This window comes from Arvicola amphibius, chromosome 4, assembly GCF_903992535.2.
Source record: "Arvicola amphibius chromosome 4, mArvAmp1.2, whole genome shotgun sequence".
NCBI lineage: Eukaryota > Metazoa > Chordata > Mammalia > Rodentia > Cricetidae > Arvicola > Arvicola amphibius.
In genome coordinates, this window is record NC_052050.1 from 37,304,976 (window position 1) to 37,448,553 (window position 143,578).

The 143,578-nt window shown below is 46.4% G+C and overlaps 2 protein-coding genes and 1 long non-coding RNA gene across 6 annotated transcripts in view; 1 reads left to right on the forward strand and 2 right to left on the reverse strand.

Annotated features, from left to right (window-relative positions):
* Ddx52 (DExD-box helicase 52) overlaps nt 1–21,458 on the reverse strand; it is a 24,208-nt gene extending 2,750 nt beyond the window's left edge. The window contains exons 1-13 of the mRNA XM_038327269.1: nt 21,328–21,458; nt 20,252–20,447; nt 15,826–15,962; nt 14,086–14,271; nt 11,812–11,955; nt 10,879–10,990; nt 9,241–9,313; nt 8,232–8,435; nt 5,618–5,708; nt 3,255–3,377; nt 3,010–3,160; nt 2,388–2,463; nt 706–777 (exon numbers count right to left, since the gene is read on the reverse strand). Of these exons, the coding sequence (XP_038183197.1) occupies nt 706–777; nt 2,388–2,463; nt 3,010–3,160; nt 3,255–3,377; nt 5,618–5,708; nt 8,232–8,435; nt 9,241–9,313; nt 10,879–10,990; nt 11,812–11,955; nt 14,086–14,271; nt 15,826–15,962; nt 20,252–20,447; nt 21,328–21,414 (1,652 nt within the window). The 5' untranslated portion in view covers nt 21,415–21,458. The remainder of the gene's footprint in view (nt 1–705; nt 778–2,387; nt 2,464–3,009; nt 3,161–3,254; nt 3,378–5,617; nt 5,709–8,231; nt 8,436–9,240; nt 9,314–10,878; nt 10,991–11,811; nt 11,956–14,085; nt 14,272–15,825; nt 15,963–20,251; nt 20,448–21,327) is intronic.
* A 30,733-nt stretch (nt 21,459–52,191) lies between these two features.
* Nucleotides 52,192–106,452, reverse strand: Hnf1b (HNF1 homeobox B). 4 transcript variants are annotated; one of them, XM_038325895.1, is made up of 9 exons: nt 105,117–106,452; nt 100,317–100,516; nt 93,537–93,723; nt 91,469–91,704; nt 73,606–73,766; nt 67,610–67,742; nt 63,474–63,668; nt 60,958–61,076; nt 52,192–53,121 (listed from the first exon to the last, which is right to left on the reverse strand). In XM_038325895.1, the coding sequence occupies exons 1-9, from the start codon at nt 105,458–105,460 to the stop codon at nt 53,101–53,103; spliced, it is 1,596 nt and encodes a 531-aa protein (XP_038181823.1). In that variant the 5' UTR covers nt 105,461–106,452; the 3' UTR covers nt 52,192–53,100. The 4 variants fall into 4 exon arrangements, with proteins under 4 accessions (XP_038181823.1, XP_038181820.1, XP_038181822.1 ...); XM_038325892.1 differs by having other exon boundaries at nt 93,537–93,801; XM_038325894.1 differs by having other exon boundaries at nt 67,610–67,745; nt 105,117–106,451.
* LOC119811816 lies at nt 104,968–107,688 on the forward strand. Its single transcript, XR_005285014.2, has 2 exons — nt 104,968–106,005; nt 106,725–107,688. It is a non-coding gene; the product is annotated as an uncharacterized LOC119811816 (long non-coding RNA).
* The last annotated feature ends 35,890 nt before the right edge of the window (nt 107,689–143,578 follow it).

Sequence of the window (143,578 nt, forward strand, 5' to 3'; positions counted from 1 at the left end):
ACCTTCCCAGCAAGCAGCAGGTGGCACGAAATGCTTTACTAATGCTGGATGGCAGCAGAGATCCAAAGCTCCAAGTGAGTCAGTCACTCAACAATGAAGGTGACAGATACTTTAGCAAGGTGTGGTAATTTGTGCCTGTAATCCCCTTAGTTATGACAGTCAAGGCAGGAGGATTGCTGTGAGTTTCATACCAGCCTCAGTACAGAGTGAGACCCTGTCTCAAAAAAAAAAATTACATAAATCCTGAAATCCTACTATACTAGGATATTTGGTAGATAAGATGCATTTAAATCTATTTTCTACTTATAATACTTTCAATTTACAATGGGCTTAGTGGACCTTAACCCTGTTTTAAGTCAAGGACCATCTGTATGTAAGATGAAAAACATGTAAAGTCAGGTATAGTGGCATGCGCCTTTAATTCCAGTATTAGGGAGCAGAGGCAGACAGATTCCTATGAGTTCAAGTTCAGCCTGTTCTACAGAGTGAATTCCAGGACAACCAGAGTGACACAGTGAAACCCTGTCTCGAAAAAAAAACCCAAACAAACAAAAAAACATATAAAATTCAGCAACACACCATTCTGGGATATATATTTAAACTACAAACTAAATAAAGGCAAGAGGGAAGAATCCAAATAAGCAAGAAGCAAGAATGCACGTGTAAAACCCAAAGAGAAGGCTCTGAGTAAATTCAAATGCATACCTTAATAGTTTCTGGAAACCTTTTATGTATTCAGGTACAGGACAACCAGCCTGCTGGATAACATTGGCAACACTGAAAAAGGAACCCATGAACAGGAATGGGTGTTGTTAAACTAATGCACAAAATCAGTCATGCGCAAACCCTCTCTGTACAGCATAAGAGGAACTGAAACTACGCGAAAGTATTCAGCATAGTCTTCTCCAAGCGCACCAATTACTGTCAAATGAAGCACACTTGATTTCTGAGATATACCGACGAGTAGCTTTAGGTAGCAGCTATTTCAAATCCCAATGAAACTAGAGGTAAGCTTGAATTCATGAGGTGACAGTGCTCACTAAAGGGCTGGCACTGCATTCTACACAGAATAACCTATTCAGTCGTCACAATGAGTTTATGGAAAACTGTATGATCCCCATCTCACGGATAGAATCTAATGGTCAGTTACACTGATGCTGGGGTCATCAGTCACATCCTTGTGGTTAAGACCTTAGATCCATCAAAGCCCTTGTAACATATCCTACCCACAGACATGTGAAAGAGCAGAGGCTTTGAAGGTACGCATCTAATTCAGGAGAACTGACAAACAGAACAGGGTACAACCCCTTTGCCCTAACTGCATTTTATCTGTTAGAAATGTGAGGTGCTATCAGTTATTCTTTAACCAAAAATTACTGTAGGCAGCCAAAATGCAGAGAACCCTGGACCTTTATAGCTGCGAGTAGCGGCACAAGCCTTTAAGACTAGCACTTAGGAGGCTGAGGCAGGTAGACTATTGAGTTTCACCAGCCTAGGCTACATAGTGAAACTCCATCTCCAAAAACAAATCTGCATAAAAATCTATAATGGCAGGCTAAGTTAAGACCCGAAAGTCTAAAAGTAAATGGTACCCAGACTTCAAAGGGCTACAAGTAACTAAAAATAAAATACTCTTTCCTCTGTGGCAAGCGATTCTGGGACTAAATATAAAACTCCATCTGGCCGCAAAGTAAGGAAAAGGATGCACCATGGGAAAGAGAGGTGATTGGACAGAGAAGCCACGCACAGCATTCGATAACTCAAAGCCTTCGTAACGAAGTCAAGTGTGCTGAGACACTCCTATAATTCCAGGCCTGGACTGCGGAAGGGGAGGCTCAGGCTCTAAAGTCTGAGGACAGCCCATGCTACTCAGGAACACAGTAAGACCCTGCTGTCATTCACATTCTCTCTCTCTCTCCTCTCTCTCTCTCCCTCCCTCCCTCCCTCCCTCCTTCCCTCCCTTCCTTCCCTCTCTCTCTCTCATCTTATACCATGCATTAAGTAGCACTGTTCAACTGCAGGCTCTCAGATGAGTTCTGTGACTCTGAAATCTGAAACTGAGTATTCCACTGTCAACGCTTCCAAATTCTAACAGAGAAAGGGCAAAACACAGACTCCACGCTCCCTCCTCTGTTTCTTGGGACCAGGTTTTACTATAGAGCCTCTAACAGAATTTGGGACATAGCCACTTTGTATTATCTAGTAATAAAATACACATAAAAATAATGAAGCAATTTTGTCAGCTGCAACTAAAATATTAAGTTATGCTCCATAATTTACATGCTTCTTAAATGTGGGGGGAGGGGAGGTGGAAAGGAGTGGTGCTGGAATCAAAACATGCCAGGCAAGAGCTCTACCAGCTGAGCTACATCCCAGCCCCAATTTACCTTCTTAATAACGGTTTATCATCTTCAGTGAAAAATGTAACAGCCTTTCCCCTATTCCCTGCTCTTCCAGTTCGACCTAAGAGAAACCAGACCACAAAAAGTTTTTTGTTTTTGTTTTTTACCAGATGGAAACTCTCAAGGTTCACATAATGGTCACGGAGGGTTGGAGAGATGGCTCACTGGATATATCATTTGCTGCACAAACATGAAGATATGAGTTCAAATCCCCAGAATCCATGCAGAAGCCAGAAGTAGTAAGATGTCTATAATCTGTATGTCCCTATGTTAAGATGGGAGGTAGAGACCAGGAAACCCATGGAACTCACAGACTAATTACCCTTATGTATACAATGAAGGACAAGAAAGTCCCTGCCTCACATATAATGGAAATTATGTTGAGGATCAATACCAGTTGTTTTCCTCCAACCCCCTCCCCCTACACACACCATGGGCATGCTCACACACATTAAGAAAATGTACACACACACACACACACACACACCCCTAAGAAAGTCACTGGATTTTCACAGAACCAAAAACCAAGTAATGAGTATGTTTAATGGGGACAGCAGAGGAACTGAGAAAGACAAGTGGGCAACAGGGCATGAAAACAAAGACTCACCTATCCTATGGATATATTCCACTGAGCTGGTTGGAAAATCATAATTGATGACCAGGTTTACGCCTTTAAAATCAATCCCTCTTGCGAGCAGGGCTGTACAAATAAGAACCCAGATTTTACCTGCTCTGAAGCTGTGGACTGTGTTATCTCGCTGGTGAAAGAAGACACATTAAATGTTTTAGTACATTCTATAATGGAAAAAACAGACAGTGCATGGTGTTTGTAGTACACAGTTGACTTTTTACCTGCTGCTGTGTTCTTTCTGCATGAATGACATCCACATTAATACCTTCATATATGAGCTCATGAAAAAGTTCTTTAGCCCTTTCAATAGACTGAACAAAAACAAGAACAGGTGGATTGAAACCCTAGGAGAAAGAAGCAAAAATTAATACATATAACTTGTAAGAAAGAACACAATCAGTATCTATCTCATAGTATGTCTTCAGTTCAGTTCAGAAATAACCCAATCAGTTTAGTACACTGTCCTGACAAGTTTTATGTCAACCTGAGATAAAAACCAGAGTCATCTGGGAAAAGGGACTATCAACTGAAAAAATTACCACCATAAGATTTGCCTGTAGGCAAGTCTGAAGTGCATTTCTTAATTAATGATTGATGGACCAATCCACTGTGGGTGGTACAATCGCCAGGCAGGTGGTCCCAGAGTGCCATAAGAAAGTAGGCTGAACAAGCTAGTGGGTAGCAAGACATTACTTTCCTCAGTGATGGACTCTGATGTGAAACTGTAAGCTGAAATAAACCCTTCCTTGAGTTGCTTTTATTTTTGGTCCAGTGTTTTATCACAGCAATAGAAATTCTAAGAAATGCACTTCCATTGCCAGTGTCTAAATCTGCCTCCATCTTCCTCATCATCTACCCTCTACAATGGGTTCTTTTCATTGTCCTTGGACTGTATTCTTAAACTTACTAATTTCAACAAATTTGCCCTCCTACAATAACGTATGCCCATGCTAAAACCACCACCTCTTAGCCCGAGAACTTTGATTCTGCTCATAATGTAAAAATCACATCTTTAATTCATTGCTTACCTTAATTTCAGATTTTCCCTGTATCTTAATCTTTAGTTCTAATTGTCTCAATGTAAACCAACAAAATTCCCAATCCCCAACAGAATCACGAAACACCTGAGCCTTAGCTAACACAGCTCTCAGCACACTTCACATTTGCTGCCAAACACTCCCCTCCCCCACCTCATGTTTCCAAATGTCCCTGTCAGGGATTCTTTTTGTTTTGTTTTATACTTTTTTGGAATCTTATGAAAGAACCTTTTTAATTGCAAATACATGGCTAAAAATCTCTGATCTAATTTCACCATATGAATACCTGCAAAAACCTTAAATTTCCTAGGGGCAAAATGACACCTTTAAGAATATCAATAAAGGGCTAGAAAGATGGCTCAGAGGTTAAAAGCACTGGCTGTTCTTTCAGAGGTCCTAAGCAAGGAAACGGTGACTCACAACCATCTATAATGAGATTTGGTGCCATTTTCTGGCAAGCAGACATACATGCAGGAAGAACACTGTGTAAATAATATCTTGGAAAAGAAGGGGGGTATATCAATAGAATGAGGGTGTGCATGGTAGCACACATCTATAATCCAGTACTCGGGAGGCTGAGGCAGGAAGATTCTGTTATCAAGGCCAGCCTGAGCTTTGAGTGAGATCCTAACTCAATAAAATAAAAACAATCCCAAACAGGAGCAAATATACACAGGAAAACATTATTTGAAGTACTACGTGTAACACATTAAATATTAGAATAGCTCTTTGAAAGAGATATTACATCATTTTACCAAAGTGAAAACTGTAGAGTTGGGGTGTATGGGAGGTGAGCTGGTAGAATTCCACGCTGTGCAGTTCAGAAGCCCATGTCCTAGCTCCTAAGGCAATGCCTCTTGCACAGCTCCCAGATATGCAGACGCCTTTCTTTTCCATCTTTCAACCACCCTAACTGCTCCCACTAAGGCATCTGCCGTATTTGTGTTCACCTATAGGAACAGATTTCAAAAAGTGGCCTTATATTTTGTATTTCTTTTTTGCTCCTTACCCAGAAACCAACAGCAGTTAATTTATTTCTAAATTTTGAAGATTTATCTTAAGTGAATGAGTGTTTTGCTTACATATACATCTGTGACTATGTTTGTGTGTGTGTGTGCCTGGTGCCCACAGAAGCCTTGGAACTCAAGTTTGGGATGGTTTTGAGACACCATGTGGGTGCTAGCAACTGAACCCAGGTTCTCCACAAAAGCAGTAAGGGCTCTTAATCACTAGGCAACTCAGCCTTTAAACTTTCTACCCAAGGCTTCTACTCAGCACTTACTTTGGGATAAAAAAGAAACCAGACTCAAGGCGTCATTTATTACTAAGTGCCCCAGGTCATCTCTAGCAAACCAGCGAAGATGAGGGACAGGAGGATGCAGACAGGCAGATGGAGAGTTGAGTCCTCACCAGGCAGGTCTTCTACTCAAGCAAGGAACAGAAGACTCAATACCACTGGATTGCTAAGAGTCAACACTAAGCACAATGCAGGAGGATGATAGAGCATGAACACCCTCTACCAAAGTCAAGAATGCAGTTCAATGTACCTTCTTAACAAGTTCCCTCATGGCCAGAAGTTTTCCAGTCTCGGAGCCAACAAAGAGAAGCTCTTGTTCAACAGTCTCAACTGCAGAATTCCTGAGAAGAAAACACACCTTATTAAGAATTAAATTTTAGGGCTGGAGAGATGGCTCAGACATTAAAAGTACTGACTGCTCTTCTGGAGGTCCTGAGTTCAGTTCCCAGCAACCATGGTGGCTCATAACCATCTATAATGAGATCTGGTGCCCTCTTCTGCCCTATAGGCAGACATACAGGCAGAACATTATATACATAATAAATCTTAAAAAAAAATCAAATTTTAGCTAGGCATGCTACTGAGGACCTGCAATACAGCACCTGGGAGGCTGGCCCAGGTTTCTGTGTATTTAGGCTAATCTGTTAGAACATATAGTAAAGCTTTGTCTCAAACAACAACAACAACAAAACCCAAACACGCCACAGAGATAGCACAGAGGATAAGGTGCTTGCTATGTAAACTGGTTAGCCTGAGATTGATTCAATTCCTGACAGTGTCCTCTGACCACCATGTATGCACCGTGTGACACATCACCGACTTCCCCAAGGCTTTCCTTCCTTCCACACACAGGTTCTGGGATCTAACTCAGGTTGGCAGGCTTGGTGGAAAGCATCTATCTTACTGTTGAGCCATCTTGCTAACCTATGTTTTCCTTGGAGATTTTTTAAAACCTGTGATTGCTGATGCAAGCCCCCAAGACTATAGAGCAAAAGCACAGCTGACAGACCAATAGACAGATTCATGAGCGTATCCACTCGATATGGAGAATCCGACTGCAGAGCTTCGGGAACACTTGTCTTCTGGATAGTCACTGTCAATTCTGCAGAAGTCTTGTGAGGTCATGACATCTCTCCCTTCCATAATATCCTAGCCGTGTATAAATGATTCACTGAGATAACTTCTTCTTGTATGGGCAACTGTGTACCTTTCTCCACACCATGGAGCCCTGGTGTCAAAGTGTTCACCCAGCCAAACCTTTGTTCTAATAGTCAAATCTGCATAAACCTAGTCCCCACAACTATCTTTATTGACAGGACTCATCGACAAGAAAGGAGCCCCAAGCAGGAGGCACTGAGCACAGAGACACTATGTCTGCTCTTATTGATAAACAGGTCTGGGTGGCCCTGAATTCTCTAACGTCAGACTCAGGAAGGTGGAATCTACTGGCCTTTTGCTCTAACCTAACAAGCTACTAATATTCTGTATTTACCCTTTGTCTTGGTTTCAATTAACACAATAGCATAGCCAAGGACATGAACTGTTTATGCCTTTACTCCTGAAGATACAGGAAAAAGGCTTGAGTCACTAAACCAGTCTCAGAGAAAGAAATTCCTTCTCACCTGGGTGCTGGCAGGCACCCGCTAGAGCTGGAAGTAAAGTCTCCAAAGAGATCCTTTTAATTCAGCTAGCTAGATGCTGATGCTAATCAAACACTTTGCCTTCCTCCCAGGCCTGTGGGTCACTATGCTGCCAGGGAAGGGAATGGAAGTGCTCAGAAAGTGCAACAACACTGCTGAGTTTTTCTACAATTATTAACCACAAACTTCCAGTTTAACTAGTTACACTTAAGAAACGTAGTCAGTTCATGAAAACCGCTTCTTATAATTTTGTATTGATTCTTAATTAATCCTCCTGGTATCTGTCAGGGAGCTTCCCAGCCATGCCCCCTCTGAGACCCAAGGTCCACCTGGTTTCTGTGAAATGTATGCTTGTTAACTGTATAAACTGGAAACCATGTAAGATTGGTAAAACAGCGAGAGAACAGCGAGAAACATCAAGAGAGCATTGGAAAGGGCATAGGAAGAATAAATGAGACGTGATAAAAAGGCTTATGAGAGGGAGGCAGAGGCAGGTGGATCTCTGTGAGTTCGAGACCAGCCTGGTCTACAAGAGCTAGTTCCAGGACAGGCTCCAAAGCTACAGAGAAACCCTGTCTCGAAAAACAAAAAAAAAAAAAACAAAAAAAAAACCAAAAAAAACAAACAAACAAAAAAAAGGCTTATGAGAGCTAACTTATTTTATTAACCCCAGACATCTTAGTTTTTGCCTGTTCTAGCGATCCTTCTGAACACTGAGAGGTTTATTGAGCTTAACCACAACATTAATCTCGATAGACTATGTATTTATTTAGCATAAAACACCTATCTACCTCAAACCCTTTTTTAGTGCTGAAGAATGGAACAGAGATCTCACACTAAGGAACTCACTGAACTATATCCCTGGTACTGAACAAAGTCATGTTTTGTACCAGAATTACTTATCAAGTGGTTAAGCAACACCAGTTTTTCCATACGGTCCTATGTGAGCAAACAATCACGGAAACCAAGTACGGGAGGCAGAGGCAGGCGGATCTCTGTGAGTCTGAGGCCAGCCTGGTCTACAGGAGCTAGCTCCAGGACAGGCTCCAAAGCTACAGAGAAACCCTGTCTTGAAAAACAAAAACAAAAAATACATTTCTATCAGTAAAACTTTTCTTGCTCTTTGGTGTCATGCCAAACAACCTATTTTATTGAGTCAAAGCAAACAAACAACTCTTACTTTAAGACAAGTGCGTGGGACAACGTGAAATAACAGTTATTTACCTTGCTCCAATGGATACGATAACGACGTTGTCCAGGTTGAGCTTGCACCACTGCTCAACATCGTACGCAAAAGTTGCACTGAACATTGCTCTTTTGACCTTGGGGGATGTGCAGGCCAGGAAAATGGAAGCCAGCTGGTCTCTAAACCCAGTTTTGCCATCTTCAAACAGTTTGTCTGACTCGTCTACTATCAGCCATTCAACACTGAGAAATAGCAAAATAACCTGTGGTTACTGAACTGGAATATCTGGGACACTTCACTGAACTGTCAGGAGACATGACAGAAGTCCCGCAATGACGCGGCTTTTGATTCACTTTATCAAGTGAGAAAAAAATGTACAAGAAAAATTAGCAGAGAAACATTATAAATGTAGCTCAGTCACCAGTTATAAATCCTCAAAGACAAGCTGTATTAGCAGTGACAGAGGATTCCACTGCACTTGCTGAAAGATGTGAAAAGGTCTGGGGAGTTATGTTCTGTTTATCAAGCGTATAATTTTCTTCCTGACCAGTTCTTTCTTCTACTAGTTAATTCAAGCTATTGTATTCTTAGTGTCACACGGACACAAGCTGGCGGACAGTGTGCATTGAAGGACAATAATCAAAGCCACTGAGAACAAAATGTAACTGTGACGGATGACACTGACTGTCAACCTGACAGGATCCAGAGTCACCTGAGACAAGCCTCTGGGCTCGTTTGTAAGGATTATCTAGACAGGTTAACTGAGGTTGGAAGACCACTGTACAAAACACACCACAGGCTGAGGTCTAGCACCAAATAAAAAGGAGAAAGCAAGTTAGGGGCCAACAGCCATCATTCTCTGCTGCCGAACTGTGGCTGCAAGGAGACCTGATGCCCCACCTTCCGGCCCCAGTGAATGAACTATATTCATTCAAACATAAGCCTGTCCTTTCTTCCTCCTTAAATTACAGTTTCTCAAATATTTAGTCATAGCGACAAGAAAATTAATAAAATAAGCAGGTGAACGAAAGTCAGAGAATGCTGTACCTTGTCAGGTCTATCCCCGGTGGATCCTGCTTTAACAAGTAGATCAGTCGATTTGGTGTAGTCACAAGAATATCTACAGGGAAATAAGGGGTGGAAACTGCAAACAAGATGCCTTCTTCTAACTACAGAATTAAGCCTTCAGAATTTCGTTATTAATCTTATTAAGTAGGAAGGGAAGAGTAGTTAAATAAAAAAACTCTTGCGCCTGTTAGGAAGTAATACATATTTCTCCCTCCACCACAGCACAAGACTCTCTAATTCTACTGCTCTATTTGAGCAGCTTCCCCACCCTTTTGGCTGCCTGAGACAGAGTCTTGCTGTGTAGTTCAGAATTCCTCAAACTCATGATCATCTTACCCCTGCCTAATTCCAGATTAGTTGCTGTGTTCTTTCTTCCCCGCCCCGGGAGCAAAAGCCAAGGCCTTCTATTACACACACCAGGCGAGGGCTGCACCACTCAACCACAGCCGCCATTCCAACTCTCAGAGCCAGCACTGGATCATCCGAAGGCCAGACTGGCCTAAAAACTCCTCTGATCCTCCTGCCTCAGTGTTAAGACTGCAGGTGTGTGCCACCATACTTGGCTTGAAAAATAATCTTAAATGAAACTTTCTCAGAGAGCAAGTTAAAAGGGGAGACATGTAATTAATTGTTACCTGCCAAGGCATTTCCATGCAGATTAGAAATCAAGGTAAGAGGCAGGACTTCCCAGGCCTAGCACTGCTGACATGTTGAGTCCCACAACTTTCTGTAACGGCTGTCTAGGGCACTGTAGGGTCTTAATGGTATTTCTAGCCTCCATCCACAATGGGCTGTGGGTTCCCCAGCTCTAACAGCTACAAATACCCCTTACAAACGTCACTGTGGTAACTGGTGGGGAGAATCAGCTGGGATGCAGACACAGATCTTTTGGGTGAAGCAGGGAGGAAAAGCTATATTTAGCTTCTTCAAATAAACTAATTAGCCAGGCAGTGGTGGTGCACACCTTTAATCCCAGTACTTGGGAGGCAGAAGCAGGTGGATCTCTGTGAGTTCAAGGCCAGCCTGGTCTACAAGAGCTACTTCCAGGACAGCTAGGACTGTTACACAGAGAAACCCTGTTTAGAAAAACAACAAGCACCCCCCCCCCCAAAAAAAAAAACAAAACCGAATTAAAGTCAGGCAGTGGTGGCATGTGCCTTTAATCTCAGCACTCAGGAGGTAGAGACAGGTAGATCTATGAGTTTGAGTCCACCCTGATTTACAAAACAAGCTCCTGGACAGCAAAGAATACACAGATTAAACCTTGTCTCAAGAAAATAAAATAACTAATTAGGAGCTTAGAGACGTGCCTGAGTTGGTACGGTATCTGCCTACCATGCACAAAAATCTAGATTCCATTTCCATCACCATATAAACTAGGTGCAGCGGTATACACCTGTGATCCCAGCACTTAGGACTCGGAAGCAGGAGGGTGAGAGGTTCTAGTTCATTCTCAACCTTGAATTTGAAGCCAGCATGAATTATGCGAAACTCTGACTTTAAAAAAAAATTACAACCCAACCCCCCCCCCGACTTGTAATCGCAACAACTCTTATACAGTAATTAAGACCTTTACTATTTCCAATCCCTTAGATACTCTAAGCAGGAAGTTCTTACCAAACTTCTTAGATGATTTAGGTCCAAATTTCTTAGCTGCTATTGCAGCTTTGTGGATCATATGTATTCTGAATCCTGTACCCTCAGATATTTTAATTAATTCTCTATGAATCTAAAACAAAAAAGTGAGAAAACCAAAATCATTAAGATACTAGGCCAGGATGCACAGCTTCATTTATGCCTTTAATACATCTATTATGAACCCACAGACGAAACCTGCAGTGCTCTGTTGGCTGACCTGTAACACTGAAAAGACTCAATAGTTGCCTCAAGATCCTGAGCTAGTTCCATGACACAAAACCAAATCCTTCCATCTGCTGCAGCTTTCAGAGTGCAGTGCTGAACGCCCTACTGCAGAGCATGTGGTTACTCCACACACGGGATCTAGAGCTCATCAATGGGGAGTTTCTCCTACGAGGTAGTTTCTTTAGATAAGGTCTCACTATGTAGCCCTGGCTGGCCTAAAGTTCACAGAGATCTATCTGCCTGACTCCAGAGTGCTAGGACTAAAGACAGACGCCACCACACTGGGCTCTTCTCTGAGACAGAGTCTCAGAAATGATGATGACTCTGAAATATTGATCCTCTTTCTTCCACCTCCCAGTGCTGGAATCACAGGCATGGGCCACCACCCCCAGCAATATTTCACTTTTCTAAATGAGGAAAACAAATTTTAGCGATGATATATCATTGGACGCTTTCAACCTCAAAGATCGTGGAGTCTTTAGAAAAGAAGGATAATTGTCAAAATCACATTTCAGAAAATTTTAGACATTTCAAAGACCAAACTACAAAGAATTCTGTATATTTCAGAATACTTTCTACAGGACATGGGGCCACAACAGAAGACATTCTTTTGAGAGCTTTACCATGTTAAACAAGAAATGTATCAAAGCAAACGTGAATGCATCCTCTCAAAACTCTAAGTCATACCTGGCTGGCAAGTTCTCGAGTTGGGGATATAACCAGGGCTCGAAAGCCTTTATTTGCAGGTTGTTTCAGCTGCATTAAAATGGGAATGCTAAAAGCCAGAGTCTTCCCAGATCCAGTAGGAGCAGAAGCCAGAAGTTCCCGACCCTAACAGAAGAGCACAGTAAGTACAGGACAAGTTCAACAAGTTTTTAGAGCCTGGTTAAACAACGTGAGCAGCCATGGAAGGAACAAATAAAACTGAATGAAATAAATCCAACTCACACCCAACCCACTTAAAACTGAATGGAATAAACCCACTTGTTCACACCCTTCCCACCTCTCCACACACCCCATCTATTGTTTTCAAACACCTCAGGCTTGCCACTGCTGCCCCAAGTGTTTCTGAGCACTGCTACTAATGTACGTTAGAATGGTAAGCAGCAGGGACAACTAAAACCCAAAGAGAAGCATAACTACTATTTCAAGTTTTCTTTCCATTAAACTCTGCTACCAAAGCACATAACACAAGTGGCCTTTTATCCCAGTATCTGTACTGTTAACTCCCTTGGGAAGATTGTGATAAATAGCACAATGAGTGAAGATTAGAATTGAAAAGTTGTTTATGACAAGAGTATTCACAGGTGACCATTTTCAAAGGGGTCACTGTAATTCTTAAGCCTTTAAGCTGAAATAATGGCAGAAATAATCTAAGAGGAAACTAAGTGCAAATTCAATAAACGTGAGTCAATAACATCATTCAAATATGAGTATATTCTCAATTCAACACACAAAGCAACGTAAAGAATGTAATGGGGTGAAAAGATAACACATATCTTTCATCTACCTTAAGTGAAGGCCAAGTTCATTATTTTGTAAATGGGGAAGAGGGAAGAAGGGAGAGAATAAGGAGGAGAAGAAGGGAGAAAAGGAGGAGAAGAGATTAAAAAGAGGGAAGGAGAGAGAGAGAAGTAGGAAACTTTCACCATTGTTTATTTGGTTGATTGGTTGATTTTTCAAGACAGGGTCCTGGAACTCACTCTGTACAGCAGGCTGACCTTGAACTCAGAGATCCACCTGCTTTTACCTTCCAAGTGCTGGGATTAAAGGTATATACCACCACAACCCAGCTGTATAATTATCTTTTTTTGGGGGGGAGAGGGAGTGGTTCAACACAGAGTTTATGTTGCTCTGGCTGTCCTGGACCTCATTCTGTAGACTAGGCTGGCCTTGAACTCACAGAGATCCATCTGCCTCCTGAGCACTGTGATTAAAGGTGTTTGCCATCACTGCCCAGCTTCATTGTTTTTTAAAGTCATCAGAAAAATTTGGTTTCCAAAAAACTCAGTTAATTTACATATCTATTAACAAGCAATTTGATAAACATATTGTTAATATATTCATACAACAGAATGCTATTTAGTAACAGATGCCTTACAAGTTTCAAAAACATTAAGTAGCTGGGCGGTGGTGGCGCACGCCTTTAATCCCAGCACTCGGGAGGCAGAGGCAGGTGGATTTCTGAGTTCGAGGCCAGCCTGGTCTACAAAAGCTAATTCCAGGGCAAGCTCCAAAGCTACAGAGAAACCTTGTCTTGAAAAAACAAAACAACAACAAAAAACAACAACAACAAAACCCCAAACAAACAAACAAAAGCCCATTAAGTAAAAGAATTCAAGATTAGGACAATCCTACCTGAAATCTAGAAGCAAAACATAATATGGTAATCAAAATACTGTTTGGTTTTGCTTTTTTTCTGGGTAGAGTAAGGAATGAACAGGCAGGGTACAACCGAATTTTCTGAGGTACATAGAAATGTATATCTCCACTGGAGAACAATTACATTACGTAGGTTTCACACTGTTTAGACTCATTAAACTATCTTAAAGTCTATGTGCTTTATTATATGTAAGGGATATTTCAAGAGTATTGGGGGAAAAACTAAGTTGGATTATGTATTAAAAAAAAAAGCTAAGAATAAAAAGACAAAACACAATCTCCATGCTCTGAGAGTTTAAATACTTCTTGACAAAGAATACTTGAGTGTCAGCCACAGTGGCAAATACCCAAAGTCCCAGTACTCAAGAGGTTAAGGTAGTAGGACCATGGATTCAAGGCTATGTCTACACACACACATAAAGGAAATGATCACATCTTGTGAGCAGATTTTAAGAGGCACTTGAGGCACTTTCAAAGCGAATGAAGGATTTAAGGGGACTAAAGGTGGAAAGGATGTCAAGAGAACAGGAAGAGAATGAGAACACGGGAATGTTAGACATCCTAGATCTTTGCACTCACATGCAGCATAACTGGAATGGCTTGCATCTGAATTGGTGTGGGCAATTGGAAGCCTGCATCTAGAATGTTCTGGAGCAATCGAGAACTGATTTTATACTCTTGGTCAAGCTGCTGAAATGTAGCAATTGGGTCAGGAAGATCAGTTCCTTGTACATGTATCTTGTGTTTGTTCCGAAAGCAGTTGATCTGTAAATTGAGACAAAGAAGCCACCATGGATATGGCCCAACAACAACAGTCTTAGATGTTTTAAAACAGAGCAGCAGTAGTAGTTCTGGGATAAGCTACGGTGAGACATGAAGCATCCTGCTTAGATTCAAACCTCCAGTGAGCACAGATACTAAGTACATTTCGTGGTAGTAACAGCTGGAAGACTCTCACCAATGATGGAACCCACCTGTCTGTGCTCTCAAACTGAAGTTAAGAGATGTGTCACGTACTGTAAAACATCTGTCACACTTACAATTTATATGACTTTATAGAAACTTCTAGAAGGCAAGCACTAAAATTATATTTTCTATCTTAGCACACAAATACCAATGCTTTTTAATATTTCAAACAAAAACAGCTAATCAGTTCCTGTATTTCTTAAACCTGAGTGCCAAGGGTAGAGTTTAGTAATACTGATTGGACCACTTCAGCCTCCAGTCCACAGACAGCCCCGTTTTGGCTTCTGGGTTACTGAAGCACAGCACAATAACCCTGAGGGAAGCACTACAGTCTCCACTAGCAAAGGAGACGGGCAATGAGGCTATAATCATTGGTTTTCATGTCCTATACCCTCACCACAAAGTACCCTCCTTAGGAATTTTAACCCTCCACAGGTATAACGGCACACACCTGTAATCCTGACAGGTGGGAGGTAGAGGCAGGAAAATCTGGAGATCCATGTAGGCCACATGAGATCCTATCTTAAACAAACAACAAAAAGAATTCTAACCCTGTAATCCCCGAAGAAGAAAATACTTTTACACTAGTAAAAGAGAAAGGGAGTCAGATTTCATGTTTATCAAAAGAAGTTTAAATATTTGAATTAAAACATTTATTGCCAGGCGATGATGGTGCACGCCTTTAATTCCAGCACTTGGGAGGCAGAGGCAGGTGAATCTCTGTGAGTTCAAAGCCATGCTGGTCTACAAAGCAAGTTCCAGGACAGCCAGGGCTACACAGAGAAACCCTGTCTTGAAAAGCCAAAAAAAAAAAAAAAAAAAAAAAAAAAAAAAAAAAACCAAAGAAATAAATAAAATTTATTTTATGTATATGAATGTTTTTGCTTGTATGTACGTATGAGCACCATCTGTGTGCTTGACACCTTCAGAGATGCCTGCAGAGGTCAGAACGGGGCATCAGATCCTCTGGAACTGGAGTTACAGATGATTGTAAGCTGCTATGTGGGTGCTGGGAACTGAACCTGGTTCCTCTGAAAGAGAAGCCAGTGTTCTTAACAAGTGAGCCACCTCTCCAGACCAAGAAATTTAAAAATTTTAATTCTAACAACACTATTACTCCTGAAACTTGAAGAGGTCAAAAACTGTTATATATATGCACCATACACTTAAAAACGACTGGAACTAAACTCTTTCTACCTGACCTATCTATAATCGTAACCAAACACTTCCTGCATGGCACAGATGGGTACGGAAACACATCATTAAAGTAGAACCTAACCAAATGTAATGAATACGCAAATGAAGTCCAGTGAAAACTCTGTGTACTTCGGGAGGTCAAAATATTTTTCAAACCTTTTCCTTTCTGAGATGTTCCAACTTTCCTGAAATTAGTTTCTTTTCTTCTTTGGCTTTTTTCTCCTCCTGAATCTTTGCTTCCACAGAGGACGTCCATTGTATAGTAGTATCAAAGTCTTCCTGTGCAGTAATCTCTATAATGTATTTTAAAATCAAAAGTTATCAAGTACAACAGTATTAGGTTTGCCAAACTGGCTACACTTCACGCTAAACCAGAAAATGTGAAGTGTTAGCTGATCCAGCTGGAAAGAAGATACAGTGCACAGAGATCTGGAAACAGGAGTTGGTGCAGGCAGAGCTCTGACGCTCACCTTCTTCCCTTGGTTGGTTGTTTCAGTTCTGACCATCAAGACAACTGAATGCTTCAAACGAGAGATAAACTGAAAATTGCACAAATAATATGGCAGACAGCTCTGTTTACCAAAAAAAAAAAAAAAATCCAAGATAGAAAGTATTATGATGAAAGAAAGATTTCATGAGCAATAGCAATAAAACCATAATATTATAAAGACAATGATTGTCAGCCGGGCAGTGGTGGCGCACGCCTTTAATCCCAGCACTTGGGAGGCAGAGGCAGGCGGATCTCTGTGAGTTCGAGACCAGCCTGGTCTACAAGAGCTAGTTCCAGGACAGGCTCTAAAAAAGCTGCAGAGAAACCCTGTCTCGAAAAACAAAAACAAAAACAAAAACAAAACAAAACAAAAAAAAAGACAATGATTCTCTCTATATCTATAAAGAACAGGGGCTCAATTAAAAGCAGACACGATTGTCTTAGAGACCAGATTAGGTGACTTTAACATTTGTATGGTAGAACAAATTGTCAAGTTGGGAGCATAGGCCCCTGCCCCTCGCACCTATCCCAGCCCCCAGGCCTGGTCTGGACTCCAAATCCCAGCAGGTCAGGTCAGGACCACTCCCCAGGGTATTTAAGTGATCCCCCCCAAAAGAGGAACACGTGGTCTCCCTTTCTTCCTCCCTGGGGTCGCGTTCCCCCTCGGGGACCACCCAAGAGTGCAGAACTCCCATTAAACCTGGATATTTCTTAATTTGGCTTGTTTTGATTTGGCTTGATTGGGAATTTTTGGGTTGGCAGGGAGCTCACGTTAAGAAATATTCCTAACACAAATATGTGAGAATAATCTAAAAAAATTTTATTAGCAGTGAGCAAAGATCTTTACTGAATATCTTATATTTTAAGAGTCTCATTTAACCCAACCTGGCCTTGAACTTGCTATGTAAGACTCACCTTGAACTTCTGATCTTCCTACCTCCCCCTTCTAAATGATGAGATTATAGGTGAGTACCACTATGCCTGGGTATCTAACTTTTTTTTTAAATGTGTATGGGTGTTTTGTCTGTGTACCTTGTATATGCCAAGTATTCAGGGAAGCCAAAAGAGGACATCAGATCCCCTGGAACTAGAGTTATAGGCAGTGAAAGGTGCCATGTGGGTGCCAGGAATTGAACCTGGATCCTCTAAAAGAGCAGTCAGTGCTTTTAACTGCTAACCATCTCTCCAGCTCCTCTATGGAATTACAAAAGCACAATTTTTAACTTCACTGAGACATAACTGGCATTCAATAAAACTGCATATATTTTAAAGCATATATTGGGGCTCAGATGTAGCTCAGAAGCAGAGTGCTTATCTAGCTTGTATGCAGTCCTAGGCAGTCATTAGTACACTAAACGTGTGCGTGTGTGTGTGTGTGTGTGTGTGTGTGTGTGTGTGTGTGTGAGAGAGAGAGAGAGAGAGGGAGGGAGGGAGGGAGGGAGAGAGAGAGAGGGAAAGAGAGAGAGAGAGACTATGCCTTGCCAGTCTGTTGTTCTGTTTTTTGTTTTGATAAGATGTCACAACTAAAAACAAATGATACTGGTATGAGAACACAGGAATATATATCAATTGAATAGAACAGAGTCCACAGACTGTCTTGAATAAAAACTGGGAAATAAGTTTCCAATAAAAATTATATTTGAGCTGTGTCTGACAGTGAGTGCCTATAAACCCAGCAAAAGGCAAGGAGACAGGATTTCAACTTTCAGGCCTGCTAGCCCAAAAACAAACACATAGCTTTCTATGGAAAAAGAATTTGGTTCCCTGTTCACTCTTTTTTTCTTTCTTTCCTGTTTTTAAAAACAGGGTCTCACTATGTAGCCCTGGCTGACCCGGAACTTGCTATACAGATCATGCTGGCCACAAACTTGGAGATTTGCCCACCTCCGCCTCTCAAGCACTGGGATTGAAGGCCTGCACTACCACACTCATCTCATTTACTTTTTATAACAAACCAGCAGGACTGACGACGATATTAGTGTTCAAAATGAAGCAACTGGTAGGAAAACATAAGAGGATCTTTTACTGAATTAATTTCCATAATATATGAAGTTTATTACACTAAGAAGAAATGGTTGAGTAATCTACCAACAAAGGAATGTGAACTATGAAGAGACAAATTTACAGAAAGAGGAAACTCCCGGTATTTGTAGTAAGCACCACAGGGAAGAACTGAGAGAGAGAGAGAAATGGGGGAAGAGAGAGAGAAGACTCTTGCATCCAACTTGTGGAGGACAACCACTTGTGCCTCGCAGTCTAAGGTAAGCCTGGTTAACAGCAGTACTAATAACCCCAATCACCACGAATCCAGTCTTAACATTTCTAATTGAAAATAAATATACGTATCTAGATTTACAGCCTACATACATTTATTACTGAATGGCTACAGTATACATCTATGTATTTCTGATTGCCCAACACTTCAATCAGCATTTCTTTTTTAACAGCAGGCAAAGGTTTCACCATCTTCCTTGAAGCTAGGGAAAAAGAAACTTTTACAATGTAATAGCAGAAATATGGAAAGATAGTAAATGTCCCTGACAAAGGCACTAGTCAAACCAGGTATGGCATACTAGCTACATAGTGTTAAAAAGAAGACACTCTGCTTCTGAGTTATACAATGTTTCAGGTCGATCATTCTACAACATCTAAATTTAAATCGACTTGTCAATTTTGTAATTCTAGTATCTGTTGGACAGAAAGACAAACACACAAAGATAAGTACAACAACATTTTTTTTTAACATTGCAACAGCAAAAGAAAGAAATAAACTAGGCCCAGAGGTGGTTGGCGCACACCTTTAATCCCAGCACTCAGGAGGCAGGGACAGGGGCATCTCTGTGAGCTCAAGGCCAGCCTAGTCTACAGAGCAAGTTCCAGGACAGGTTATAAAGCTACAGAGAAACCCTGCCTCAAAAAGCCAAATAAACACATAAACGAATGAATGAGCAAATAACTAAATGCCAATCATAGATGACCTTGTAAAATCAATCTTAATGGCTGGAGATGGCTTAGCAAGTAAAGGTACTAACCCTCAAGTCTGACATAAGACTGATTCCCAGAATGTACATGATAGGAAACAAGGCTCCCACAGGATGTCCTCTGTCCTCCACATATGTAGCATTGTATGAACACACACATACACACAAATAGATAGGGAGTTCCAAGACATCCAGAACTAAATAGAAACCCTGCCTCCAAATAAATAAATAAACAAACAAATCGATGCTCAACCTCAATTATCAAGAAAACACAAAATTAAAAAGGGGGGGCTAAGCTCAGTGAGCAGAAGCAGAGTACTTGTCCAGTGTGTATAAAGCCCTAAATTCAAATCTCAGCACAGCTTAAAACCAGGTGATGGATCATATTTAGAAAGACGACAGAACTTGGGAGATGGAGGTAAAATGAGCAAGTGTTCAGGGTAACTCTTAACTATATGAGAAAGTTAAAAGGCAACCTAGGTACAGACTTGTCTCAAAATAATAATAAAATCCAAATTAAAAGTTGGATTAAGTAGATGGGCAAAAAACATTAAGACAAATAATAACTCTAGGTCAGATGTGGTACTCATGCCTGTAATCCCAGCACTTGTTTAATGAAATGTATTATTATTGGTGGTGGTGGAGGACTGTGCCACAGCATGTGTGGAGAGGTCAGAGGAAAACATCGTGGAGTCAGTTCTATCCTTCCACCTTTATGTGGGTTCTGGGGATCAAACTCGGGTCACCAGGCTTCTGTAGCAATATCTGCTGTCCCACCTTGCTGGCCTCCAACCCCAGCACTTGGGAATCCTCATCCCAAATCAAAAACTCAGTACTGACAAAGGTGTGGAAGTCATTTTGTGGTATCTATTCAAAGCAAGGGTGCACACCCCCTCACAGAGTGCCTCCACTTGGGAATTACTACTCTACAGAGACAGAAACACCTGTACAAAAGGCTATGCTATGCTTGAGTATCATGGTAGCAATTAACAGCTGGTATCTAGATATAATCCAAATGTCATCAACAGAGGAATGGGTATGTGTTGTCTAATTTACAAGCTTGCACTATTCCACAACTGAAAAAAAATAACAACAGAAAGTCAACACTAACCTGAAATCATCTTTCTCTTTTTCTTCCTGGGCTCCTTACTTCTCTCCAACAGATCCCCCTCTGTCTTCTCCTCATTTTGGAGCTCTTGGTGTGTTTGTAATGTTCCACACTCATCTGAGACAGACTTCTTGTTTCCGAAGAAGTCCAGTCCTTGGAGTACCTCCGAAGAATCAGGATCGCATTTCCTTTTTCCTACCTAAAACCCCCCAAATTTTAAATGAGATCTACGGACAGAATAGTGCTGTTTTCATCCAACCACGACTATCAGTACGGAGGACATGGGTTCAGTAATTCATCATTTTAACCCTTTCGACCAAGAATCTGTTGTGTAGGGTGTTTAGGCAAATGGAATATAAATAAACAAGAAAAACACTACACCCTTCTCTACCCTCCTTATAGTAACAACAATGACAGCAAGAATACTTACGTACATCTACTGCATGTCAAACGTTTATTAGATATTCAACTACTTCACCCTCACACCAACAATTTAACCATAGCACTGCAGTCAGGACGAAGAAACGCAGACATCGCCCTTCACAAAGGCTCTGCTCTTTTACAATAAGGTTTACGTTCAAAATGTTTCACAAATGAGCCCCAACTCGCTGCCCTTCGGGCTCACTACTTCTCTAAGACACTCCCCTCCCCGCATCTCAACACCATTCTTCTGGTTGGTTACGTAAAACGCCGCTGTCAGGAACGCTGAAAAGAACCGTGTCCAACACATTACAGCTACCTGCACGCTAAGTCAGACCTGCCTAGGTTACTGTTTTCGAAATTCCTTTCCTCTAGTTTCCGAGAAGGGGCCTTTGAAAGGATTCTAACTTTGTAAGTAAAGAAGCCGGGCAACAAGTGTCCGGGCCAGGCTCAATTGAGTCGACCAGGGCTCAGAAAACAATCATTCGGAAGTCTAGGGTAGGTCTGAGGTCAAGCTGAACCCCAAAAAGGAGAAAGGTCCGGGGGTGGTCGGAGCCAGGCCTCCGGGATCCAGCGCGCCCGCTGCCCCGCTGGCAGCGGTCTCCTTCTACGGACCCCGTCCCTTCCCGGGTACTTGGCTCCCCGTATACTGTAAGCACCTGGAATCGAGCAGCGTCTGCCGAGAACCGCTTCACGTCGAACTTGGCGCCGGCTCCGAGCCGGCGAAACAGATCATAGGCATCCATTTTTACCCAGAGTGCCCCGCAGCCCCACAGCGCCTGTACATACGACTTCCTGTCCGCGACTGCTTCCGGAGAGGCCGTAGACGGAAGTAGCTCCAGGAGGTGGAGCCTGGCTGCGGCAGGCGTGGTGAAAGTTTTGAGTTCAAAATTCTTTCACAGTATAGACCATTCTTGTGCGGGGGAGTCTTCTAGACTTTTAGGGATAGTTTGGCGAGCGACACGCCAAGATTCTGCACTTAAGGTCACAGTCTAGCGGGAAAAAAGATACTATTAACCAACGTTACCATAACTTAGTAAAATGAAAAGTGCTGAGAAGGAAATTAAAATGTTTGATGGATAGAGACGGGGTGGAGGGTCAAGTTCAATCAAATGTTTGCACTGAGAAGGGGCCGCTTTTCTTGGACTTGGGAACAGCATTCCAGATAAGAGGAAACCATTCTGAAGAAGGGAAAGGGTCTGAGACATTGTTAGAACAGAAGCAAGGTTCTGAGTTGCTCTCCAGTACCACAGAAAGAAGGAACGAGAAAAAAAGGGGGGGGGAGGGGTAGGTGTGAGGCAAAAGAAAAAAAGAAAATCGCTGGAGCTAAGCTTGGATAAGCTTGGGGGGGGGGGGGGGCAAAAAAACCAGACCTCGAAACATTGTAACGAGATGAAGTATTTGGATTTTAGTGTAAACATGCTACAAAACTAAAGTAGCGAAGAAGTTTGTAACCTTTGGCTTAGCCAAGGCCAAAGTTTATCCAGGTAAATACAATGGAGGTTGTCTCTCCCCCTCCTGTTATAGCCACCTGGTATTGATGATTCACTAGAGAGAACCTCTCAGGAGCTGAGAAGGCAGAGGAAAGCCTTGCTTTTAGGAAGTATTCAACGTTATACCAATGACCCAGCTCGTGTCCCTCCTTTCAGAGAATAGAGTTGTATTGCTCATTGAATTTGTGCTCTATATCTATTGCTTTAAAAGAATGGACTTGGAATTCAGTCAGAATCTTATAGAGATCCATGTGCCTCTGCCTCCTAAGTGCTGGGGTCAAAGGCATGCGCCATCATGCCTGGGCCATGTTCCTGTTTTAGGTATTTTCTTACTGCACTGCACTTATAGCTCCACATTTGTTCACAGTCTTTGCAGTTTCCGAGGCTGAAGCCATGTGCCATGTCTCTTCTTAATGTTTGCTAAGTGTGTAGTCTGATTCATATTAAATGATCAATAGCATTTTTTGTTGTTGTGGGGGGGAGGGTGGGTGGGTATGCATGCATGCATGTGTGTGCACATAAATGTACGTGGTCAAAGACAGACATCCGGTGTGTCTCCTAAATTACACTTCACCTTTATTTATTTTTAATAGATTAATTTTGTGTGCATATATGCATGTGCTACAACACGTGTGGAGGTCACAAGACAACTTGCAGGCGCTGGTTCTTTTTTTCACCTTGTAGATACCAGGAATCGAACTCAGGACTTTAGGTTTGGCAGCAAGTACCTTTATTTGCTGAGCCATCCCTCTGACCCATACACATTCTTTTTTGATTTATTTATTTTATTTTATTATTTGAGTGTCTTGCTAGCATGTATGTATGGGCACCTATAGTGTGAATTCTAATTGGTCTTAATAATAAAAACCTGGATTCAGATATAGGGGTAAATACTGAAAGATCAGAGAGACAAAGGAGCAAGCCACAGCCACTTCTTACCCCGCCAACTCCTTAGTCTGAAGGGGGGGGGCAACTCCCGTCTCCACCCGCCTTATATTCTTCTCTCTGCCCAGCCATATCCCTTCCTATTTCTTCCTCCCTAGTGTTGGGATTAAAGGTGTGTGCCACCACTGCCTAGCTTCTATGGTTAACTAGTGGCTAGCTCTGCACTCTGATTTCCACGCAAACTTGACTTGTTAGAGCACAAACAAGATATCACCACAGGCACCACATGTATGCTTGGTTGCCCCAGGTCAGAGGAAGGCATCTAATCACCCTAGAATTGGAGTTAAAAGTGGTTGTGTGCCACTATGTGGATGCTGGGAACTGAACCTGGGATCGCTGTAAGAGCGTAAGTGCTCTTAACCACTGAGCCATCTTTCCAGCCCTCACATTTATCTTTTTAAACAAAATCACTTATTAAACCTGAAACTCATCCAATTGACCAGGCTTACCACCAGCGAGATTCCGGAATCCATCTGTCTCCAAAGCCATCTTCCACCCCTACTCCCTCAACCCCACAGTGCTAGGACTATGGGCACATGCCACTGTGTCTGGCTCTGTGTGCGGTGTCTCTGGTTCTGAACTCATGCTTGCGTGGCTAGCCACTTGCCAACTGAGCCACCTTCCCAGTCCAGTAAATCTGAGCTAAGGAAAGGGGATGAAACACACAAAGATCTCTCTGAACTTAGCAGTGGACCTGTTTCTTTAGGCTGGTGCTTTGGATTAATAGGCTCTGGCAGACAGAAGAATGAAGTCAAACGAAGCAGACTTAGACTGTTGCCTGCCTCGACAACATCCAGCTGACTCATTGAGAGAGCACTTACCCTTGGGAAAACAAAACAAAAAACTATTTGAAAGTGTCGCCAATAAAAGTGGAGAGGAAATTGAATCATGGCTCTGTAGAACTGGAATTTCTCCAAAAACTAGTATGGTGTGATTGTTGGACACACATGGTTTCTCAGCTGTAGCCAGTGAACACAAAGTCTGTACAACACCAAGGTGGCAGGTGCTTGGGGCAGCTCGTTGTTATGAACAGGGTGACCACTCCACGGCCTGAAGGTGTGTTCTGGGATTTTTTTTCCGCTCATACTCCCTCCTTATCGTTCGACCAATTTCACTGTGAGTGTTGTTTTTACAGTATCCACCCTAGACCACAGCCTGGGCATGCAGAGATGAATTAGACCGTCTTTGTTCTCAAGGAGTAGAGTCTTCTAGGGATGTAGAGCTCAAACAGAGTAAGAAAATATTCTAGGACCAGCAGTAGAAGATAGACGGAGTGACGGAGTTGTCACTGGCAGTCGGTGGGGGGTGATGGCAGGGTGGGGGCACTGTTGAATACTAGGGTAGGTTTTGTAGAGAAGATGAGATTGGCATAGCAGGCTGAGGACACAGCTCAGTTGGTAGATTGGTTGCCTAGGATTCATAAAGTCCTAGGTTCAGTCCTCATTAACCAGTAAACTAGGCATAGTGGCACATGCCTACAATCCCAGAACACGGAAAGTAGAGGCAGAAGGGTCAGAAGTCCAAGGCATTCGAGCTGGTGAGATGGTTCAGCGTGTAAAGGCACTTGCTGCCACACCTGATTATCTCAGTTCCTGATTCCTGAGAACCCACATGGTGGAAGCAGAGAGTAGATTCCCACAAGTTGTCCTCTGACTGCCACAATAAATACATTTCTAAAAGGTAAATTCAGGGTCATCATTGGCTAGCTAGCCAGTTGAAGGCTAGCCTGGACACTATGTGAGATGCTGTCTTAAACAAATGTTCTCCAACAGATGTGGTGGTTAAAGGTATTTAAGTAAACAGCTGTAATGAATGCACATTCACAAAAACAGCCCGGTGTGTTTGAGGGTCTAATAATGGTTCCAGAAAGCTGGAGTCAAGGATGCAGTAAGACTTGGAGCTGGACGGGGATGTGGGTTCTTCCTAGTGAGGAGCCTCATACAAGCTTGGAAGTACTGACAGTCATTCAAGGATGTTAGGCCAATGATAGAAACACTTCGCAATTTTAAGATCACAGAGGTGCCAACGGGGTGGGGGGAGGGGCAAGCCCAGAATCAAGGAAACCAAGCATGGTCCTCATGGAAAGGAGTGGATTCAAAGCACTAAATACCAAGCGTGGCAGCTCATGCCTGTAATCCCAGCACTCAGAATGCCACAGCAGGAGGGTTGCTGTGAGTTCAAGTCATCTTAAGCTACAGCGTGAGACCAGAGCACTCATTTGGAAGTCAGAGGACAACTCTAGTGTCACTCTTTTCCCTCCACCCTGTTTGCGACAGGGTCTCCTTGCTGGCCTGGGAGCTTCCAGGTATTCTCCTGCCTCCACCTTCTATTTCTCCAGAGATCCACTGGTTACAGATCCGCACCGCCACCCCTGGGTTCTGGGGCTTTCAATGAAGGTCCTCCTGCTTGCATGGCAAGCACTTTACTTACTAGGCCGGCTCCCCATCCTGAGTGGCGTTTCTAATGGTCATTTGGAGAAAGGAATTGTTACAGATCTCCAAGGACAATAGAGACACCTGAACCATAGCTCTGGAACCTCAATTAAAATCTTGTTTATGCAGAGGATGGTAGGTTATAGATAGATAACAAACCCAGCAGCCATTAGCACAGTGAGACCTCTCCTCACTTTCTTTGAAGCTAAGGTGTTAATTCCAAATTCTCAAGACACATAAAGACTTCGCAATTCAGATAAAGTATTTTCTTTTTCCTATTTTTTTTTCTTTTCTTTACCATAAGAGTTGAGAGAAACCACTCTGCAGGTTTTACTGTAAACAGGATACAATGGAAAGTTGACTGCTCTGGTATTCCTGTCCATTAGGAAAGAATTCAAAGAAATAGCACCTGCACCAAAGCTGGCCTCACGGTGGCGCTCCAGTCTTGTTGGAGACAGGCTCTAGCGGCTTCCTTAAGTGGACCGTTCACAGGGAATCGCTGGAATGAACTCTGGGCCCACAGCTCTCACAGCCTGAGTTCCTGGGGTGAAGTTACACATGAGGCTTGTGCTGCTTTCAGACCAGTTTCGACCTACAACTGGACCAGCGACACGGTGTGTAGCATGGCAGAACGTGTCCATCTGGAAGAGAAATTACACCAGAGTTCAAAACTAATTAAAGCAAACCTCTTCATAATTAATGGCTATCATTTATTGAGCATCTTCCATTTGGTGCAGTCCTGGGTACTTTTCAGATTATCTGAGGTCTCCAAATTGTTATAACTATTCATACCCTGCCCCTACCCCACCTCTCCCCCGCAAAGAAACCAGGGCTCAGAACCATCAAGTAGCTTGTCTCTCATGCACATACATAATAAGTAGTCACATGGGATATTGAACCCCCTTTGTGTGATTTCAGGGCTTCAGCTTCTGGGACACAGATGGTTAATAATGTCACAAGGGCAACAGTCATGAATAAAGCATGGTTTCTTGGGTGCAGGACTTGGCATGAGTTCATTTGCACAGAATGGTGTTTAAGGGGTCTTGTGAGGTTCCTGTTGCTATCTCTGCATGAGACTTGGTCACAATGAGAAGGGAAATATTTACACGGTCACAGTGAACGTCCCCAGGAGTATCTGTTACCTATAAAGAGAAAAATAAGGGAATTTACAGTGGAGGAGCCTGGTAGCCAACCACGTGAAGGAAATTATCCAAGTGTAAGGTGGCTGAGCAGATATGATAAAGCTGTACCATAAGGAAATTTTTTTCTTTTACAGTGGGAAAGACAGAAGAAGATTTTTTTCTTTTTTGCCATTGTTGACCAGAAACAGAAAACATGAGTGATTCTTGTCTTAGCTCTCCAGCTAGAAAAACCCCAAATTCCAGAGGTTCCCAAATGGAATCTGTCTCCCTCAGGATAGATGGTCAGCAGAGCATCTTCACCCTGCATAAGGGAACCCAAAAGGAAGACACAAATAATAAAACTGAGAATAATGTCACTATACTGAGCACAGTCAGGCTGAGATGTAGCTACTCTTGATCCTCAGATGCCCAATTAAGACTGTTCAAGCATAATTATAAAGCATTTTTAAATTATAAGTAAAAAATAAAATTTAAAGCAGCAGTAATAGCAGCCTAAGATAATTACTAATCTGTGTGTGTATACATACATACATACATGCATGCATGCATGCATGCATGCGTGTATATATATATAAATATATATATAAATATATATATATAAATATATATATAAATATATATATATATATATATATATATATATGCTCTTGTAGTGAGAGAGGAGGTGTATGGAGAAGCTTTTGGCTCAGCATGTCTGTGTTTTGCACGATTTACAGTACAACTCACCGGCTCTGTGGTACCCTCCCATCAGCTCCTTCACTGTTCATCATGAGACTCCAGCTCTGTGCAGATGAAATACCATCTCCTTGGAGATGCAGCGATATCCTGACTCAGCTCATTCCCACAGGCAGATGCCACCTGTCCTTACCTACCACTTTTTCTCTGATTTAAGGGAATCCCCACCCCAGTATTTTTTTTGTTTGTTTTTTTGTTTTTTTTTCGAGACAGGGTTTCTCTGCAGCTTTTTTAGAGCCTGTCCTGGAACTAGCTCTTGTAGACCAGGCTGGCCTCGAACTCACAGAGATCCGCCTGCCTCTGCCTCCCGAGTGCTGGGATTAAAGGCATGCGCCACCACCGCCCGGCCCCACCCCAGTATTTTTATGCAGTATTATTCTTGGAGTTAAACTAAAGGAATACATATGAGTCTAAATCTGCTTAGGAAGGGTTTGTCAGTCAGTCATCATCAGAACATCTTTGTTAAGATGTATCTGTGCCGTGTGAAAGACAGACAGTGGCTGCGTGTGGTGGTGAACCTTCTTCGCCCAGTGCTCGGGAGGCTAGGGCCAGTGCATCACAATTTCTTGAGTAGCCTGAACTATGTAATGAGTTCCAGGCTAACCTGGGTGATATAGTTAAGACCTTTTAGAACAAAATATGGTATACAAGGTCCGGCGATTCAAAACCTTAAACAAAAGTCCCCATCTGGACAAATATAGAGTGAACATGATTATAAAACTACTTTAAATTTATTTAAAATGTCATTGTATAGCTAAGCATACTTGGAACATGTTGACTTTCAGTAAGAACTTACCCTGACTAGATGCCTCCAGCAACGTGAAAACACAAAACACACATACACGCACAAGGTTGATTGTTGCAGTGCTTGTATTTACACTTGCAGAGTAATGAAGCCGACCTAAACAGCCCAAGTGAAGGTGTGTGTGAGAAGGGTGGCGAATGGATGATAGTGCAAGCACATTCTACATATCCGCAGGAAAGAACCAGGAAGAGATGTAAGCCAATAGGGAATGACTTCTAGGATATATGATGTGATGGGAAAAAATGAAGGGTAAAAGAATATTTCTAGAATACTTCTATTGGGACAAATCAAACAAACAAAATCAAAGTAAGAAAATGTGTGTGTGTGTGTGTGTGTGTGTGTGTGTGTGCCTGCTTTTGTCACCAATACTTAAAATCTTGGAGGATGAATCAGAAAGGAATAAGGTTAATTTCCTGTAAGAAGTGAGTGGGAAGGAAATAAAAAAAACATGAGGGGCTGGGCTGAATAGAGTGTTGGCCATGACATTTCCCCCTTCTCCCTTTCCCTTACCCCTACTTCCTCCCACAACCCAGGTCTCAATAGAGTCTTGCTACATTCTCCAGCTCTCTGTGCCAATGTGATCCTCCTGCCTCAGCCTCATGAGCAATTGGTACTAAAGGTATGGGTTACTGTTCCTGGCTTATGAATGCTTCTTTTTGTGTAATTCTGAGTTTTAAGTGATACCCCCCTCCATACTAAAATGGAATAGACGTGGATAGCATAATAATCACATGGAAAAGAAACCATGTGTGTAGTGGAGATGAGGAATTTTATATGCAATGTTGTTTCACTAAACACTCTTAGAATAAATAAAAGGAAACTATAAAAATTAATATTAAACTCTAAGGTGTTTTCTTGCAATAGTGGGCCTCTTATTTTTGGCAGTGATTCATTCTGGGTATTCTGGCATTAGGTAAATAAGTAATATACTATAAATAATGAGGTTCAGTTTCCTAAGAGAGAGAAAAGAAAGTCACTGATCTGGAAAGATAGAGTAATAGAATTAATTGTATAATGGCAGTTAGAATTAGGCAGGACAGTTTAATTCATGGCTTAAAAAATTGTGTGTGTGTGTATATGTGTGTAGTGTATGTATGTGTGTATGTGTATCTATGTGTGTATATGTATGTGTGCATATGTGTATGTCTGTATGTATGGGCAGTGTGTGCATATGTGTGTATATGTATGTGTGTGTGTTTGTATGTGTATGTGTGTCTATTGCTGTGAAGAGTTACCATGACCACAACAACTCTTTTAAAGGAAAGCATTTAATTGAGGTGACGATTTACAGTCAAAGGTTTAGTCCATTATCATCATGGCAGGAAATGTGGCAGCATGCAGATGTGATGCTGGAGGAATAGCTGATAGTCCTACATCTTGCAGGCAACAGGAAGTTGACTGAGACACTGGGTGGTATCCTGAGCAAAGGAAACCTCAAAGCCCACCCCCACAGTGACACACTTCTTCCATCAAGGCCGTAGCCACTCCAACAAAGACATACTTCCTAATAATGCCACTCCCTATGAGATTATGGGGGCCAGTTATATTCAAACTACCACAGTGTGTGTATTTCCTTACTCTTAGAAGCAATACTCAAACCTTCCACCCACATCTTGGCTGCTAAATTCCACTTGCTATTGAAAGGAATTGTAGCTCCTTGGCAAACTGGCTACAGCTTGGAAAACAAACTATGGCCTCTGAACAGCTGATTAAGCCAGTAAGTTAGGAAGCACTCAGAAAAAAAAAAAATTAAGATGACCAAGAGAGTTATCCTGGAGAGATTCTGACTGACAGAACCTGGGGTAATTGGTATAAAAATAGTGATAGTAATGAATCACAATCCATTGAATAAGATATACAGCTATACAAACAAGTAAATAAATGTGAAAGAGGGCAAGTGAGCCTTATCGTTAGATTGTCAAGGGGAGTGGGTGAAGGGTAAAGGGGCTTGCTGCCAAGCTCAATGACCTGAGTTTGATCCTAGGGGAGCCACATGGTGGAAGGAGAGAAACAACTCTGGCAAATTGTCCTCAGATAGACAGACCAACACACACACACACACACACACACACACACACAAGCTGTAACATTAATAACGAAGAATATTAATTAGTAAGTGTAGAATAAGCTGGATATGCTAGCACAAATCTATAATCCCAGCACTCAGAAGATTGAGGCAGGAGAATCAGGTGTCCTAGGTCAGCATAGCAAGACCCTGTCTCCAAAGAACAGCAAATATATAAACTATAGGAAAATAGTTATGAAGTTAAAATTGGAAAATAATCTTCTGACACTCATCAGTAATTGATATAGTCATCTATGAATGAGAAAACTGGTAGGTGAGATTCGGATGAAAAATAGGATTTCACATCGTCACAAAGCCTGTCCCGACAAGCTTTTCATTCATTACCAAGAGGAAATTAGGCTTAGAGTAGAGCTAGCCATCAGACGCCACACTAGCGAAATGACCAAAGCACAAATGTGAAAACAAATATGGGACCAATATTTTAAAATTCTGGAGGAGGAGTACCCAGGGTTGGGGTACTGTTTTTACACAAGTTTGAAGTAAGAGGTCGCTCACAAGACCTTGCTAAGCCATGGCAAGACAAAGGCTGTGCTATAGGCCGTTACTTCTGTCCGCTTGCTCTGCCCAGCAGCAATGGAAGCCACAGTTGGACTTTGGGAGCTGGAAGAAGAGGAAAAGCTTTATGCCTGGGGTCCCCACGTGGTAGAAAGAGAGAACTGACTCCTGCAAGTTGGACTATAATCTCTACATGTGTTCCCTGAGATGCACACATTTGCACGCATATGTGCACCCCCCAAATAAACGAACAAACGAATGAATACATAAGTGAAAATATTTAAATTCCATATATTAAGTTATTAGATCCAAATATCTCAACACGTGTTTATGATTTCATAGCTTAGTGGCCATTTGAAGACACAACACATAATTACAAAGGAAACCTCTTAATTTCATTTCAAAATATACTCACTCACTTGCTAGGGAGATGTATGAGTGTCTTGGCTGTTGAGCAACCAGCTGTACAGTGCCAGATTTGCTTATCCTTCCATATTATAATCCATATAGTTCTTTCTGTCTCATTACACAACCACAGAAAACAAGGTGTACAAAGATCCGAACATATCAAATAGACAACAGTTGCTGGGCATGGTAACACACGCCTTTAATGGCAGCACTCAGGGGGCAGAGGCAGCCTCTCGGTGAGACCAGCCTATCTACAGAATGAGTTCCAGGACAGCCAGGGCTATATAGGGAGATCCTGTCTCAAAACAGGTAGAGCTCTGTGAATTCCAGGCCAGCCTGGTCTACAGAGCTAGTTCCAGGACAAACTCCAAAGCTACAGAGAAACCCTGTCTCTGAAAACAAACAAACAAACAAACAAAAAACACAAAAGGGCTGGACGCAGTGTTTTAAGCATCTGTAATCCCTGTGCTTCTATGGGGAGATGGGAGACTGAGACAGGAGACACCCTGAAGCCAGGGACAGCCAGTTGTAGAACACAGTGAAACAACAGCTCAGTCTGAAACAGTGGAAGACAAGGACTGATACCCAAGGGGGTTCTTCCGACCTCCATACACATGCTGTGGCAGGAACACCACCATGTTCACACACAGAGATGTAGACACACACATGCATACACATACACACACAGAGAGAGAGAGAGAGAGAGAGAGAGAGAGAGAGAGAGAGAGAAAGAGAGAGAGAGCGCTCGCAAAAATGATGGAGGAAATGTTTATTTCTGTTTACTCATATAGCCCTGACAAATGCTTTTTTGATCAGTTTACCATCTGTTTACGTAATAGAAGGAAGCCTCAAAATGTTTCACTTTGAGTTGGGGGTGGGCTGTACTCAGCGGAAGAGTGCTTGCCTAGCATGCAGGAGGCTCTGAATTTGATCTCTGGAACTGAAAATAAAATTGACACGACAGATCTGGAGTTCCCAGAACACTGAGTAAAATATAACTCTGGGATTTCTTTGCAAAGTGGTTTTGTTGCCTCGCTGAAGCAACACAGTCGTATGGTCCCGTGGACTCCGCTGTTGTAATTACAAGGCAGCTGCAGACCTCAGCTTCCAGGCCCACTGACTGCGTGCTACTCTTTTTTCTTTTCACTGCTCTGGCTGTGCAATGGGTCTTGGGAACGCAGAGGGGTTTAAGACAACCCCAGCAGAGAGGTGGTCTTTTTCTCTTTTAGGCCTGAATACCAGGAGTGGTGTGAGCAATTGTCCTCAGGACTGTGAACCACAGCGCACCATCCGAAGTTGTGTTGAAATAGCATGATGAATTGGCGGCAGAATGGATGGGAAGGAATATGAAAAGATTTGTGTAACAAAGCACCATAAATCATCTCTGGTACAGTGGGGCCCCCATCCTTCAGCCTGTGGGCTTGTCAGAGGAGCTGCAGGGAGGGAGAGAGAGATGAGGAAGGAAGAAAGGGGTCTTCGAGCTTTGGGCTTGAAGCATCCCCTAAGCCAGTGAGGCCACTAATCAAATCCATTCACTTGCTCAGTTTGGAAATACCTATCAAGAGTCTTACTTGTGGATGGCTCCTTTCTGGAGATATTGGGATGTGGTGGATAAGGTAAAGGGTAGATAACAGTGAGTCAGATACAATTCCTGACTCACTGTGCTTAGGCATGGTTATGACAAGGACCCGGATTATTTCTTTAGCATCAGCACAGGTACACAGTAGGATGTCCTTAACTTCAAGGAACAGATGCATTGCTAAGCCCTTCTGGCACTAAGGTGAATTGCGATCAAGTGAATGGATCTCTATATTCTTCATAAAGCTGTCCTTGCTACCCTTTATGGGAATTTACCTCCTCTGCCCCTCTGTTCCTGTTATCCTATGTGTTTATGCTGTATTTTCCACAGGCCTTTTGGAGGCAATTTTTATGGAATAGGAATTGGAAGAAACAAAGGATGGGGGGAGGTCAGATTCAGATTAGAATCTTAGTTCCTTTACTTAGTAGCTCTGTGTGGCCTGTGTTAGTTTCTTTTAAAGTTTTTATATTTTTAACTGTGTGTCTATGTACACCTCACCTGTCTTTGTGAGCGTTTGTGCATGTGAGCACAGTACCGGGGGAGGCCAGAAGAGGGCAGAGATTGTTGCATGCCCTTGTGGGGTCTGCAAAGAGAACTCAGGTCTTCAGATTGGGCCGTCTCTCCACCCACCTGGGTTAGTTTCCTAACCTCTCTAAGTCTTAGTTTCATTGTCTATAAAATGGGGATCACAGCTTCTCCGGACGGGGAAGTTGTGAGGGTTAATCATAAGGTATGCCAGTGGCTTTGTTAGTCCTTGCCATCTGGAGCTGTACCGGATGGTTATTCTAAAGGGAAGAAAACAAATTTGTCAGGGTTAAATACCTTAAGTACTTTGTAACCTGGAGGAAGCATCACACTAGTCTCAGAATTCTGTTACCAGCCTGCCTCTTCCATGTTCCTTTCCTACCCTTAGCTGCTTACCCAGTCCTGAGCCAGGGAGCTGGAGAGATGGCTCGGCGGTTAGGAGCACTTCCTGCTTTTCCACAGAACATGGGTTTACTCCCAGCTACACATCAGGCAGCTCACAACCACCTGGAATTCCAGCTTCAGGGGATTTGACACCCTCTTCTGGCAGCACAGGCTCATGTATGTATACATGCACATAGATAAAAAGAAACCTTAAAGTACAATTCAGAAGCAGTAATTTAATTTTTCTTGACCTTTGTTTCTTGTGAGAGGAAATGATCACTAATCATGACATCACCTCGCTGTTGATTATGAGAGGCCGAGGTGAGACAGTGTGTGGGAAGTGTTCTTCAGGGAGCACACTCAGAAAACGGGCAGCCACTCAATTAGCCAGGAGCAGGTTTGGATCTAAAGGGTCGAGTACTTGATTTTTTCAGCTAGGATGGCACTATCAGCATTTTTTTTTTTTTTGGAGACAGGGTTTCTCTGTAGCTTTGGAGCCTGTCCTGGAACTAGCTCTTTTAGATCAGGCTGGCCTTGAACTCACAGAGATCCGCCTGCCTCTGCCTCCCAAGTGCTGGGATAAAGGCGTGCGCCAGCACTGCCCAGCCACTATCAGCATTTTTTATGCCAAGCTAGAAGTCTGAGGGTTAGCAGATGCTGTAAACACTTGAAAGGTTTTCTGGAGTGTAATGAAGTGAGACGACTTTCTTGTTTTGATGATTGCCTTATGCTTATTCACAAGCTATCTGCATAAATGCGTAGTCTTGAACTTTTTAATAACAATTATACATATATGAACATTATATATAAATATATATATATCCAACCTTCATAGAAGGCTAGCCAGGATTGCAAGGGAGCATTACTACTGACTTCACCCAGATAGATACTTCAAAACATTTGCTTTTCAAAGAAATCATCACCCCTTTGCCCCATCGCATTACAGCATTGCAAGGAATAGGATCAAAACTTGTTGGTGGAAAGAAATCCAAGGAACAAGGAAAAGCAAGAGGTGGCTCTCTCTCATCCTCACAGCAAGCCCTCCTTGGGACACAGCCTTTCCTCAACCCCGGGAGGGTCGAGCATAGGGTCAAGGAGTGGTGACCAGGTTAGCAACAAGGACAACAGAGGGAGGGGACAAAAGAGCAGAGAGAAGAAGCTGCATGCCCAATGCCTGAGCATGTTTCTTTGCTGCAAGAGAATGGCAGGACAACGGCTCAAACTGTGAGAGAGGAGGATGGAGAGGGAAGGGGGCGGCTAATGGATGAGGGGGCCCAGCAGGGGTCAGAGGTCATGAGGGCACCACAGTGAACTAATTGGCCTCTCTACATATTCACTTTCTGCTTCTAGCCTACAGCTGGGCCCCCAGAGAAAGGCCAGGGGGAAAAGCTGGCTTTATTTATTTATGCTCCAGATGTGAGGCCAACTCAGCTGGTGCCGAGCAACCGAAAGGGAAAAGGGAGGCAGGAAGCCCCTTTCCTCCTCTCAGCACATGTCCTTCTGAGAGGGAGATGCTTCTCTCTCACTCCATCATCCATCCATCCATCATCATCATCGTGTGCCCATTGGATGCCTCGAGAAACGTGGTACATACCAGATAAGGGCACTGATCTTTTTGACTTGGACGCTGGATTACCAGAGGTAAAACCTACTGATTTTGACAACTTGTGCAGGCTGATGTGGTCAGCCTCTAGCTGAGAGAGCCTGAGCTGGAATGCCAGCTGTTAGCTCTGTGGCCTCAGACTAGTGCTTTAATTTTAGTTTTTCAAATACCATTTTCCCTACAGTTTAAAAAAATGGGGTGGTTATGCGCATTAAGTGAGGTAAGTGCATGTAAGTTAAACCGCACTTCAGTGCTAACTCTCACTATTGCTCTAGCCTAGTGGATAAACATGTGGCACAGGGAATACCCATTGTCTCTCCTTATGTTGTCTGTGAACTGCCCCTCCCAAGACAAAATCTCTGTTCTTCTTTCATAAGACTCGAGAGACTAGGAGGGAGACCTCAGATCCTTTCTAAGGTTTTATCTGAACTTCATAAAGATCAAGTCACGTGGAACAGAACTTTATTTTTTAAATGAGGAATCATTACAAGCCAAGAACTTAAAGCTGCCAGGTAGCAACGAGGACCCGTGAGAAGTCCTTTGCCATTGCAGGGACTCACACATAAGATCAGCTTACACTTAGCTAGGGAGGGAGAGAGATCCATAGGTTATATAGACAAGAGGAGGTCTGGGTCTGAAGCTAGCTCTTGTGTGATTTATAAAATAGACAAACCATCTCTTCACAGAGCCTACAAGGTCACTCGAGAACCACTGCCCATCAACCCTGGAATACAGAGATGGGAACAGAAGACAGGCCCGCATGGCCATGAGCACGGAGCTCTGTGGATCTCCCACCTCGTTATCCTCCACCACAGACATCAGAGACTCACGGAGTGAAATCCTGAGTTCCCACCTAACATTTAATTTGGAAGTTGCCTTTTGTCATGCGTTCTTCCCGCTTCCGTTCACTTAATCATTCACTCACACTCATTCATCTGTTCTTGATGCCTATTTTCTCTTTACGTTTAAAAATATTATTTCTTTATCTATGTGTATGAGTGTTTTGTCTGCATATATGTGCTGGGTCCCCTAGAACTGAAGTTATAGACAATTTGTGAATCACCATGTGGATGCTGGGTCCTCTGCAAGGGCAGCAGGTCCTCTTAACTACTGAGCCATCTCTCTAGTCTTCTTTTGACTTTTTAAAAGCTATCGGCTTTTATTAATTCTTTGAGAATTTCATACAGTGTCTTTTCATCATATTCACCCCCCTCCTATAGTCACCCCTTCACCTCTCCATCTCTCCCAGTTTCCTTATCTTCCTTTGTCTAATCACTTTCTGAGTCCAATTTATGCTGTCTCTGTCCTCACGTTTATAGGGCCATATACACCGAGTGTGGCTGACCTCATCTTTATGGGCTACACCCTTAAAGAAAACTGATTCTGCCTCTTTCAGAAGCCACCAACTGTCACTAATTCCTCAGGAGTACTGGCTGGTGAGCTCCTCCCCCTTCCATACTAGGATGTTGACTGGCTTTATGGGTTCTTTTTTTTTGTATTTTATTTCTGTGTGTCTGTGTATGCACATGTGCATGCATGTATGTGTACATGTATGCATGTTTGTACCATAGCCCACGTGTGGGGAGGTCAATTCTTTTGATTGATTCTGTCCTGACACCTTGTAGGACCCAGAGACTGAACTCAGGTCATCAGGCAAGAGCAGCAAGTGCTCTTAGCCCCTGAACCATCTCTCCAGCCCCTGTGTTTTAGGTAATATTACTCTTATCAAACATTTTCACATCATAAAGGCAATGTCATTTCCCTTCTTTCCCAAAATTGTCTTTGTAATTCTTTTGGTGTTTGAGAGAGCCTCACTATGTAACTGGTTGGCCTGGAACTCATCATGTAGACCAGGTTAGTCTCAAACTCAGAGATCAGACTGCTTCTGCCTCTCTACCTCCCAAATGCTGGGATTAAAGGAAGGGGCCACCTGCCTGGCTTGTCTTTAAAATTCTTATTCCTTTTTCTATTTCATATTTTCAGATTAACTTGTAAGTTTCCTATATAATGAAATCTCCAAGCTGAGATCTCTTTAGAATTACATTGAATTTATTAATTAACTTGTTTTTATAATAATGGATTGCTCCTCTTTTAAAGAGCTTCTTATTAAATATCCTTCAGTCAAGTTTTATAATTTTTTCAATTTCAGTGACCTCTTCTCTCAGTGGACCCAGTGATAATAACTTTCAGTCGGTGCATACGGTGACAGGAACTTATAAAGACCACATTTTCTGTTTGTTTTGATTAAGACTCTTCAACTCAACAACCTTGGACAACCATTTTAGTGGCTTTGATAGTCTGCCTCTAACTCTTGGATTCTGGACAGAATCTACAGCATCTAGACCCCAGAGGTTGCCAATAACCAGAGGTTACTAGGAAGCACCCTCTTGGTGAGGGGGCACATGAGGCTGGGATTGCTGTCCAGGGGCTGAGTAAACCTCCATTCTCAGAGCACCAGTTCTCTGGGAATTTTTATTGTGGAGTTGAAATTCAATTTCTTCCATGAAGTAATACCAAGTCTTATAATCTTTTCAAACCTTATTTGGTTATGGACGAGCCCTAAGAAGAGACCGTAGAAGTCAGAGGGCTGTGTTTCCCTCAGCTCAGCTTAAACATTCCTACTTTAGTGGGGTGGCCTTCTACCCTTCTGCTGGCCTGGCACACTCAACTTCTAGATGCCTCTGACACCAGTTCTAGCTACCCCTATCTTAACAACCCCTGCCCTTCTCACAAGCCACCTCTGCAGATCTAGGAATATCCCCCAACTCTGACACATGTTCTCAACATTAGCCCAATGCAGGTAATTCTGCCTGTGCCCTGCAGTGTTTCTACAAAGGCCTGGGACTCTCTCAGTGCTGTCTTTTGGCACTGAGGTGAAGGCACAGAGCTCAAGGGTCCTTCTTTAGGGAAAGATTACGTCATGATAGCCATGTAGCTGAATGCTAAGTCTAGAACTGTTTTACTTTTTCGTTTTCTTGTGTGTGTGTGTGTGTGTGTGTGTACACATGTGCGTGTGTATGTGTGTGTGAATGTGTGTGTGTGTGTGTGTGTGTGTCTCATGTGCATAAATCCCCTGACCTCATAGGCAGTTGTTAGTCATCCAGTGTGGGAGCTGGGAACCAAATAGGTCCTATAGAAGAGCAACAAGAGCTCTTAACTGCTGAGCCATCTCTCCAGCCCCTAGGGCTGCTTTTCAGTCCTTAATATAAGAGCTCCTGAAAGGGTGTGCTGTTTCTTCAGCTGCCCAGAAGTAGCTGCCCTAAAACACATTTCTCCATCTCAAACACTGACAGGCATGCCTCTCTCTCTCTCTCTCTCTCTCTCTCTCTCTCTCTCTCCCTTCCCCTTTGAAAGATTTATTGTATGTATAATATGTACTATATGAGTTTATATGTACCATATGAGCTCAGGGACTGGAGGCACAGGCAGTTGTAAGCCGCCTGATATGGGTGCTGGCAATTGAACCCAGGTGTCCTCTGGAAGAGCAGTAAGTGCCCTTAACCACGGAGCCATCTCTCCAGGACCTGTTCTGCCACACCTCTCTCTGGCCTTTGCTTTTTGATCAAGCATTAAGACTTGCTTTCAGAATAGAAGAGCACACTGTTGGCTTCTGGTATGGCTGGAATATTCAGGTTCTCATGCATGCTCACTGATAGAACTCACAGACACCTGGCACACACATTGCCACGTCCTAGGGAGTCCCTGCAAGCAAGGGATCAGCACGTGCATGTTGTGGTCACCATGTCTGGGTGTACTGGCAAGACCAGACACACCTTGCTTTGGAGGTAGGAGCAGCCTGTCCTCTCTGTCCTCAACCCCGACTAGAGCCATCTTCACTAAGATGTGGAGTCCCATTTTTCATCAGGCCTGCCTCACACATTCCCCTGTCCTTGGATCAGCAGTGCAGCCTACAGGGAATGCTACCTCAGAGCAGGATTCCATGCTCAGGTCTGGCCTCCTGGCCAGCACTCCTCCAGCCATGATGCCAGGGATGCTTTCTCAGGTCAAAAGGGAAAGCATTTGCTGCTCTGTGGTCAGGCAAACACATGGCTGCCTTTGAAGTCTCAGGGGGGATTTGCTCAGGCTGGAGTTGGGAATCTGAAGGAGAGGCCTTGCTGTGTTTGTTAACTCCAACAACACGTGAGGCCTAGTGTGTTTGATGTCTCCGAAGAGCAGGAGGAGGGAGGCACACCCTAGGGGTCCTCTTAGAGGACTCTCCCCTTGTGCTGAGCCTGCAGTCCCACCTAGGCGTGGGGCACAGAGGAGGCCCAAGTCCAGAAGGGCTAATGGCAGGCCTTTACTAGAAGAAATAGGGTTCTCTTCCTTCAAGTTGGTTTGTGGGAGTGTGGCTCAAGGCAAATGGCTGCTTTCCTTGAGCTCTGGAGACATGAAGTGAGGATGAGAACGAAGGGAAGGACCTCAAAGCAGAGAGGCCTCAGGCAGCAGCCGGGGCAGTCAGGGGACAGACAGTTATCTGCTCTGCCTGGAGACCCCACGTTCAACCTCCTCTCCTTTCCCACCCTCTACCCTTAGCCTCTCTGACTGCAGTCAGGGCTCTGCTCCCTCTCTGCCATCATGGTTGCTGCATGAGTAGGAAGTTCATTTTCCAGGATCTGTCTGCTGTATTCCTGCCTCAGAAGTCCTAGGTAATGACCAGAAGCACAGCCAACAGCCTTTAAATCAACAACTGAGTAGGATCCAGGTCAGGACAATGCTCCCACGGCTGGCTCTCAGGGCTTCTCCTAGGATTTCACCAGGTGCCAAAGCCTGTTTACCACCTTTGCTGGTGGGAATGGGGCAAGAAGAAAAGTGTTGTTATTAACGAGTTCAATGTCCCATGGAACAATGGAGCCAGGAATATCTCCACCCCACCTCCAACCCTCCCACCTGTGCATCCTAACCGTACACACACTGCTACTGGAGTCTCCCCCCACCCCGCCCCCATTTCCAGGCTGCTCCAGCCTGCCTACCCCTTTACCCAGATGCTGCAATTGAGAAAGGCTTGTTTACAATAAGGTCTTGAAATCAGGAGTTATAAATCCTGCCCAGGACAGCTGTCCTATCTCTGTACTAAGTTGTGCCAAAAGGAGGCTCACCTGCTTGTGACCCATTCCCTGTTACCGTCCCCATCCACCACCACCACCCCCAGCTCCCTGCAGCTCCTCTGCAAACACAGGACAATGGGCAAATGGGAGTTACCTGTCTTAACAGGTGTCTTCTGGGCCTCACTTTCCTACAGGGTGATGGGAGGGTCATCCTCAGCCCACCCACCGTGGGCATTCCTGTGATTGTGAAGATCTATCTTTGAGCATGACCTTTCTTTATGCTCGGTATCTTTAACTGCAGGAGACTGAGTTCACCTCAAGAGAGTTAAGGACTCTCACTTTGGCTACTTAATCTGAATGAGCAGACAGTTACTGTGCTGTTTGTTTCAGAAGCGTCTCTGCTGTGGCACGTTCACAAGGGGCACTGTGTAATGCCCACTATGGTGCCTGTTTTCTGCATTAGCCTTCCCTAGTAAGATACAAGTTCCCTGAAGACAGCAAGTCCGGTGTGTGTGTGTGTGTGTGTGTGTGTGTGCATGTGTGTGTGTTGCTGGGGTCAAACCCAGGGTCTTGAGCATGCTAAACAAGTGCTCTACCCCTGAGCCATATCCCCCCCCCCAGCCTTAGACTATTTCTTATTCATCACTGACTCCCTCTGCCCAGTGGACTGCATAGAATATAATTATATCAATATTTAGGGCCAGGAGAATGCTATTGTCTCGTTACCTGCAGATGCTTGCCGAGGGCATCTTCTGTGTAGTGAGTAATTCCAATGGGCAGCAGGGGCACACAGGTTAAGGAGACCCAGTGGCGCTTTATCTGCCCAAAGAGGAGGGAGCTGCCTGGGGCTGGGGAACCCAGGGAATCTGCTGTGATGGTCAGACCTGGAGTCTTGAGAACATTTGCCTTAGAAAGAACAAACTTAGTGATGCCCCCGAGCCAGAGACGACATGTCTACTCATCCCCAACCTCAGAACATTCCAGAGTAGAGCTGATTTCAATATCATTGTTTCAAAAGTGTGCATAAAAGCCATTTCTAGGGAGAGAAAAATGGCTCAGTGGTAAGAGCACTTTCTCTGCACTAGGGAGCAGAGACACACAGATCCTGGAGCTCCCCCTAGCTAGTCTGGATGAGCCCCAGGTTTAGTGAGATAGGGTGTTTCAAGGGAATACAGTGGAGAGTGACAGAGGAAAACACACACTCTCTCTCTCTCTCTTTCTCTCTCTCTCTCTCTCTCTCTCTCTCTCTCACACACACACACACACACACACACACACACAGAGAGAGTCATTTCTAATGTCACTGCTTGGGAAGAAATTTTCCATTCTTTTCATCTAGGAACCAAAATAACTGACAGCCTGGTCTATATAGTGAGTTCCAGGCCAGCCAGGCCTATATAGTGGGACCTTGTCTCAAACATCAGCAGCAACAACAAAAACAACTGAACATTGCCCCTCCCCCCAGACACATACACACAAACAAAACACCCTAAATAAGTTAAATTTGCTCCCCTGGGCCATGGTTGCCACTGTCCCTGTCATCTGTGTCCATGTTGCTTTGTTTGGCTTTCCTGCCACTTGGAGACCTCAGGAAGAAGGAAGTGGGCAGTGTATGCCTAGAGCTCAGGCCATCCCAAGGCACACTTACCCAGTGTGTCATCCATGTGGAGAATTGCTATGTCCACTGAGCACGGGGACTAACATAATGGTGTATGTGACGTTGCACCCAAGAAACTTGGAAGAAAAGGAAAGCAATGGTCAGCTCGGATGACGGATGACCGTCGCCGGACCAGCTGAAATAGACAAGATTGTTCCTCTACCTATGGGCTTATCTTGGTACATTTAGCAGGGTATAGGAATCACGTGGCCTGGAACTCTATTCTCTAAGTGCCTGGGACAGTCGCTCTAATCCTTTTAGCTGGTTGGGCATGGTGGCACATGCCCCTAATACCATCTACACAGGAAGCTAAGACAGGAGGATCTCTTGAGGTCAAGAGTTCAGCACCATCATAGGCAACATATGAGACCTACCTCAGTACAGAATCAATGAATGAATGAATGAACAAATGAATGAACCTTTTCGTGGGGTCCTTTACGGGGAATGAACAGAGCAGATCAACAGCAAGTATGAGATCCAGAGGCGAGTTGCAGCAACTAAAGTGGATTTTGAATGAGATAATTATCAAAAGGATAATTATCAAAACTTATCCTTGGGAAAGGTATGGTTGTTGCTGCTGTGTCTTGTGTTGTTCTGAGTTTTGAGAGAGGTTTCTCCGTGTAGCCTCTGCCCCTCCAGTGCTGGGATTAGAGGCACATTGCCACCTTGCCTGGCTCCTCGGTAGGCTTCTTGATGCACCAGTTTGTTTTCCTTGACATGACAGCTTTATATATAGAAGGAAATTAGGAATCCATGCAGCCAGCTTGATGTTTGCTATTCATATAGTGTATCAGTGCTTTAAAATATTAAATATACATTCCTTTATTCATTCATGCTTTAATGAATATCCTACCCACTCAACAAGTCTTCGCAGAGAACCTACTTTGCAGCAGGCAGCATGAGGTCGAAGAGGTAGTAAAGATGGCATACTGTGGAGCTGGAGAGATGGCTCAGCGGTTAGAGCACTTGTTCCTCTTGCAGAGGACCCAGGTTCAATACCCAGCACCCACATGATGGTGCACAGCTATCCCTAATTCCAGTTTCAGGGGATCTAACGACTTCATCTGACTGCAGTAGATACCAGGCACATACGTGGTACAAATATATATATATATATATATATATATATATATATATATATATATATACACACATATGGGCAAAACACTCATACACATAAAATAAAAATCAGTAATTCTAAAAAAAGGTATGGTTTATATTCCCTTATAACTTGCAAGGGGGAGGCAGAATGAAAAGGGTGGTCGGTCTCCAGGGAAACAGACAAAGCTTGGGGCCAGCTCAAGGCCTTCTTCAAGCAACTGCTCCTGCCCCTGGGTATTCTGCTCAATAGCAGGAGTGTGCAGAGTGTAGATCCCAGGCTAAGTCAGCGGTAGAGATAAGTTGTCCATGATTAACCATACAAAGATTAAAAAAAAAAAAAGGAAAATCTCCCTCCAAGTTGCTCTGCCTCTCCAGCCCTCCCAAAGACCTTCAGTGTGTGTACACCCTTACAAATGAGACTTGTCTTTCCATTTCATTCTCTGTTAGAGCTGGGAAGCACCACAGTTCTCCCCCACCCCACACGCCCGCATCGTACATACAGAGCACAGAGCCCGAGAGACAGGAGGCACACTGCTGTATCTCAGAGCTCGAATAGGACAGAGCTAGGGTCTGCAAACAAGGAGAGGGGGGGCGGGATGAGAATTGAGTCTTGATTCTCCAGAAGGGTGCTGGGCTTCAGATTGCTGAGGATTTGCCAGACAGACCCCCGTGGTTTTGGAGACTCCAGCCACCGTCTCTTATCTCTTCTTCCTAGAGCGTGTGCAGATTGGACATTTTCAGGTGGTGAAATCTCTGGACTCTAGAACTCAGCTATGGGCTTGCAAGGCCAATGGGACAATGGAAACAGGCTTTGGACCATTTCCAAACAATCCGCACCCCGTCCCCTTTTCCCGCAACTACCAAGCTGACCAGTGACCTCCAAACCTGGGACTGGTCTGGCTTTTGTATCTGCCTGATGAAGGACTGCCTACTCTGGCATAGTTTACTCTCATTTGAGCCCCCGCTGCACTAAAGGGAAATGTGGCTGAATTTGGATTGAGTTTGGTTGTGTGGCTACTTAGGTGGAGACTCACCTTCCTATGACATTAAGGCCTCCAGGAGGGCCACTGCAGTCCGTGCGGTCTGCTAATTCTACTGCAAGCAAGGAATGTGTTTATTCTTCCAAGGGGCAAAGATTCCCCCACTCAAAATGACGCTGCCACATTGTGCAACCAGGAACACTGGCTGTTGCTGATGTAAACAAGTGACCAGGGCAAGCTCACCCTGGGGTTGGGTTCTACTTTTCCCAGAGGTGTTTCTTATGAATGGCTGTGCCCAGTGAAGCAATTTCCTGCCTTGTAAACTTCTGCCCAGCAAACCACATCTCCTATCTATCACTGCCTGGCTCAGGGTCATAAAACAATTCCCCTCAAACCAATCAGAGCTTGATCGAGAGTCCTTGAGCAGCAGGAAAATTACCTCTCCCTCTGGACATGCAACGGCACTTTGCAACCGAGAGGCTCTGCAGTTTCTGAATGTAAACATCATGCACCTTACCGTGCGCCCTGCCTCTGCTCATTTGAGATGTGGGGCCCCTGGGCCTGATTCTCAGCCCTTGGGTTCACTCCGCCAAGGCACCGGCTGGCTAGTGACCCATTCGTTACCTTGACCTGAGGACCCCACAGCTGGGACAACACATTTCACTGTGTCAGATCATGATTTACAAGAGAAGTTCATGCAGGGCTACCAGGTCCATGGGGGAAGGTGTCAATATGGACATAAGAAAACAGGTCAAAACAATTTCAGGAGTCCTTTGGTTTGGACATGCACTTTGTAGGCTGTGATTTCTCAACCTGGAATGTCCCTTGTCTTCCTGGTGGACTGTCACTCATTCCTCATGACACAGTTCGTAATCTAACAAGGCACATTTTCTGCTCCCACCGAGGCAGGGCATCCTCCGCTATGCTTTTTTTTTTTTCTCCCCCGTCTGCCTCTCCAGCCAGGCTGGGATCTCCTTCAGAGCATCTTGGACTCCCTGGCTTCTACAGCGATGTCTATCCGGCTCAAAGTGAGTGGGCACCAGAGGGTCACTGAACAAGCATGTGAATGAGCACCTACTGCACACCTATCTCCCCACTGCACCTAGGTCATCTGCGTACTGAAAAGGTATGGAGAATATGCTGTAGTCAGGGAATTAAGACCTGGGTTAGGCTTGACAACAAGGCGTAACAGGGTCTCTGTCTTTAGGAAATCTGAGATCTAGATGTTGAAGAAGTAGCTCAGTAGTTAGGAGTACTTGTTGTTCTTCCAGAGGACCTGAGTTTGGTGGCTCACTTTCTAATGCACATTTAAAGAGGCAGGCAAAACACTTATATATAGATAAAATAAATATCTTCAAAAAACATTTTTAAAACATTTTTAAAAGACCCAGTCATCTTTTCGTAAATGGTAGTAATATGGGAAGGTGGAACTCAGAGAGTGGATCTGAGAGTAGATGAGGTCCTCTTCCCTCTCCTCCCACTCCTTCCCCCTTTCCCTCCCTCTGAATTGCTGAACCTCAGGCTTAGAAGCTGATGCGGATCTGAAAGAGCCCATTTTTCTCTTTGGTTCTCTGTGGTTTTGACGTTCACTTTGGGAATGCTCTAAGTGAATCACAGTTGTTACAGTACTACAGTAGCCACCAAGTATCACCCAGAGCCACCGTTCTCCTCTCTCCTGTCTCCTCATCCGCATCTACAGAGGTAACCAGCGACTGGCTCCTCACTTGGACTCTCAGAAGCCTCCAGAGATTAGGGATGATGATGGAGGCACATGCATATTTGAGTCAAACACACACAGACACACACTCCAAAGGTTATTCCTGAGTGCCTACTATGTTCCAGGTGCCAGGTGCTGGTGACGAAACTGAACAAAACACCTCGTCTCTGCCTCACTGAGCTTGCCTTCTAGCAAGGAAAGACACTGGCAGAGGTGGGGGCAGGGCAAGTAGGGCCTTGCTATCACAATACCTCCCTTGGTCCTCCAACTGCGGCAAGATGCAAGGGCATATTGCAGGGCACTTTTCTGTGAGCCTGGAAATGAGTTTTATTATCTCATTTAATCTGCAGCCAACTCCGTTTCCAGATGTTCAACTGCCATCCAATGATCCCTCAGCTAAGGAGTGGTAGAGCCCAGATTGAGAAACTCCCTAGCCTAAGAATATATATTTATATCTTTAGAAGTGTTGAAGATCAGACCCAGGGTCTAGTGCGCATTAGACCAGCACCAACCTCTGGGATACCCCGGAACGAGACTCAGCTCTATGTGTCAGCGGGAAATGTTTATTAGAGGAACAAATGAGATGAATGGTTAACCCTAGCTACTACGGCTGCCTGTTGCTCTGTCTCCATGATGCAAACATGAACGAGGTCCTCTAGTTTCCCATTTACTTACTGTTTTGAGCCACTCAAGTATTTTGGCTCCTGAAAGAGTTTTATAAAGATTAAGAGACAATTCCAGGACAGGCTCCAAAGCCACAGAGAAACCCTGTCTCGAAAAATCAAAAAAAAAAAAAAAAAAAAAAAAGATTAAGAGACAAGCATTTTTCTTGTTATCAACCATATTTTCTGGGAGAGAAAAAAATAGAATGAATCAAAAAATGTTGTGCTAAAAAATGAGCACCTTAGATTATATTTCTGAGTTAATTAAAGTCTTTGAATGTGGCTGAATGGTGACCCCAAATCAATGGCCTGTAAACTTGGGACCTTCTTAAGTGCTAAGAAGAAAAAGGGTCTTTGCAAATGTGGTCAAGGAAGCTTATCACAAATAATACTACGGACCCCAGATATATATAATCATGGAAGGAGGGAGACTTGACACAGAGAAGAGGGCAAGGCAATCACAATGGGGTACTGGAGTTATGTGACCACAAGCCAAGAAATGCCAACAAGTCACTAGGCCCTGGAAGAGCATGGAATGGCAGCTTGCTTTGAGAGCCTCTGGAGGGAGGGGTGCAGTCCCGCTGACATCCTGATGTGGGCTCAGCAGCACTGCTGGTGGACTTTCTGCCTCCACATGGCTTGCTCACTGAGAGATGTGGGCACCTGGTGGAAGTTTGTAATCCCAGCTGCTCAGGAGGTGGAGGCAGTAAGACCACTAATTCAGGAGACACAGGGAGACTTCATCTCAGCAACAATAACAAAACCCCCCAAACTGCAGGGGCTGGGGATGTAATTCAGCACAGAGTGCTTGCCTGGAGCACACAGGGCCCTAGGTTGGAGTCTCCACAGAGCATCCCTTCTGCCTAAAATGATCTTCCCCAAAATGTGCAAGTAAAATTCTCTCTCTCTCTCTCTCTCTCTCTCTCTCTCTCTCTCTCTCATCTCTTCTCCACTCTCCCCCTCTCCCCCCTCTCTTTTTTCTTCCTCCTTTTCTTTTAGTTTTTACAAGCCATCATTTGACCTTTTGTCTGAAGTCGTCATTCTAGCCGCTCAGAGGAGAAAGTGGCAGGGGACACATCTTCAGCTGCCCCTTCAGGTGATCATTTATTATTATTTAATTTATTCATTATTGCATGGGTATGCATAATGGCCAGAGGAAAACTTTCAAGAGTTGGTTTTATCCGTCAACCAGGTAGGTTCCAGGGGACTGAACTAAGGTCATCAGACTTGGCGACAAGCACCCTTATTGGCTGGACCATCTCAAAAGCTATGCAAGTGATTCTGAAATACACCCAGAAATCTCTCTCTGGTTGGATGGCCACTGAAGCCTATGTTGGAAGACAGAGGTAAAGAGAGCCATCTTCAAAAATAGATCGCTCCCTTTTTTTCCTCAGCCTCCTTTCTTCTTTCAAGTTGCATTACTGCTTGGCATGTTCACTTATTTCATATGTATTTATTATGTTGATTATCCAGTTATTGTTGGCTCCATCCCAGTCGCCAGAGGTTGACATTCAGTGTTTGCCCCACCCCCTTATCGTCGTCGTCTTCTTCTTCTACTTCTTCTTCTTCTTCTTCTTCTTCTTCTTCTTCTTCTTCTTCTCCTCCTCCTCCTCCTCCTCCTCCTCCTCCTCCTTCTCCTTCTTCTTCTTCTTCTTTTTGAGTCAGGGTCTTTTTTTTATAGCCTCGACTGTTCTGTAACTCACTATGTAGACCAGGGTGGCTTCAAACTCAGAGATCTACCTATCTCTGCCCCCCACATGTTTGGATTAAAGGTGTGTGCCACCAACTGGGCGGTGGTGGTGCATGCCTTTAATCCCAACATTTGGAAAGCAGAGGCAGGCGGATCTCTGTGAGTTTGAGAATAGCCTGGTCTACAAGAGCTAGTTCCAGGACAGGCTCTAAAGCTACAGAGAAACCCTGTCTCAGAAAACCAAACCAAACCAAAAGAAAATAAAAAACCAAAAAACACCCCCCAAAAAAGAGGTGTGCACCATCACGCTGGGCTCCACTTTAAAAAAAAAAAAAAAAGATTATTTCTGTTTTATGTATGTGTTTTGCCTGATGCACTGTGTATGTGCCATGCCAGCATGGGCCAGAAGAGGGCATTGTATCCCCTGGAATTGGAGCTACAGAGGGTTGCGAACTGCCATGTGGGCACTGTGAATTGAACTTGGGTCCTCTGGAAAAACAGCTGGTGCTCTTCACTGCCAAGCCATCTCTTTAGCTCCCATTTGGTTTTGAGAAAGAGCCACTCACTGAACCTGGAGCTCATTGATTGGCTAGATCGAGCAAGCTCCAGGAATCCTTCTGTCTCTGTCACCTTAGAACCTACATGGCTGGGTGCTGGGAATCCAAATTCAGGGCCTCATGCTTATGTGGCAAGAACCTTACCAGCTGAGCCATCTCCCCAGCCCAGGAAATACCTTTTGAATAAATGAAGGGGGCATTTTAGACAATATGGTTTCAAAAGCGAAGCTGTACATGCAGAGTCTTATGCTGACTCAAGAGTCACCCCTGCTTTCCTCACGCTGGGTCGGTTTGGTCTTTTTAAAAATAAACTTAAGCCGGGTGGTGGTGGCGCACGCCTTTAATCTTACCACTTGGGAGGTAGAGGCAGGCGGATCTCTGAGTTTGAGGCCAGCTTGGTCTACAGAGCAAGTTGCATGACACAGAGAAATCTTGCCTCAAAAAACAAAACAACTACAAAAAGCAAAACAACAACAAAAGACCAACAAACATACAAAACAACCCCCCAACTTTGTATATCATTTCATAACAAATCCAGAACAACTTGTATTGTTTTATTACTGCTGTCAAGACAATAAGACACAGGAAAGAAATCTTCCTTTGGGAAATATATATAGTGAGAAAAAAATACAAAAGAAACATCTTCAACTTTCTTCTGCGGTGTGTTGGCATAAATACACACATGCAAGCCTTAGTCACCCAGAGTCACTTGGGTGACTCTGCTTTTGACATAGTCCCCTCTGTGTTTGCTATGCTTGCTCTCCCTTAGAAAGTGTTTTTTTTTTGGTTTGGTTGTTTTTTTTCTTTTTTTCTCTTTTTTAATCTCTCTCTCCACCCAGGAAAAGAGCTCATCCAGGTGTGTGTGTGAAGTCCTGCGCAGGCCAAGGATTCAGCTATAAAGCAGTTCTGCTGTAAGAGTCAGCAGACAATTGAGTATTTGCACAGTGGAAGAAGAGGAGGGGAAGAGAGAGGGAGCGACAGAGAGGGGGAGGGAGGAGACAGAGAGAGAGGGAGAGACAGAGAGGGGGAGGGAGGAGACAGAGAGGTAGTTAGTTCAGCTGATTGCTATTTGTTCTGAATGGTGGCCCTGTGATGGGTTGGGAGAAATTGTGTCTCTGCCATTCTCCCTGCTAGTCTGCTGTTGACAATTTTCCAGAGGTTTTGATGAATTTAATCCCCGATTCAAAGGGCACTATCAGCCAGCTTTACCTCCAGCACAGCTGGCTCCTGTCTCCTCCTGACTTTGCCCTTCCCTGGCTCCCAGTCTTCCTGGGACCCCTGTTCCCTGCCCCCAACCCCCTGGGGCTCTCCATAGCCTCCCTCAGGTCCCATTTTATCTTCTTTACCAGCGGGAGACGAAGCCTCCCCAGTCAAGCCCTCCCTCCTTAGATTTGCTCTTTCTAAGCCTCAGTTTACCACTCCATCTGCCACTTACCATAGGAACAAAAGCATTTTAACCAAATACCCAGCACCACACAGGTGATAAGGAAATCTTGATTGACATGCGGAAGCATCAGCCCAGCCCAGGAAACTCTATGAAGAAAGAACGCATACCAACACAGTGTGCGCAGGTTTCAGAGTTTCAAGCCGTTGACGTTAACCTCAAAGGACCTTAGAAATCAGGTAAGATTACTACCATAGCAGTTTTATATATCAGCGCGATGCTGATCCTAATCAAGCTATCCCGACTCCAAGAAGTCTACCAAAGGCTTGCCCCCAACCGTGAGTGGAGGGCTACATTGTCTTCTTATCCACCTGAATTCCGCAGCAAACAGGACAAGCTGTCTGTACCTTGGGAGGGGAGACGCCACCACCGCTGGGCTCAGAACAGTTTAGTGCACTTTGAGGCAGGTTTCACTAAGGATTTCATTTTCTGCCCATGGATGTTAAAATGAAGAGGGTCTAACCCAGGATGCTCCCTAGAACATGAGTGCATCCTGGGAGAAAAAGAACCACTTGTTAGTTTGTGCTTGGTGGGTAAAGAAGGAGCTTGGAGAATGTTGGTACGGAAGGGAGGAACGGGTGAGGCTTCTTCAAATCTTCAGAATGAGCAGTTTCCACCTGGAGTCCCATACAGTGGGTGCCTCTCTCCCTCCTTCAGCTGGTGAAGGGATGTTAGGAAGGGCCTGCAAGTGTTGCGGGGACTGTCAGTTTCCTGCCTATATATCTTGGTTCAAACAGGGTTTTGTTAAGAAAAGTTAAGACTGTACCTAACTAAACTCCCTCCCTCTCCTTGTACAGATGACCTCCTGAGTCAATCAGACTCAAGGTGCTCAGGGTTACTGCAACCATGCCAAACAATCTAAATTGCTAAATGTAGACATTTGCTGGTCCCCAAACAGTATGATCTGGCTATAGGGCTCTAGCCAAGGTTGAGGCTTCGTGCCTTTGCTCCCTGGCTCTTTCTGGAACTGGACATGCCCTCTAAAAACTTTTAAACAAGCTTTTATCTATGTGTGCATGCCTGCTTGTCTCTATGTGCATGCCATGCCTCTGAGACAAGAAGAGGATGTCGGGGCCCCTGGAGTTGTAGTTACAGGTGGTTACGAGCAGCTTAATGTGGGTGCTAGGAACTAAAGCTGGGCCCTCTGCATGAGCAACAAGTGCTCTTAACAGCTGAGCCATCTCTCCGGACCCTGGACAAGTCCTTTTAGGTTACCTTGAGTAGTGCAAGGGGATCATTACTATCTATGTGTCTCTTGTCCTGGCTTCATCTCAACATAACTATGAACTTCCTCTTAACTTCATCAACCCTAAATCACAGTCCTGGCAACCCGGAAACCAGTAAGGGACCAGTATTTTATATCTGCCCCTGCTATGAGCACACAGTAGGTCCTCAGCAAGTTTTCCCAGTTCTCTGAGAATGGCCATCTCCCACTATATTGGGATATATGAAAACCCTGCCACCCAGGGACTTGTTTTCTTGCCTATACTTTCTCTGGGAAATACTTCATTGGTAAGTAGAAAAAGCACAGGCCAGCAGGACTTGCTATAGAAGAGGTGGCAGAACCGAGGCCAGGGCAGGGTCCTTCCTTCCATGTCAGCCTTGAATTCATTAGTATCCTCAACAGAGAGAAGACCAAGCAGGTGTTGACATCCACAAAAGCCCCTTCTCTGGGCCCAGACAGTCCTATGGGAGGCCAAGAAGGCAGGAAGAAGCCTGGAATTAATGCTTAAAATGAGATTTTAGGAATTTTCCTACTACATTTTTTTCCCCTCTACTTTTTGTCTTTAGGACCATGGGTGACCCAGACTTGGCTCTATGACCTTGTCCCTGTGATGTCTGATGGAGCAATAACTGTTTTCCCACATGGAAGTGTGAGAAAGCCAGCACGAACACTTGAGGAAGACGACCCGAGTACAGGCCAGCCCAGCGGACACACAGTGTTTTCAGTGGGCTCACTGGGGAATCTCAGAGACCAGGCCGGGGGTTCTTGGTGAAACCATAGCAGGGGAAGAGGTATGAGAAACACGAGACTCTGCACAGTGACAAAATAAATTGCTTTAATGGGAGGCTTCCTGAGATGGCTGTCAGCCAGACGGCGTCCCTGTCCTGGGATTTCTTGGAGGATCCACTGGCCAAGCCCCAGGCCCACAGGAAGCTAGGTCATCAGGCTGCCACTAATGTCTCACTCCCTGGAGATCCAGAGGTGTGTCTTAACATCAGCAGAGCAGAGCAAGCTGGCCGTCTATCCACAGAATGCCATCCCTGTGGCCGGGGGGGTGGTGAAGAGATTCATTTCCCACTGCAGGTGTTTTTCCATGGGGAGGGGGAAGGGAACAAGTTACTCTTGGAATTCCAACTCTGACCTTGACAAAGAAAAGTGATAGACACTTTAGTATTATATACAGGGTGGGGGAGATATCTGGAAGGGAAATTGCACTTAATTACAATAGTTTATAGTTTACACGCATTGGACAAATTTACTTCTTTAGAAGAAATCTCGAGATCATCTGGGATGGGGGAGGGAGTCTGTCAGTATTTACAGTGTCTGGCTCAGTTCAATAGCACACATCCTCCTCGGTCCTCCTCGTCATTTCAGTAACAGATTCAAGTTTTTGCATCAGTTTGTTCGACGGAGTGCAGCATAGACTCCACAGTTTTCTCGCTTCCTGTTGCACCGTGGTGCACCAGCCGACTCTGGGAGAAACAAGCACTCGGGAGGCGGCAAGACAATACTGCGGAGAAGGGAAGCAGGGCTTCAGGCTGCACCCTGAGAGAGCAGGTTGTTCAAGGTGTCTGTAGGGTGTCGGGTAAGTGGGAACCTCTCCTGGGCTCCCGGGTGCTCGCCGAGTCCCTAAGCTTTTCTACAACAGCTGCCCAGCGAGACTTGATGGTGTGGAAAATGGGATCCTTGCCGCTGCACACAAAGTGGGTGGTTACATAGGCATCACCAGGCTTGCAGTGGACACTGCAGAGGAAGAGAGAGGGGAGAAAGGGTTTAGCCATGTGCACGCAGGCCATCAGTTTAGCTTCTCCAAGGGAGCAGACACGCGACTCGGCCAGCAAAGGACTTGGAGGTGGGGGCTGGAATGGGGTTGCTGAAACACACTCCCTGTGGGAAAGCTTTTCCCTGGCACTTCTGAGGAAAGAAGCGCATTGCTGGAGACCCTGAAACAGTCCTGATTTGCTGAGGGTTTTGTGACAATGACATTTACACAGCGCTCAGGGAGATCACACAGCAGCAGGGTGGGGAGTTCTAGGCCTCTTGTGGAAGTCTTCCTGAGACTGTTAGCAGCACAGCGCCCTAAACAACCGGACGGAACAACCAGGACAAGGATCCTGTGAAAACATTGATCCACTTCCAATTCTTAGGCCTGGATCAGGCCTGGGAGTTTGCATTTGCAGTTTGAAAATCATTTACATTGATTTCTTTGTGTGTGCGGGCACTCACAGTGCACATGTGGAGGCCAGAGGACAACTCCCCTTCGACTATGTGAGTTCCAGGATCAAACTCAGGTTGATAGGCTTGGCCGCAAGCTCCTTCACCAGCTGAGCCACCTTGCCAGCTCCAGGAGTGTGTATGTCTAAGAACTCCCCAGGCTCTGGGACACCGTTGAGCTACCAGAAGCAGCAAGGCCTTAGCGGGTGAGAAGATGTCCCTTTACTCAAAGTTTCCACCAGGGAGAGGGCTTTGAAAATCCTAAGAACTTTCAAGGATGGGGCTAGAGAGAGGGTTGAGCAGTTAAGAGCACTGGCTGCTCTTCCAGAGAACTTGGGTTCAACTCCCAGCACCCACGTAGCAGCTCAACACTGCCTGTAGCTCCAGGTTCAGGTGATCTGAAACTTCACACAGACATACAGGCAGGCAAATGAGGCCATGCGAAATAAAAATAAATTAATTAAAATAGAAAGAACTTTTAAGGACTGTTACCATTAGGAAAAGAAGTCAAGGGCTGACAGTGTTTGATGCCACACATCTGGAAGGGCCAGGGAAGGAGACCTCAGAGTGTCTGGAACCACCCTCTGGGAGGAGCCACAGGAGCCATGTGAGGCAGCCTCCCCTTCCGGAGCCCAGGGCTCCCCTGTGATTATTTCAGAAAAGCAGGGCTCCTCTTTCAGACTCATGTTTCCCCTCCCTTCCCTTCCCACTCTTTTACTTTTGATAGCATTGAAGGTTTCCTTTTGGCCTAGTGGCTTGTTTTTACAAGATGCTCCCTTCAAACACACGCATCACACCCGTGAACCCATATAAACACAGTCCTATTATTCCTTTATTTTCTTACTAATAAGGGCTCTCAACTACGACCCCATGAGGTCATCACAATGTCATGACAGATTTAGAAAAATCAAGGTTCAGTGTAAGCTGGATTGGCCCAACGGTTCAGACCCAGGAAGACTGGAACCGAGCCTCAGGCTGGTTTTGAGTGACCTCCAGCATGTGTCGCTGGCTAAGAGCATTCTTTCTGCTTAGCCTTTGTTCTCAGTCACATTAGTCTTTGTGCTTCGGTTTCTTCCTCTACAGAAGGGAAGCTACAGCGGGCTTGACACACCAGTACAGGTGATGTTGCCTCCATGGTGTTTGTGTGGTCATTATTAATAACGTCCAGGACAGGCCCCTTCCTCTGTTCTTGCTGCTCTTGAGGGCCCCTACGAGTGGGCCTGAGCTATGCATTTGCGTCAGGAGCTGGGTTTCTGCTCCTCCTACATTCTTGGGGCCTCTGTCAGGATCCCCCGATACCCTTCTCCTCCTCTGCTTGCCTCTGCCCACCCCCACTCTCGAGTCTCTTTACTTCCCAATATCAGCCCCTCCCCTTTTCCTTCCAATTTTCAGATTTCAGGTGGAAGAGAGAGAAAATGGCTGTGACCTCGCAGGTTTCGGCAGAAGCGCAAACAAGAAGGGCAGATAAGGAGACGCCAGTGAGACCCTATGGCCTGTCATTAGGGGTGGACTTCCCAGCTATCAGATGTTTGCTCACATAATAAAATGGTGGCAGAGCCCTAAATGTTGTCAAGGGAACTGGAATTATTTGCTCCCCTCAGAGTCTAAACATAAACATCTGATAAGGTGTACGCTGGGGTCCTAGCACACCCAGTTCCATGGGGGCCCGGCTCAGAGGAGCACCCTATGACCCGTCTGAGGGTGTGGTGGCTGAGGCCTTCATCCCCTGAGGATTTGTTACATAATGGCGGTAGCTAACGCGTGCTGCGGTTCCACTGTGTGCAGACACTGCTTAGGTTTTGCTTACACAGCCTTCTATCTCGCATCAGTTTTTAGCATTCATTTACGGCAAGGGCACAGGCTTGCACATGCCACAGCTTGTGTGTGAAGGTCAGAGGGCACCTTGCAAAAGTCAGTTCTCCGTTCTCACTGCACGAGTGCTAGGGATCTACTCAGGTCACTTGTCTTTACCTGCTGAGCCATCCTTCTGGCTTCTGTCTACGCTCTGAGGTGGGCGGCTGTTATTTATCCATTCAGTCCATTGCTGACTGCCTGCTGTGTGTCCAGGGCGTGCAACTGCGAACAGGACCGGCCTGGCATCTCATACAGGTTACATTCTGGTGAGTTTGAACAATATGCCACTAAACGTCACATCCTAAGTCACCAGCTCGTAGGTGGAGAGGAATACTCTTCCAAAAACAAGCCTGGTAAGTTAGGCTGACTTGAGGGAAAGGAGGACTCATTGAGGGAGGCAGTGACACGTGAATTGAATTAAGTGAAAGAACAAGCATGTCAAGTCCCACAAAGTGTGTTCCAGGCAGACGAGGCCAAATGCACAATACTGAGTGTGATCACTTGTCAGCTGTTGTGAGTCCCTTGTTCCAGCAGCAGCAGCAGCAGCCTGATCACCCAGAGCTTGTACCTCTCCTCTTCATTTGGTTGCTATGGAAAGCTATTGGGGAGCTTTGACAGGGGAGGCACAGGCTTGATTTTTCTCTTGAAGAGACCACTCTGGCTGCTGCAATCGGACCACAGTGTTGTGTGGAAGAGCGGAAGTGGGAGTCAAGGGCCATTGAAAGAGATCAGCTAGAGACAAGAGAAGCCTGAGCTTGGGCTACGTTGGTACCCACAGGGGTGGTGCAGAGCGTCAGCTTCAGAGGTTAGGAGCACTTGCTGCTCTTACAAAGGACTGGAGTTCAGTTCCCAGCACCCATATGGCACCTAGGGCTCCAGTCCCAGGGAACTCAACACCTGTTTCTGGTGTCCTTGGGCACTACATGTACATGGTGCAGAGATACACATAGGCAAAACACTAACACATAAAACAGAAACAGATCAGCTTTATAAAAAGATCTGAGTGAGACTACAGGGGGAAATAATTCTTGGTCATTTGTAAACCTCTTTCTGATGCTCTGGATCAGAAAGATTCCATGGACCGGATGTTCCCTTGGGTCAAACACAGAGGGATATATTCTACTGGGGACTTCTTGCAATCAGTCCTTGCAATGATCCCGCGAAAGAGATTTCATTGTATACAGAAGGAAACTGAGCCTTGACATATTCCCCAAGGGCATATGTAGTAAAATTTTGAGTCTTGGTCTGCCAGCTCCCAGGCTTAGCACTGCTAGCCATCATCTATCTTGCTTCCCCCCCCCCCCACGATGAAAATGACTGACAAGAAGGGCTGGCTGCAGAGGACCCAACAGGAAGCAGCCCGCCTTCTCTTGTCGGGACCTCTGGGGCTTCTCCTGACCGCTCCATAAACTAGGAAGTGAAAGGATGGGTGGAGAGAGCTATGGGAGCAGGAGCCAGCTCACAGCCTGCACACGCTGGTTGTGACTGAAGTCATTTCTTGTGTAGTCTCTGCTATACAGGAGCCCAGACACAAACCCTCTCAGAGCATAACTCACAACACCCAACAGTTGAAGAGGAAGGGACAAATTCTCTGGGAAGGACGAGGGCAGGAGCTACAGAAGGACTCGTGGCAGCTAATGATTCCTGAAACAACATCCTGGAGGGCCCCGAGGCAGGTCTGTAGTAGCAACAGTAAGTACCGGAGTCAGACAGCTACAAGTTCACAGTCTAGATTTAGCCTTCCTTATACATGCACAACCCTGCCTCAGAATTATGGTGCTTAAGCATGCATAGCTATCAGAAGCCAAGTATGGCAGCACATGGCTGTAAACAGCATTTGGGAAGCAGAGGAAGGAATATCGCTGCAAAATTGATGCCAGGCTTGTTTGTGCCGTGAGTTTCAAGCCACTAGGTTCCCAATCATTGTTCCCCTTCTGCTAACATAGAAACATGCTCTTTTCCATCTTCCAGGAAAGCAGCAATTGCTTCAGAGGCTACCCAAAGCACTGAAATCATCAACTCAAAAGCAAGAAAGGAAGGAGGGAAGAAAGGGAGAGAGAGATCTTGGGAGGTGAGAGCCGTGGAGTTTACAATTGTGTGAAATTATTCATCTCCCTCTTTATCTTTGAGCCTTGGATTTCTGCATAAAAATATCTACCTGGCAGGAGTAGGAGAGTTAGCAAGATAATATATTGTAGAACAGTAGCTTGAATGTTTGTTGGAAATCGAAGGTACTAAAAAGCACCAGTTCTGAATCCATCCCCTCATTTATCGATTGATCCATCCATCCACTGAACATATACCATGGCCCAATCTAGCAGCAAGGAAAACAGTGATCTGGAGCCTAGACCCAAGATGATGAGCCTTTGGGAGAGAGGACCATAATCTGGAAAACATGTTGTTGCCAGAGCCTCCTATAACCACATAGAGACCAAACACTGAGGTAGATGCTGAAGAAGTCAGGAGGGGAGATGATGGGCTCATAAAGGAGCACAGACAGAAGAAGGAATAGAGAGGGAGCTTCCCTCTGCTCTCGACTACGCCCTGACACCCTGTTAGGCACTTGTGAGACGGGGTAGAGTGTCCCCATTTATAAAGCCAGCCACAGTTTTAGTAGTCTTAAAGGGGAAAAGCTGCCCAAGTTCACACAGCAGGGGCTGGTGGAGTCTGAATTAACTCAGGTGGCTTTTCCAGCCACCATACAATGCCTGTAAGATAGCGCGGTCCAGGGTGTATCTCCATGGCCCAGCCACGGCAGGCACTAGTTGCTGGTTCCACACACACGCCAGCACATGGACTGTCCTGAGAAGCCCTTCCCAGCAGGCTCTGTTTAAACTAGCATCCCTGGAACATACTTGACCCAGGACCCATTTTCTCCCATATATCTCACATGCTCTAACACCTAGCAATGGTTTTGAAACCATCTCTCTCCTTCTATATTCCTTCTTTCTGTCGGCGCTCCCTTACAAGAATGCTGTCTGCTCACGGAGAAGGACACTTTAAAAGGAAGAAAGAACAAAAGCTGCTCATGTCCCTGGTGCCTAGGGAAGAGGGGTGTGGCTTCAGTCTACCCTCTTCTGTTCTTCCTGCTGCTTTGGTTCCAAGGAAGTTTTCTGATTGAAACTGAGCACATGTGCTTCGTGTCCCCCCTTCCCCCCCCCCCGTTCTAAACCACTTACAACAACAAAAGCATCGACGATTGCCATGGGCACTTCAGGAGAGAGCGTGGGCGTTTAAATGGAAAGAGTCCGGGATTTGGGATCAAAACCTGAAGTCTGGGGGCTAAGTTCACCTGCATGACCTTGGGTAGGTCACTTCCCACTCTGGGTTTCAGCCTTTGAACTTAGAAGACCACAACTGGATGAAAATGATGGTATTCACCAGCGAGAGGTATAAACTATAAAGCATTACATTTTTCTTTTGAGACAATGCTCCTCTTGCCTCAGCTTCCCGTGTCCTGCTATTACAAGCTATGTACCATCATGGCCACCTGAGAATTTTTAAAGAATTCTTATTAGTATTATAAGCATCTTCAGCGTTGCAGAGATGAGGGTGTGGCCACTTGTGAGACGTTCTGGACTATAGAGACAACTTCATAATAGATCAAGGAAGCTGCTTAGGCAGCTTCAAGGTTGACTAGCCACTCTGCCCAGTGGAGGGCAGAAGTCACGTGGGGGTGATGGCAGCATCTCTGGGAGCTTCTTGAAGCAGGTTAAGAGACTATTTCCTGAATCCAGAGGACTCGTTTCAACAAGCAAGCATCAAAGTCAATGTGGGAAAGACAGGGATAATTAATTACTGCCCTGTCTAGGGCTGCCCAAGCGGTAGATGGATGGATAACCCTTTAAAAGAGGAAGGCATTCCCAAGGAGGGCTGCTGCGCCTGGCTGCCCCCCGATGGGATTGGTGAGCACAGATAAATGTTCTCCCTGGTGGCTACAAAGAGTGGGAAATGGCACGGGAGTCAAGAGTCGAAGGGCAGGGCACCCGAGGGTTGTCTTTCAATCGTTATTGGTGAGAGAGGAGTGGTGGAGAGGGTCCCACACACCTCTCCTTCTACTTCCAGTTTTGGAGCCCAGCAACCCAAACCATGTGTTTGGCATCCAAGATATGCCAGGCACTTAATATGCACGACCTCTCCAAATCCTTGAAACAAGTAGAAGGTACAATTGTCATTTTCAAGACGAAGAAACGAAAGCTCAAATAAAGCAGTAGAGCCTGCCCTACTTCACTCTAGGGCAGTGGTTCCCAACTTTCCTAATGCCGCGACCCTTCGTACAGTTCCTCATAGTATAGTGACCCCAACCATAAAATTATTTCATTACTACTTCGTAACTAACTTTGCGACTGTCATAAATTGTCACATAAATATCTGAGATGCGGGATATCTGATAAGCGTTCCCTGTGAAAAGGATCCTTATCCTCCAAAGGGATCGTGACCTACAGGTTGAGAACCACTGCTCTAGGGCCAGAAGAAGATGAGTCAAGGCTCATGAAAGAATCTGATCGGAAGCTTGTAGCAGTGGGTGAGGTGTGCCTTACGGGGCTCAGGAGTGGGGGGAGCCGATCAACAAGACCAAATCTTGATGGGCGCTTCTGACATGAAGTTCAAGGTTGTCACCTCCTTATCTAGCAATCGATAGAGGCCAAACAGTTCCCACAGTACATAGATCCTGGCTGCTGAAAGGTCTTATTGTGATACTCTGGAATCCACAACTGTGTTCAGACATCTTGTCCTGTTTTCTGGTTCTCAGTGTCCTGTCCAGTTGTCTGAGCGACAGCCCTCCCTGTTGGCTCGTTGTCTGTATTACTCCGTCCCCTCTTTGGGAGGTGGGGATTACTCATCCTCTGAGGCAGTGACTAAGCTGCCAGATTCCCCCCCCCCCCCCGCCCACTTTCTGTGCACCAGGAAGTTGAATTTGAGTTTCTTCATAAACCATGGAATGGGCACAGACCTCTGAAAAAGTCACACTGTCTACTGGGGAGTCCCCAAAAGGTTAGCACAATTAGGTTAATCCTGGGGCTTATAGCCTGGGGGTAGTGTGGGCCCTAGACCAAGAGAATCAGCCCCCAAGGCCCCATCCACCTTTCTCTTTCCCCACTGACCACCTCTGCAAAGCTGGCAACTCAACAGACATCCTGACTTTCCCATCCCCTCCTGGAAAAACCCTTTCTCTGGATCATCAACCATCCCAGTCAGGAATGCTCAATTCCAGTGTCTGACAGCGCTATGTCATCCGGACTCCACTGACTCATCCCACTGCAGTCTTCCTTTAATACTCTTGCTGGGGAGCAATAAGTCTTTTTGGCCTGGGGCCCTTCTGTTTTGCCCTCTGACCTCAGGGGTTCTCCTTAGCAGGTGACTGAAGAAGAGTCTCACAAGCATGAAACCGTGACTGAGTCTATACTTACTCCATTGGTACCTCGACAGCCGTAGTCATCATATGAACACACACACACACACACACACACACACACACACACACACCCTGGCGCCATTCTGTGGCATTACCTGTTTACTGGAAGACATGCTGGTGAGGGTATTGATGCTACTGGTATCTGTGACCACCATCGCAGAGGGAAACCGGGAGGTATGGGAATACTGAGGGGGTTCCTGTTTATGGGCATACACTGGAGAGACAGAGAGAAGACAAATTCAATGTATCTACAGTCACAATATCACCATAAGCTACACTGTACCTCCTATTTCTCCTGTGGAGAAATCCTGGTTCTTTATTCAAGGTACTTAATCTCGGCTTGGTCTCCTCCCTTATAAGACAAGGATGACATCTATTGTAGGAAAATAATCACATTTAAGCTGCTTTGAGCTAAATAGATACCTTGTGCACACCTCTGTTTCCCTGACTTTGGGTAAGCTATTCAGCACCTAAGCATCAACAAGCGACCTTGGGCATATGGAGTACACCTCCTGGATAACGCGAAGCAACTGCCCAAGTGTGCACTTACTGCTTCTGCCACAATTCAAATTTCAGGCTTCCTCCCTGAGTTGAAGACTGATTAGATGCATGTGTGGTTAACGGACTCCTTCTGAGCTATTCCTGTTTCACTGCAAGGCTATCAAAGCCTCATGACATCACAGAACTATGAAGGATAAACAAAAGGAGACTTGACTCAAATAAGACCTCCAGGAGCATGTGACTCAACATTTAGTTGTTTTAGTACTGACCTAGCGCATGCGGAACCTTGTGATGCATGCTAGCTATCCATAAGAATCATGTAGCTCCTAGGTCACCTGACTAACTAATGAAAGCATGTGGGTGCTCGGGCACGAGGGAGGGACTAGCATGTTCCCAAAACATGAACCCTACCAAGGAGGCCTCCAGTGTGAAATGGAGGTGAAGGTCACTGTCTTCTGGTTATTTCCTGGTCTAGCCCCCCTGAGCTCGTCTGATGGCTAGTCAGGTCTGCTGGGATACCGTGGTGCCACCCAGGCCTATGCGGGGAGTAGGGAACACAGTGCCAGACTCTAGAGGAAGGCAAGTGAGGCACATCTGAGTCCCAGATTCCACTGCAGGCTGCGGCAGAGTTCTAAAAGTCAAAGATATGTGATTGGAATGTGGGGTGCTGTTTAAAAACCAGCCCTGCAGGCCTGAGTCAGGACTGAGCCCCAAGGACAGAAGGCTGAACCACGTTGTCCGGTCAGCTTCAGACTTGCCATGTGTCCACAGCAACTGGAGGAACGACTCCGATTTCCTTTGCCCTCCTTGCCTCTTAAGAGTGACTTAGTAAACACGTTTCCACAACACTTTATGCTTATGAAATGCAGGTCACCCACATTTTTATTTCATGTTCATAATTACTCCCTAATTACACTATTCATTTATTTTTTTTTTACTTTTATTTATTTATTTTTTGTTTTTCGAGACAGGCTTTTTCTGTAGCTTTGGATCCTGTCCTGGAACCAGGTCTTGTAGACCAGGCTGGCCTCAAACTCACAGAGATCCGCTTGCCTCTGCCTCCTGAGTGCTGGGATTAAAGGCATGTGCCACCACTGACCGGCCACTATTCCTCTTTTATGCACAAAGAAAATGAGACTCAGAGTAGCCGGTGGCTACATAGCTGTTTAAGACTAGTCTAGTCTAGATACTTCCTGAAACAGGCAAGATGTCCACCCCTTCTTTAATGCCCTCCTTAACTTGAAAATTGGTGCTATAGCCAGACTTGGCCAGAATAGTGGAAGGCCTGGGGCCAGGATGGAAGGCAGGGATAGGTAAATATAGGACGGTATAAAAGCTGAATATGGGGACCCCCGTGCAAAGGGCAGACACTCTGGTGCTCCTTGACTTGGTAGAGGACAGGTGATATTTTCCATGTCGGTTGATGGCAATTTGTTCCTGCATGCGTGTATATGTAGGTCAGAGGATGATCTTAGTTGTTGCTCCTCTGGTGTGATGTGTTGTTTTTTGAGACAGGATCTTCCACTGGCCTGAACTCGCCAAATATGCTAAACTGTTGGTCAGTGAGCCCCAGAGATCTACCTGTCCCCACTCCCCGGAGCTAGGATTGTAGGCCCATGTCACCACATCCCGATTTTTGATGTGGGTCCCAGAGATCCAAGCTCAGATTCTCATGCTCGTTCAACAAGCACTTTACTGACTATGCTATCTCTCTAGCCCTTGTCTGTTTTGTCCTCAGTGCCAGGGATTGAACTGAGGGCCTCTTGCCTGTTAGGTGCATGCTCTGGCACTGAACTGTATCTCCACTCCAAGCTTCATGGCTTTCCATTAGAGATTTCCAGAGTTTGTAGGCTATGGGCACTTAAGACTCCAGAAAATGCATCTGTTTCAGAGAGGCAAATAGATCACAAGTTGCAGGCCGACTGTGACCATCAGGGGCGGGAAGGAGAAACTGTTCTGTGTGATCCACATGCTTTGCCAACGCCCCTTTGATGGTTTCCCTCTGCAAACTTCCCCACTTGGAGTCTTGGGGCCAGGGAAGAGGATAGAAAGCAAGAACGACACCCCAAGAGCTGAGCCAGTAATCTTCCAAGAAACGCTGTGTCCTTACTGTGTGAGTTCTGTAGCTGAGTCACCGCAGCCATGAAGGGCTGCTGGGCCATGTGGCTGCCTGGGCTCTGCTGCATAAGGGGCTGCTGGTGAGGGCTGTGCAGCTGTTGGGAGAACTGAACAGGCTGGAGGGCTGCCAGGCTGCTGGCCACACTGTTGATGACGGGAACACTCTGGGCTTGGGAGGTGTTGAGGCCTGTAGGAGCAAGGGAGTAGAGTCAGAGCGGTACACCAGGGATGAACAGACGTGACGACGGGGCCTCGCCCTGCTCAGGGTGCATGTCATGGGGCGGAGCCTGTGATGGAAGAGACTGCATGGAAAATGACTTTATAAACAAGGGAACCAAGACCCGAAAGATAAAAGTTCTGAAAACCTGAGGGTCTCTCCAAATCATCCAATGACCTCCCAAATTCAGCTCCTTTGAGGTCACCAGAATCCTGGGAAAACTGACTTTGTTTGCTGGCTCCACCCATGCTGGACCATGAGAAGTCTGCTCTGGTGTCCTCTGGCATAGTTAAAGATGTCTACTTTTGGGTATGGCTTATCACCCAGACCTGTCCTTCCAATAGGGGGCAGCAGTATGCAGCAGCCCCTTCTGCCTCCACAGATTCCCCCCTTCCCATTCCCCTCCTCCACTCCCACAACCTCAGGTTTCCACAGGCCCAGAAGGACTAAGTCTGAGGATGCACAACAGAGCCCGCAAGGCCCCTGGAAGAGGTTGAACTGGCTCTGTTGACAGTCGCAGAGAGAGGAAGAACACATGAGAACTCAGCCTGTCTGTGAAGTAGACATACGCTAGAGCTTTTGGTACCCAAAGAACTAGGTTGGAGGAGGAAGCAGTAAGTCAAAGATGTGACAGTAGGGCAGGCCTTCTTTCTGTTCTGGGAACATGGGGACCACATTTGTGTTCTGGTATCAGGCCTACATCCCGAGACTTCCTTTGAACCCCAGCCACCACTGCAAGGCCCGGGTCTCCCTGTCTCCATGCTCTAGTTGCTACCTAGTATGACCCTGGGTAAGACGAGATAGGATCACAGTAGAGGCCAGAGGATGCGCAGAGAAGATCCCCCAGTCTCTGTCCCTGAGCTGTCAATGTCCCTTAGTCCATGCTTTCTGGGAAGTCAGGAGTGGGGGATGTGATGAAGAGGGGATCCAGAAGAGGGCCGGTTGTAGGTAAGTGCAGAGGGGAGATCTGGAGAGCCTTCCTGCAAGGGAGAACACTTTGAGAGCTTAGCAGTGTTGTGGGAAGTCCTCCAGGGAGACAGCTCAAAGTCTTCAACAAATGCCCACTTGGAGCTCTAGCAGATACTGTTATCAGAAAGGTAAAAGGCGAGACCCTCGAGCAGAAAGGAAGAACAGATAACCCTCTTCCTGACCTCCCCCCCCCCGTGGGACTTGATGCGTGGGGGCTTCTGATCACCCTCAGACTATCACTAGAATATTACCTTCTTGGGGGACTCAGCTTCTCCCCAAGTGTGCATCTCGCCTGACATCTGGATACTCTATTTCAATTTTCCTCCTCTTATTGTTGGCCTATGACTCCCAGGAAATCCTATGAATTCTGTTTATCCAGGATCCCATGCCCACTACTCTCATAGGGAAATCTCTGCCCAGAAAAGAATATTAACCCATCCAGACTGGATGACATTGGAGAGCACAGTTCAGAAACAAGCCTGAGCCTTAGACCCACCCAGTAGACCTCTTTAAGAAACATACATTCTTGAGCCCCGCCCAAGACTCAATGAGTCAAAACCTGCAGAAGTGGGGCCCCAAGAACCTCATTTTCTACAGTCTGAGATCCCAGTGTGCTTCCGGTACAGGTCCGAGAACCTCTGTGTCATCCTAGCTCCCCCATTGTGCGTGACTCGTGGCCTCTTTCATCCGGAAGGGGCAAAGATAATGAGGATTTGGCAGTGACAAGCCACTTGTCCAGAGTCCCGCAGTGCTAAGAGAGCCCCCACCACTACCCGCACACACGAGAAAACAAGAAACCTCTCTCTAACTGACTGGGTCTCAGCCAAACTTCTTGGCAATCCTCACCCTTCTTTATGCTCTGTCTACCCCAGTGCACATGCGCACCTGTACCCGAGGTCAGTGTGCACCCTGTCCGCATGCTGCAGGAGACACTGTGAGGAGGTTGAGATGCATGGGTGCACAGGATGGGGAGAACAAATGTGGAAAATTCAGCATGGCCCTAGGCAAAGCTGTAGTTCAGACAGCACCTAAGTTAATACAGCTGAGGGTGTGTCTTAGTCAATGCTTGGTATGGGAAGAAAGGAAGTGGGGCAATTTGTGTATTATTTTGTTTGAAGAAATACGGAAAAGGGCAGCTCACCCACAGGCCTTTTTCTTTTTGTAGTGTGTGTGTTTGTTTGTGTGTGTGTGTGTGTGTGTGCATGCGCGCAGGCATGTACCTGTATAGGTCAAAGGACAACTTGCAGGAGTCGGTTCTCTCTTTTCACCTTTAGGTGGGTTCTGGGGATTAAACTCAGGTCATCAGACTTGGTGGCATACAACCACTCTTACCTGCTGAGTCATCTCCCCCAACACCATGAACTCTTTAGGAAGGTAAGCAAGCTGGTTTTAGGCATCTCATCCCCCCCCCTCCCTGCTGAGACAGGGTTTCTCTGTGTAGCTTTGGTGCCTGTCCTGAAACTAGCTCTTGTACACCAGGCTGACCTGGAACTCACAGAGATCCTCCTGCCTCTGCCTCCGAGTGCTGGGATTAAAGATGTGCACCACCACGCCTGGCCAGCATCTCATTCTTCAGCCCAGTCCTGGTGTTGGTCTGGTTGCTGTAGTAGCCCATGTACCAGAGGGTCAGCGAAATGGAAGTGACTCTGAAGTAACTTTTAACTTCTTAAACCTCCTAAAGATCTCTTTATCCCCATTTCCCTTCTGCAAGAGGAAATGCCGAGTGTAGTTCCATCCCAGCAGCTAAGGACAGGGTGAGAGTTCCACAAAGTCATTCAATGAATTCCTGTGCTTTCAATGGTCCCTGCCCTCTCTGTCCTCAGAGGAGGCCTAAGCCATTCTCTTATATGATTCCAGTTCTTAGGAGACAGGAAGGGAGGGAAGCAAAAAGCAGGAACAAGACAAGGAAGCAATCCGCGTGGGGCCCTGGACCACGGGGCAGTGCAAAGTTGAAGAATCAACCAACATGCCACCTTCAGGAATCTCTGGATCCATCTGAGGAAGATCTCAGGTCACAAAGATGATTCTGAGAAACAATGGCTTTGCCTGAGTGGTCACAGTGAAGCAGAAAAATGTTTAAACCTTCAGATATTCAGTGCCAGTGAAGGTGAAAAACGTCCAAAACCTCTAAGATGCCTGCCTTCCCACAGCTGGCAATGGCCCATCTCTGATGGAGCAAGGCTGGCTGCAGAACAGAGCCTCCCGGGGGCTAAAGGGACCTCAGCCACCACCCACCTGCAGGCGTGTGTTAAACAATCTACCTCTCTTTAAAATTTAGAAAGCTCAGTCAGTGACCCTTTTTGGGTCCTCTGTATTTTTACAGGACTTGTCTATGACATGAAAGGACTTCTTCAGAAACCCATCAAAGCCTTGCTCCGTCTTCACCAACCCCACAAGACAATACACAGGGTTAGGAATGAACAGGAAACAGACGTACAAGCCAAAGTTATGATGGGTCTTGCTTTCTAGATTTACAAGCGTGTCTATATTCCTTATCACTGCATAGTGCTAACAACTCATTTTATAGATGAGGAACTCCAACCCCAGAAAGTATAGCAATTTGAACCAACTGCACAACTAGTAAAATGTGACCTGGACTCAAAGCCATTAGAAAAATATCTCTTGTAGGATAAATGTACGATAGATATGGTAGAGGAGAGAGAAAGGAGTCAAAAAATAAAGTCCAATCTACAAGTGTGCTGAGCACAACTGAGCATGTCTGTGACCCCAGTCATGAGGTAAGGGCAGGGAGATGGCTACAGGTTCAAGGCCAGCTTGATAGTGATACCCTGTCTCAGCCATCCCACCCTGAAAAATCCTCTAGGTGCGGCAGGGGTGGCAGGGCGGTCTCACAGGAGCCTTTTGTGCCTGTTTCTGTTGTTCTGATTTGCTTTTCATTTCTCTCCCTGCCCGCAGGTTTACTGACAGAGAGAGGAACTTACTCTGTGCAATGGCCATGACTCCAGACAAGGGGGTCATGATGAGGTTCTGAGATTGCTGGGGATTGTGATGGGAGAGGCTGTGGATATTCGTCAAGGTGCTGACGGGGGGCAGTCCTCCTCCTGAGACAGTGATCTGCTGGAGAGGAAAAAGAAGGGCAGCGTGAGTGGGGTTAAACCACCAAGGGGAGGGCTGTTTCCAGAATGCTACCACTCAGCAACTGATCCATTCACCTAACAACCAAAGTTAAACAGCAGGCAGACTCCGTTCTAGAAGCAGAGGGGAGGATAGTGACAGCCAGGGCTCTGTCCTCATGGCCATGGTATCTGTCCATTCTTTGACATGCCAGCTTGATTGACAAGTCCTTCTGTTTGTGTGTTACATGAGTGTCACCTGCTCACTATTCGGGTGCCCTCCGTCCCGATTTCCTACCTTTTATGTGATGGATGCTGGAGACAGGAGACTGCTAAAAATAAAAACGAGGCGATGCCCTAAGATCCCCAGTGAGGGTAGACTTGGAACCGGGAAGGATCCAGTGAGGGTAGACTCGGAACCGGGAAGGATCCAGTGAGGGTAGACTCGGAACCGGGAAGGAGTGCAGGGTGCTCCCTGAGCCCTGCTCACACATCAGCTCACTGGAGTCCCAAGAGTTCTGACGTGCCCATTTTCCAGGTGAAAACTGAGACCAAGAGTAGACATGCATCCTGCCTGAGACCCTGAAGCTCTAAAATGGTACACCCGCCTGTTCTTCAAGTAGGGTCAGTCTGCCCTGGGCGCCATTTTTAACCTATTTTATACGAGAATCTCCTTCTGCCTCTTAGTAATTAATTACTAAGAGTGTGGGGAGTTAAGATTTTTATTTTTCCCCCAAATCTTCACCGTACTTTAAAATTGCTCCCCCTCCTCCCTCCCTCCTCCTCCGTCTTCAGTCAAAGCGCTGAGGCCACTAAGGACAACTTAACCCGTCTCTCCTGTGTTTCACCATTTACATTTTAATGGCAGATTCATAGGTGAAGCGGACCAGTTCTTGCATGCATTTGTCTACAACTGCTATATTTAATTCTTTTATTTGTCCTGACTAATCTCTTTTCCTATTTTTCATCTTTCCTGGTGTATAGTTGTAAAAAAGTATCAAATCCTACCTGGGGCTCACCCTTGCTTTAACAAAGGTGTCTATTAGCCCACCGGCTGGAATTTTCTCAATAGTACTAAATAAAAACCACTGTGAAAATGTGTCGTTTTGATCCCAGTATTAATCAAAAATATTTCTAATGTCCTCTTATAACCATATATAAAAATCAGCTTGATATGCAGACTTTTTCCAAGTAATTTACCATTCATAGTTTTGAAATAATTTCTAATTTTTGTGTTTTTGAGACAAGGTTTTCTGCATAGTCCTGGTGTCCTGGAACTCACTCTGTAGACCAGGCTGGCTCTTGAACTCACAGAGAGCTGCCTGCCTCGGCCTTGCGAGTGCTGGGATTAAAAGAGTGAGCCACCACCACCCAGCTCTATTTTTTTCTTAAGAAAAGACCTTCTCTCATCCTAAGAAGACCCAGGTATCACTGAGAGTACCAGGAAACCTGAAGAGGGTCCATCACACATGCAGCTCCTTCACTGACAGCTTCCTGTTCGCTAGAGTCCTTCAGGTTCTCAGTCTCACACTAGTACCTGGAAAGAGGAGAGCTCCCACCCGGTCCTTCTGGTCAACCCGGCACTTTCCAAGGTTAACTTGAAAAAGGGAGGTAGGGGGTGGGTGGGATCTTAAATAGGTTTGTTTGTGTTTTTAAAATGAACATCAAGAAATGAGTTAGAGGTCACATGACCAATAAGGAATTTTGACCACATCAAACAAGAGAGAACCAGCCTGTTTGCTGGACTTGTTTTTCAAAATGTCAGAGTCATAAAAAAAAAAAAAGAAAGAAAGAAAGAAACTGCGACCTGCCCTCAGACCAAATCCCTTTTGTAATATGGTCTTGAGGGGAAAGCCAGTGGAGGAGTACAGGCCACCCCCCTCAGCACTTCAGTTTGAGGGTACCACAGAATGTGGGTATCAATGACAAAAATGATTAGGTGTGGCTTTACTATTTGTAAGCCACTTTCCCAGAAGTCCTCAGTCCATAATGGCGCAAACAGGACAAACATTATGACTTTTGTCCCCGGGTCACATATTAAGAAACTGACCCTCAGACGAGACATATAGATGAGCTGTATGTCACTGGAAAGTAAGCAAGGGAATCCAAGTTCAAGTTAAGTTTTGCTAGATTTTCAATATCATCTGCTTACTGTGCTTGGCAACCTTGGTCAGGTGACTTCCCACTCTAAGAAGTAACCATTACTTTCTGCTTGCTTCCAGGATGGAAGGAAGCCAGAGGGTTGCCAAAGGATGGAAGGAAGCCAGAGAGTTGCCAAAGATACCATGATAACTCTTAACACAACAATTTGGAGAGCCTGGATTATATAATACCTTTGATACGGTAATTTCTTTATGTGCCTACAACATGTGAGGTTAGGGCTATTAGCCCTATCTTGCAGAAAAAGAAGGTGAAATTTAGCAAGTTTAAGAAATGTCTCTAAACTTTTTTTCCAATAAGAAAGAAAGAAAGAAAGAAAGAAAGAAAGAAAGAAAGAAAGAAAGAAAGGAAGAAAGAAGAGAAAGGTCTCAATTGGTAGTCCCATAGTTGAACAACAACAACAAAAAAAAAAACCCAGCATACACAAATTACAGCCTTAACTAGCTCTGCTCTTTTGGCATGGGGAAGGGCCTGCTCTCAAACAGAGCTATAAGTAATCTTCACACCAACTCTAGCACACGGTATTATTTCTCCCATTTTGCAAATGAAAACACGGAAGCTAAGCAATTCTTTGACCCTATTTTGGTACATGTCAGAGCCAAGACTGCACATTTGGATTCCCTTGCCCATGTGCCTGTTTTATTTTTTTAAATCTCTCTCTCTCTCTCTCTCTCTCTCTCTCTCTCTCTCTCTCTCTCTCTTTCTCTCTCTCTTTTTCTCTTTGTGTGTGTGTGTGTGTTGCCACTTGGTATTACTTCAAGCACACACTCATCAGTGTAATGTGTATTCCTTATGCAGCATGTGTGTTACCCTCTGAGCTCTCTCTCCAACCCATCACGCTCTTTTTAAGCCATGTTCCACTCTTGCGTTGGGTGAAACACGGTCTGGGATGTACTTGTTATACATTAACAGAACAGATTCGAGTTTGAGCACCCTGCAGGAGTGACATAACATGTGAACCAGGGTGTTGGAGACAAGTGAGAAGCTAGTCCCTGCAAACAGACTTGGAGATATTTGTTAACACTGAGGTGTGCTGTCTTGGTCAATCATCAATCTGGTCCACAGTGCCCAGTGAGGGCAGTGCTGAGAAAAGGACAAGAGCGTGTCTGCAGGCTGTTTATGGAGCGGCCTGGACCTGGCCAATGTCGTTTGTGCCTTAAAGAAGAGCAAGAGAGCTCAAAGAGAGACTCCAAGGACCTTTAAGCAATAAGAGATAAGGCAAGGAATTGTATTTTATTTCACTTTTCCAGTGCTTAGGGCTTCATTCTTCTAGGCAAAGAACCTCTACTACTGAGATATCCCTACCCCAGAACCTGGGAGATAATAATAATAATAATAATAATAATAATAATAATAATAATAATCTCTGTGTTGAATGCTTTGCCTGCATGTATGTCTATTCATCACATGAACACCTAGCGCTCATGGAGTTCAGAGGATGGTATCAAGTCCTATAGAACTGGGGTTACAGACAGTTGGGAGCCATTGTGTGAGTACTGGGAATTGAACTCCAATACTCTGAAGGAACAGCTTGTTCTCTTGACCACTGAGTCACCTCTCCAGCCCCACGTAGGAGTTCTTAGTCCACTGAGAAGTAAAGGCCTCTTCTACAAACCTCTTCTTCTGGGGCAAGCCTGCGTAATGCTTTAACTCTAACTTGTTTGCATTTTTACATTGACTGTTAAGAAAAGACTAAGGGCTGGAAAGATGGCTCAGGGGTTAAAATCACTGGCTGCTCTTCCAGAGGACCTGGGTTCAATTTCCAGCACCAATACGACAGCTCACAACCATCGGTAACTCCAGTCCCAGGGGGTCCAACACACACACAGTATACAGACGTGTTTAGGCAGAATATCCATTCACATAAAATAAAAGTAAAGGTTAAAAGAACATTAAAAGAGAAAAGAGACTATAAAGACTTACATATGAGACTTATATATGCCTCTTACAAGGTAGTGGGCACCAATTGTTGGCAGGGAGGAAAGGGTCTCTCTTAGGGGGTGAGCTGAAAAATGCTTCCTGCCAGGTTGCCCATCATCTTTGTTTACAAAGACTCCTACTAGAGGCCAGCTCAGGTCTCCTGAAACTGGAGTTGTCCAGATCAGCCCCCCTCCCCCAGGACCTTCAAGTTGTTTTTCTTCCAAGGAACTGAAGACTTGATCAGCTGTGACTCACTCCTCCTGTGTTGCCTACACAGCACACACACCAAGGACTAAAATGGCAAGTGTTCCCTGCCACCCTCCAGCCCCCACCGGCCATGGCCACGCAGTGGGAGGGGGGCAGACACCTTCCGGGAATGTGTGCAGCTCCACCTTCAGTGTGGAAGTCAGGAACCCTCGCTCCTCCCTCCCATGAAACAGAGCGTGACCCAGAGAATAAAGTTTTCCATTTCCTACCCTCACGGTTGGTGTTGTAATCCTCTTGTTGTCTCAAAAGCCCTCTTCCGTGCCTCTGTGTTGCCAGACATGAATTGGGGAATGGGTCTAGGATGGTGGTGCTCGGGTATAAAGAGGGGTTCAGAGAGGACGGGGGTGACAGGAATCAGAATGCACTATATACATGTACAAAATTGTCAAAGAACAAACTCAATAAAAGTTAAATATATATATATATATATATATATATATATATATATATATATATATATATATATATATATATATAAATTAGGCCGGGCAGTGGTGGCGCACGCCTTTAATCCCCAGCACTCGGGAGGCAGAGGCAGATGGATCTCTGTGAGTTGGAGGCCAGCTTGGTCTACAAGAGCTAGCTAGTTCCAGGACAGGCTCCAAAGCTACAGAGAAACAGTGTCTCGGGGGAAAAAAAGAATTAGAACCCTTGGAAATTCAGGTGAGCCTTACTGAACAGGATAAGGGTTCATCTGGGTGTGGGGCTGTGGCCAGAGGTATAGAAAACTTCAGAGGAAATGGCACGGCCACAGAAGTAACAGCACTGCCATTCATGAAATATTTACGATGCTGAGTGTTTTCATATGTGTTATCACACTTCCTCCACAACACTATTGCTGTTACCTCCACTTTATAGGCGAGGAAAAGAGAACCAAAGTAGTTCCTTAATTCACCCAAGGCTGCACCATGACCAAGTGCCAGAGCTGAGATTTGAAAGTAGGTATTGTACCTTCAGAGTCACCGTTTCTTACTTCAGGCGCACCCCACTCCCCCGCCCCGCACCTGCCGTCATGTCCTCCCTCTCGCTTGGTTCAGGAAATTTCTCCCATCTCTTGCCATCCACTACAACCCGATTCTGCCCTCATCAGAACCAAAGGAGTTGGGGAAGGAGTCTGGGGGCTTGTTTCAAAGTGAGGTGCTCTATGGGTTTAAAAAAGAAGTCTGGTTTTGGAGGCCTTGGAGGGAAGGATGAATGAACATTTTATCAACACAAATGTCATTGGCAGCCCCAAAATAAACAGTGTCCCACCCGGCTCGCTCCTTTATGAGGCATTCAATCAATAAAATGAGAGCAGAGCTCTGTCAGATTTATTGGCTGGGTTCAAACTGAACACCTCTTATACCCGCCAAAGGCTGGGTCACCAGTCTACCTTTCCGTTCCTGCTCTGGACAGCCCCCGTTTTCCCCGGTGGGGCTACAATGGTTCATTGTTTAAGGCAGGCCTTGTGAGAAGTTGTATTTGTTTTGCCTCTTATCTTATCGGCCCTGGCGCTACAATGGCCCAGGTGTACTCACCATTTTACCATCAGGTGAGAGGAGACTATGGCCTGGGTCCAGGCTGCCGGGGGAGACTTGCTGTAAAACCGACTGGCTGGTCACCATGGCACTGTTGCCATGGTGACTGATGGTTGAAGAGGAAGTGACCTCATTGTTTCCCTGCTGGCTGTAGCGCACTCCTGCAAAAACAACGTGAACCCAATAGGAAACATTAGTGTCACGGGGGCCCCTGAACACGGACTTGGTTCCCTTTGTTTTCAATGGTGGGCCACAAAGAAACAAAATTGATTTCTCCTCCCCGTCCACTGACAAGAACTATCAGCTATCTTCCTCTGTGGTAAGGGTGATGTGGCCTCTACTTTGACTGTGGAATGTTAGATCTCTGAAGGGAGGATGGTTTGTCATTTTGGTCATGAGCCTTAGCCTGCAATGGCTGAGCCATCTCTCCAGGCCAGGAGAGGTCACTTTGACCCGTTTTATTTCCGTTCTTTGTTATAGTGCCGGTGTTTTAGCACTTGGTCATTCAGTCAACTTCTGTTGGAGGATGGAGGGATGGAAAGCAGGAGAGAGCCAGCTGAACCTCCTGAAGGCATCAGTCTCTCTGAATGTGGAGGCAGAGCAACCAATGAGGGTAGGACAGAGTCCCAATCAATACAAGGATGTTTTCTAGCAAGAAGGGGCAGTAGGAAGACTTTAGGGTTTATAAACAGACACATGTAGGTTTAAATCCTGGTCGGGCCCTGCACCTCTATCTCCTCTCATGAAACAGAAAGAATGCATCCTCTCCAGGGCTATTTGAGGATTGAAGACAACCTCCCTCCAGCTGCCCGCATAATGTCAAACACCTCCGAACTGAGGTCGAAGATGCCTGGCGGGGTGAGCTGGTAGTCAGATAGACCTCAAGGTACGGACAAGACGATTCTTGAATTCTAGGACTCCTAAGGTCAGATTCCAAGCATGGATGGAATGTTCTGGTAGAGAGCAGCTTCTAGCGGCTCCTGCTTTGGCTGACTGATTGATGCGTTGCCCAGGAAGCTGCTTGGCAGGAGGCCTGGCAGCCGCTCTGCAGACTCTTTCCTCCTGGAACATCTGGACTGCACTCCTGTTTCACCTGTATGTTTTGACTCCCTGACCAGCTATTTACCTCCCCAAGATGCCCTGCTCCCAGAGAGGGGCGATAACGCTGGGAGTCGGGTGTGTGCTCACCTCCCAGCCTGTCCCCATCATCGATTGGGTCTCAAGTCAAACAGTCCCTGGACTTAGCCTATTTAATTTGGCTGAAGGAAAAGGGCCAGCCCTCTGATGATCAAATATGGGTCACAGGGAGGCTTCTCCCCTACCACAGGCCACACAATTATTTATTTAAAAATAATTAACTAAGGATATCCATGGGAAGCAAAAGCCTTGACAAAGGGGTCATACTAAGAGCCCAGAGCCTCTTAGAGGCTAAGCAACACAGACCAGGGCGACTGCAGCTCGCAGGCTTTAACCTCCCCCAAAGAACTTTATTGTGTTGTAGCCGCTGTTCTAAGCACAGATGCGTCTCCTGAAACTTCCCCTTTAAGATTTTTGGCTGGGAGTTAGATCACAGCTTTACTGGTAGAAGCTGGAGGTGGTGGGCTATGGAGGGGGGACTGTCCTCAGTACAGCATGGAGGGAATTAGGCAGGAGGCTTGTCAGCTCTGGGGCCTTCCTCACTGATGCTCCTCTCATAGACATGACAGTCACTGGAGTAAATTCCCAGGGGAAGGGCCAGGGATGGACAGATATCATGCAATGGTCCATTGACCACACACCAGGAAAAGATGCTCTTATCAGAGGAAAAGAAAAGAGCCCTAGTCTTCGTCTATTCCATAAATTTGAAAGGACACTTGAAATGGCAATGAATGAGGAACGCAAAGTGTAGAGGCACCGGGCGGGAGTGGCACACACCTTTAATCCCAGCACTCGGGAAGCAGAGGCAGGTGGGTCTCTGAGAGTTCGAGGCCAGCCTGGTCTACAAGAGCTAGTTCCAGGGCAGCTAGGACTGTGACACAGAGAAGCCCTGTCTCTAAAAAACAAAACAAAACAAAAAACCAAATCAAAACAAACAAGCAAGCAAACAAAAAAAGCAAAGTGTGCAGGCTCTGGAGCTAGATAGCCTGGGCTTAAATCCTGATTTAACCACGCCATAGCCATGTAAATTAGGGAGGTTATGTGCTTTCCCTGGGCTCCAATTTCCATACTGTTAACAATGTCCTCCGTTAGGTCCCTTGCAAAGAACACAGTGAATTAATGGATGTCCTCAGGTCATGCTGGGCATATAAAAGTTGCTCCAAGTATCTTCCCCTCTACTTTTGGACCATCTTCATCCAAATATTTGTAGGATGGCTGAGGTCACCCAACTTTACTGAGTACCTGTTAATCACTTAAAAACCGTGCTGGGAAACTTCATTAAGAAGTGGATGATCTCATCTTCCTCAGTCACCATTGCTAGCTCTGGACACAGCGATAGATGACAAAACAGGCTATCTAGCTCCAGAGCCTGCACACTTTGCTTTTTTTGTTTGCTTGCTTGTTTGTTTTGATTTGGTTTTTTGTTTTGTTTTGTTTTTTAGAGTTTTGATTTACTGAAGACATCAGGTTAACTAATCACAAAAGACCCATAGGAGAAATGGCTAGGGCAGATCATGGCCACATATCCTCCATCACTACTTGGTTCAAGTCACTAATTAGTCCTGTCCCCATCATGCACCCTATGAGCCACAGAAAGTCAATCCAACAGCCAAGGTATCTTAGTGCAATCTAGAGACCTCCCCAGGGTCCTGGATGCCACTGCTCTCTGGGCATCATGGGCCTTGGGTTATTGCTGAATTCTCAACAACCTAGGAAACAGACAGGTTTTGACTCAGCAAGACTGGCTAGAAGTGTCAAAAGCATGAAGGATGTACATGGCTCTTCATCCAGCTGTACCCTGAGATGTTTTCATGTACCTGTGCGCAAGCAAGTGGAAGCCAGAGTAACCTTGAGTATTTGTCCTCAGGTATCACTGCGTTATCTTTGTTTTGAGAAGGTCTCTCTCTAGCCTGGATCCCATCAGGTATGCTGGGACAGTCAGCCAGCAAACCCTAGGAATCTGGGTGTCTCTGCTTCCCCAGCACTGGGATTATAAGCTCGTATCGCCATGCTCAGCTTTTGCACGTGGTCAGGGAAGGTAACTGGGGATCCAACTCAGGTCCTCAAGCTTGCATGGCAAGTTCTTCATGGACCACGTTGCCTCTCTAGCCTCTCTGCTCAGAAACTTCTGATGACCCCTTGATGCTTTCTGAGGGGGGGGCTTGCATCTGCGCTCTGCCTTATCTGAAATATATCATTCCTCACTTCACTCCATGCGGTCCCCTCTGTGCCTTGCCTATGCTGTTCCCTCTGTTTGGATGGTTCTTTTTCCTGTAGCATCTCTGGGAAAATGTTCTTCCTTCATCCTATTACCTAGTGGTCTCATCCTCTGGGCTTCCAAGGCTTGAGGGCAGTGGTTCTCAACCTTCCTAATGCTGCAACCCTTTAATAGATTTAGATTTCTTCATGTTGGGGTGATCCCCCAGCCATGAAATTATTTTTGCATAACTATAATTTTGCTACTGTTATGAATCATAATGATATGTAGGATACCTGATACGCGACCCTTGTGGAAGGGTCATTTGTCCCCCAAAGGGGTCATGACCCAGAACTGATGATCTAGAGATTTGACATCAGGGCTGGCCTCCTTGTACTCCGATTTGTTTACTTTCCTCTCCCTCTCGAAGGAAGAGATGCCATACTCATTGTTGCTTCTCTGGGCTAGCAGAGTACCTGGCATTGTGCCTATTTACAGAATGAAGGAACGAGACCTCAGCTGCTTTAAGGATCCATGCCCCAGATCAAGGGACAAGCGGAAAGAGAAAGTAGGGTGAGTTCTATATTGATAGTGTAAATCTGTTCCACGTCTATTGCTAGGCGATCGCTGCAAAGGCACACAAATTTTACAGCTGAGAGGCACCAGACGAATTCAGGAATTGGTACAAGCTGAATGGGGCCACACGGAATATAATAAGCAGCCCTGTGCATGCACACATGCCCCCTTGAACAGCTGCCAGCCGCCTCCGTCACTCAAGTGCTATAAGCCACATCTATGCCCATCAGGAACCATAGTTCCTCCCACCTGCAGACAGGCCTCTGTCTACCACTTCATGACAATGACCTGCAACCCTTCTGACAGCTGCTTCCTTAGACAAACCTCAGGACCCTTCCAAGCTCCAGTGCCACATTTGTTCTTGGACGGCATTAGTGTTCCGTTAACCACCTAGCGGCTGTAAAACTGCTGATGTTTCGATGGAAGACTTATCTTTTTAAAATGTGTCACTGATGGTGTGATTTTCCCATCCGTTCTGTAATGGTTCTTGTGCAACCTAGCTTAGTGTGTTGTTTTCAGACACCTGTGTTGGTTTATACAGGGCCAGCTGTGCCTTGTGTGTTCAGAGGAGAGCTGTTCAGGGTGTGCCTAACTACAGAGGTGTGTCTGAAATCTGTTTCAGGGCTCCCTGACTATGTGGCCCACCTCTCTGAGACCCTCAAAAAACAGCAAAGATTTCAATTCTGGAAATGAACAAAGTACCAGTCTCTAGACATTGAGAATTCTGTTTGTCTGTCTCCCCTTTAGCTCCATTATGTTTTGAATCAATCAACTTTTTAGGCTTTTTTTTCCTCTGTAAAATGGACATATAGATTTCCTTCCTCTGGTGACAGACGGTAGATTAATAAAATAATTTAAGAGAAGCACTAGGCTTCGCTGGGAGACAAAACTAACCAAAGAGCAATGTGAAACAGGAGTCATGTCTGGAATTGCTCCTGTATCAGGAGATAGAGAGTCGGGACTCTTGGGTAATAGGGGCTCAGCTTGTCCCTCACATGGCCCTTGGCACTGGAGCCTGGGGGCTCCCTTTACTGTAAGCTGTCCCCAGCACCTGGTGGGATGCCTTCACCCTTGACAATGAAGCCCGTTCCTATTCGTGATAATGCAGGAATGTTCCTCCAGTTGGTGGCCCCGTGCCAGCTCCAGTGAGCGCCCCAGCCACCAACAGAGTAAACATTACTCAACTGGCCAGGGCTCTGTCACACACATTCTTCCTCTGTGTTCCTAACCTCATGCAGAGCACAGCCCAAACCCATTGGGTCTGAAAACTAGATATTTACACTGGGGTAGGAGGGAGCATGGGAGGGAGAAAGTTCTTCCAAAATGAAGCCATTATGCCCGCAAACCATGCACAGACCGAACTGTGTTTCTTATGAAGCCCCAGCCTTGTACTGGGAAGGGGGAAGGGGAGTGTTATACTAGTCTTCCTGGTCCAGTCCTGTGTCCTCATACCTGCCCCAACCTGAGCACCGTTCATTTTCCTTGAGGACAGAGGCAGAGAGACGGGCAGTCTGGTGAATTTCTCAGATACTTGTTTGTCATTAAAAGAATGACAAACTCCTTGCCTTAAAGTTGGGGACTCCAGAAACCAAAGCTTTCAAATGAATTAGCACTGCTACCTCAGTTTCTCCACAGACAGCACCAAACTTTTGCTGTTCTGAATACTCTTTTTCCCTAATAACGACTTGTGTTTGTACAGAGTTTGGGAGATTGAAAATCTGAAAGCCTACGAAGAGGAAACTCATGGAAAATGAATTCAATTTAGACACTAGGGCGGGCTCCGTTCTAGACCCTAAAGGCCTCAAGTAGGAGCCCCGTTCATGGCATGAAAAACACAGGCCTGTGAGGATGGCAAACATTCTTGACTCAAGGGTAAACACTGAATGATACTTCAGGGAAGCCCACAAACTGGTTTTCTTATTTTTAAAAAAAAAAATCAAAGTAAATGCAAGCGGGGAAAGAAAGAAAGGAAGAAAAAGAAAGAAAGAAAGAAAGAAAGAAAGAAAGAAAGAAAGAAAGAAAGAAAGAAAGAAGAGAAAAGAAAACAGCCAAGAATGTGCATGATGCCTTCAGACGTAACCTACAGGCAAGGGGGGAGGAGGGACGGGCAGCCTATGTCCTTCCTTCCATGGGGCTGGCCTTAGCAGGTGCGTCCTCATGTCCTTGCCAGGGAGCTGGTTTCTGCAAGCAAACATCAGGTGCTTTGCAAGATGACTTCAGCCTGGAGTCCAAGGCCACAGCCGAAAGAGCTTCCTTGGTGCTGGAGAACTGCCACAGGCCTCACCCAGGAGATGGTTTTATTCCAGGCTTCTCAGTGGGCCACAGATGTACATGGGACTCAGTGGGCAGCAGAGGTTCTGAGGTGGTCCCCCAGCTAGTCTCCCGTTCTGAAGCTGACCCCCTTTCTTCCTTCTAATCCCTAAATGGATCCCCAATATGTTGAGCCACTTTATCATGACCCACAAGGAGTCTGTGTTTCTCGGTTGCATCTCTCATGAGAATGTATGTACCCTGAGGGTAGGCTGTTGTCATTTGGTCTGTCCATGTCATCTATCTGTTCTGTCCACCCCCAACCCGGCCTCCTCAGCAACTTTTATATGGCACCTGGCCTATGCCAGGATTTGCGGAATGAGTCAATAAGAAAGAACGACCTGACAGAGGGCTCCATGAGAAGCCACCGCAGTATATGTGTATCAACTGAGTCTCCTACTTTTCTTTGTGAGGAGAGAAATATTGGTTAAGGATGGAAAAGGAAAGGAAGAAGAAACTAAAACACAATTAAAATAGAGGAAACATTACTGAGAGATTTGAGCAATTTCATCTCAGGAAGCATCAGAAAGGGGTGTGGACGGGTGTGTGGAATGCACCAGACTGCCTTCTGCGCCTGAGAGCTCACCTGTGCTTTATTTTGGGCTGAAATGGATGGTGTGTGTGTGTGTGTGTGTGTGTGTGTGTGTGTGTGTGTGTGTGTGTGATTCTCTAGTCTTGCAGCCCAGGGATAACATCTGTTCTAAGGGGATTGAGAGCAAGTGTTCGTGTTAATATAGTGGGCTTTAAACGTGATAACTCATACCCCAGGTCATCTTACTACTTGGCAAGGAAGATTCATTTGCAGGCCTCGCAGAGTTGTGAGATGCCTAAATTTATACTTACCAAGTAGAAACCCATCTGTGGTGCCCTGGGTTTGTTTTTGTGGTTAGGAAAAGGATCAGTTAATGGGCACTTACTGTGGCAAAGTGAGTAATTTAAACACCCTTTTAATAAAGAAACGAAGGTAAAAACCTATGAAGGGTTAATGATGGGCATCGTTGGTCTAATGCCAGTGGGGGCAGACAGTGTCCTGCTGCAGTCTGGCTCCTGGGGTCACTGTCTTTTCTGAGAAGTGGCCTTTGCAGGCAGGGGTGATAGGGCTGCAACAAAGGCTCCCAGGTTTGACTGACAGGGAGAATGGTGATGCTCCTAGTGGGTTGGGCAATGTGAGGAAGGTTATAAAGTCATCAGAGGACTGAGCCACTGGGTGTCCACACAAAGTAAGGACCTATAAATGGACATCTGTATTGTGACTGAAGGGCTAATAAAGTTGCCTTAGAAAAGGGAGGTTTTTCCACTGTGACCTCTTCCTAAGCAATTCCCCCCACTGGGAGGGAATATCCAGGGACAAGATCCTTTAAGGCCTGACAAGTGTTGGAGCTGCCTCCTTAATGGCGGTTTGCCTGGTCAAACCCCAGACTCTTCATCACTACCACTGGGACAGCTCCATCAGCATCATCACCATCATCATCACTATTATCAGCAGCAGCACCATGGCAGATCGATGCTGATCACCCAGCAAGCACCAGGTATCAGACACTGAGACTTTGGAGGAGGATGACTGGCTTCTAGCCTGCTAGAAGAGGAGCACCAGGTGAGCCCTTGGGAAACACCATCAGAGAACTGATGGCCGCTCAGAGCCTGGCAGACTTTCTTCTGTCTCTTCAGGCAGCTCAGGTCTCAGGTCACCCAGTGGAAACTCAGAAAGACCCAGTCTCACACCTTCCTTGTCCAAGGAATATTGGTTAGTTAAGATGATAAAAGGGTCTAAGTCAGTAGACCATGAAACTAACTAGTACAACTAAACTAAGTGAGTGATCTAAAACAGTAGAAACCAAGCTAGGAGAGCATTAGGGAGAAAGCCAGGCTGTGTTCTTTGAGAAGTTTCTGGGAGCACTGAATGTTGGCACTATTTTGTGAACTGCAAACTTTAGATAAGAGATGGCGCATCAGGACATTTTTTTTTCCCAAAAAGGGAAGAAGCTTGCATTAAATAATATTTACAGATGCCATAGAAAAATGAATGTTATGGTCAGTTTATAAACTGGACTTAACTAACTTACAATGCAGAACATTTATGCATTAAGCATTTGTTCAGGAATCTCTCTATGACAGATACATTTATTCCACCATTAAGTAGAGTGGCTACCATGGTGCCAGGCCTAGCAGGAGAGACACTGAAGAATCCAGCAGGGGCTTAGGGAGGGCTCAGCTCAGGGTTAGCTCTATCTCTCAGGCCTCCCTTCACTATAGGAACAAGGCAAAGCCTTTTGTGTTTTTCTTTGACAGGAAGGGATGCTGAGCCCTGGAGTAGAATTCTACATAACAAAGAACATAGGCTTCAAGGTTCTGTTCCAATCCTCCAATCCATAAAACACCTAGAGCTCAGTGAAGCCCACTGTGCAAACTGCAGGGGTTGTTTGGAGAGGTCTCCTCTTTGCCACACAAGTACTCACCCAGGTTTTAGGGCCATCAGAGTCCAACAGGGGTGGACCAAGAAGAGGCATCCATGGACCAGGTTCCAAGGCATGGGCATACAGTCTGCCACTCAAAGGCCCCGGAAGTGTTAACCTCTGGCAGTTATAGGTGTCCTGTTTATACCCAGTATAAATGTGTTTATTGTGACCGGCCCCACCCGATCTGCTGATGTCGTAAAGCCCGTAAAGCCCTAATGGTCCCTAATAAAGGTGGAAGGCTTCTAGCAACACAGAGTTCCTGACACGGGGATGGAGTGAGGGAGAGGAGAAAGAGGCAGACAGACAGATGATGAACTTAACAAGAAAGCTCCACCATGGCAAGCCTCTCTGTACCTCAGACAGCAAATCCCGGGCCTCAAGGCTGGACGCAGCACACAGTCTCCAAGCAATGACAGGTCAGAATCCTCAATAAGTTTAGTGATTTTTTTTTCCCCAACCTTACTCCTGTTTGTTAGCCATTCTGGTTTTCTGAACCTAAGTCCAGGGTTCCTGACCCAGCTGCCTCTCCTCTTCCAGCAGAGCAAAGAACCACTGCATCGCTGCCAATCCTTCAGAACGCTCCTGTTCTGCCTGGTCAAGTTACAGCCAACCCCTGGTGGTGCATCCCAGTGTCCTGGGACACGTCACAATGCTCTATACCCAAGTACTACTGCACCTAAGCAAATCTGGTCCTATAGGGGTGTGTGCAGCCTACCATGTCTATGTTTAGTGAGCTCCCCAGATTACTCTGGTGTGCTCTAGGAAGGAGATCTGAGAACCCTAGATTTTGCCAGTGTTTCGGTTTCATGGTTCTGGATGTCTCAAATGATGACCAAGTTCTTAGAAACTGCAAAGCCACGGCCTTATCAAGAACCCTAGAGACCTAGAGCCCTTCCTTGGTCAGCTCAGGACCTCTACAAGAATCTTCCTCACTCAGCAATAAGATGACCTGGAGCCTCACAACAGCCCTATGCAGGTATTAGGGTTCCGACTGGGCCAAAGAAGCCCAAGGAACTTATTTGAATAGACACTCAGGTCATGACAGAGGGCAGCAAGCTGCTCAGAGGCAGCCTCCCTCAGGAAAGCACCATCTTCCTGCTAGTTGGCAGCTTCCACAGCCTAATTACATACAAGTAATGCATACAAGTAGGGTACTCACAACTTCTTTCATTAAAGGAGAAAAATTTCCTGCTAGGTACAGCACACATTTGGTCATCTGCTGCCCCGACCTAGTGTGTGGTCCTGAGTCCCATCATCAGTCTGGACATGCATATCACGATTGCTTCTCACTGGTACTAAATGTCTATGACGCTAAACAGATGTCCCCACACAGTCCTAGGAAAGATGAGAAATTGCCCTACATCCACCATGTGGCAAGAAGCCAGCCTGAGTCCAGTATAGACACCAAGATGAGATTCTAGTTGGAAATATTCCAATTCTCTAAAAATCAGGATTGAACAAGACTCCACTAGAGATAGGGAAATAAGGGGACCCCCTCCCAAATAACAACAACAAACAATCCCTCTTTCAAATAACAAACAACAGAAGCGAGCGTCTGTGGGGAAGAACAACAGCCACCATTTATGAGAACCTGCCACGTCTGGATGCTTTCCCTTTATACACAAGCATTGCACCATTTCCTCCTCCATCTTCTGTGGGTGGTGTGCCCACTGCACACTGAGAAGCTGAGGCTTAGATTCCAGAAGCCTGCCCAGGGTCACACAAAAATAAATGACTACAATGAGGTTGGAGTTTAGCTCTCTTCCACGACCCCACGGCTCTGTTGTCCTGCCCACTGAATTTAGAAGACTGGGTAAAGCCTTAATAAACAGGATTGGCAGTGGTCAGTCAAAGGAAGGTTGGGGGACAGAGGGACATCAGCTGCTATTGGAGCTGCTCCAAGATGTTCACTGCTGACAGTGAGGCCCCTGAGCCATCCCCTTTGCCAGCACCAAAATACAGAAACTCAGGTCCCTGCTTCTACTCCTGATCCCTAATTAAAATATGCGTTTGACACGTCCCGGGTAATGGACATGCTCTTTAATACAGAGACGCTTTAGAGTCAGGTCTCAACTCTTGGTGGCACATTGGGCTCACCTGGAAAGTTTTAGTAACTATTGAAGCCTGGCGAGCTCCCTAAAGAATCTAACCTCTTTTAATACCTAAAGAGGTATTTGAGAGTTTTGCTCACCCAAGCAACCTGCTTTCATAAGATGTATGAACCAAGGATGATATGTATGTATGTGTGTGTATACACACATATGTGTATGTATATATGCATATATGTACGTATATATGTATGTGTATACATCTATTTTTTAAAATTATGTGCATGAGTATGTGAACCTGCCCACAGAGGCCAGAAGTGTTGGATGCCCCTGGAGCTGGATTACAAGTGGTCACGAGCTGCCTGACATGAGTACTGGGAACTTAACTGAGGTCCTCACTCTTAACCACTGAGCCTGCTCTCCGGCCCTGGTTTTTATGTTTTTAAAAAGTTGGAAAAATTCAAAGGAGAATATGCCACGATATGTGAAAATAACATAAGGCTGTGTTGGGGGGGACAGCCACACACTCACGCACAGCCTACGGCTGCTTTTGTGCTCCACAGGCAGGGTTCAATGGCTGTGACTGTGACCATATAGCTTGAGAAGCCAAAACTATTTACTCTGGCTCTTTACTGAAAAAGTTGCCTGACTGTGTTCTAGAGGACCTATAACAATCCAGGAGAATTAGGAGTGAATGTTTCATTTGACTTTATTTTGAAGATAGATTATATTATACTAATAAGTGACATAAATATTATATGTAAAACGAACACGTATATGTCTCACATGTATGTATGAATATTATGGGTGTGGATTAGTGTGCATGCACACGCGCGCACACGTATGATTCCCCCTGGCTTCTTCATTTGTGTTTTCACTTCCTGTTGAAAAGTGGGTAGAGGCAGCAGGCCAGCTCTTGCGCCTTCTATTAAGTGGGTGGCTTCAAAGGCCCTTGCCCAGATCTCTGCCTCTCACTGTGCCTCTAATACTTCACTCTCTCCAAGTTTCTGCTACTTCCCATCAAACATTTTACAAACAGATTCCAAGAGCACTTCTCCCATAAGCGGCAGGCTGGACTCCATGCTTCCTGGCAGCTTCCTTCCTCTTTAGAGGGGATAGGGTGGAAGGGGGGAGGGGAGGGTGGTAGCAAGGAATCTTCTAAAGATCCTTCAGAGGGATTAGACATAGCCAGTGGGCTGCCTCAGGTGATAGGAGCTCATTCTCAGCTGTGGGTCCCTTTGTACTGAGGCCAGAGCCCACTAGTGCCCTGCCCTGTGTCTTTGTATGCAGACCAGAACCGGCCCCCTAAGGTGCTGACAGCAGAAGGTCTTTAAGACTAGGCCTCTTAATCTCATTAATATCCTAATTGTCTTCCCCAATCTAGTGGGAGTTGATAGGGTGTTACCCACAAGATAAAATGACCTTTAAATTCAGGAGATAAAATGACCTTCAAATTCAGGAGATCAAATGACAGTTAGATTAAGTCCCCAAGAAGTAGAACATTAGAGCCCTGTACACCTCAGAACTGCTAGAGCAAGCCAGGATTCCTGGCGATTCTGTCTCTCCCACTAAGGGACAATAGGGCTGGCTCATTCACTCTGGGAAGCTTTGCTGCTGGGATGAATATTTTTTACAGCTGCCCTCATAAACCCCCTCCTCTTGTCTGCTGCCCAGGGAGGGGGTGGAATTCCCAGAGGTGAGCTGAGGTGCCTACCCTGTCTCTCAGGCCCCCATTAAGTTGTTAAAAGTTTTTAGTGCCCCAGACAGGGCCGAATGCAAGGGCAGTTCAAATCCCCATACAGAGAGGGATGGGCTTGGGAAAGAGAGGTCTTTGTTTCTTTCCACAGAATTCACCTTGTTCAGGGGCAGCAGCTGGGGGAGACAGTGAACTAGCGAGGCTCGGAGTCTTCTCCTTACCTCACTTCGGTCATTCAGATGGGAACCACAGGAAGATAGAAGAGGCTCTCCCTTTCTCTCTGTTTCTCTCTGCACGTGCACATACAGTGTGTGTGCATGAGTGTGCACGCGCACACACACACACACACAGAAATATAGAAGAAGGGGCTCTCTCTCCTCTGTGTGTGTGTGTGTGTGTGTGTGTGCGTTAGCTTTCATGTTGAAAAGATTTAGTGTGTACATAGAACAAATAAAGACAGACGGACAGAGTATTACAAGTCAAAGCCTGTTCCTGTCCCACTGCTGACTGACTCTATGAACTTGGGCAAATTGCATTCTAAACATTTTACCTTTGCTTAGTTGACAAGTGCGGATATCAATACAGACAGCACACATCTTCCTAGGTTTGGGGGAAGGTTAAATGAGATGAAGCACACAGGTGCCCATCCAGAGCTCGGTACCAAAGAAGTGCTGAACCAACACAGAACGTTTGTCATTTCTCATCTTCAGTCTGATTTGCTCCTGTCCGCAGTCTCCTTGGGTACGATATAGTTTTGTGGCATGGAGAAGTGTAGCTATCCAGGCCATTTTTATCTTGACCAGGAACGGATCTGCTTTGTCCAAGCCATGGGGTTGGGTTCCAGGAGCCACTGAGGATGCTGCCATGGGAAGCTAAGAGGGGAGCAGGAGGCAGGACTCTATGTTTTCAAGTTCTGACACCTGCCAGGGAAGTCTGGTCTGCTGGGCTGGGGAAGGACGGGGTAGAGTTCAAAGGCAAGAGAAGACAGCAGCCACGGAAACAATATGTCCTTTTAGGCTGTGGCCCAGAGGCCCAACACTTATCCTAGGGAGGCGTCTTCTCCCTTCTCTGACTCACTGCCTTTGCTGAAGAGCAAGCACTCATTTCCTCCTGAAAAGATCGTTTAAGAGAAAGGACGTGTGTGGGAGAGCCTAGGCTGACGGGGACTGTGTGTCCCTCCCTTGCCTCCTTGGGGGAGGTAGCCAGGGGACTTAGACTAGAGCAAGGTGTACAATGAACAGAACCACCCAGATCAGGCTACCGATACCAGTCCTGGGCCAAGGCTAGCCCAGCTCCCATCCCACAACTTCCTCCTCTGAGCCAATCAATACAAGCACCAGTCTCCAACCAGCTCCTTTCTCTTGCCACAGCCCTGCCCTCTGACCTTTTGGGGGCCTTTTCCTTGATTCAGCTCCAGAATGGAGGTAGAAGCCATCACTCCGGCTCCGCTCAATGGCCCCAGAATAGGTTGTCACGGGGCCCTATAACCAGGGACAGCTCCTGCTGGCCAGAGCTGGAATGGGGAGGGTGACAGATAAAGGCCTTCCAGTCTGAAGATAAATGGCTGCCTGCAGCCTGCTACAGTAACTTTAGGCCCCCAAGAAGAAGAGACAAAGGTTGCCCCTGTGACACTCACTGGAAAGATGAAGGCCCGGCAGCAGCAGCCAGGCTGGTTCAAAGCCCCAGCTTAATTGTCGATTAAGCATGCATAAGGGAGACAAAGCCATGACAACCCCTGGCTGCATGCTGGTGTGTGATTGTAAAGGCAGAGAGGGGCAAGGCTGAAAACAGCTGATTCTGCTGACTGTGTTTGTAGGGTACCTTGTAACCAACCGGCCGCTGACAGAGGCAAAGTGGCTCCTCCTGCCGTCCCTATTGTGTGGGACATTCCAGGACCAGGGTCACACTGTGGTCATCGTGGGCAAGTGGGGCACATGCTATATAGAAGCATGGCTGGGAGGGAAGGGGCTTGCTTAGGAAAAGGAGCCTCAACTCTCCAAGAAGAGGATTCTGGGAGGTTCCTCTCCTTGGTGCTGCCAGACCTCCTGGCTCAGGTGCTGGGGTTCAGAGAAGACATCCTGCAGAGCAGGGGGCTTAGATGTTGATGTCTTGTCCCTCCCCAGCTCAGCTTTGGAGACTGTCAGTGTTAGAAGCTGGGGAGATGGCTCAGAGGGTAAAAGTGCTTGCTAAGCAAGCAAAAGGACCAGAGTTCAGAGCTCCAGCACCCATGGAAATGCTGGGCGGGCACAGGGTTTGTCTATCATTCTGCATATTGGGAGATGGATATAGGGGTTCCTCAGAGTAAGAAAGCTGCCTAGAGTAAATCTAGCATAATCTCACAAGTAAATCTAGTAAGCTCTGTGTTCAAATAAGAGACCCCGCCTTAATGCATAAGGTAGAGTGCCATCAAGAAAGACACTGGGATCAACTTCCTACTTCTCTCTTAGCCTCCTTTGCACTGAATCTCCAGTGGCTTACAGATTCCTAACCCCATGGCTTAGAACACACACACACACACACACACACACACACACACAGTGTGTGTGCTCACACATGAGTATGCATACGCACATGGAGGCACACACCATACACATACATGCCCAGGGAGAGCAAGAGAAAGTGAACAATATAGAAATAGATAGATGATAGATAGATAGATAGATAGATAGATAGATAGATAGATAGATAGATAGATTGATTGATTGATGATAGAGAGATAGAGAGATGATATATGGATGGATGGATGGATGGATGGAGAGAGAGAGAGAGAAAGAGAGAGAGAGAGAGAGAGAGAGAGAGAGAGAGAGAGAGAGAGAGAGAGAGAGAGAGACTGATGATAGACAGATGGATAACCAGTGCCGATACTAGTTTTAGGTTCCAGTCAGCTATGTTTACTATGGAAAGGGTACAGCAAGGCTCCGCAGTCCAGATTTGAGCAATGCTGTCTCACCAGCCCTGGGAAAAGTCCTGAGAGCCATCTTGACAGCCTCAGAAGGGCATCTAGGGTTCTAATTCCAGCGTTTCAGAGCACAGTTGTCACTTCTCTGCCATTCCCAGAACGTGTCTGCCTCTTAGGATTAATGTCCATGTATCAAAATTAAGAAGAAAACGGGCTCCTTTTGCCTGCCCTTATTGCCACTGCCTCATTTATGCCGAGGTGACAGGAGCGATCTCTCTGTGGTTGGCTGGGAAGGGTGGTTATTTACAGGTTCACCCATTTAATCCTCGCATGCACCCAGTACCCATGTGACACACAGGAAATTCAGAGCTCATGGGAATTACTCACATGCATCACCTGCCAACTTAGAACCATTTCAAAATGACACCCAGAGGATCCAGTCCCTGGGCGGTCAAGGGGAGGCTCCCTGATGTACCATGAGGGAAAATGAAGGCCTAAACAGCCACTGAAGATATCCAGTGTCCTGAAAGAACCCAACCCCCATAACAGCTGCAGGATCCTTCTCTCCCTAGAAAAGCCCATGTTGCCCCCAGAGATAATCTTGAATCCAAGCTGATACTGGAGGCTCCATGTTGGTGAGAGGTCCTCCCTACAGGGTATAAATTCTGAGGATGCAGGGCTCTGTGTTCCCCGCATCTTCCTTTTCCTCCCTATTTAAACATACTGGCTAGGCACGAACTCCATCATGGAACTATGACCCCAATTTATATTGTCAGGACCTGGTTAGCACTTAATGCATATTTATGTTGCAAGAATCGACAGGTTCAACGTCTAATCACCATCGTATGAGTTTAGACAAATTATCTCTTTCTGGGCCTCAGTTTCTTTCTTTAAAGTCCTTCTGAGTTCTAGCCTTCTCATAATTTTCATTAAGGTCTGGAATTTGGGGCAACCCAAGAGACTCCATTTTCAGTGGTCCATACCCTTCTCAGATGTCCATTTGAGGCTGTCTCCTGCCTTTATTCCTGCCTTAGCACTGCTTCTAATACCTGGCCCAGCTGCCCTAGCTCTCTAGCTCTCCAGCCAGCATACAGAGAGAGCCTAAGCTAGCGACCCTGTGGTGACCTCAGCACAACCCCAGCTTGTCAGAAAGCTGCTGAGCCTTTGTTTGGCTTGCCGGCTCCCTGACTTTGGTGTGGAGATCACAGGTCCCAGCACAATGGCCATTGTCTTCTCAACAATGATCCTTGCCCCGACCACGCCCCACACAGCTTCCAGATTTAGCTCCATGGATCACTGTGGTGGGCAAAAGCTCAGGCCCTGCTCAGTATCAGCCCTAAGCCATCCACCACCTACCGTTCGAACCTTGCTTTGTATTGATGTAAGGGGGTTAAATGACTCCGTGGTCAGCCCAAAACTTGCTCCCCTCACTGCTCTCAGCTTTTTTGCCTCTCATGAATAAGCCAACTTTCTTTTGGGGTATCTGAGCCCTTCCTGATGCTCAGAGCAGGGCCTAGAGAAACTCCAGCCTGGTCCCAGGCTTTATGCTGGTCAATTTCAGGTCTCAGGCTGTATCTCCTGTAAGTGGTAGGCTTGGAACAAATGTCTGCATATCACCCAGTTGGTAACTCAGACCCTGTCCTGATGATTTGGATTACCCAATATATGGGTCAGCTCCCAGCTCTTGGGCCTTTCCTTTAGAAAAGATAACTAGCAGGTGTAGGGAGTAAGGGACTTCAGTGGACAGTAGATTGGGACAATGGCTGGCTTTCCTTTCTCAAGCCTTTCCTCAGATCAGGAAGCAGTGCTGTTTGGTATACATGGGTACCAAACAACCATCTATAAGCACCTCCTCATTTCTGGTAAACTTTCTTAAGAGAAATAAAGCCCATAAGAAGAAGACACAGCTGGCATAGTGCTTGGCATATAGGGGTCTCTTTCCACATGAGGATCTAGGTTTGTGTTTTGACACATTCAAACCCCATGGAAGAGACATTCTGATCCGGGCCAACATGGTACAAGCTCTTTAGCCAGCTCATCACCGAAGATCTCAAGGAATGGACCCCACCTTAATCCTGGCTCAGCACAGCAGAGACTGCCACCTGAGTGGCCTTTCCCTAACAGCCACTTGACGTCTCCTGTTGAAACAGAGAGTGCCAGATAGGATCTAGCCCAGCATGGCGGAGGGTGGCCAAAATGCCATTCTCCATCATATTGACCAGTGATACAACATCATCATCTCCCTGACTGCATCTCGGACCTGGCACCCCCAAAAGGCAGCCTTCTCCGGGGATAATCTGTGTGGCTGAGTCAGCAGCCACCCAGGGAGAAGGAAGACAGAGAAGAAAAGGGCAAAGGGCTCCTTGAGGGCCAAGCAGCTGAGCAAGAAGTGGGAGGAAACCTGACCAAAGGCACGTACTCTCTCATGAGAATATTCTAGCAATGGGAGAAAAGCAGGTCTGTGGTCCTCTCAGAGTATCCGCCCCTCCGGCGAGAACAGCGACAGTCAGTTCTAGACAGTGAGAAGCACAGGTCTCTACTCACCTGACAGCTTGTTGGGAGGAGAGGAGCTGGGCTGGTGGTGAGGGGAGCCGTGGGTGAGCAGGGGGTTCAGGTTATGCGTCTGGTTGGAGCTATAGGCGTCCATGGCCAGCTTCTGCCGGAATGCTTCTTCCTTCCGGCGGTTTGCAAACCAGTTGTAGACACGGACCTCTGTGACCAAGTTGGAGCCTAGGCCATGGGCTTTGGAAGGGGAGACCCCTCGTTGCAAACATTCTGCCCTGCAAAGAATGGGGGCGGGGGATGGTAAGTGAGGATGGCTGGAGTAATTGCATGTGCTGGGTGGGCCCCAAATACACAGTCATAGTAGAGGCTGAAGGTTAGTGGGGGCTAGTGGCCTGTCCCAAGAAAAGCCATCCTCCTCACAGTATCTGAGGCCTGGAGGGAAGCTTTAGAGCGGGTATTGAATAAGCTACGCTATCTAGAAGGCCAAGCATAGGCCCCTATGTGGTTCCCATTACATGAGGGCAAGCCAAGGATTAGCAATTTCAACAGATGGCCTGGTGATCAGCCTCCTTACTACCTCAGGAAAGGCTGACTCTTGAGTCTCTTCCAGGCACTGTGAGAGGCATCTGGGCTTTGGGGATTTGGATACTCCCCCAAAGGGTGCAGGGAATCCGGATTCCACATTCATACTCTGGGGCAAAGAGCAAGCAGAGAAGGGCAGGGTCATTAAGGAGGTAGCCAGAGAGGGCAGGTCTCTGCTTATGAGCACCAAGGCAACCCCCAGCCCACTGTGAGCTGTGTTCTTGGACACCACTCAGTGGAAGACCTTATGTCAAATCCAGGCTGCTTCCCCACTCGGCTTCCCTGGCTCTGTGTTTTTACTGCCACGGCTCAGAGACATAGCAAAACCCCCAGGCCTCTGCCAGAGCAAGGAGCAAATGTTCTAGAGAGTCAAAATGGGAATGAAAGAAAATAGAGAAAGAAGGAAGCCAAAAGTGTTCTCCGAGGATTTCCAGTGTTTGCTTTTAAAAAATGATACACAGCTAAGACACAGAAAGGAGTCTGTCCAGTCAGTGTAGACAGAACCATCCAAAGAGATCCAACCAATTCTTTTACTCCTGCTAATTTTCCTTGATTGGTTGCTTGAAACAGGGTCTCACTTGAAGTCCAGATGGGCCTCAGACTCTCCAACCTCTTCCCTTTGCCTCCTGAGTGCTGGGATTCCAGATGGGGCATTTATGTAAATCTTGTAAAACCTGTGCCAGGCCCCGGGTTTTTTCCAGTCGCATGGGGCTATAGTTAGTGGAGGCCAGAGCTAATGGACAGTTTGGTGTTGCCTGTATGGAATGGAAACTCATCTCTCCGGCATTATATTTCATATTAGAGCTCTTAGAATATCTGCCCTAAGATAATCACTTGTGGGAACAATAATTTAGTATTTCACAGAGGTGAGACTTCATGATTGACAAGCAACAATGCTGTACAGGCTCCTTAAATGCAGGGCATCTTGGATCTTTCTTTCTCCTTTTAAATATTCATTTGTGTGTATGTTGTGTGCGTGTGTGCATATGCGAGCACACATGTTTTAGGGACAATCTGCAAGATTTTTTTTCTCTCTCCACCATGTGGATTCATTAAACTCAGGCAGTCAGGTTTGGCAGCAAATGCCTTAACCCTCTGAGCCATCTTGCTAATCCTCCTCAGAGATTTTTTTTGGGGGGTGGGGTGGTTTTAAGACAGGGTTTCTCCGTAGCTTTGGAGTCTGTCCTGGAATTAGCTCTTGTAGACCAGGCCTGCCTCTGCCTCCCAAGTGCTGGGCTCCTCAGAGCTTGTAATATATAATATTTATATAATATATATGTTATATATATTATATAATTATTATATATATAATATATAATAGTAACATAAGCTGTGGCCCCTGAAGAAGCACTCCTGGGATGTGTCTCAAGCCTATTTACTAATAAACTGAATTTGGGATTCTGTAGAACACACTTGGGGGGACCCTGATTTAGCCAGCTTAGCTGGATAAACAGTGTCTCAACAGTTGTCACAGGACCAAGGGAGATGAACCTTCCCAATTGCTCAAGAGGGAGCCTGGTATTACCTGTTACATTCCTCCACTAAGGCCTCCCTCTCCTCCTTGCTGGGATTCTTTTGCCGGTCGTAGGCCTGGTACAAAATTTGCTGGGATGCGGGCCCCCATTTGAACCGGTTACGGCGCATCTTCTTGTTGGCGGGCTCAGAGCAGGCGTCCTCGGACTGCCCAGGCCCCTGGTTCTGTTGACTGAACTCTGGAAAGAGAAACAGCAGCTGATCCTGACTGCTTTTGTCTGTCATATTTCCAGAGCTCTGGACTGTCTGGTTGAACTCTGAAAAGAGAAAGGAGTAGATTTGATAGAGCCTGTAGCCTTCACTCCACAGACAGGTAGACAGACAGACAGACACAGACACGGATGGACCAATGGACCCTTGATTCCTCTCCCTTAAGCTTCACAATCTGCTCTAATTTCATGTGGGGATAGAAAGGGGACGCCTTGTGGCAGGCTCCTCCCCGCACATCCTGTGTCCCCAGCAAAGCCACCCTTTCCTTTCTTGGACAGAGCTTAGATACAGCCAAGTCAGTGTTTTGAGAAAATTATTTTCCTTTGACTCATTGACCTTCTGACATTAAGACACTCTGAGTCCTGAATGCTTGTATTTTTATTGGTTGATTGATTGATCAATTGATTCTTTTTTTTTTTCTTTAATGATAGAGAGTTTCTCTGTGTATCCCTGGCTGTCCTGGTACTTACTCTGTAGACCAGGCTAACCTAGAACTCAGAGATCTGCCTGCCTCTGCTTCCCAAGTGCTGGGATTGAAAGTGTGTATAATAACCACTGCCTGGCTCTGAATGCTTGTGTTTTGATGTCAAGGGGATAAGCCCAATCAAGTCTCAGCCCAGAGGAAATTGTTCAAAGGTATAATTTACACTTACCTACCATGTTTAGAGGCAATGTGTAGCCCTCCTGCCCTTTACCCTTCCTCTCTCCTTGGCACCTAAATTCTAACGTTAGGCTCCTCTTTCCTGGGCACCTGCATTCCAACGTTAGGTTCTTTGAAAAACATGAAATCCCAAACTTTTAAAATCATGCTTTGAAATAAAAATGGAGCTTTGTATTTGCAAGAGAAGATGTTCCTTAGATTTCTAGTATGTTTGCAAAGGGAATAGTGTGTGCGTATGTGTTTTGTGAGGTGTATATTCCATGTGTGTGCAGTGTGTGTGTGTGGTTTGCATGTGATATGTGTGTCACGTATGTGTGTGTCCCAGGGAACCTTTAATGAGGGAGAGGGCTCGAGATCTGCCCACATAATTTGAAAGATGAAAGCGCCGAGTCTGGAACAGAGGAGCTTTGTGGGGACGATGCTGATGGGCTGGAGAAAGGCGAAGGAAACGCCTAGCTGCTACCTTCCAGGCCCTGGCAGAGCAACCTCCAATCTATCTTCACAGAATGAATGAGTAGTAGAGGACAGCCTTGCCTACATAGTTGGAATGAGGTTTGATATCCACTTTATTAAGAAGGGAACTACGTTGTCTTCTACCTCCTATCTGCATGGAGCAGGGTTCGCAGAGGCACTGGATATATAACAAAATCATTTCCCAGACACTGTGTGCTGTTTACATTTGGAGGTCATTGTCCTCATTTATTGCACAGCTGTTTATTGTCTTAGTCTTTAAGTTATATAGGTATTAAGAATTATAGATCAATAGTCATCTATGGTTGTCATACTTATAGTTAGACTAATCAGGGTCTTTAGATACATAGAGATTATATTCTGCATAGATAGATAATCTTCAACCACTTCAAACAGCTGTACAAAATTGCATTTAAATAACTTAGGGTTCTATTGAAGTGAGACAAGATTGCTCCTGGCAGCACCGACCTATTCCAGAGAGAATGTTGAACACTGAAGACACACCACTTGGAGCTTGTTTTCTTCTTGGAAAAAACTTGCCTTTGGGAAAAGAAATGGCCATGCCTCAACCACTGACAAGATATATAGTATCCGGAAATGGATAAGTAGGACTGTCAAATCTTGCCAAGGCAGGTAAGACTGTTTTGAAAGATTTCTTGCCTTTGAAAATGGTCTTGTCAGTTATTCTAGGCCTTAACCAAAGTTGGTTGCTTCAACCTTGCAAATGAGACTTTGGGTGAATGCCCAGGTAGCCAGTTGTCTGTCATTTGTTGCACGTTTTGGAAGTTGCTTTCTCAGGTAATATTATTTTCCTTCTTGAACCTTCAATGGGGTTGAAGACTAGATAATTGTAGTTACTTTCCTTTCATGGCTTGGCCAAGTTATTTATTATACAAGACTTAAGCTAGTTAGACTAGGATATTTGTTTTTATTGTATATAATTTTTATTAGGCCTAGAACTCTCTTATTTAAACAAAAGGGGGAGATGCTGTAGGAAGACCTGTAGCTTGTAATTATCTGCCTACTGGGGCGTGGCTTCTTATACTGTATAGCAGACAGAGAACCTGTGTTCCCTCCCTTTTTCTCCTTCCCCTTGCTCCTTTTCACTGATTGCTTGTTCGGATTGTTTGGATTCGATCTCCATCCACCGTTCAAGCAGAGACTCCTGATTTGTGAGTTTGCCCCTAAATAAATAACTACCTCTCAGTTCTGAGCTAGTGTGGGATTTCTTTTAAGTGTCCCTTCGCCGCTTCACTTGGCCGGTTCACCGCGACACTTGCACCCCATGCTCTGGACCTGGGTGTTTCCTTTCTCAGTTCCCAGAGTCACTCATAATTCTGAGTGTCCAGGCACAACCTCCAGAGCTCCTGGGTGTGCCATAATCTCAGATAACGGGATCACAGACCTGTGCTTACTTACTATACTACTTTGAACCCCTCCACAAACCTCACTAGTGTCTCCAGTCTGGATACCTGGGATTTTATGGCCTGTCGTGGGCTATCCTTCTATTTTGGCCCTTTTCAAGGAAGTGATGGGGCTTCTTCCCAGCCTGAACTTAGGATCCCTGCTGCAGGTGGGGATGCCTTTGTTTAGCCAATGGCCAATTCGGAAACAGCCTCCTAGGTGAATGGATGGCCTTTGTCACTGGAGACTTTGATTTGAGATGGTCCTTGAGTCACCTTAAGGCTCTGTTTGCACTGATGCCCACTGTGATTTTCTTTTCTTTTCCTTTCTTTCTTTCTTTCTTTCTTATCTTTCTTTCTTTCTTTTTTTTTTTTTTTTTTTTTTTTTTTTTTTTTTTTTTTTTTTTTGGTTTTTCGAGACAGAGTTTCTCTGTAGTTTTGGAGCCTGTCCTGGAACTAGTTCTTGTAGACCAGGTTGGCCTCGAACTCACAGAGATCCTCCTGTCTCTGCTTCCCGAGTGCTGGGATTAAAGGCGTGCGCCACCACCGCCTGGCACCCACTGTGTTTTTAGAAACCAGAAGGAGCCTCTGCTAAATGTAAAAGTAGAATGTTATCAGCTTCCCTGGGATGATGTGGGAGAATGGTAACTCCTCCCACAGCCAGATGTTTGCAGGTGTTTTCGGCCCATCACTTAGTCTTTACAGCAGCTCTCTATGTGCTGTCACTTGAGAGTGAAGGTGGACACAGAAGCCCCCTGAGAAGCCAGGGAGGGGGCCATTTAATGTCTCCCCTGCTCCCCGTGGGCCCCGCACCATTTCTGTAGAGAACCCTGTGAGGAATGGCCAAGGCCAGTGAGGATAACCCCAAGTGTCTGGGAATCACGTGAGATTTTTGTTTTCATCTGAAATGAACAGATGTCACTACAGTTCACAGGAAGTGGGCTGTCTCTGTGGTTCAACACCCCGTACGTATAACCCTTCACCTAATTCTCGTAGCCTTGCTATGGGGGAAGTGTCATTATTCCCAACAGCCGATAAAGAAACTCAAGTTCAGAGTGGTTAAGTCACACGAGCCTAGGGTGCTCTCCTGTTCCTAGCCACTAGCTTATGAATCACCCAAACAGCAATGCCCTGAGCTCCCCAAATCTCACTTAGGCAGAGGAGGCTTTTGCTGCACACAGCCCCCCAGTATGAAGCTGTCCTTTTGGGAGACAGCAGCTTACACAGGGTCTGAACCCAAAGCATCTGTGAGCCAGTCAAGGCCTCCAGGCCTCAGGAGCCCGGGCCACACTCAGCGTTTGAAGAGCTAGACCCTCGCAGGCACCTCCAGCTACCATCAATGCCCCTCTGCTTCGATTTCAAGTTAAATGGAATAGAAAACGCTTGATGCCCATTAAAACGACACTGGAACGGTTGCTCCGGCAGACTCATCCTAGACTTGGGAGCTAGTCCAGAAGGTTCTCTATGCATAGAGAAAGCCGTGAATGGCACCATTCTGGCTCTTCATGAAACTTTCATACATCGTCTTATTTCCATCTCCTCTTTCTCTTTCCACTCAATCCATTCATTTTGTCTTCCTTTTATTTATCTCTTCAATTTTTGACCCATGCTGGTGTGTCTTTTTATGCTTTAAGACATGAGACAAATGCTGCCTCCTCCAGGGAGTCCTCGGGGATTTCTCCAGGTGATCTTGCAGTCACTCTGCAGCATTCCGTTTAAAGAGCACTTGGAGAGGAGCTGCCATTAGTTGCTCAAGCTTCTCAACTCCTTCAGGGAGTCCCTGGAGACAAGGACCTGTATACCCTACAGCCTAGCATAGTGCTCGGGACACGACAAGGTGTGTGTATGATAATTGAGAAATAAGCCCTTAAGTCCTGTCTCCTGGAACTTTAACCCCCAAAACAACAATAACACTGAATAAAAATCTCCCTTGCTGGCAGCCATCCCCTTGGTCAATATCCTCTTCTTGAGCATCCTGAGACTCTTCCTGGGATTTCCGTCTTGTTAGACAGTCCAGTGTCTTCTATGTCACCCTGTCTATCCTGGGGGAGATTAGTGAATACCATCCTGACTGCTGAGCCAGTACCAGGGCTGTCTGGCCTTTGGCAACTATGGCTCCTGAAAACGGGGCCATGCAAGAACCGAAGAGCTGCTTCATGTCAGGAGGTCAATTCCTTAAATAGCACCCATGCAGAGAGGGGTCAGCCTACACTTTAAAGGACTGAGTCAACTGTGCAGCAGGCAGCATCACAGTGGCTTCAAAACTCTGTCCATACAATGTTAACCTCAGTCGGAGAGGAGACAAGTGCCCCAAACCTTTTCTCCCACCCATGGCCCTTCTGCCCACAGATACTAGCACAATAAACACAGACATGATCATTTTAGAGCAGTTTGTAGAAAAAAAAATCCAAGAGCAATGTGAAAAGCAACTGTGGAGCAAGAGGGGAAAAAAGTCCTACCCAGAAAATGATGGTGACAAACATGTTGGCAAAGACACAGAGGCTCCTAGCCCGGGAGAGGGGGAGGGGCATAGCCCGGGAGAGGGGGAGGGGCATAGCCCGGGGAGGGGCATAGCCCGGGAGAGGGGGAGGGGCATAGCCCGGGGAGAGTGGGGGGGGGGAGTGAAATGGGGATGGCAGTGGTGGTGGTCAGGCAGCGGTAGGGAAAGAGTGAGTTGCTGGGTGGCACTGGCAGCTGAAACTGTTCTATAGAATGGACTGGCTTCTAATAATTCAAGTGGAATGGCCATATTTGATCTCCCCAAATAAAAATAGGTCAAGGTTTAAACCCCCTCAACTTAAAGACCCAAGATTCTCAGCATTCTTGGGTAGAAGGCCTTTGGGATAGAAAGGGGACTTTGGGTTAGTAACTGAAATAAACCTGGCATAGTAGTGTATGCCTTTGATCCCAGCACTTGGGAAGCAAAGGCAGGTGGATTTCTGAGTTCAAGGCCATCCTGATCTATAGAGTGAGTTCCAGGACAGCCAGGGCTACACAGAAAAACCCTGCTTAAAAAACAAAAACAAACAAAAAAACCTAAAACAAAATGCCAAGCAAAAACAAAACCCCTGAAGTGATGAGAATTGGATCAGCAAACCACCATGAGCCACTCTGTGCCAGATAATCCTCTATAAACATTATTATTGGGGTAGCTGATGACATCTGAACAAAATCTGAGTTTTAGGGGGTAGTAGCGTTTCAGAGGTAATCTGTGAAATTTGGTAGTTGCATGGAGCGTATGTGGGATAAGCTGTTGGTACAACACACAAAATATAGGGAGTGTGGATTATGTGAGCAATTTGCTACAAAACGAGAATTGCTTTTTATTTTTCTTTAATAATTTCTTCCCAACTAAAAACATTTAATTAAAATTAAGTATGCAAAAAAAAAAAAACCCAGTGGGTCAGAATTTCAAGTGCAGACACTGAAACTGTGTTCTGCTTCAGACAGAAAGGATGTCTTCACCAGATGGAGTCCCTCACAGCTGAGCCCAAATTCTAATCTTGGTAAAAGTGGGTACATACTTTAGATTGCTTCTGGACTTAGCGCTCCACTTCCGCCACCCCACCCCCACTTCCTAGGATCAGGGTCAGGTTCTGATCATCTATACAAATCTTTAGTTGTTTATCCTTTCTCCAGAGGGGAGGAAAATAATAGTAATGGTGACCAATATTGTTGACCACTATGTAATGCCTTCTTTGGTAACTCGGACCTGTGGTCATATGCCAACCAGAGACAAAGAAAAGGATGCTGGAAGGAAGAACTAAAAACATTCAGGGTCCACTGCCTACACTTAAGGGATTTTCAGCGCAAAGAGCTGTGTAGCAAGGGGCTGTGTGAGAGAGAAACGATACAAGATAACCCACTGTGCAGCAACTGTAAGGTCACATCTCCCTGCCAGCTTCTTCTATTTGCCAACTACTTTTAAAGGCCTTCTTGATGGAGGGGAAACTGAGGCAGCCCACGGGGTCAGAGTGAGGACAACAGTCACTGCAGGTTGAGGTAGAGTTAGGTTTAAATCACTTACGTCGAAGGATCTCCCGTTGCTTTCTGACGTACCAGGTGTATAGGGCAGCTCGCTTCTGGGTCTTCATGGGGGTGCCCTTGTTGAGGTGCTGGGAGAGGTGGGATTGGTTCAGGCCCGTGACATCAACCACCTCCCTCTGGGGGATGTTATGCTGCTGCATGTAGCCCTTGATCATCTTGGCAGCTCTCCAAGGGTCCTCACTAGACAGATACGCAGACGATTAGGGTGCTGATGGGGAATGCTCAGGGAAAAATATTCACCTGCTAGGTACAAAACTCATCCTAACATCTCTCTCCACCCGTTCAAACTCCGACCTTGAGAGAGGCGTATGGCTAAAACAAAACAAAATGGGAGAGAAGACATAGCTTTTCCTTCTGAGAGAGGCTCAGAAGAATGCTCGTCTTTAAGGCCACCCCCACGCCATGACACACCCCACCCTCCGTGCTGTGGAAGAAAAGGCTCTGGCTTTATTCTGCTTTCTTTGGCTTTTTCAAGAGACTTAAAAAGCAAGAGTCCTACAGGAAAGTAGAGGTGCCTAGGGCCTGAGTTGGCTAAGCTGGTTCTACACGGAGCCAAATCAGTTTTTCAATCCACCACCCCTGCTTCAGTCTAAACCTCTCCAGCGCTTTCCCCCTCCTTCTCAAAAGGAAGACCATTCTGTCAAAAGAGGGGTGGGCATGTGTGCCCACCTCCTGGGATGCAAAGAGTCTTTTAAAGAGTGACTGGATGCTTAAAAAAATTTTTTTTGTTTGATGTGTTTAGAAACCTCCCTCAAACCTCAAACTGAGACAAACATTTGTATAGTTGTGATTCTTTTTGTAGTCAAATATTATATTGCTTTAGGAGTTTTTTTTTAAAAAAAAAAAAAAAAAAACATGTTCTCAAATATAATGGCAACGCTCCCTGTGGCTGAAGAATCAGGACACCTGCAAGGCGGGTAAAGGTTTTGTTGCTGTTGTTTTTGTTTTGTTTTGTTGTTTTGTTTTTTAGTTATCCACAGTCCTGCCTCCCAAATAAATCCTATTACGGAAGAATAATTTTAGTTTGGGAGTAAGACATTAATGCTCCATTTGCCTGTGTGATTGCACCTCCCCGATATGGAAAGGCCACCAGGGAGGTGACAGTTCTGGGGACTTCAAGTTTGGACTGAGAATGTAGTCAGGCTTCTCAGGTCTCACAGACGCAGGCACAGTTTGTCATAAACAAGGCAAGGGATGTCTTCTAGGCTTCTTAAGCATTTACAATGCTTCCAACTTCACTGTTACTTTTTCTTGTTTGTTAAATGGAATACCCAGAATCAGAACTGTCATTTAAATTAAGAGACTAAGTAAAACAGAGGTTACAGATCAAAAGTTTTAAAGGAACAATACAAGCATGTGTACAATTTATTTAATGCAGTTACAGAAACAATCCTGCACTACTGATAGAACATGAAAAAAAAATAAAAGAGAAAATTGGGTTTAAATGAAACAATAAAAAGTGGTATTAAAACTGAGACCAAATTAGGCACCCGTGCTAAAACAATGATTTTTCAATGGTGCCTGTAAAATCAATTAATTTATTTAATGTATTAAAAAATCTCCAGCAACCAAGGGAGATATTTTACAGGCATTTGAATGGTGATATTTTAGCGAGTCTTGACTATTGGATTCGTGAGAAGTCAGGCTTTAAAAAAGATGTTTTTGAGAAATGTAAACTTTCATATTTATTATATGTAAGTTAAGAAATTTCTCAAGCATTTATAAAGGCACACAAAGTAAAATGACATAGTGAAATAACAAGAACCAAAGAAGAGGAAATACGTCCGTTCCAGTGTCATACCTGGAGAATTCACCGCGAGCGAGATAAAAACACGGCAATCAACATTTTAGACATAACCACGTAAATACCAGCGATCGTCTAAACGCTCGTTGCTGGGGAACATTTCCGAAAATATTTTTAGAGTGGAAAAACATTTCTAACAGGTACGAACAATAGCTTTAAAAGTTAGAGAAAATAGTATTTGGGTTTAAAAGTTAATAGTGTATCGCTTTAACAGATCATTTGGGCAGTTTTCCTTTGTTTAAAAGCATTACCTGTTATTCTGCGCGCCTAAGAAACCTAGCGAAATAGTGTTGTGTTCTATGTGTGATCGGTTCTGTGGAAAGGGGGCATTAACTCATCAATGAGACGATTAGGAAAGAAAGAAACAAAACAAAACCAGCACAAAAACCGTTGAGACAAAACCTTCAGGCCCGGAATTAAAAGGTTTGAACTGAGGGTAAGATGGCGTAGTTACACCTTTCTTTTTCTTTTTCTTTTTTTTTTACTCTCAGACCCCTTAATGTTTGCCCCGCGTGTTCGCTGAGGGAGAGAGAGCTCTGAAGCTTCAGTAAGAGTTATTGGGAAATACAGTTTCCTCACCGGGATAAACTCGGGGTCGCGATTTGAGGTTGGCTTTTTTTTTTTTGGAGCCAGCGCAGGTGTCAAACGCCAGCCCGCGGTGGCCACACTGTCCTTCCTCCCGGCTCCTTCCTCAACAATGACTTTGCTGTCCCACCCAGAGCAGAGAAGCCGTGGGCTATAGCTGCATGGACCAGGAGCCTCGGTTCCTGCTTCCTAGGTGGTGGCCGGTTCTCCTAGGTGCCAGGGACGCACCAGCCTCCGGGCCGGCAGCCGGGGACTGCAGAAGGCTGCAGTTTGTAACCGTTCTCTTTGGCTTAACTCCGAAGGCGTCCAAGCGCACCACCACCGAGTGACCCTCCTCCCCCGCACACCTTTCTTTTCTTTCTGACTTACAGGGGAACAAGGAGGATGGGGGTGGGGGGGGATAGAGAATGCCTGGTACCCTGAAGTCGGCTATGCAGTGACCTGGGAGCCGCTAGCAATTTCTTGAAAAATTACTTTAATAAAGTCGGAAGCTCCAGGAGGCCCAGGGGAGGGAAGGCGGCACCAGCTTGTGAAAGGGACAAAAAAAAAAAAAAAAAAAAAAAACCTCCGGGTGTGTCCTGGGTCCTTACCCCAGTTAGAGTCTGGGCTCCCCTCCGACTGCTCCCCACCAGCTTGGGGGAGGGGAGAAGACCCAGGTCCTAAGACCTCCGACCTGGACGGGCCTTGGGGTTTTGGCTTCCCGGAGTGGCCCAGGGACCTGGGGGCGCGCCCCGCGGTGCAGTGCGTGTGCCGTGCCAGCGCCCTGCGAGCACCCCCTCCTGCGTTTTGATTTTCTTCCTTTTCTAAGCCGAGTTTACAACTTCACCAATGAATAACCCGCCTCTCTTTTCAACCTAATCACGGTCTTTGTGTACTTTCTGTTGATGATTTATAGGAATAAATTAATAACACCCCAACTCCACGTGCTGTAGTTTATGTTACATCTCCGCTGTGTCCAGCACAGCGTGGGGACCACAGTACAGAGGCTCACTAGGCCTCTCCTGCTTCCCTAGGTCGGCTCCGAGGCAAACTAGACGGTGGCCCTTGGCCGCCAGGAGGCCAGGAGGAAGGGCCTAGGCCCCAGGGGGGCGGGCGATGGGATGCTGGTTAGGTGAGCCAGGCCTGGACAACCACCCCTGGCACCCTACCACCTCAGACGCTCGGAGGGGCTCAGCTCCCCAGTCCGTACCCTCTATACCTGACACCATCCAGACCCCAAAATGTGACTGGAGAGAAATCACCGCCACATGTTTCCCAAGCTTGTGAATTAGAGCAAAAAACATTTTGAGGGATTAAAAAACAAAACTACAAGTCCTCCAGATTGCCTTGGCTAGAGGGCAAGCGGTCAGGTACCCAAAGCACAAATTCAAATGCAAGGTCACCACTCCAACCTGCGCTGCGGGAGAGGGAGCCTAGCCACTGATGGTGGCATTCACTCGGGACTCTCTCTGAAACTTCCGAAGCCGAGGGGCTTACGAGTCAGGGGCCACGCGAGGGGCTCCTTCCTGAAGCCAAGTGGCTCCCAAACAACGTGTGGCCTAAGGGAATCACTTGGCTCCTTAGATAATTAGTAACTAGCTGTCAAAGTGTAGGCCAGGGCTTGAGGACCGGCAAGTGATCCCAGCCACCGGAGAGACAGCAGCCAGTCCCCGGATCCCCCCAGGATAGCCGGGGTGCCTCTAGTGAGATGCGTACACACCCACCTTTCTCAGATTGGGACAAAGTTTCTACAAAGTGGGGCGGGGGTGTCTTAGGACCACGTATCCCACATATTCGCTCTCTTCCTTTCATCATTATTCGTGGTTTCTTTTGGCCGGCAAGGGTCCATCGTGACCCTACAGCAAACTTTCCGCTTTACAAATCTAAAGCTGCAGCTCGCACTGGCGCCGCAGAAACAAGGACTCAAAGAACTTGCCTCCGAGGCCTCAGCCACCAATGCTGCCAGACTGTCTCTGCAGAGAGCTTTAAGTCTCTGGGAGAAATGTGTGGCTTGAGGTTTTGGAAGTGCGTGGGGGCGCAAGCCGGAGGTACTAGGAGAATCACAGCTGTCTCACTGCGCTCACCTGCACCTCTAGTCCTGTGAGGTTTAAGGTTCCGCACCTTCGGTTCTCGCGCCTGGGTACCACCAACAAGGTGCTTGAGTTCAGGGCGCCCACCTAGGTGGAGGCAGATAAAGCCTCCCTCGGATTGCAGGTCAGCCGGTTGAGGAACAGTTCAATTGTTCTCAGAGAAGCGAAGCACCCCCGGGGGATTTTTTTCCCCACATGGGAAAGGGGCTTGCGGGAGAACAGTCTGCACCACAAGCCTCCAGTGCAGGGCAGCGGACTGACTCCATGGACCCACCGGGTTAGGGGTGGTCCGGGCGTACCCAGCACCTCGCTAGCTGCCTACCTGAGCATCCGGTCCACCTCGGCCCGCTGCTCCGCGGCCTCTTCGGTGTTGAGTGCCTGCAGTTCCTTGAGGATGGGAGGAGTGTCATAGTCGTCCCCGTCCTCCGAGCCCTCGTCCCCAGACAAGCGGCCCTTGGCGTGGCCATTGGTGAGAGTATGGAAAACCGGTTTGGTGTCGAGATCCGTCCTGCTGCCGGGGGAAAGAGGCAGCGTCTCCAGTTTCACCCCGAAGTTCGGGGACGGCAGTAACTCCTCTAAGGCCTGGACCAGCACTTCCTTGGTGACTCCAGAGCTCAGCAACGCGCTCAAGAGTTCTTGTTGGAGCGACGTGAGCTTGGACACCATTTTCCAAGGACGGAAAAAGAAGGGGGTGAGGGGATGGGTGGGTGTGAGAGAGGAGGGTGGAGGGGAGTTTTACAAGAGAACTCTAAGTCCTGGAACCCCTCCACCCTTTAGCCTCCAGACACCTGTTACTCCCCAGGGTCCCGGAGTCTCCTCCGAGAGGAGTCAGAAAACTTCTAACTTGCCATGATCGCCACCATTAGGCCATATAAGATATGCAAATGAGTGGGAAGGGCTCGGCTTTCGGCAAGATGCAAATGGTGGTGGGGAGGGGGAAAAACCGAGAGAGTGGGAGAACCTAAGGGACAGTCCAACGGAGCCAGAGACTTGGGCCGGGATCGGGACTTGCCAGGGCCCATTGTACTCACCCTTGGGGGGGCTCCAAATCTTTTCTACCGGTTCTGTTTATCAGCCAAACTTTAGCTGACCTTTGGACTTGTTAAGCAAGTGGCTTGCAGCCTAGGCTGGGTGGGGGTGGGGGGCTGCTTTTCCACAGGCGGAGGTTCAACTTTAGTGGAGAAAGAAGAAACCGCGCTTCGGGGGTTCAGGTGAGAGAGCTGGAGAAAGTTGGGGTGCCTTGGAAGACGGGAGTCGGGGGAGGATGAGGAGAGCAGAGAGTCTCAAAGATGACTACAGGTAGCAAACCTGGGAATGCAGCGGGGTGGTGGTGGAGAGCCCGATCCTTTGGGAATGGGCACCAGGGAGAAGAGAGTGGTTCCAAGCACCGGTAGAACGAATTGGAGGGGCCTCGCTTACTTTTACCTCGTTTACTGCCCTCCAGGCCCTCCTCAGCCAGGCCTGGTTTGGATTTGAAGGACCGCCGGCACAGACCGCGTAGTTAGGGTGCTAGAGGCATTTAGGACCCTTGAAAGGAGAAGCCCACCGACAACTTTATGGCCGCAGGGAGTAGCGGAAGCGGAGCTGCGCTGCTTTAGGGCTGCCCTAGCCCCACGCCAGGGGAGAGCAACACCTGGGGCGCGCTCTCTGGCCTAAACCCGGAACATAAATGCGTCTAGGCTTTCCAGGCAAAACTAGGACTGCAGGGACCCGGATGAATGCTTAGCTTGGCCTGTGGCTGGACCTACTGTTGCAGCTGCAGGTTACCCAGGCCCTCTTTTTTTGGTTTCTTAGTTGTAGGGCGACCGTGGTTCCGGTGCCGGGAGTTAGAGACCTGTTCTAGTAAACACAAGTTCACTGAGGGGGTGGTCTTGGATGTCACCTAAAGTAAGCACCCCAAAGCCATTGAAGAAACTTTTTCCCCACCCAGGTCTGGCCCGGAAGGAAACCATCAGCCTTTCGGCGCGGCAGGAGTTTCTGCCACAGCTCCCCTGGGACCCGGAGAGGAAGAAAGGAGGCACAGGCCGCACCCAGACCTCCAGGCTGGGACCTGACCTGAGGGGTAGAGACTGCTTCAATCCATACACAGTAATAGCTCTCCGGGGCGGAAGCCACTTTGAACCTTGGTTCCTCCCTTTGTGAAATACATTCCTAATAACCAGGAGGCAGGGAAGGTGTAGACGCTGAGGAAGACCACCTGTGCAAAACTGGCTAACACTTGTGTTCACACTTTCTAGTCCGTGAAGGTGGGAGGCCAGTTCCCAGTGGTAAAATCTAGCCCTTTAGAAGCTTGGGGTTCTCAGAATCAGAGACACTGAGGTTGGAAGAACCGGGCAAAGAAGGACAAAAGTTCAGACCTCTCGGGAGAGCAAAGGAACTTCTAAGCACATTCTCTTAACTGCCTGCACTTTCAAAAGCAGCGGATTAGGAGGAAATTGCGGTTGGGTCAGAGGTAGAGATGAATATTCACAAGAGAGAAGAGAGTGGCCCGCAGCCCTCCTCTGCTAGGCGCAGGGTCAGACCTCCCAGTGAGCCAACTCTGGTGAGTCACGCTGCAAGGGTGAAGATTCTGTGGAAGGCGGAGCAGTGACTGGTACCTGGATCACCTGTGCTTGGAGTCTGGGAGAAGGAAGGGGTGGGTGCGGGTGCGTGCATGGGATCCCAAGGGTTCACAGAAGGGAGGGGGAGCTTCATTTCACCTTTCTTTCTAGTTTGTTGTGACATATGAGAGATCCTTGCCTCCTGTGATCCTGCCCAGTAGGAGAATTCTCTGCCTCCCAGCGCCACTCAGGCAGGATGATGAAGTGTTCGAAGTAAATGTCCCTGAGCCAAGAACATTGTTTTCGCTGCCTCTTACTCAATATAAGTAATATAATAAAGTATAAGGAGCAGCAGATTCTGTCAGAAGCCAGGGGAACCCATTAAAAAGCCACCATCGCTGTCACTGTCCACTTACCAGCACAGTTTTGGGTGGCTGGTGGCACACACCAATTAGAACTACAAATCAAAGCTCTCAAAACTCAGGTGTTAGCACATTCTTCCCCAACACACACACCACACACACACACACACACACACACACACACACACGCCCCAGCCACCCATGTGAATATGCAGGAAGCTACACCAAGAATTCAGGGAACAGTTCCAGTGTGTGTGTGTGTGTGTGTGTGTGTGTGTGTGTGTGTGTAACCTGGCTATTCATAGCCTGAGACTGTCCTGCCCAGACTTATAGTTTATTTACTGTAATTGCAATTACAGATGTGTGAGCAGATTTTATGCCCATGAACCTGTATTGATTTTTTTTTTATTTTTATGTGAAGAAGTGTTTTGCTTGCATGTATGTTAGTATGTGCACCATGTGTGTGCCTGATGTCCTTGGAAGTCAGAAGAGAATGTTGGATTCCCTGGAACTGGAGTTACAGACAGTTGTGAGCTGGCATGTGGGTGCTGGGAATTGAACCTGGGTTCTCTGGAAGAGCAACAAGTGCCCTTAACCACTGAGCCATCTCTCCTGCCCTGCCATGGAAATTTACAAAGGAAAATACAAACAGAGCAGCAGGACTAATGAGCCAGCTCATGAAAGCTTTCCTCCAAGCCGGGCGGTGGTGGCACATGCCTTTAATCCCAGCACTCGGGAGGCAGAGGCAGGTGGATCTTTGTGAGTTCAAGGCCAGCTTGGTCTACAAGAGCTAGTTCCAGGACTGGCTCCAAAGCTACAGAGAAACCCTGTCTTGAAAAACCAAAACCAAACCAAACAAAACAAAAAAACAAAACAAAACAAAAAAGTCAAACAAACAAAAACCTTTCTCCCTAAAAGAGGGTGGGCTTTATAGGACAAAAGAGAAGCCTCCCTAGTCTTCATTGCTTTCAGAGAAGAGAAGGTGAGGGGGGCAGGGGTCCTACGGGAGGGAAATAGGAGACCACACCACAGGGATGGAGGACAGTCTTTGAAGTCACAGACTGAGTGCATCATGATGAAGATTTAGCATCGTGATTTATTTAAGTATTGTGGCAGTGGGGTAGCTGGTGGGATGTTGAGGGACCACTTAAGTTCTATGATATGAAATTCCTTAAAGGCCTTCAATTTCTGAGATGTCCACTTCCTGATCTTTGGGCAGTCCTCTGTATAGTAGGAGACATTTCTCAGTGGCCCATGAGAAATTACACCACAGAGAATACGATCTGGAGGAAGGGGGCCTTCTGGCCTCTTAACGTACCACGGCCTGGATAGCTGCTGAGATTCGCAGTTGCTCAGCGAGGTATCTGTGGAGTGAATGAGCAAGTGGGCATCTCGGATGGTACCCTGAAGAGTGATTCTGGTGACTTGCCGAATTCTCCTGGCTATCAGCAATGAAATTAATAACACTCTTAGGCACAAACAGATGTATGCTATGTGGTCCATTTGTAGTCTGTTAACTAGGAAAGAAAACCCATAGTGGTACTGGTGTAGTAGGAAGGTTCTATGTTTTTTTTTTTTATGTTTGCTTATTTACTTATATTAAATAACTCATTTTTATTGTTTTGTATTTAAAATTAACTTATTTGTTATTTTATGTCTAGGAGTGTTTTGCTTGCACGTATGTCTGTGTACCATGTGTGTGCCTGGTGACCATGGAGGCCAGAACAAGGACATCAACCCCATGGTACTGGAGTTACAGATGGATGTGAGCTGTCATGTGGGTGCTAGGATTAGAACAGGGAACCTGTGTCCTCTGGAAGAGCAGCCAGTATTCTTAACCACTGAGCCATCTCTCCATTTTTTTTATGTGTATGGGTGTGCCTGAATGTCTGTGCACCATTTACATGCAGTGTCTAGGGATGCCAGAAGGGGGCATCTGATACCAGACCCAGAACTGGAGTTAACAAGTGGTTGTGAGCCCCCACATGGGTGCCAGAACTGAATCCAGGGCCTCTGCAAGAGCAGCAGGTGCTCTTAAATACTGAACCATCTCTCCAGTCTTCAATTAAAAAAAAAATTTATTTTTGCCGGGTGGTGGTGTATGCCTTTAATCCCAGCAGTCGGGAGGCAGAGGCAGGAGGATCTCTGTGAGTTCAAGGCCAGCCTGATCTACAAGAGCTAGTTTCCAGGACAGGTTCCAAAGCTACAAAGAAACCCTGTTGCGAGAAAAAACAAAACAAAACAAACATTTATTTTATTTTATGTGTAAAAGCGTTTTAATTGGTACCTATACAGCCAGAAGTGGGCAGCAGATCTCCTCCAACAGTAGTTATAAATAGTTGTGAGCCACCATATGGGTGTGCAGAATCAAGCCGGGTCTCCTGCAAGAGCAACAAGTGCTTTTAAATGCTGCAGCATCTCTTGAGCCTCCGAAGAGTCTACAGATTTGTTTTTTGGTCTGGAACTAAGTAGGCCAGGCTGACCTTGAACTTTTAGGGATCCTTCTGCCTCTGTTTCCCTCATGCTGGGATTAAAAGCTGTCCTATGTTTTGGTGGACTCGGTATGCATCTGTAGGACCTGTGCATATTTCTCTGTGTATTTATGCATATCCCTGTACATAAGTTACAACTTAATTAGAAAAATAAAATCTATTCCAAAGTTGCGTATGGGAGCACTTGGGAAGTAGAAGCTGGAGCATCGGGAGTTCAAGGCCAGTTTGGGAGAGTTCAGGGCTTGCCTGAGCTATATGATACCCTGTCTCAAATAACAACATGGAAACAATTCCAATGTATGAAATGTAAGCAATGGTGGTCATTAACTTACCCACCAATTGTTTACAGTTGGTATATGGTCTTCTAGAATCTCTCTCTCTCTTCTCTCTCTCTCCTTCTCTCTCTCTCTCTCTCTCTCTCTCTCTCTCTCTCTCTCTCTCCCTCTCTCTCTCTTCCTCTTCCTCTTTTGTTTTTTGAGTCAGGGTGTTTCTGTGTAGCCCTGGTTGTCCTGGAACTTGCTTTGTAGACAGGTTGGCCTCAAGCTCAGAGATCTGCCTCTCTCTGCCTCCTGAGTACCAGCTTAGAATCTTTTCTATTTACCACATATATAACTCATTATCATTAAAATCGATAGGCTGGCCAGCAGACTAAGCAGGAGTTTCAAGTCAGTCTAGATTACACATGACCTTGTCTTTTTTTTTTTTTTTTTTTTTTGGTTTTTCGAGACAGGGTTTCTCTGCAGCTTTAGAGCCTGTCCTGGAACTAGCTCTTGTAGACCAGGCTGGTCTCGAACTCACAAAGATCTGCCTGCCTCTGCCTCCCGAGTGCTGGGATTAAAGGCATGCGCCACCACCGCCCGGCTACAAGACCTTGTCTTAAAAATCAGAACCAAAGCCAGGCAGTGGTGGTGCACGTCTTTAATCTCAGCACTTGGGAGGCAGAGGCAAGGGGATCTCTGTGACTTTGAGGCCAGCCTGGTCTACAAAGTAAGTTCCAGGACAGCCAGGACAGTTGCACAAAGAAACCCTGTCTCGAAAAACTAAAAACAAAACAAAACAAAAATCAGAACCAAGCCAAGTAAAACCCTAGATGTTAGTATGTTCTAACAGTCAACAACCTTTTTCCATAAAAAATTAGATAGTAAATATTTTAGGCTCTGTGGGCCTTCAAGTCTCTGTGACAACTACTCGATTCTGTTGCATACAATGTAAAAAAAATGGGTACCAGTGGCTGTTCCATGAAAACTTTATTAAAAAAGAAACTGGCTGACAGTATATTTGGTCCATGGGCTACACTTCATCAATCCCCGGGCAAATCACTTCTGCAGGCAAAAACCTGTAGATACATAGGAGTGGTCTTATGTCATTTGTTCCCTCCAGGGGAAAGAAGTAAAGAAATAAGCAGATGTTTTATTTGGGAGAAGAAATGACTTTCCCTGAGAGATAAAAGCCAGGACATTAGGAGGACCCAGACTTGGAGTCAAGTATGGAGCAGCTGCTTTCTGGGAATGCCTAGTTTGACCTTGGACAACTTCCTCTGTTTCTTCTAGTTTTTATATTGTGAGCACGTGTAAACGCTGATGACAGTAGCGCTTCTGCCTCATTAGGTTGTTGGAAGAGTTAAAGGACTTAGCTCAGAAAAATATCTTAAATGGATCAGCACAAGCAGGACCCAAATCAAGTGCTTGTTCAGTCATAACACGTGGCTGAGAAGTTCCTCCGTTCTTCCCTCCCTCCCTCCCTCCCTCCCTCCCTCCCTTCCTCCGTCCTAACTATTCAGCATACAGGTAAACTGGCTACCACTGTGTGACATATTCACTATATGAAGCTCTCTGAAGGAATCACCAAATCCTAAGTCCTTGCCTTTCTGGACATCACTTCCAGCTCTAAGCCCTTATTCGCCAAGCCTGCTGCTATGAGATCTCTTAACCAGGGAAACTCCTAAGGGCAGATAGTTCTTGTCTTTTGATTCAACAGCCCACATCCTCTGCTGGGACATTTTTAGAAATAGGGTGTTTCCAGCAGCTTGTAAAAGATTAAGTTAAAAACTGGCAGCCTAGTGTGATATTAAACTAATAAATACTACATCTAGCATTGAGAACCTTCATTGCAGAACAATAGCCCACGCTGCTTCCTTCCTCTGCAACACCTGTGAGAGGTGAGACTGGTGAGGGGCACAGAGCACGGTGGACGTCCTCGGGTGTTGATAGAATATATTGCAGGCTCCGCATACAGTAGGTATGGCATTGATGTTTATGGGTAAATGATATGAGCTAGACCAAAGTGTACAGGAAAAAAAGCCATGGAACTTCTATTGACATTTCTTGGAATCTGCCCTCAGATTAATATTAAAACAAGTTCTGAGAGCCTGCTTGGAGGTTTTAGCAGGCAAATGCCCCTGCTCATCTACCCTTGACCCACAACTTATTCCCTGGTAGGGGAGGGTTGCCCTCTTCCAGTCTGGACACAGGGAAGCACATTGAGTGGTGAGGGAGGAAGGGACAGCTGCCTAGCCAGCCAGATCAGCTATTCAAGTCTGGCAATCAATCGGGGACAGATGTCACAGGCAGTGGCCTTCAGGCACCAAGTGGGACATGATTTTCGTGTATTTTCATTTGCAAGTTTTTTAATATTAAAGTTTATAAAAGTACATATAAGCTGGGGGCTGCAGAGGTGGCTCAACAGTTAAGAGCTCTGGCTGTTCTTGCAGAGGACCTGGGTTCAATTCCCAGCACCCATGTGGCAGCTCACAGCCCCAGTTCCAGGGGCCTGACACCCTCATACAGACATGCCAGCAAAGCACCAATGCACAAAAAATAAGAATAAATAAATTATTTTTAAAATGCATATAAGCCAAATCACATAGCAAATAAAGTAAGTTCTGGTCTGGTGAGGTGGCTCAGTGGGTAAAAGCACCTACCACAACGCCTGACAACATGAATTTGGTCCCAGGAACCCACAGAGTGAAAAGGAGAAAGCTGCCTCCTGCAGGCTGACCTCTGACCTCCACACTCAGGCTGTGGCACATGTATGTCCCAACACACACACACACACACACACACACACACACACACACACACACACACACACAGAGAGAGAGAGAGAGAGAGAGAGAGAGAGAGAGGGGCACGCACACATGGACACACTCACACACAAAAAACTTAATAAAAATGTTCACGCCGGGCTGTGGTGGTGCACGCCCTTAATCCCAGCACTCGGGAGGCAGAGGCAGGTGGATCTCTGTGAGTTTGAGGCCAGCCTGGTCTACAAGAGCTAGTTCCAGGACAGGCACCAAAAGCTTCAGAGAAACCCTGTCTTGAAAATCCAAAAAAATAAAATATTAAAAAATTAAAAGATAGCACTCGGGAGGCAGAGGCAGGCGGATCTCTGTGAGTTCGAGGCCAGCCTGGTCTACAAGAGCTAGTTCCAAGACAGGCTCTAAAGCTGCAGAGAAACCCTGTCTCGAAAAACCAAAAAAAGGAAAAAGAAAAAAAAAAATTAAAAGATAAAAAATAAATAAAAATGTTCTTATGAGGCGGATTGTTAGGTCACCCCACACTTTTTCTTCTCATAAACCTATAAAGCTGGCTGTACCATTCTCACTTTAATAGGGAGGGAACTGAAGCCCTAAGAGGGTGAGATTTGACCCAAGATTCTACACGTGGCTGGGGATTGGAACCTGCGATTAGAACTCAGGACCATCAGTGACCCGTTAAGTACTTCTTCTCTAATGACACTGTCTAATGAGAGGTTGACAAGGCACAGCCTTGTTGTAGGAACAAGGTCTCTGAATAAGACACAAGAAATGCCCATTTCTCTTCTGATACCATGCTCTAGAAATAGCTCTTTTTATTTTTCTCTAAAATATGTGCCAGGAAAGGGCCCATTCTGTGAACCTGCTGGCATCTCCACGTTCTCAGCATCACCCTGCGTCTCCCTCAGAGAACTCTCTTCCTTCCACTCTGGAGTTCTTAGCTCTAAGCAGTGGGCCCAACCTCTATACTCTGCCTACAGTGCCCCTTGAGGGTTCTGGCCACCACGACTCGTCCCCTGCACACAAGTGTGGCCACTCAGCCTTGCACTAAGGGATGAGTAGGTACCCTCTTGTGACCTCGTGACCAGATGCAGACTCAGCTCCCAGGCCTGGGGGTAAAGAGCTTCTGGGGATGCTGAGTCAGCGAAGCAAGCATTTCCTAAGCCTGAGAGTCACATGCAGGGCAGGGCGTTAGGGGTCTGGCATTATTAGGGCAAATCAGAGCCAATTTCTGCTGTAATGAGTTGGAATGAGAGATACAGACATGTGGACCTTTTCTACTGCTGGATGGGAGCAAGCAGCCTTTTCAATGTGCATCAAGCATCCGTTTACTCCCCGTAGTTGACTTCAGGACAGTATTATTATTCCTTTTTCTAGTTTTTTCTTTCTTTTAATTTTATTTATTTATTTATTTGTTTATTTATTTATTTTTATTTTTTGAGACAAGGCTTCTCTATGTAGCTCAGACTAGCCTTGAACTCAGAACACAGAGATCTGTCTGCCTCTGCCTCTGCCTCCCAAGGGCTGGATTAAAGGCGTGCGCGTGAGTTGCAGGGATTCAAAAGCAGTTCCTCCTAGCTTCAGTTTCCACACCAGCCAAGAGGCAGGTGCCACAGGGAAGCCAGGTTGGCACCAGATAATCTGGACTTGAAACCTGTCTCTGCCGCCTCCTAGACGTGCCACTAGAGTAGCTTGCCACTCTGAACCTCGGCTTCTTCATCTATAAAACAGACACTATAAAAGTCAGCAGGGTACATGCTACATGTTAACTGCCTGGCACAACCAATAAATAGAAGCAAATCTTAATAAAACTAGTGGAAGCAGGACCTGGGGAGATGGCTCAGTCAGTAAGCGCTTCCTATGTCAGCATCAGTACCTGAACCCAAACTCCAGCTGAAGTTGTTGCCTGTAATTCTGATGCTGGGGAAGTGGAGACAGAAGGTCAGCAGGGCTTGCTGGGCAGTCAGTCTTAGCTAAGGTGGGCCCTAGGTTCAATGAGAGATTCTGTTTCAAAAATAAATAAAAATATTCTTTATTTTAGAGAATAATAGAGGAAGACACTTGACATCAGCCTCTGTCCTCAACATGCACACGCACATATGGGAATACACCTGCACACGCACAAGCACATAAGAATTCATGTACACACATGTGAGCCATGTACCACTGGCATACATGTGCACACACATGTACCACATGCATGTATGTAGTGTGTATATACACATATACACACATGTGCACACACATGCAAGTGAATGCACATACATGCACACTGGGGGAAGTATCAGAGTTCTGGGAAGACCCTGAAGGATGAAGCAGGATTCTAGCACTGAAGGAAATCCACAGCATTTCAGGCAGAAAGAAAAGCTGAGCAAAGCCTTAGCTGGGAAAGCAAGCAAGGAGAGGGCGGGTGTGGAGTCAGCTGAGTGTATGGGATCAAGGAGACACTAGAAACTTAGGACAGAGCTGTTATTGTCCAACTCTGGCTGCCAGGCCTGTGGTTCCCTCATTCGGGCTGGGCATGGCAGCACACACCTGTAATTCCAGCACTTGGAAGGTGGAGGCTGCCAAATCAGGAGTTCAAGGCCAGCCTTGGCTATATAGAGTTTGAGGTTAGCCTGGGTTACACAAGTCCCTTATAGCATCAGTAACTGTAGTAGTGACTGTCATGTGCTTCCGTCATTGTGCTAAGATTTACACCATTATCTTAGGTGAGCCTTACAATGTCCTGTGGTCCTTCCTACAAAATTAGGAAGACAGAATAAGGAAATGATTTCTGCTTCTTTTTCTGGAGTCAAAAATATCAGGATTTGGCCGGGTGGTGGTGGCATACACTTTTAATTCCAGCACTCAGGAGGCAGAGGCAGGCAGATCCAGTGATTTTGAGGCCAGCCTGGTCTGCAAAGCAAGTTCTAGGACAGACTCCAAAGCTACACAGAGAGACTCTGCCTCAAAAAATAACAACAACAAAAAAAAACCAAACAAAACAAAACAAAAATCAGGATTTAGACTTCAGATTCTATAACTTCATGTGGAAACATTATTTAATGTCTCTAAGCCTCAGTGCTTCCATCTTTAAAATGGGGGTGCAGCAATGGCTCTGATGGTAAAGGGCACAAGCCTAGGTCCCTGAGTTTTGATCCCCAGCACCCATGTAAAACTCTGGATTTGGAGGTGGGCGTCTGTCATCACATCACTGGGGAGCCCACTAGCTAGCCAGCCTAGCCAGTCGCTGAACTCCAGGGTCAATGAGACACTTTGTCTCAATATCAAATAAGCTGGAGTGTGAGAGGAAGTCACCTGACAGCAAACTCTAGCCTCCACAGGCTCACACACACACACACACACACACACACACACACACACACACACACACAAGCGCACAAGCGTACGCACACCACACACACACACAAAGTCATCATAAAACACTAAAAACTGAGGGACCCAGGGACTTCTTAGACGTAGAGTATCCAGGGACCTCCTGCCCTTCCTCAGGCAGGCGGTGGCGAAGGTCTGCTGGCAGAGCAGGTGCAGTTAGAAAGGAGAGGCCATCTGGGCGCCCTTCCCTGGCGCTGCTACTAATTAACCCGTGTCACATGCCACCGCACTGGTCCTTAATGTGTAAAACTAAGGCAAAAATAAAGGCGTTGGCAAACATGAGGAGACACGGTTCCTCCCATCTCTTCTGCACATCATCGTGCACACTCCAGCTTGGGGACCCCAGTCTCATGCACAACACTGGCCAAGCTTGGTGTTACTGATACTCACTTTTTCCAGGCCAGCATACAAAGCAATAATGGGCTTCACTGTGGCCTTTTCACACACACAAGTGCCATCACATTTTTGCCAAATTTTCTTTTACCTTCAAAGACTTTTTATTTTATTTATTTTATTGTGCTGAAGTGTTTGTTTACATGTATGTGTATCACCTGACTGCCTGGTACCCCAGGAGGTCAGAAAAGGGCATCGGATCCCTGGAACTGTAGTTACCGCAGGTTACGAGCCACCATGCTGGTTCTGGGAATTGAACCTGGGTCCTCTGCAAGAGCAGCCAGTGCTCTTAACCACTGAGCCAACTCTCCCGTCCCTTGTTTTACTTTTAGATAAACAGAAACCTAGATAGAAGTTATCAGATAGCTGCTTCTCAAGAATCTTGTAAGATCTGAAGGGATTAAAAAAAAGTGTGTGTGTGTGTGTGTGTGTGTGTGTGTGTGTGTGTGTGTGTGTGTGAGTGGATTACTTAACAATATGAGGTAAGAGAAGCAGGGAGGGGAGGAAGACATTGAGAAACACCGAAGTGATAGATAAAAGAGGAAAGTGAAAGGGTTAAAAGGAAGAGAGGAGAAAGATGGAGGGAGGGAGAGGAGAATGAAGGGAGAAAGTAGGAGAGAGGGAGAGAATAAGGAGAAGTGGGGGAGAGGAAAAAGAGAGGAGGGAGGGGAAAGGAGGGGAGGGAAGGGGAGGGGAGGGAAGAGGAAAGGTGAGAAGAAAGGAGAGAGGAGAGGAGAGGAGAGGAGAGGAGAGGAGGGGAGGGGAGGGGAGGGGAGGGGAGGGGAGGGGAGGGGAGGGGAAAGGAGAGGGGAGGGGAGGGGAGGGGAGGGAGAGGAGAGAAGAGGAGAGGAGAAAGAGGACAGGAGAGAAGGGGAGGGGAGGGGAAGGGAGGGGAGGGGAGGGGAGGGGAGGGGAGGGGAGGGGAGGGGAGGGGAGAGGAGAGGAGAGGAGAGGAGAGGAGAGGAGAGGAGAGGAGAGGAGAGGAGAGGAGAGGAGAGGAGAGGAGAGGAGAGGAGAGGAGAGATGTCCCTAGGTGCCACTGTCCACTTTCAGACCAGCCTTTGTGAGGAGCACTCCTCACGCGGAGCCCTCATCTTTGCAGGAACCTGGGTCACAGTCTATAGGCTGGACCTTGGCCTCTTTCCACCAGCTCAGAACCACCAGTTAATGAAATGGACATTGCTTTCTGGTGCACACGTCTCCTCCTATAGCTAGTTCCCCCCCATGGCCTCTCTGGGCGGTTGTGTTGGCAGCGATGGAGAACTTGACCTTTCCCATCCTTGTCCCACACACCTCGTTAATTTCCCCGTGCACCTGGAGCTGGCCACAACGGAGCAGAGAAGCTGCCTGGTCTGCAGAGAGAGAAACAGCCACTGGGTTCCTAGAAGCTTGACCCGAGACTTCACCGGAGTTACAGAGTCATGCTCCAGGCTCCTGGGACCTTTGAAATTGGATCTTTGTTTAGAAAAACAATAAGAGAAGTCCCATCGGTGCATAATGACTCTACAAATAAAAAAAGAAAATAGTGCAAAAATAAGCATAAAATAATAAAATGAAAATATACTTGGTGCTCATTGTATAAGATTTTCTTATTTGGATTTGATGGAGCCCTGGACTGAATTAGGGGGAACTGAATTAGGAAAAGGTGAAATTTTACAATTTGTGGCATATGAAGTAGGCAGTGTCACTAGGCCTGGTGGCTTAGGCCTATAATCCCAGCTACTTGGGAGGCTGAGGCAGGAGGATCACGAGTTCAGTGCCTGCGTCAGCCTCAGAGTGTGCTTGAGGTTAGGCTGGGCAGCTTGGCGAAACTGCCTCAAATACAGTAAACAAGCCAGCAGCTGGAGACGTATCTAATGGCGGAGTGCTCACCCAGCACGCGCAAGGCTCCAGGTGGACAGTGTCAGGAAACGAGGAGAAGACGCAATGGGGCTCCAGAGTTGAAGACCCGTGGTCATGCAGTGGGTATGCCACTTGTGGGTGCCAGCCTCTCCTCTGTCGCCCCCCCTCGGGACGCTCCCAAGCTAGCCAGTCTGTCCGGAGCTCTGAACCTGTCAGCGTCGCTATTGTTTCCTTGGCTCATGACAGAAGGCTTCTCTAGTCTATGCGAGGACATCCACAAAGAGAGGACATCCAGAGATACATACGTAATGCATAAATAAAACAATATAAATCTTTTTTTTAAAAAAAAATATTTATTTATTATGTATACAATATTCTGTCTGTATGCCTGCAGGCCAGAAGAGGGCACCAGACCCCATTACAGATGGTTGTGAGTCACCATGTGGTTGCTGGGAATTGAACTCAGGACCTTTGGAAGAGCAGGCAATGCTCTTAACCGCTGAGCCATCTCTCCAGCACCAACAATATAAATCTTAAAAATTGCAAATGTAATAACGCATAGAAGAGATATTTGCTCATCCCTGTTCATAGCTGCCTCATTCCTACCAGCTGAAATGGGGACGTATGCATCTTCAGACAAAGGGACAGACTACATGAAGCTTATGCCTGTGATGGACACTAGTCAGCCTCAAGGGGGAGTGACACTCTCTCTCTCTCTCTCTCTCTCTCTCTCTCTCTCACACACACACACACACACACACACACATACACATAAATAGTAACACCCCCCCCACCACACCTGACTTTAGCTACAACAAAAATTCACCTTTATTTATTATTTTTTTAGGTTGTTTTTGAGTTTTTCTTTGAAAGACTGCTTTGAGGAAGAAGCCAGCGTGAGTTTGTTTTTTTTCTCTCTGATCCCTGCTGACTGACCAAGGACTTCAGGCTGTTTACACGTGAGAGCTTTAGATACGGGTTATTTGTGTGGCATTGTATCGGGGCCTTCAAATATTTGCCGGGAGGTTCGGTGGAAAATGTCTAGACCAGTGCAAACACTGCAGGCCCCAGAGAAATCCCAGAAGCTCAAGGGGGCCATTCAAGACCCCTGCTCTATCTGACTGTCCCCACAAGGAAGCCCTCACATTCTTGTCAGATACAGTGAGCCCATCAAAGGGTCCAAGTCCACCCCACCCCCTTTCCACTCCCAAAAGTCTTGATTTCCCCCCCCCCCCCCCAGCTTCATTCATTCCTCAGCCCAGAGAGGGTACACTGGAGAGTCATTGACCCCAAGAGTTAGGAGCTCGAAATACCAACTCTCCGTTGGCTCCCACCCACCGGGTCACCAGGGCATGCAAATGGCCCTCTCTGGGCTCTGGTTTTCTTGGTTTTAATGAAGGCAGTTGAGGAAAATGACCTCTAAGGCCCCTTTCTTTGATCCGATCTATCTATTCCTTAAGCACCTCTCAGACAGGGTTAAGAAAACAGGCTTGCTGTGGAAGGATTAGAACAAAAGAACAAGATGGAGTCCCTTGTCTCAAGAAAGCTTCATCTGTTTTTTTAAGCTTTTAATTGTGTTCATCTTTTAGCAACTTCTAGGGTGCTCAAAGCCTACAGAGTGTAGAGCAGCCAGAGCCCGTGTGCCATAAGTCACTTATTGGTGTCACATTCATTGCCAGGCAGAAAAATCTGTCACTTAAGTCTTCAGGCTTGCTGGCCACCTGAATTCCTGTACAGGTGCTCACATACATTAAGTAAACATATCACAGCAAGCCAGGTGCTCTATGTGTCATAAACACTGTATGTACTTAACTCTCACTGGGGACCCAAGCTTGAGCTGAGAAGCTTCCAGGACATACCCGGTGAGGCGGGAGGTTTTTACCTGACACCATGAAACTGGCAAGAGACTCCAGCTCAGCCCGCCCTTCTGTCCTGGGGTCTGGATCTTTCTGCTTCACCTGCTTCTGGGTTTTGCATTTTTTTCAAAGCACAGAACAATTTTTGAAGTTGACGGGGTGGAAGCACAAAGCCAGATAATGTGCCCCAAATCTTCGGTGAGAGTGAGTAGAAGATGAGACTTGCAGCCTGGTGTTCTCAGTCAAAAAAAAAAAAATTAGAACCCCATCCCTCCCACCCTTCCCCCAGTCCCTGCTTGTCACGTTGCATGGGCAGCACACTGGGGTCGACTCTTGTTTGTTAGTTAATTTATTTTTGTGCTGAGACAGAACCCCTCACATGCTAAGCGGATACTAACCCCGAGCAACCTCTTCTGCTCCTCCGCCCCCAGCCTGCTGGCATGTGTTTGTATGTAACAGTTTTGAAACCCTCAGAGTTGGGTAGATGTGTCCACATGCATCCCCCTTTCTTTTCTTTTCTTTCTTTCTTTCTTTCTTTCTTTCTTTTTTTTTTTTTGTTTTTTTTTTTTTTTGTTTTTTTTTGAGACAGGGTTTCCATGTAGTTTCTAGAGCCTGTCCTGGAACTAGCTCTTGTAGACCAGGCTGGCCTCGAACTCAGAGATCCGCCTGCCTGTGCCTCCCAAGTGCTGGGATTAAAGGCGTGCGCCACCACCGCCGGGCCCCATCCCCTTCCCTTTCTTGTACACAGCCTTCTAATTCTTTCCTCACACGCCCGCTTTTCATGCAGCCTTTGCTGGTCCCAATAACGATTCCCTCCCAGAGAGAGGAGTCCATGCTCATGCCTGAAGCAAAGTCTTACAAAAATTTTAATTAAATCTATTTTTCCTTTTGTGTGTTTGGGGGTCACGCGCCACAGCACACTTGTGGAGATCAGAGAACAGCCTCCAGGAGTTCTGTCCTTCCGCGGAATGGGTCCCAGGGAGCAAACTCAGGTGGTCAGGCTTGGCAGCAAGCATCTTTACCCATCGAACTATCTAGTCTGCATCCTGTAACAAATCATTAGCAAATCCTATTGACTCTTTCTGGGGTATAAGCTGAAGCCTGGCTATTCCTCATCCTTCCAGTCATGCCAGTTATATCTACATCATCTCTCATCGCGTGCGGTCCTTCTTCCTCCCTTCCCACCTGCAAGGCACAGGAGTCTGAAGGACTGTGTTAAATCAACGTTGAATCACGAGCAGCTGATAAATATTCCAATGGTCTCCCAAGTCACTCAGAGCAAAGACCTATGTGATGTGTGGACTCCAGTTTCATGACCTCCTTGCTATTCTTCGAACACGACGGACACATGTCTGCCCCAGGGCCTTTGCGCCTGCCGTTTCTCAGGCCCAGGGCACAATTCCCTAGTAGCCTGAATGGCTCCCCTCTTCAAGCCTACAAATCTGTCATCCATGAGGACTTTCCTTCCTGCCCTTATTAAAATTTCTGCTTATGGTCTCAATGTTTTATTTTCATGCCCTGGCTTTGTTCCTTACCTCTAAAACATTTATCACCACCAGCCAAAATATGAATCGAATCACTTTGCATGTGGTCTTTTCCCCTGACGATAGTACATAAGCCCCACCTAGACAGGGGCTATTTCATGGGGGAAGTGTTGTGGCTCCCAAGTTGATAGAACCCCATCTCTAGAGTTCAGCAAATGTCTGTTGACTGATTATTGGATGAAACTTCTCTGCCTCGGCAAGTATCTGAGTTTTGGCCTCTCTTCCAGGTCTGCAAACAGGTGTTTCCATCTCAGTCCCACTCCCCCGGGGGCCTCTCACGCTGCACCTGAGCCACTTCCTCAGGCAGTAGGCACTCCCCAAAGAAACGTGGGTGATCAGCTGCAGAAAGCCGCTCCGGACAGCCCTGCCTTCTGGGATTTTCCCAGGACCTCCACACAGGCATCACCCCCAACTCCTGGAGCCCCCCCCCCCGTCTTCACAGACCCCACTCGCAGTAGCAGGAGTCCGTCACTGATAAAGGCCAACCCTTCAGCTTATTGAATATTAGTTATTCAAATTGCTTCTGCTTGTATGAGAAGCACCCGGTCTCAAAGAGACAAAAATGAATCATTGGTGAGACAGAAAGTCCAGCCAACACCCCCCTCTTCCTCCCGCTACAAGAACACACGCCCCCTAATGATCCCCTGGGATTCTGGGGCAAAGACAGGACTGGGGTTCGCTTTGTAATTTCCAAGTTTCTGCCCGAGACATCTAACAAGTCTTTGTTTGTTTGTTTGTTTGTGTGAGCGCACACATGTACTGTGGCTCATGTTTATGGAGGTCAGGGGACATCTTGAGGGCGGTCAGTTCTCCTCTTCCACTGTGAGGCAGCCTTGGTAGCAGTTGCCTTTCCCCACCAAGCCATCTCCACAGCTGTGCTTGAGACATTTAATCATAGGGCTAGATAAGGCTTCTTTGGGGCAGAGGGTAATGCCGCTGATTAAGATCAAACACATCCTCCTGTTTTGTGATGGAGGAGGCAGCTCCATGGAAAGACTGATTTTCCAAGGAGAACAATGTCCCAGAAGATTCTCTCCCTCGTATAAGGGACAGTCATGTTCACCTGCATCCACCTGAATTTCTCAGTCACCTCCTCTGCAGGACCCTGTCATCATGAAAGTTCCCACAGTTGAGGGGACAAGAGAGAGAGAGAGAGAGAAGCGAAACTCAGCAGCCACTCCACCCCCAAACAATGTTGAGTCAGGATGGGTGAGCTTTAGAAATGGCAGGGGTGTCCCAGGTGAACAACACTCAGAGGTTATCTAGAGCAACCCTAGAAGCCGTCTGCACTCAGAGAAGCTGAGCCACACACAGGATGCATGACTCTGGGGTCACCGCCCATGAGGAGCCAGAATCCTCACTGCGAGCCTCTATCGGGTGCTATGTCCAGGATCCTTAAAAGACCTTGGTGACCCAGTGCTCTGTCACCCTCATGTTTCAGATGAGAGAACAGAGATGCACCAGGCCAAAAGGGCGAGGGGGTCAAGGTGGACTTTGGAGGCCAGAGAATATACTTCAAACAAACCTTTGCCCTCTGCCTCCCTTACATCTGTCTTAGTGGCTTCTCATTCTCTCTCTCCATCTTCCCTCAGTGTCAAGAGTCACTTTTACATCAGTTTCATCCTGTCCCTCAGGAAATGGTCTTGTGAACTTGAAAAAAACAAAACCCACATGGCCTAAAAGCACTCAACCAAGTTGATTTCTTGTACTGTCCCTTCTGTTCCATGCCAGTGTTTCTGTCCAGGGCTAGGGTCAGTTTGGTCAGAGTCAACATATTCTCCCAGAGCCGTGTTTTAGACAGAGCAGAGGGTCACCCAGGGCAGCCTCTCCAAAGCCACCTGCAGCAAACACAGTGCCAATGCACGCCAGGTCACTTTATCTTGTACCATGCTGGAAGACTGGTAGGCTCTTGGTTTCACTGCAGACCAGCGGCCAAGCGTCTAGAGCCAGCCACTCTGGGGCTACAGTTCTAGCTGGAATTGTAACGCAAGTCAAAACACATGCTTGCGTTCTTCAGTCTTTTCCCCGGGGCCTTGAAATTTCATCAGGAGCCCAGTGCAATCACCCAGGACACAGATGAGACTCTAACCTTGATGGAGCCAAAGCAGCGGTAAACCCTCTTCATTATCGTGGGAATGCGACAAGGGACAGCCACACTTGTCTTTCTTGGAACAGTTAACGTGGTTACTACTGGCAACACACTAGAGCCTTCACAGTTCCTGTCTTGTTCAACCTGCAAAACAGCGGTTCAGTCAGCACTAACAGTATACCTTGCCCAAGGTCGCGTGATTATAGGGATAGGGATTGAGGCTCTCTTCCCACGTGCACAGGGTCTTGAGTTGAGAAGGGCAGTGATTGTGTCCCAGCATCTTGAGTTGGATGGAAAGGGATCGTGGCTCTCTTCCCACGTGCACACGCTCTTTCTGAGGCTAGTCTTGCTTTCCTGAGCCTGTCTTAAATGCTATGGATGAATCCCCTCAAAAGATCTGGTAGCCAGCCCTTTCTAGCAGATCAAGGAGGACTTCTCTGTTTCCTTCAGGGCTCTTTCCACATCCTAACCCAGCCATTTTCCCGGGAGGAGGGTTCATGTACCATGAGCTCCAAAGTCCTGCCCCACCTTGTGGTAGTGTCTGGGAATTGCAACCATCGTGTTCATGAGTCGGCTAAATCCTCTCTGAGACTCTGAATCCAGGTCCTACTCCCACTCTCAGACTCCCAGAATAGAGTCCATGTTACACTGGACCATCATCCTGATACTCCTACAGTTCCTTCTCCTTCAGCTACAGAAGTCTTACCTTGTGCTTGGCTTGTAGCATCTGAGTTGCTTTATCCCACTTAATTCTCATGACCCGAAAGTTGGAAACATCATTACACCTGTTTTACAGATGAGGTAATGAAGACTTGAGAACCCCATGAATTGCCGGAGCCCCCACTGCTGGAAAGAAGTGGATTGGGAGATGGATTCAAATTGACAGTGACGTTGGGTTATGGGGTTAGCATCTCCACGTAGCTAGGTAATCAATCAGGTTGATTTTGATAGTGGCTTCCACTTGCACATCCGGGTTCTTCTGAGTCATAGATGAGGTGATGCCCATGAAGCACGTGACAGAAGGCTGCACGCAGTAGGCTCATGCTCATTCCCTCAGAGCCTTCACACTTTTTCTTCTTTCTTCTGTGTGTTTGTGTCTGTCCATGTTTCTGTGTGTGCATAAGTGGGGAGGCCAGAGGTCAATGGATTCCCTCCCCCCTCCCCCGCCATCGCTCTCCATCTTGTTTTCTCGAGACGGGCTCTCTCACTGAACCTGGAGCTCCCCAGCAAGTCGCTAGGATTCTTCTGTTTCTACCTTCCCAGCCATGGGGCTCCAGGTGTGCACCCTTCAGCTTTTGATTTGGGCTCCGGGCATTAAGCTCAGGTTCTCATGCCTGAACGGCAAGCCCTTCACTGACTGAGCTGTCTCCCCACCCTCACACTTCCAAGCCGTGTGGGGCTTACCACTCACCTCCTCCTCTCTAAGGCTGAGCCTCTTTGCACTCGGGCCTCATGAGCTACTTACTAAGCCATTTACTCAGTCATTCGCTTATTAAAATAAAGATTTGTTTACTCTATTTTAGGTGTGGGTGTTTTGTCTGCATGTATGTAAGTGCACTATGTGTGTGCCTGGCGCCCATGGAAGCCTGAAGAGGGCATAGGATCCCCTCTAAATGAAGTTATAAACTGTTGAACATCACCATGTAGGTTCTGGGAACCAAACCCAGGTCCTCTGCAAGAGCAGCAAGCACCTCTAACCACTGAGAGCTACCATTCCTCCATTAACTCATTGAACACCCTACCATGTCAGACATGGTGAATGGGCCTTTGGAACTCAAGCAATTAAGGATTGTGTTGGCTTGTTCTGGAGTAAAGAAGGGAAGGAAAGGAGTGTAGAAAACCCTCCTGGCATTTTCTTGTCGGCTGAACTTGATACAAGGGATGGCGTGGAGAATCAGAGCACATCACATTGTGTGCTTGGAAGGGACAAAACCAGGACATCAAAGGCAGACTACAATGAAGGTTTGGGTAACCGCCTTAAGATTCAGATGGTCAGAAGACAGAAAATGCCCTCCCTTCAAAGGAAAATGAAATCCCATTGGTGAATGGGTCAGGCAAAGCGGGAAGCAGTATGAAGGGGAAGGAAGTGGCCAAGGGTCATGGCCTGGGGTGCATCCCGGTACCCAGTGCCTGCTACCATGAGGCTGCTGATCTGCTCAGTCTTACTTTGCTGCTCACAGACCCTTCATTCGACCGTAGAGGTTCTTCTACAAGTGTAACCAAGTGCAAAACTCTTGTTAGAGCCAAACACCGTGTTGGATCCCAGGTTTTACCCTTGACAGTGGGTCCCCATTTCCCAGATGAGAATCTTGAAGCCAAGGCCTTCCGTGACTCAGTACAGAAGTCAGAATGCAAGCCTTGCTAACTTGACCTCCACGGGACACATTCTTTCTATCACAGGTCATGGTACCTCTTTTTCCCACTAACGAAAGCTGTGAGGGAGGGGTAGGTGTACAGCTGGTGTGTGTGTGTGTGGGGGGTAACAGCACTTGGTGTGTAAGTATGATGATCATATGATGATCAGAGTTTGAAGCCTCAGCACCATGTAAAAAAGCAGAGCATGGCTCCATGTGTCTGTCACCCCAGAATTTGGGGACAGGCAGAAATCACAATAGCTTGCTTGTCAGCCCAGCCATAAGGGCAGCTTCAAGGTCCAAGAGAGACCCTGTCTCAAAAGTGGTGGAAAGTAGAGAACAATAGAGGAATTGCTATGTCCTACTCTGGCCTCTGTACGTATATCCAAGAGTGTGTACACTCACACATGCACATACAGCCGCCATATGTACACCACACAAGCACACATGCACACACACTATCCCCTCTCTGTCTCTCTCTGTCTCTGTCTCTGTCTCTGTCTCTGTCTCTCTCTCTCTCTCTCTCTCCCCCCCCCCATCTATCTACCCATCATCTGTCTATTCATTTAAAAAGGCGGAAGCCCTAGGGAGCTTTCTTTCACATCTAGCCACGCCAGTGATGGGCTGCATGCTCCACACCAAGAAGGCAGCCTAAGTGTCACACGTGGTGCGAGAGGAGCAGACAGAATTGGCGTTTGGGGCATGTTGACACCATGAGAGGCTGCAGACCAGGGCTGGAATGTGTGCCTAGCAAGTGTTTGATATCCCTTCAGTTCTCCGTTTGCTCATCTGCAAACCTAGAGCATCTCCCGGGACTATGCATAGGGTTGAGTTAGACGCAGGAGGCACTCTACACAGGGCAGGGACACAGTAAGCACTCAAGGTGCAAGCATCTCAGCTCAGCACTTTTTGGGGGGTGGGGGGGCAGGTTCCTTTTGTCTAGAACCTGATGAAGTCCTGACCCTGGTACCCCTAACCTATATGGTCAAGTGTGTGTTTGTGAACTTATGAATTTTTATGAGGTTCTATTTTTACAATTTCATGCAATGCTCCAGTGCCGGTGGACACGTCAGCACCTGCCCTTTCAACCTGCAGGTCACTTCCCCTCCACCGGAGCCCCCAAAGCCTTGGGTTTTCTCCTGGCTGGTGAGGTCCCCCCGCCCCCTCCCCATCCTCCACCATTTGCATTGTGACATCACTATTTCAGTATCCTCCAGCCTCTACTGAGACCTGGCAGCGATTCCCTCTTAGGCGCTCAGCAATCCCCAGCGGGGGAGTTGTGGTTTCAGCAAGGTGCAGGCATCACGAAACCGAGAGAGAAGTGGTGGAGTAGGAAGTTACTCAAAGGTAGGAGAGAGAAAAACCACTCATGTGTTTTAGTGAGTGCAGACCACACCAACCTTTTTCCTTTGCTTTTTTTTTTTTTTTTTTTAAAAAGAAAGGCTTGCTGTTGAGATTTCGCCATAACCACATTTAAGGAAATAAAAACATAATAAAGCCCCTACCCTTCCCCTGCCTTCCAAAATGCTTGCCCAGCAATTTCCCTTTGAGAGTACTTCCGGTTTCTAAAGGTATTTTCATGAAAATGACAAGCGACTGCTTAATCCAGATCTATCCCTTGCCCCCAAATATTTAGATACTGTTATGTCTCCTCTATGCTTGTCACTGCAGCTTCTGTGGAGACCAAAGTCTTCCACCAATCCCAGGGGTCAGGGGAGATGGAACCATCAGAGATATCGAAGGTCACTAAGCTGTGGGTTCAAGCCCTGTGCCTGCTGTTTGCTGTTCATGCGGCACTGATACAGAGCTTGTCTTCATGTTTGCAGGCTGAGTCTCTTTCTCCACCATGAAGCAGAGAAGCTGCAGACATGAGACCATAGTTGAGAGGACTAGGAGTTGAGAACGTGTACACTGGTTGAGAACGTGTACACTGGTTGAGAACGTCAGTAACTCATAGCTGCTACTGGAGATGAGCTGCCTCTAATAATACCACGACGGGCACCTTTTACAGCATTCTCCTTTGACATTCTTCTTGGGAGACGAGGCCCCGGGGGGTGACATTATTGAGCTGAGAGGCATAAGACGTTTTTGTGGTTTTTAGGATGCATTGCCTCTGCCATCTAAGTCACTGGCAGTGTACGGAGTACTGGATCCAAAGTTAGCAGCCAGAGAAGACTTGAGGGGAGGCCAGACTTTGTGAAGACGAGTCAGCATCAAGGATGCAGCAGTGGGTGGAGGCAGGGGCAGCAGGGAAGCAGCAGAGATGATGCTGGACAGGGAAAGATTTCCTGATGTGTGTGCATCCGTGTACACCATCTGGGCCTTTAGGGGTTGCTACGAAGACAAAGCTCTTCCCAGATGGACTTCCGTTATCAGCCCACGATGGACTTTGCCCAAGTCTTGAGTTTATAGTAAATTCTCTACCTTCATTTGTTTCTTTGGTTCTTTTCTTGAGGAATTTGGTAAAACCAAGTTTCCAGTCAGATGTAGTGTGGCCTATGTCTGTGACCTCAGCACTTGGGCAGCTGAGGCAGGAGGATCATGAGTTCAAAGTTCTTGTGGGCTACAGAGTGACCCTGTGTCAAGTAAAGAAAGGTTGGGGAGGTGATGCTGTAGGAGAGCACTTGTCCCGGATCCAGAACGTTCAGGGTCCAATCCCAGGCACTGAAAACAGCAAGTCCTCCAAATATCCAATCTTGATTCTTTGTTTGTTTTGTTTTGTTTTCTGAGACAGGCTCTCTCTACATAGCCCCAGCTGTCCTGGTGGAACTCACTATGTAGACTAGGCTGGCCTTGAACTCACAGAGATCCGGCTTCCTCTGCCTCCTGAGTGCACCACACTGGTCTAATCTTGATTCTTATAATACATTGAAGCTTTGCTTCTCCAGTCTACCAGTGTACATGTTTTTATGTGTTACTTAGTCACTCAGTAAGTCTTGGGGCACAACTCCCATGTTCCTCTTTGTGGCATGGAGTTAGGACTATATTGTTTTCACACACGCATTGGTAGTCACGGTGCATCTCGGCAGGTGGGTAGAGAAGCGCTGGGCAGGGACTTGAGTGTTCTAGGTTCAGAGTTGGATCTCTCATCTCTTCCCGTGTAACGAAGGGTGATCTACTACTTTCGCAGATTCTGATGAGCGGGAACCCCATGCTGGGTGGCCATGTTCCTAGTGACAGATCGTTTATGGCTTTTAAGCTTTGATGAATCAGTCCTTAAGTTCTTGTAATATATATCAGGAAAATTTTAATAAAATAATCCATCTTTCAATAGATGCATTTATGGGCCAGAGAGATGGTTCATTGGATAAAAGGAATCTCCCACAAAGTTTGAGGACCTGAGTCTGATCCCCAGAACCCATGTGATTGGGGGAGAACTGACTCCCACAAGCTGTCCTCTGATCTAAACATGTGCGCACATGCATGAGCACATACGTGCGCACACACACACTGTAAAAGTAAACAAACAAATAAATGCACTTAAAGTACTCTGTGGGAATCTGCAAGGAAGGTATGCTTCCCCTCCCCTCGCCCCCACACTAATGTCAAGGTTGCTATAGCTCTGCAATGCTGACCATTGTTCTGCTTCTGACCTTGCATTTGGAATCTATGGATTAGATCTCCACTTACCTTAGCTTTTTACCCCATTGGTCTTCCAGAAAGGAAGGATTAAATAAACAGAATTGGACCAGGACCCTATGAGCTAACAAAGTTTGGCTGAAGAGCCCTTTGGAGAACTTCTTTCTCGTTTTTGTTCTATTTCTTCCAGGAGCTATTTGGGGATCTCATGGGTAGATTGGTATGCCCAGTCCACCAGGGACCTGTGTAGGCTCTGCACAACTCTGACCTCTCAGGGGGCCCAATCTGGAAGTTACTGCAAGCCCCAGACAGAATCTGAAGATCACATTTATTGCTAGTGAAAGAAAAATCCCTAGGGCAATCTAGTCAAATACAGATGAAACTATTGTAAAACATTTTTAAACTTTTTAAGATAAAAAACAAATGGGTGCACAGTGTCAGAGTAGCAGAGAGAGGGAGAGAGAGGAGGAGAGAGAGAGAGAGAGAGAGAGAGAGAGAGAATCTTCACTTCACTGGGACATAACAACTTTCAGGCGTGACAACTCATGAAGACTCAGATTGCCAGCTCGATCCTTGTTAATTCCTCCTCATTTCAACACCATCCCAAGAATCCAGGCACTCACGGCTTTTATAGAATAGCTATTCAAGCAAGGGCACTTGGAGGACTCAGGGCACTGCCATGTGCTTAAATGATGTGGTGTAGTTAAGCCCATCACTTATAAGTGTTTGTAAAGATGGGGCCCCCTGACCCAGGTCACGTGATGAGGAAGGCTGTCTCTGCACACTTCAGCTTGAGGACCCAACAGGGGGAAAATCATGGCTTTAGTCACCAGGGAGGGAAGTCACTAACCTGTGAGGGAATAGATGAAGGCTCCTTTTCAATGGCTCACCCAGGAAAAACGATCTGTTCTTCCTTTTGGGGGTCTGCTTAGGATACCTGTATATGGAAAAAGGGGGGTCTCCATTATCACCACACCTGTGTCCAGCCTGCATGCTCCTGAAGCCTATGAATTCTAAGCTTCGAGAGTCTGGATCTCTCTAAACATTGCTGCTCTTTTCTCCGCACTGCTCCCAATTCCCACTGTCTCTGCACCTGCCCCCGCCTGGCTTGCACTGGGTCACAGTTGGTCTGGGTATGGCCCATGGGTCATGGCACCAGCGTCATCTGGGAGCTTGGTAGACTGCATATGCAGATCATCAGGTCCAGCCTAGGCCCAAGCAGGGTCGTTGTTTCGCCAAGCTCTCCAGGGAGGAGTGTGAGAAGCACTGAATTAGGGAGCTGATGTTTGGTGAGTGTAAGAGGGCAGCTCAACAAGAGGCACGGCTCACCTAGCAGCCACCACCATCTGTCCGCAGGAATGGGCAAGCCACTGAACAGCGTTAGGCCTTGCATTTTTCATGCTGACATGAGGTGTATGGACTGCACCAAATGATACAAAAGTAATTTGTGAGCGTCTATAACAGATGGACCAGCATGAGCCCGACCTTCAAGGAGCTCACAGTCGAGGGCAGAGATAAAGGAGACAGATCAGCAATGATAATACAAGGTGAAAAATAGAAGTGGCCCAGAAGAAGAGCCACTGTGGTGCTCCGAGACTCAGCAAGGGAGGCGGTCCTGCCAGCTCAGCCTGAAGAGTCCTGCTCTGAAAAGCAGGTTTGTGGGTTCCTGTGGAACACGCTCTTGAGACCTCCAACTGCTGCCCAGGCTGACTCTCCCAGGAGCCACAGAAATTGCAGTGGGGCCGATTGAGGGGACTGTTGAGGTTTGTGTCACAGATTCCAGCCTGCTGAGTAAGTGGAAATAAAAAGAAAAACGAAAGCTCAAAAAAGCTTTCACTTTCTGCCCACAATAACCTGCAGGTAACGAGAGCAGAGTCACCCTCCCTGCTCATCTCCGTGGCCCCAGGGCATAGCACAGGACAGGAGGACCCAGTGAGAGCGCAGTGTGTACAGAATGGGACCACACTGGGAAGGGAATAGAGCTCTCTGATCATAGAGAGCTTGCCTGGGAGGCTTGGGTTCAATCTCTAATAGCATAAACAACATCAAAAATCTCTCCTAAGAATGGAACCCAACGGATGGTTTCCATGGACAAGCCAAGTATGCACTGGGAACCTAGGGAACATGGATCCTTGGGCAGTTTCAGGACCCTGAGAGTTTGCTACAGTGTAGCAAATGGTTGGTTATCCTGGTTTCAGTTTAGCAAGCACACCTTCAGTCTCTTAAGCATGGACTTGAGTTCTCTGAGGATCATATTTCAGTCTCTCTCCCGTGGCCTAGGGCATTTCTAAAGTCTGTGAAGACAAGGCAGCGGGTGGAGGGGATGATGTTGGGATGCTAATTGTTGGGAAGCAATCACAGGGCACAAAACTTTCATGCGGAAAGTTCTTTTAAGAAGTTATTCAGAACTAGATGCAAAGAGATCCACAACCAAGCACCAGGCCAAGCTCTGGGAATCCAGTCCAAGAGAGGGAGGAAGGAATATCTGAGCAAGGGAGGGAAAGATCATGATGGAGAAGTCTACAGAGACAGCTGAACCAAGCTCGTGGAGACTCAGGAACTCTAGACCGACAGCTGTGGAGCCTCTATGGGACCGAACTAGGCCCTCTGCATGTGGGGGACAGTTGTGTAGCTTGGTCTATCTGAGGGGCCCCCGGCCGAAGGACTAGGAGCTATCCCTGGTGCATGAGCTAACTTGTTGGAGCCCATTCCCTATGGTGGGATGCCATCCTCAGCCTTAATGAAGAGGGGAGGGACCTGGTTTGCCTCAACTTAATGAGTCAGCTTTTGTTGATTTCCCCATGAGAGGCTTACCCTTTGGGAGGAGTGGATGGCGGGGACTGGGGGGCAGGTGAGGGGAGTAGGAGGGAGAACTGAGGTTGGAATTAAATTTGAAAAATAAAAATATATCTAATAAGTCATTTGGTTCTCTTCAGAACACTATGTCCTTGGTCCCGAAAACAATGCTGGAGAGGAGCTTGGTCTGCGGTGTTCATAATGCTGTCCTCTACTCAGAGGAGCTGACCAGAGTCACCAGACTGTCCGTGTTTTCTCAGGAAGAGAGATGTGGAAAGAAGGGCGACTTAGGGATTTCTGCTTCTGATGTGAAGCCACCTTTTATGCACACAAGAAAAATCGGATTGCAGAACTAGAAACTCGTATGTTAGCAAATGTCTGGAGACTTCTAACTGTGCTGACTTCTGTTATAAAAATCTGGATTAAGGAAAACAGCACAAGATTTTCTTCTCCAAATACATTATTAAATGGGAAGGAAAGTGAGTCTCAGATTTAGTGACAGGTCATGGGAGTTAAGGTTTTAAAATTATTTTTAAATTTTTGCACGTGCACGCATGTGTGTGCGTCGCTGTTGGTGTCAATGTGTGTGATGTGTCTGTGGAAGCCAAGGGAGTCAGAGTCCCCCTGAAGTTGCAGTTACCGGTCGTTGTGAGACATGGGTGCTGGGAACTGAACTCGGGTCCTCTGCAAGATCAGCACACACTCTTACCTGGTGAGTCATCCCTCCAGCCCTAGAAGTTAATCTTAAATACTCAATGGGGACACAGAAGGCAAACTCTGAAGACAGAGGGAAGTGGAGTTGAGGCCTGGATTGCAAGGATTGGGACTGCATGGGGAACAAGGACGCAAGTAGGAAAACATACACTGAGTAAAAAATTCTACCTTGATTTATCTAATTTGAAGGTGTGGTGTTTGAATCACAGGTGGGGTAGTAAAGCAACTATTTCATAGGTCTAAACTCCCCGGGCCCCACGAATCAGTGACACAGGACTGAACGTGTCTGCTGAAGAAGAACCCACAGAAAATCACCAACTGCGCTGAGCCTGAAAGGTAGGCATTCTCTCTCTCTCTCTCTCTCTCTCTCTCTCTCTCTCTCTCTCTCTCTCTCTCTCTCTCTCTCTCTCTCTTTCTCTTTCTGCCTTGTCTCTGTTGTTACCAAAGTATATCAGGAACAAGCACTCTGGAGTCAACAGAGTATCAATGTCCGCAGAACTGTAGAAACAGAAGATTCTGAGATTATGGAGTGTTTAAAACAAGCCAAGAACAGAATAGTAAAAAAGAACAAACATGGAAAAAGTGAACATTTTAAATATAGTTATTGAAAGAAATATAGTTATTGGAAGAAAGATGGGGAGATTTTGTTGGATGTGGTAGACACGCCTATAAGCCCAGCACTGAGGATGTTGAAGCTGGAAGATTTTGCATGACCAAACTTTTCCTAGGAAGTTACAACACACACCCCAGATAGAGCGCCCACGACAGAATCAAGGACACCACCAAAGGCCAATTTGGTAAACCATGAGTTTTATTGGGGATACTTACAAGAATTGAGGGGTTATTTATAGAAGCAGAAATGACTTAGAGACAGTTACATCACCAAGACCCACCCCAGCATGGGTGACAGCTCACAGAGCTGGGAACCTAGCTCAACAGGCTGGAGAGTGTCCTTTCCAGGTGACCCTTGTCTAAACCTCCTCCAGGCAGCTCGGCTGGCTTCTGCTTCTCCCAGGCTGCTGCTCCTGATCTCTGCAGCTTGGCTTCTCCGGGAGTCTTCTTTGCAGGTCGGCTCATCTGAGAGTCTTGCTGGCTGGCAGCTCTTTTCCCTCAATCTCTAAGGGACTCTAAACTTTTCTTACTAATTCAGACAGGGAGGGGCCTAGGGGATCTGGTCATTTTCAGGGACTTCCTGGAGGTATTTTGTGTTGTTTACCTTCCCATTTTGGAGTTTCCCTGCAGGAAGAAATGCTTGTCTCAAATGAAACTGTTGTGCAACACAGGCCAACCTGGGTTATAAGATGCTATCTCAAAAAAAAAAAAAAATTACTTTTTGAGTCAGGGTTCCTCTGTCCTGGAACTCCCTCTGTTGACCAGGCTGTCCTGGAACTCTCTCTGTAGACCAGGCTGGCTTGGAACTCCGTCTTACTCAACAGAGATCCACCTCCTCTGCCAGGCAAAAAAAAAAAAAAAAAAAAAAAAAAAAAAAAAAAAAAAAAAAAAAAACCACAATTTTTTTGTTTGTTTTTTGTTTTTGAGACAGGGTTTCCCTGTAGTTTCTAGGGCCTGTCCTGGAACTAGCTCTTGTAGACCAGGCTGGCCTCGAACTCAGAGATCCGCCTGCCTCATGAGTGCTGGCATTAAAGGCGTGCGCCACCACCACCCGGCCTGTTTTTTGTTTTTTGAGACAGGGTTTCTCTGTAGCTTTTGAGCCTGTCCCGGAACTAGACCAGGTTGGCCTCGAACTCACAGAGATCTGCCTGCCTCTGCTTCCTGAGTGCAACAAAACAATTTTTTTTAAAAAGTGTGTCTGGTTGTGAAGGTCTGTAATTACCAACAACTGAAGAGGTTAAGGCAGAAGGAGCTCATGAGTGGCCCAGGCAACTTGATGAGCTCCTGCCTCAGAAACAAGAGCTGGGCCTAGAGGGTGACTCAGTGGTTAAGATGATGAACTGATCTCGCAGAGGACCTGCGCTTTGTCTACATCTGAGTGACTACATCAGATGCCCCCTTCTGCTCTGCTTTGCACTTACAAGCACACATACACACACAGTCACACATGCACACACACACACATTTTTATCTTAAAAAAGGATAAAACACCATTGCAAGAATTGGTGATATAAAGTATGACCCTGAAGAAGTCATCTCAGATGAAACATGGGTGACTAACAAGGAGGACATCGGGCAAAGGAGGTTAGGAGACAGGAAGGGCAGAATGAGGAGGTCCAGCATGCTTCTGATAGATGCTCCAAGAGACAACATAGAGAAAGCATCCAGGTGACAATGTTAAACAAACTCTGGCTTCCAAACTAAAAAAAAACTGATGTGAGAGAACTCAGGTAAAGAAACATACAGGAAAAAGAAAACAACTTTACAGCTGGGCACAGCACAACGAAGCAGCAGAAACAACAGAGATGAGACAAAAGCCCTAAACACTGATGGCTCATGTTTATAATCCCAGCACATAGGAGACTGAGGCAGGAGGATTGCCTTGAGCTCAAGACTCGCTTGTGCTATGTTGAGACACATACATATGTTTTTCAAGACAGGGTTCCTCTGTGTAGCTTTGTTTGTTCTGGGACTCTCTCTGTAGACCAGGCAGGCCTTGGACTCAGAGATCCACCTGCCTCTGCCTCCTGAGTGCTGATTAAAGGTGTGGGCCACCACCGCCTGGCTAGAATTTCACTAAGTGATTTTTGAGGTAGGGTCCCACTGTGTTACCTTGGCTGGCCTGGGACTCTCTCTGTAGACCAGGCTGACCTACAGCCATAGAGATCTGCCTGCCTGTTTCCTGAGTGCTGGGATAAAGGGTGTGCTCACCACACTCCACTTCCAAACACGTTGCTTATACAGCAATGTCAGACCGACAGCAGATTTACCAACTATCAAAGATGCTAGAAACCAGTGGGAGTGATCTTTAAAGTGCACAAGAAGAATAGTTATTGATGCACAAAGCCATGCCTAGCTAAGACATTAGTCAAGAATGAGAACATCATAATGGGTGTTTTTCGGATAAAGAGATATCTGTCATAATCCCACAATGGGAGGATTATTCAAGGCTGTGCTTCAGGAAGACAACTGAGCCCATATGGCGTGGCATTGTAAGAAGCAACACAAACAAAAATAAATAAGATGAATATACAATCATGCATTTACATTTAAATAATATTGGCAATAGAATGATTTCATACAGGAATTTTGTTGGATATAAAAATAAGATGAAACTGAAGAACTAAGACATGGCAGAGACTTGGGGGTAACTAAATTATTCTAAGGTTTTTATATTTGGGGGGACGAGCTGGCGATATCAGCTTTAGCGTTAAACATTTACGTTAATATTTCAAGGGTTCCCACCTTAGAAAACAAAAACAGGAAATGGAATGTAGAGTTTCCAAACCAAAGGGAAATAAAGGAAATAGGATTCGTTTGCTCAGGTAGAAAGAGAGACGTAGGCCAAAGAAGTAAAGATGAAAGATAAGATAAATAGAGGCTGGAGAGGTGGCTCAGGGCTTAGGAGCAATGGCTGCTCTTTCAGAGGACAAAGTTTGAATGAATCTCAGCTCCCACAAGATGGCTCACAAAGGTCTTTAACTCAGGCCACCACACCCTCTTCTGGCTTCCTTGAGACCCAGGCACGAATACGGCCCAGAGACATACAAGCAGGCACTCACACACGGAAGATAACTAAAAATAAAATGGACACCACTAGTGGAGACAATCCTCATTGGTTGAAACCTGATATTTCTGAGTGCATATTTAATACCGGACCATATGCTGGGATAGAAGAGGTAAACTTCTTCAAGCTCAGTCTAGCTACGGGCAACTGGACGTGATATAGGCTAAGTCATGGAAAGGGGGGAAAGGCATGGGACGAGGGCCCAGGATGGCTTTCTGAAGATGGTGATCCCTTAGCTGTACCCTGAAGGATGGGTGAGAAAACAGGAAAAATAGAGCATCCCAAGCCAGGGCTACAGCTCAGCTCGTGCAAAGACACGGAACAGGGCCCAATCTGGTCGCAGTCTTCTTTGGTTACGGATGAGGAGTTTGAAGCCCCAAAGAGGTAAGGAGAATGCCCCCATGGCCACCCAGCTAATTAGTAGCAGAACTGGAATCTGTCCTAAGATTCTGTGCTTCACACACCCCGCAGGGGACCCCAGCGCCTTAGGTTTGCTCCAGAAGGGCCAGAGACTACATGTCGTTGAGGTTCCAGACGGCTTTGAGAAGGTACTGCCTGTGGGTGTGGGAGCTGGATCTGTCTCGGGCCTGTGCCGGGCTGGAATTGAGCCAGGAACCGGGGCAATTTCCAAGACGGAGCTGCCTGGTTCACCCCAAGGAAGCTTCGGCCTCCAGCCACGGCACCGACGCTGGCATTAATCATTAACTCCAGGTTCACAGGACTGGAGTGCACAGGATCTGGGGAGCAGCCCAGGTCTCTAGGGAGCCAGGAGAGAGATGACTCTGGAGGGGAAGGGGGCAAAGTTTAGAACGGGCTTGCTCATCCCTGAATGGAGACACGCTGAGCACAGGGACAAGGGTGCTGGCTGTGACTTAGTCTTGCTGGAGTTTTTAGAATGTTTTGTTAGCTAGATTGCAGGATGTCCTTTCAGTGTTCACAGTAGGATCTACTTTGGTCTGCCACGGGCTTCATCCAATAGGACCAGGATTTACCTACCCATTTGCCCAACTAAATGTAGCACATGGAGCGCAGGACACCATCTTTCTTCCCAGCAGCCTCAGTGCCTGGCACAACGGGGAATATAATTAGCGTTGATTGAATATTTGCTGATTGAATGAAGCACCAGCTCTGCCTAAAAGTGTTTTTAAAATGTCCCCCTTTTAAAAAGAAATGGAAACTAACTGATTTTAATTTTTGTATTACCATTGAGACAAAGCCTGGCTCTGTAACCCTGGCTGGCTCGGAATTCATGGCAATCCACCTGTTCCAGCCTTCTAAGCACTGGGATTACAGATGTGAAATATCACCCCAGCTTGTCTTCATCTTTATTTTTTTTTCCAGGCCATGTATTACTATGTAGCCCATCCAGCATTCAAACCTTCTTTTCTCCTGCCTCAGCCTCTTGAGTGCTGGGATTACATGCTTGCACCACCAAGACAAACAATCGATTTTATTTTAAAATTCCAACAGAGCAGGACATTGGTGGAGCATTCTTTCCATCCCAGCACTCAGGCAAAGGCAGGTGGATCTCTGTGAGTCCAAGGCCAGCCTAGTCTACATACAGAGGGCCGGGCAAAGGCACAGTGAGATCCTGTCACAAACAAAGCAAAATGAAAAACAGTGGCAATAATAAAAATTTCAACAGAGGTGTGCAAATGTCTCTTGGATAGTAGCAGAACCTGGGTGAAGTCCCCTGGCCTCAAATAGAGGGCAGTCTTCTCTCCTTTGACCCTAATATCTAAACAGAGACAGCATATGTCTGAAGCTGCTTTGGCCTGCTCCAGACACAGGTGTTATTCAAGCACAAGGCCACATTTGATTGAGGAAACGAAAGCCCCGTAGGGATAATAAAGGTAACTGCCCCTCATAATTTCTGCAATCTTGCAATGGGAAAAACTGTTGGCAGTGGCGTTGCTACACCCTGGGGATGCAATCTTTTAGAAAGGTATTTCTGTATCCTGCTAAAGCAAAAGTGCAAACGCAGACAAACACGACCTCCCGCTTGCCAAGGAAGATACAGGTGGTAGGAGACGTCTACTTCCGGCTGATTTACTCACTTCCCGGTGGGTGGAGATCGTCAGGTCTGCTTCGCAAGGTATTTGTGAGGAGTTAATGACCAGATGGCATGGGAAGTCCTGGGTAGCAAGAAGATGCTCTCACAGGGTGCGAATACCTCTGTCTCTTAAAGGTAAGACTCCTGCCTGCCATAGAGCCTGATGTGGAGATACAACCTGCACCTAGAGGCCACATGAGCCGTGGGCATCGGTTCAGAGCCAAGGTGCAAGGGAAAGGCTCGCTCTGCTGATACTGGCTTCAAGTGTAAACATCTGTTGGCATTGTGGCTCTAGAGGATGCTGGGAGAAGAAGTTCCCTTTTCAGGAATAGCCACGGTCCTGGAAGAGCCAGCTTGCCTTTTTGGAGCTGGGCCAAGAAAGCTGACTCTCCTCCCCAGCAAAATCTGTATCAGGCCCAGGTCCCAGACAGTGGGGTCACCTGTTCAATATCAGAGAGCCCCCATTTGTACCACCTCTGGGTGTTTAATGTTTGCAGGGTGGTGGCATATATAATACAACTAATTCTTCACCTCGTTCTGTCACCGGTACTTCCTCAGAGTTCTGAAAGTCTTTTAAGGTTCTAACCCTCTGTGGTAGTCACGTCAGGAGGTAAATTTGTTCAGAATGGACCCCAGCATCCTGCTCACCCTCGTCCCAGCTCCGGAGCCCACGGTCTTGGCGGAGAGAACTCTCTGAGCACGGGTCTCCTGCCCCTCCCCCCTTAAGTCTCACCCTCTTTCCCTAACATCTGAGATGAAATGAAAAGTAAATTGCCAAGGGAGGTCCTCTCCTGGGGCAGAGTTCCTGTCTTTGCTTATGAGCACGGAGACCCTGAGTCGGGAGGCCAGTGGCGGGGCGCTCTCCCAGAACCAGCCCTGGGGTGACAGGTGTATTACAGATCAGCTCCTTCGGTGGTGGGGGAGGGAAGAATTAAAACAAAAAAAGAAAAAAAAGAAAAGAAAAAAAGAGGAGGAAGGAAGATCCTAAGGGCTGCCCCTGTTTTTCTCTATGCCACCCAACTTGAAACTGCCTCCAGGAGCAGAGGGAGAGAGAGAGAGAGAGAGAGAGAGAGAGAGAGAGAGAGAGAGAGAGAGAGAGAGGGGGAGGGAGGGAGAGAGGGAGGGAGAGAGAGAGAGAGAGAGAGAGAGAGAGAGAGAGAGAGAGAGAGAGGGAGGAGTGGGAGTAGAAGAAAGAAAGAGACAGGGAGGGGAAATCAAAGAAAATTACAAAAGTCAATGGCCTGGAACCAAAGACAGCCTCAGCAACTGCAGTGTGACTTTGATTCTCCTATCATAACCCTGAATTAAAAATTCAGGCAATTATCTGCATGGCTTCCTTCTGATTAGAATGACCCAGAGCCTCATTAATGCATCGGCACAGAGGAAAACCATTAGGGTCTGTGAAATGGAATGTTTCTCTGAGAACAGGTTCCGCTTGATGTAAAATGCCCAGCAAAAAGAAATTTCACACATTTTTGAGCTCAGAGTCACAGGACAGCACCCTGCGTCAGGGCTACAGATCATGCCATAGCCGTCCCCTCGCAGCCGGCTCTGGGTGAAAGCCACCTTTGTCTCCCAGCCTCTCTCTGGTGCCTCCACCACGTTGTTGTGTGCGGGGAGGTGAGGGTCCTGAGACAGCGCCTCAGCCTGGATCCCCGAGTCTTGAACCATGACAAGTACCTGAACTGTCTGGGAACTTACTGTCCTCCTTTGCAGAAGAACTAGAAGCCTGCCCAGGACAGTGAAGGTTCTAGACTCCAGAAAAGACCAAAGTAGCTGCAATGGCCCCAACCATATCAGTATTTTCTTGATTCTTGTGATGACCTGGGCATCCCAAAGTAACCCAAGCAGGATCTGGTGAAGCTGGACTAGCATTGGAGGCTGGTGTTTGAGAAAAGGTGAAGGGTTGGAGGTAAGGAAGGCATCCTTGTTCATCCCTCAGGCTGTAAGGACCGAACATCTGGATATACACCATTCTACTGCCCAGTGCCTGGTGCCTGGTGCCTGTGTGAGTAGCTATCCTTTAGTCTTTAGAATGAAAAACAAAAGAACAAACAAATAAACAAAAAAATCCACATTTTTAAAAAAATACATGATCTAGTGTATGCCTGGTTGGCTTGAACTCACTTTGTAGCTAAGGCTAACCCTTAACTTTTGATAACCTCTGCCTCCACCTCCTGAGTGCTGAGATTATATAGGCAAGCATTACTCTATCTGGTTCATGAATGCTGAGGATCAACCTCTACACTCTCCCGAATACTAGCCTATTAGTGGGAAGCACTTTGGTACATTTCTAGGGGTAGCCTTCTTCCCTGGGATTACAGGTGAAATAAGAGTAATTTTCTCAGCGTTTCCTGAGGTCATTTGGAAGGGGAGGATTTGACCCTACTTTGTCTAGACTGCTTTCAAGTTAGTGAGTGGGTGTTGGGTTCCCTCATTCCTGATCGGTCCACATTCCAGCATAAGGATTCTTAGGACCCCAAATGTTTGTCCTTGAGACAAATAGCATCGATAACTTCTTCAGGAGCGAGGCCAATCTTGTGTGGCAAAGTTCAAAATAAGAATGAGACAATTTTGTAGAAAGAGAGCCAATCCCGGCCAATAGGATGCCAACCAGGAAAAGATCACCCTCCAAACTGAGAGAGCCACATTCTTCTCCTGGCATAACTACTAATTACCCAGAATAGGGACTTGCATGATAAAAACAGTCTGCCGTGCCTGTAATGGAGTCAACGGGTTACTGATAGACTTTGTATCAACGGCGCCCCCTACCGCCCACCCGTGCAACGGGACAAGCACTAATCTTTTATGGTTTTTTGTTTTGCTTTGTTGTGAAAGCATTTTCAGCCAACTCCCGTCTTAGAGGGGTGCATTCCTGGTCACCAGGGAGTTTTTTTTTTTTTTTTTTTTTTTTTTTTTTTTTTTTTATGAAGCGTGTTTTCAATACTGCAGACAGTTTTATGGGTGAAGGCTCCCATAGTTTCTCTCACTATCCAACACAAATAAGAGACTTGGTGATTTAATCATGCGCCCCCCCTTCCCCTGCCGAAAGCTCTGAGCCACACATCTCTCTAACATTTTGCTGGACCAATACACAACACAACTGGATGCACCTGAGAGCTCCGGGTGACTTCTGATGATCCCCTTGTCAAGGGCCAACTTCTAGGCACCCAAAGTCTACAGTGGGTGGGGTTCGTCTGGTTGGGCTTACCAGGTGGAATGAAAATGAAAGGAGTCAGCCAATGGTCAGGAATGTGGACCTTCCAGACCAGGCAGTCCCTCCTCAGCTCTGCAGGACAGGCTCCCTTCTGCCTCCGGAAAACAAGAACCTTAGCCTGTCCAATGTGTCTCTCGCTATGTTAGACGTGGTTCCTCATTCCATTCGGATCATTCTTTGCTTCTGGGGAGGGCTTACTTTCTACTGCAGGACAAACGTATCAGGCTTTATGCTGCGAGCAGACACAGCGGGAAAGAAGCCCAGGGCGAAGATGGAGGGCTGCCTTAGGAAGGGACTTGGGGAAGATCTCTCTGGAAAACTTTCCTAATACATCCTGGCAACTCACCTTTCTTTCTCAGCTTCCAAAGCACGGATTTCCTCTTGGATGAAAAGCGCTCCGATTACCTTTCGTACTTCCCTTGACTTACCCTTTAGCTAGCTTATCGATTCCACCCTTCATCTCGTGCAGATTCATTCAGAGCTTTGATTATAATCTTGGGGGCAAGGATCCTGTCTTTCTTATGTGATCCTGAGATGCAAGGAAGGAAGCAAGTGTGCTAAAAGCATGAGCCCTTCAGTTCATTGAATGCCCCACAAAATTCCTGCAGACTCTATTCATGAAAGAAGAAAGTAAGGCTGTGTTTACCCAGGGAGGTACGATGCCGAGCGGTGAGACTAGCTCAGGGCTATTGGCCAGCAGAACCTCCACTCTTTTCATATGACAGAGAGTGGACCCTGAGGTCCGACAGTGTCTCAAGAGTACGAGGAAGGGGTGGGCTCAAGAACAGCCGCACAAAATGACTGGACATCCTCTTCTCTCTGATTTTAAGTCCTCCTTTTGCTACGAATCCAGCGACCGACA

Excerpts from the sequence above, each read along its gene's own strand:
- Hnf1b (XM_038325891.1), bottom strand. The coding sequence starts at position 105,460 with ATGGTGTCCAAGCTCACGTCGCTCCAACAAGAACTCTTGAGCGCGTTG. Across the intron at positions 73,767-91,468 it reads TCCTCCCAACAAGCTGTCAG|GAGTGCGCTACAGCCAGCAG; the intron begins GTGAGTAGAGAC and ends TTGTTTTTGCAG. Across the intron at positions 63,669-67,609 it reads AGTCATGGCCATTGCACAGA|GCCTCAACACCTCCCAAGCC; the intron begins GTAAGTTCCTCT and ends TTGCTCCTACAG.